Source organism: Microtus pennsylvanicus, chromosome 11 (assembly GCF_037038515.1).
Source record: "Microtus pennsylvanicus isolate mMicPen1 chromosome 11, mMicPen1.hap1, whole genome shotgun sequence".
NCBI classification, from domain to species: domain Eukaryota; kingdom Metazoa; phylum Chordata; class Mammalia; order Rodentia; family Cricetidae; genus Microtus; species Microtus pennsylvanicus.
In genome coordinates, this window is record NC_134589.1 from 18,001,430 (window position 1) to 18,142,989 (window position 141,560).

Sequence of the window (141,560 nt, forward strand, 5' to 3'; positions counted from 1 at the left end):
ATGTCTTCGTTTAGGATGGTAGCTTAAAGGTTACAGTGAGCAGCCTCTCAGTTTGAACCATATGTCACGGGATTATGGAGAAGATTCAGTTAGGTTTGATAATCAAACCCTTGTCAACGGACCTACAGAAGCTGACTCAGTCATAAATGGCCACCTGACCAAACACAGGAGGCAAGGGCAGGATTTCAGTTTGCTCGTCTGGCAGCTGGGCCACCCTCTTCAAACAAGAGACTGGGCAAGGTTTGTTAAGGGTTCAAAACTGCATGTAAATTTTTATAAGTTGTTGTAAAATGAAAGCCGCTGGCACCCACTGAGGCCAAGTCCCGGTGACAGCCCAGGAGGGTGTGAGCACACCAACAATGGCATCAAGATGCACCAGTGACACCCGTGATCTGCAGGAGATGGAGGGGGTTCACAAGGAGGACGAGTTGTGGTGGTGCACACCTATAATCCCAGCACTCCAGAGGCCGAGGCTGGAGGATCAGCACAACTCGGAGGCCAGCCTGGTCTACCTAGTGCCAGGAGAGCCAGCACTGCAGAGTGAGACTGTCCACTCTGGGACTGCAATGGCATGTGTTTGTGAGTCTCTGGCCCAGTCCCCATAATGGACAGCCACTGTTCCGGGATTAATCAGTGGTGAGGTTTGCCTCCAGATTCTGTTAAGCCAGGCATAGCAGTGGAACACAGTACTTAGGCTGAGCTCACTTCCTGAGTGTAGACCATTCCGGCTCCATGCCAATATGCCCAGGAACACACAAGACAGCCAGCGGGTCCACCCAGAACAATCTCACCCCACTTGCCTTGCTTTTCCTTGCTTTGGCCTCAGCGCTTCTTCCTGTATTTCTGCCTCCTTCTTGAACTCAACAGCCTGTCTTCAGAATAATGTTGCTTTGAATAAAACCTTCCCCTTCTCTCAATTTTTCCCAAAACATTGTTTAAATTTTATCTCTATTTTTTTTTTTAATACATGGTCTCACTGCATAGTGCTAGCTGGCCTGGAATAGAGGTCCACTCATCTCTGCCTGCCTTATACACCACCACGTGCAACATTAAGCTTCCTCTTCCCGTTGTTTCTAACTACTTTTCAAGCATAGCTTGAACACTGTGTTCTCCTTAATAGAATCCAGTGGCCATAGGATACAGATAGCCTTAGTAAGTATGAATAGAGACCATTTAAACATTTGGCAATCTTGTAAGTTTAAAAAAATTAAAAAAAGGGAGCTGGAGAGATGGCTCAGAGGTTAAGAGCATTGCCTGCTCTTCCAAAGGTCCTGAGTTCAATTCCCAGCAACCACATGGTGGCTCACAACCATCTGTAATGGGGTCTGGTGCCTTCTTCTGGCCTGCAGTCATACACACAGACAGAATATTGTATACATAATAAATAAATAAATAAATAAATAAATAAATAAATAAATAAATAAATAAATATTTTTAAAAAATTAAAAAAAAAATAAAACCCAGAATGCTAGGAGAGAAGAGTGTTTACCTCATGGAAAAGTAAAATGAAATAAAAGAGGCCAGCCGCTAAAGCCAGGAGCTCCACCTCTACTCTCGAGGGGCTTTGCACAAGTGGTTCGGGGCGAAAGATGCATCACAAGGAGGAGGCTCTTGTGGTCATTTCCAGCAGAGGGATATAAGGCAAAGGACTTTATATTGGCAACCCATCTCCACCATCAGAAGAAGATGGCGTCATTTTCTGACGATGTAACAGTTATTTCTATGAGTGGTAGAGCCGGAGAAAGAGAAAAATTCTAGCCATCCTCTGAAGCATTGTGTCAGAAACTCTGAAGAGGGTATTCTGTAGGTAGGTCTGAGAACTAAAGGACCATATATCACCATTAAACCGCACGCCTTTAATCCTGGCACTCAGAAGACAGAGGCAGGCGGATCCCTGTGAGTTTGAGGCCAGCCTGGTCTACAGTGTGAGTTCTACAGCCAAGGCTACACAAAAAAACCCTGTCTTGAAAAACAAAAACAATAGCAACAAAAAAGATGACAGGATGAGGGCGTCAGGTGAGTCTTACTGAAACTCCAGACCAAGGAGAGAGTGCCCTTCCCAGAGTTCCCAGCAAGTCCTGTCCAAACCAACCTCCAGCTCCAGTGTCAACCGGCCCAGCACCCAGGCAGGACACACCATCTTGCAACCTACTAACCTCTTCCACAGTTCAGCTGTTGTATGGAGCTGGCAGGAGAGCAGCCATTTCTGGTGCAACTTCATTTTCAGTAGACCAGCTCCTTGTCCCCAACCAACAGTGTGAGTGTGGTCAGGAAGGAGGAGGAGGAAGACAACGGCTGGCCTTATGATCCACTGACCCGGCCAGATCGTTTAGAAATACCTAAGACATCAATATATATGTTGAAAATGTTCAAGGCTGTGAATGAATTGCCAGATTTGTGCTTCCCCAAATTGTGTTTTTGTAATATTGATACTTAGTATCAAGTAATCTTTTAAGTCTCATGTCACACCTGCTGTCCGTGACATCTCATCTTGTTTACAGAGGAGGAAATGACCATAATCTGGCCATTTAATTAACAGAGGCCACCACCTTCAGATACCCTTGACCTAAGGATGAATCTGGAGACTCCACACAGCGTACAATGTATCTGTTTGAAGTTTACCTTTTCTTTAATGACTTAATGGAAAAAAACTGCATGATGAAATAGATTTTCTCCAAATATATATATATATTTATATAATATATAATCTTAGTTAACTCAAGGTATATACATTGTATAATAAATAATATTTATAAAAAGAGACTTTTTGAATATAAAATCAAAAAGATCAACAACTTCTACAACTTTTTTACAAAACTTTGGATACAGCAGGTTGGTAGGAAGTTCCCAGTGGATACTATGACCTGACTATGGCGAGGATAATTACAATGTACTCATGTACTACTATTAAATAATTACTTGTCAGCTACTTGAATACGCCCCAGAAACATGACTTTATCACTTTTAATATAGAATACATAGATATGAAAAGACTTGTAAATTTTGTATCCGTTCTGCTGAAGTGTCCTCATATAAGCAAGCAGTACCCGATTGACTTGATTTCAGACTTCTGGAAGGAGAAATGGGAGGGACATTTGGGATGCTGGGAAGGGTGGGAGGCGTACCTCGAGCAGTGCTCCTGGTCACAGGGCGGAGAGTATGGGCGAGGGCCTACTTGAGCCTGCTTGGCAAGTCAACTACACAACAGGAAAGTGAGTGGCTGACCTGATGTCAGAGTTAGCAGACCCCAGACAGAAGGGGGAAAGGACAAGTCTTTGTTCCGCTCCATTCCTCTGTCGCATCTCCTCTTTCTGATTCTCCTTAAGACAGAGTTGATGGATTGATCCATGCCGCCGCGCCCATCTTATTAACCCCAGGCAGGACCACCGAGCATCAGAACTGAGCCGGGAGCTGCTTCATTCGCTCTGCTCACCTCTTTCAAACATCTAATCCAGATCCTTAGGAACTGAGATAGGCTACCTTACTCACAGACGGGGGAGGGCTGGGTTAAGGATCTCTAGTCTTTTGGGTTACTCAATCCAAAGGGAGGAGAGGCCTTGGGGAGACCTGCCCTCCTAACACAAGGGAAATGGGAATCTCCATCGGCCCCACCTGCCAGCCACCAATTTGCAATTGCAAGATTGTTGCTTCTCACTGGTGCCATTAGCCAGCTAAGGTGCCCAGCGGTGCTCTCTAGGGTCTGCTGGTGGGCATGGCTACCAAGGGCAGAACGGCCCCCTCTTTCTGCAGGTAGTGCATGGAGCTGGCAGAGACTTGCCTCCGCACCCAACCTATTTACAAGATCCACCATGAAAAGCATCTGCAGAAACGGCGGAGGCTGCAGAACGGCAGAAAAAGATGACCTGACTCTTTCTAATGCAGAGCAGGCTAGAGACAAAATTGACCCAAGAGGAGCTCGGCTATTCTTCAGATGGTTTCCCAGACCACCCAGAATTCTGAGATTTCAAAACTCAAGATCCTGCTCCAGCAATGGCCCAGGGCCTCCCCGCCACTACACCCTGGCTATACTTATGGCTTTTCTCAGAATGGGAAAGTGTGTCCAGCTTGCATGGGAGTAGAGGGACAAAAGGGACTGCAGGGCTCTGTCCTGTTTCATCCTGGAATGTCACGAGTAGAGGCAGCTTGGAGGGCAGAACCTTGCCATGCTCTCGTCTTCCCCACCAGGCCAAGAGCTCGCATTAGCCCAGCCTGTTCTGTTGCAGTAGAATATTTTTTTTTTCATTTTTATTTTCTTTAACATGTGCAAAGGTAAGCCTCGGGTCTGTTCCCAGCAGACCCTGGAAAACCAAAAAAAAAAAAAAAAAAAAAAAGAAAAAAAAAAAAAGAAAGCCCCTCTGTAAAGCCACACACCATCCAGAGCAGGGTGAGAAACGTTAGATGAGAAAGGAGGGGCCTCCCGTCCAAGGCCGGCTGGGTCCAGGTCATTTATCACTGCAGCTGACAAACAGTCCACGCTCCTTGCCGGCCAGTGCCGAAGGCTGGCCCAGGTCTAGATCCTGCTTCCCATGGGACTTCGATGAATGGATCCAGCCGCACAATCTACCCCTTCCCAGTGCCCTTTGGGAAATAAACAGGAAGAGTTCAGAAACCTAATAACCGCTGTTGCCATCACCCCCTGGGATGCAAAGATCACAAGCTCCTAACACTGCTCCCTCTTAACCTCCGAGCCTGCTGTGGAGAGAGGACATGCCAAACCTTCTAGCTGAGGAAGCCCGCTGTAAGTAGCTATGGTGGCACCATCCTATGTTGAGCTGGAGAAACCTGGTCGTCTAAGGGACCAGTGAGTTCCCAGAAGGGCTAGCGCCACCAGACACACTCTGTGTCCCTGATCAGCAGCTTGCTGTGAATTGTCCTAAACAAAAGGCATCTACTTAACTAATTATGATGAATCCCTTCCCAGGATGCTCTACTGAGAATGTTTAATCCTTCACCCTGTCCCGTGGGATTTGAGGTACCAAGGCATCTCCCAAGCACCCACCAGCCAACCCTCAGCTGTGGGTCTGGCAGAGAAGAAGCAGGCAGAGCAAGATGACCTGAATATGCCCAGGCTTCCACAAAAGACTAGTGATAGACCCAGTTAGATGAGACTGGGTCCACAGCTCTTCCAACATAGGGTAAAAAAACATAACCCCGATGTTTGTAAACCACCAGTGTTGCGGTCCCAAGCCAGTGGCTAAGTGGAGACAGAGGACAAAACGCAAGCAATGGAGAAAGCATCTTCCCCACTTAGGAAAGGCGGGGCTGCTGCCACTGTGCTGAGTTCTTCCCAGAGGGTATGGAGGACATGTGACCTACCCTGCTCTGCTCTATGGCTTCCTCTCTGCCTATTCTGCCAAGGAAAATGCCAGACACTCTCTCTGCCTGCTTTCTCCCTGCCCACTGGTCTCTTAGGTTCCACATGGGTGAGAGAGTGGGAAGGAAGATCTCAACCAGCTTTGGCAAACCAGGCTGCAAGAGCCTAGAGAAAGTTAACTCTTGATCAGCCCTGCTGAGACTTCAGGCCAGGCCCTTTAGGACTCTGTCGAGCTCCCAGCAGCCCTGCAGGACACAGATCTTATCAAGAGGAAACCAGGGCTCAGAAAGGCAAAGGATGTCACAGTGGGAGAGAGCTCCCAGCTTATCAGGAAGTGTGGGTTTGAGAGCCCCACCCTGCGACCGGCTAGAGGCTGTGACCTACATGGTTATGTCTGCACGATACTGGAAAAACACCAAGTGTCTGTTGTAGAAATGTGAATCAAAGGGGCTGCTGGCAAGGGCTCTGCTACTCAGCTACGCCTGATTCTTCTTAGGGGGTCAATTTTTAGTACAAGGGTTGGTGTGGAGTGATTTTTCTGGACATCGAAGGCCAACCCAGCACTTCCTTCTCTGCCTGGAGGATCTGGGCTGCCCACATGGGCAAGGACTGACTCACAGGATCTGTATCTGGGACCCACACTGCCCTCGTGGGTCCAACATGAGGCTTGGGACACCGATAATGTGGCCTTAGCAAGCTGACGTGGGGAAGGGTTTCTGGGGGACAAGCATGAGGGTCTGTCTAGGCCACTGATTCAGTCTGTCCTTCAGTGAAGTTGGCGGCCAGACAAATGGCCCTCCCACCTGGCCAGTAGGAGACTACACCCACAGCTCCTCAAAATGGCCAGAGCTAGTGTCATCTGATTGGGGTGGCAGGGCCACTACCCATGGTTTTCTGACATTCTTTCCACTTCCACAAATCAGCACTACCTGTGAGTCTCCGTACTCGCTGACTTTTCTCCCAGCCTTTCAAAACGCAGAAGGAATACCAAGGTGCCCCTGTTCCTTTGCAGCAACCCTGTGCCAGCGCTCTGGTGGCTTCTCTGACACTTCTGATTAGAGCTAGCTGCAGAGGCGCATTCGTGCCCGCTAATGCTAACTTGAGCCTCATAAAAATTCAGCAAGGTCCCCATTCCACCATCAGGGTAGATGTGAGGAAGTCAGAAAGGAGTGCAATGTTCAGCAGCAGGCTAGTGAAGTGCTGAGACTCAGCGGTGGTCCCCCCGACCCTTGCCCTCGAGACAGAAAATTCACCCCTCCTGTAGGGTTCTAGACCCTGCCGAGATGGAAAGTAAGTCCCACAGGAACTTCTCAGATGGGCTGAGAAGGGTGTCACCCTTCAATCAGAGGTAGTTTGTGTGATGTTGGGTACCTCCTAGCCCTACACTGCGCGGACATGAGCCACCAGCTCCTGTGTGTCGGCGGTTCCGAGGTGCTTAGGTAGAACACACTGCCTTGGCCAGCCGTAAGCTGACAAAAAGCTGTTTTCCCATCAGTCAAGCACTGGCTTCGGGTGTTCTTCCCCTCACTCCTCACAGCAGCTCAGGAACTCTAACAGATGCTGAAGCCAGAGTTGTTGGTTGACAAATGGGATAAGCTCACTGACAGTCGGATCTAACTGCAAGCCTGCACCACACACAGCAGAGCCTTCTCAGGGGAGGAGAGGACCGAGGGAGGGCCACGCTGGCCTTAGAAATCTCCCACGCTAGAGACTCTAGGATCACTCTGCTTCTAGGCCGGCCTTCCCGGGGTCCTCCCACACTGGCCACCTCTGGGAAGCTTGGGAGCATAATCCACCAGCCTTTTATCCTGCGATTACTCACAACAGTCACTCTGAACTGGGATCCTTCCTCCTTCCCATCTCCCTCCATAAACTTGGTGAGAGTGCTCCCTGCCCCACCCAAGCTTCAGATCTTGCTCCCACCCCCACCCACCCCACCTCCCCAGGCTCTGGAGGATTTGCCTAGGTCAAAACTTGCCCTTTTAGTCCATGGATGATGGGAAATGACTCTGCCCGGGGGTATGTGAGACTTTTCAGCCCACGGTTTCAGGCTCGCACACTCTCTCTCTCTCTCAGGACAGGGTCTCCATATGTATTCCTGGCTGTCCTGGAACTTTCTATGTATACCACACTGGCTTCAAAGTCACAGAGACCCATTTCCCTCTGCCTCCTGAGTGCTGGTATTAAAGGCCAGTACCACCATACCCAGATCCTGTTTCTGGCATTTGAACTTCTCCTCATTGGACAGTAAGGACACTGAGGCCCTAAGAAATGAACATTAGGGGCACAGCTAGGACCAGACCTCAGCATCTCTTCTGACTGCACAGACACTCGATAATGACAGCCAGCGGCCATGAACAAACCCGGTCTAGCTCATCGTTGCTAATTTGTGTACGATTTTTAATCAATTGCTTGTGGCTTGTGTGCACACCGTAGGTTATTATCTGAGCCTGGTGGAAATCTGTTAAGACCATTCCCATGTAAGCGTGGGAAGCCCTGGATTTCTTCTTCTGCCCCAGAGCCTTGTTTGTCTTGGGACGCCTAGAACAGAAAGGCAGTCCTAGCAGGAGAGGGGAGGGCAGCCCTGAGCCCTACTCTGCACCCAGTCCTAGGCATAGCCCTGCGCCCTACCTGGCTCCCTACTTGCAGGTGTGTACGTCGTAGATGCGAACGCACTCTTGGCAGCTGACGTAGCAGCACCAGTGGAAGACGCAATGGCATTTCTCCTTCCGCTTCTCGGTCCTCGTGTTGTGGCCGCGGCCACAGCACAGCAGATCGCAGCCGTCGATGCCATGAGAGGTGACATTGCAAGTCCTGTCTCTGGTACCGAAGGAGCCCGTCTCTGGGTTGGGTTCACAAAAGTTGGGGGAGTTCTCATAATAGACGAGGTCCCTCTCGGTGGGGGGCTTGAAGAGCGCATACTTGGCCCGCAGAGTCTCCACCCAGCCTCGGGACTCCCGGTGCTTCTCCACCACCATCTCCGAGGCGCTGTCGTATTTGTCCTTGAGGAAGTCGCCAATGGCACGGAAGTCGGGCTGGGCCCACCAGCAGGTCTTTACCTCACAGCTGCCCGACAACCCATGGCATTTGCACTTCAGGTGCATGTGGTCCAGGATGGTCTGGGGAGGAGAAGAGCAGCAGCTAGCCCAGAAACCAGGGTCTCTAGTCCCACCCCAAGCGCTGGCAGGCTTTCCATTCGCATGGCATCCACCCTAGTGGTGCAAACTAGCGACTGTCATGCCCCTTCAGTTGCTGAGGCTGGGAGCCAAGTGATTGGCTCAAGGTTCCACAAACACAGGAAGGGGTAAGACTGGACTCAAAGTCAGTCCCCACAGACAACCACATCACAGATGTACGCAGACTAAGCCTGTCAAGCAGCATAGCACAGCCTTCAAGTGCTTGCTCCTAGAGGGCGGCCACACTCTCTGGCAGAGTAATTTCCCCCCCAAAGAACCAGGAGCAGGGCCAAGCATGATGATTTGAGTTTGATACCAGAACCTACAAGGTGGGGAGAGCTGGCTACAAGTTGCCCTCAGACTTGTATACACACAGCATGGCACGGATACAAGGAGACAATGAATTAGTAAATGTACTTAAATGAAAACTAATAACCTACTCGAGAGCAGCTAGGGAGAGGAAGGAGGGAGGTCAAGAGCGTCCTATGGGGTGTGGATCGGATCCTAGAGGGCCAGGGTTCCCTGGTGGGGCCCCCAGAGCTGTGGGCAGCTGACTCACCGTGCGGCCTGCCTCATTGTTGTGCTTGTTCATTGCCGAGCGGGCATCCGGTCTGTTTTCCCGTGCATCCGCAAACTCCCGCGACACCAGCACCCCGAAGTCGGCGTCCTCGCTGCAGCCGCCCCACTTCCAGCCTTCTCCGGGTGGCCCCTTATGATGGGAGTCGCAGCCACAGATGGTGGAGGTACCCTCGGCGCAGGAACGCGTGACCGCGAAGGCGACACCAGCCGAGGCGATGGCGTGCACGAAGGCTGATTCGCGGGTGGCTGCGGGAGGATGTCGGGAGAAGACAGTCAGGCTGGAGCCTAGGTTACAAAGTCTTGCCTCTGAGGGCTGGACAACCATCGAGGGAAGAGCCAGGTGCCCTCCTGCTCCACTTTAGCGAGTTCAGACCCTAGTAGGCCTTTCGCTTTACGGATGGGTAAACTGAGGCCAGGACTGCAATGCTACATGAAAGGAGTGTCTATGGCGGGACGGGAATGATCACTGAGGAGCTAAGGTGGCCATGCCCTGTCCTAGCTCTTGGTTTCCAACCTTAAACTTCACAAGCACTCCTTTACAAAACAGTTCTGAGCACCTACTACGGAGGCTGGAATCTGCAACCTAAACCTATTAATTCATGCTCAGTCCAAATCTCCGTTCCCCGAAGGCAGATTCCTCATCTGAGCTTTACATTACACTCTGTAAAATGGGTACAGCTTCTCCCGCCATAAAGCTGTTTATTCCCTGTCCACATCCTTCTAAGACAGAAGGGTCGAGACACAGGGCAGTTTTTCTGCCTCTGGCCCCAGGGACACGGGAAGAGGAGAATCTCATGGGGTGTCCCTAGCCTCGTTAGAGTAAGAGCCACCCCATGAATGCTGCGTATATACAGTTCTGTCTTTCGGGGGCTTTATTCCCTAAAATGTTATAAACTCTTATTTTATAGACAGAGCACTGGGAGACCAGAGGTTCAGCAATCTCTTTTTATAGGACCCCAAAGCAGGTCGTGCCATATTATACAGGTGGTCGGGCCCAAGTCTCCTTTCCTAGGTCGTGGCCCATCCTTAATACAAAGTTCTCATAGCCGCGGCAGCCTCTGCTGGCACGACGCCCTCACGCGCCACCTGCACAGCAGGGGCGCGTCCCACTTTCCCCGTAGCCTGGCGGGGATCGCCGAGCGGGCTGCGCGCAGTGGTGATCCGGGCCTCCGGGCCCGCGCGCCCCAGGGGAGGGCGCCCCTGGCTTCCGGCGACCCGGCCCCGCCACGCTCGGTTCCCAGCGCCGGGGCCGCGGGGGTGGCGGGGGCGGGGCGGGGATTAGCCTGGGAGCGGCGCTGCCAGCCCCGCTGTGCCGGTCCCCGTCCGGCGGGGCCCGCTGCGCCGCTCAATCCGCCTTTGTTCGCGCGGTGTCACACCGCATTACCCGCATAATGCGGCCGCCGGGCCTCGGCCGCCGGGCCGGCCGCCACCGCGTAGCAACGGGCGGCTCCCGCGGCCGGGCCGCGCCCCCAGCCCCGGCGCCGGGCAGCGCGATCCCCGGGAGGCGGCGGCCAGAGGGCGTGTGAATGGCGCAGCGACCGCAGCGGGCGCGCGGCGGGGGGCGGCGCTCCCGCCCTCTGGAAGCCGCTGGGGACCGCGGCCTCGCGCCTTCCGGGAGTTCACCCCACACCTGCTGAGATGTGAGCAAAAGTGGCAGGACCCACGGGCCCCGGGGGCGCGGGTACACTTTCCTCACCCCACTGCCTTCATCAAATCCCAGTGTCTCAGTCCCATATTCCTTGCACACCGGGACACAAACTGCCGTCTTGCAGTGGGACCGAGGCTTGTAGCACAACCCCCTGAGGCGAATCTAAACAACCAACAGACCTATAGCGAGCCGGTATAAAAGCTGAAAGGTCTAGGTGGCCGCTGTCCTGGGCGGGACGGGTGATCAGAAGGCCAGTGTTGCTTTTGGGGTGGCGTCGGGACGCCGGGCTGTTTGATTAAGCGCTACCTGGACTGAGGTGGGGCGCCGGAAGGCGGTGAGACCAACAGGCGGGCGAGAGGAGGTTTGAAAAGCCTTTCGCCGCCGCCACTTGGCCCCAATTAGAGGCCAAACCTTTTATGTAAACAAGGAATAATTAGCTTTGATAATAGAAGCGTAAACAGAATCATCATCCATTGATTTGCTAATTGCCCTCCTGTCCCATGACAATAGCCAGCTATTTTTTTTTTTTTGACTGTAGGTTGTACTAGAAACCCAGGTGGGGGCGGGGGGGGGGGCGAGTAGGGAACTTAAATTCACTCCAGTCGGTAGGGTAGTCAGTTCCTCTGTCCTAAACTCAGCGGATCACCCCTCCTCTTCCTGGCTGTGAAGACAGCTTTTACCAATTCCTTTTAGGAGGAGTACCCACCCCCCACCGGCTGGCAAAACTCCGGGGACAGCCCAGCTAGGGTCATTAAATTCCCGGACACAAGAGGTTCTGGAGCCAAAATCCCCTTCTTAGGAGCAGTTTCCCCACTCATCCTCCCTCTTACACCCCATGTTCAAAGTCAAACGCGGCTACTTTCATCCACTAGGGTCACAGCTGGTTACACTTCCAGGCCTCAAGATAGCTGAGGCCACCAGTTTATGGGCATGTCTAGCTTTCAGGACATGGGAACCAACGAGAACTCTCAGGGGACCCTTGGAGGCCACACAGTGCTACCAACACCAGGCAGCTTCAACAGACTCGAGACTTTTCCATGGCAGAACACCTAGGCCTGGCACCATCCCACCCCCACCCCTAAGCTGTATTTGCATAGCACTTAACACAGCATAAGGGAAATATCACTCATGTCCACATCAAAGCCTTGGGGCCCCTGCTGTGTCAGCCAGGAAGGAAGGCTCTGGACTCCTTGGTGCCTGTCCTCCAATCTCCAACCCTGAGGCATCTCAGGGCTGCCCAGCCCCCTGCAGCACCAGAAAAGATGTGCTGAGGAGGAGACAGCCGGCTCTGTCCAGAGATGGACCCCACCCACTTTCCACCAGCTTTATGACCCCCCTAGGGAGATCTTGGTTTCAGAGTTTCCCACGGTGGGAGGAAGGGGGCAGAGTCCTGGGACCCTTCCCAACACCCCCACTTTCCCAGCCACGTACCTTTGTCCAGGACAGGCCCAAAGATGGCCAAGCTGTCGTCAATGGTGGTACAGTTCCATCGGCGGCCCCGGAACTGATGCTGGCACTCCTGGATGCCCAGCTTTACACCTTCTGCTACACTGGGCATGATTTCGATGTAATTGCGGCAGAAGCGCAGTTGCTTGGGGACCAGGCCTGGGATGGAGCCGCAGAGCAGAGGCTGGGAGCCCAGAGATGTGTACTGCTGGCCCAGGGCCAGGGACCTGCAGACAGACAACGGAGATGGCACTGTAGACATAAAACACGTGGCTTAGTATGGATGTCATGTCTTCACAGGGGAGGGAGTGGGGCGGGGGGTGGAATGATCCATGGCTCTGAGAAGCCTATATAACCTCATGTGCTGCTTTTGACTTCCTTGGGGACATGATGTCCGCAAAGGGCACAGCCCTGGTTTGGGCAGTGTCCCTCTGACTTGCAGGGTATGTGCAACAGCGGAGCCTCTGTGGGTCTGTACTATGTCATGAAAATAACCCTGGACTGGAAATATAGAATTGGGGCCGAGATCAAGTTCTGCCCAGTGCCCGGGGCCCAGTTGCCCTGGTGGGAATTGCAAGAGTCCCGCTGAGGGATCTCCCAGGGACTCTAGGATTCATTCACAGGCCATGGGGAGACTAACAGCCATTCGTGGGAAGGAATCCAAACATAAAGGACAAAGGAAGGAGAGGCCATTGTGACTCCAGCTCCATCTTAGAAAAAAGAACAAAAACCGGAAGCATAAGTCTCAGCAGACACGCACACATACCCCAAAGTCCCCCAGCTCTTCCCCGGGATTAGACATACTTGACCAAGAGTCTGTCTGCCTCTGATGGCATCAAGTGCTCTGTCTGCAAGTGCCTCCGCCACCATCTTTATAGTTCCCTAGAAGTTTCTAGAGTGCCACCTCCCCTCTCCGTTTCATGATTACTTTTAACTCAAGAGCAAAAGGAAAAATCTCAGCAGGCATTTCCCCAAACCCTGTTGCTTCAATCCAGCCACCCTGTTCTACCCTTGGGATTTTATATGTTGGGAAGTCCAACTCTAGAAAAATCAAAGTACTGCCGGTGTCTCTGCTTTTTCCTTCCCCCTTCCCAAGAAAGGGGCAGCAGAAATGATGTCATGGGTCTCAGAACTTCACGGTCAATAGTGGCCAGCCCCATGTAAGGAGCAGTGTCCTAGAAGAAGGTAACCTAGGCTGGCCAAGGTCAAGTCCTGGGTGCAGGAGCCTTGGGAAGAGGGCCTGGGGTAGGCCTCTGGGGTGGGCTAGAAGAAAGCACACAAAAGCTACCTTGGCTAGGCACGGGTGAACCAAACAGTGGCCATTTATGGATTCTGGTTGTTCAGCACCTTGTACGACATGGGCCTGATCAGTTTTTGATCATCTCTGTCCCCTGATGAAGAATTAGGGTTTCCAGACCGCTTGCCCCAGGCTGATCAGCGTATGCTACAAGCTGCCTCCCCAGCACCCTTCCCCCACGTTAGACACTCTTGCTCAATCCAGAGACTCCAGGGCAACGTGGCACACAGCACCACTGCTTCAGGCCCCTCTGGCCTCAGCTACCAGGGGAGGAAGTCCAGGTTTTCCCATTTGTCCACTGGGAAGAGAGACTGGGGAGGCAGAACTCGGGGGTTTGAATTAGTGACCTTCAGGAGCCATGTCCAGCCAAGCCTGCCTAGCAAGTGATCCCCCACTGAGCTCTCCCCAACCCAAGTTCTGAATCCTTTTGAAAAAGAAAAGTCGGGGACATGGTGGTGCATTCCTGCAATCCAGGCATTTAGAGAAAGCAAGAGGATCAGGAATTGCAAACTAACCTGGGCTACAGGACCTGGGCTACATGGAGACAGAACAGGAGTGAGAAAGAAAGACTGGGATAGCCACTGAAGCATTAATGGCACACCGATGGCTAACTACCAGCTCCCTCCACTCCGTGCCCTTTCACCCTGCACACAGTAGGGACTTTACTAGCTGCACAGATCACAGCCCACACATGGGACCACTGTTAGAAACTACACCGCCTGGCTCCAGAGCTCTGGGGCAAGTCACTTACCTCTGCCTTATAGACAATGTCCGCTTGGGTCCCCAAGGAGCTGGGGTGACTTCAGGCCTGGCCTGTCTACAGCTTAGTGGGCTGGTGTCTAAGTGGGGGACAATGGTGAGCCGAGACTGATGGCACATAGCACACGAAGCCCTGGAGGGAGCTCAGCAAACCGTCATCTGCTCTACCCCGTGTAAAGGAGAAAACTCCCAACATGTATTATAGGTCTGACTCGGACTGGGCACAGTTCTAAATGTTTATATCTTTACCCTATTTAATTCTCATAGGTCTGTGACGTAGAAACTGTCATCATCACTAACATCTCATTTCACCGACAAGGAAACGAAGGCAAAGAAAGTAAGTAACCTGCCTGAATCTGCAGGGCTTAAAGTGCTGGAGTTGACCCTTCCTCCTGACATATGTTCTCTCCCCTCCCTCCCTCCCTCCCTCCCTCCCTCCCTCCCTCCCTCCCTCCGTCCCTCCCTCCCTCCCTCCGTCCCTCCCTCCCTCCCTCCGTCCCTCCCTCCCTCCTACCTTTTCCGTACCCTTTCCTAGCACACAGCCCTAGTCTCACCTCTCCAGCACTACAGTTACTGGAAAAGAAAACCTCCCAGGGTTCAATGCAGACAGCTTGTCACCTGAGTCATGCTCCCTCCCCCCTCCAAATCTGGACCCTTACCCTGGCTCACACCCAGCTCTGTCTTCCTCAAGCTGCCAATCCAAGCAATTTCCTTAACTTCACATCCCAGTTTCCTCGCCTGTGAGACAGACCTCACAGGGGTAAAGGAGCACCGCTAAATGCCAGGCACATCGGAATCCCCCAAGGAATAGTGGCCACCTCAGGTTCCCCGCCATCAGTCCTCTGTCCCTGCCATGTCACCAGCCTCATTTCTTTCTCTCATCCTTGTTTCCCTGACTTGGTACAACACTCCAGAATTTCCATCATACATGAGAAGAGAGGAGGCCTCAGGACAGAGCTGAGACCCTTCACCAACAGCCCTGTCAGGACCGGCAGAGCAAATCCCTCTGACTGACAGGCCAAGTTGAGCAAAGCCGTGTGTGACTTGGATGGATGTTCAAGCTAACCAGAGAGTATTTCCAGGATGCTCTGGTCAAAGGTCTCAGTGGATCTGGACATCCTGTAATAATTAGCCAGAGCCTCTAGGGATGCAGCTCAGATCTATGGATGGCTTTGGGCTCTTCTTGAGGCTGTGGCCTTGGCATTGAATTCTGTAGGACAGCTGCCCTCCCAGACATGCCCTGCCGGTCCTGAGCTGTGCCCACGCAGCACGGCTGACATTCCATCGTGGCAGACGTATCAGCGTAACCCACTTCTTGTCCCCATTAAAGAAGAGCTTTGTCCCCCTGGGAGAGTCGACATGAGAGCCTCCTCTTCTCGCTCTCTCCCCAGTGTGAGTGGCTTTGATTAGATTTGCCTTAGGGGCAGCTGAAACGGCAGAGCCCTCCACCTGAGTGTCTCTCTGCAGCCCATACCCAAGGCAAACCCATCCTGAATCACTTGTAAAGACTTCCATGAGCTCCCAAGCAGAAATAACCTTTCCCAGCCTGAGTTTTGCCTGCACCCCATTCTGTCCTCCTCACCACAGAAGGCTGGCTAATTTGTGTGTAGCATGTCACAAAAGGGGCGTGTCTTCTATTGTCTCCCACACACACACATACACCAGCACACTTGGGCTTCTAGGCAAGAAATAGAGGATGCCCCAAAGAGCCTGCCTGCTGCCCCCACTCGGCAGGCTCCAGGCAGCCGGAGGTTGCACCCACACACAGGACAAGACTCCTCAGTTCCGCTGAGGAACTTCCTACAGTGAGGATCTGAGACGATGGCCAGGCTCCCAAAAGAGGTTGGGGCATGGCTGGTACCAGCAGCTGGTGAGGGGGAGGACAGAGGGCTTGCCAGGCCTGCCCTGCTGGGTAGGGGCTATTTATACCAGCTCCTGTCCCTTTCTTGCCTTGCTCTGCCCAAGGCCCTATTGCCTTCAGCCCCAGGGGCAGCTCATCCTTCATCCTAACCACCCACCATCCAGCTGGGCCCAGGCAGATCCAAGTAGCCAGGTGAATGGGCCCTAGGTGTCATCAAGACACAGGCTGATCATAGGGACCAGGGTGCTGACCCCAAAGGGAGAAAGACCACTCTCCAATTAGGCCAGACTGAGAACCTTGCCCCCGGGTTCTTTATCACCTATTCGGACACCCGTGGATAGAAGCTGTGGGTGGGTGTGCATGGTGACAAGATGGGACACAAAGATTTCCTTGCTGGAGTGGGAGACCGGACCTTGCCCATGGTAGGCAAGGGCTCTACTGCTGAGTCACAGAGCTAGATAGTAGTGTTCTGAGACAAGACCATAGCCTGTAGCCCATTCGGGTCTTGACCCGCAATCTTCCTGTCTCAGACCCCTAAGTACTAGGATTGTAGGTGTGCACCCCACATCCAGCTCAGAGCAACAATTTTAATGGGTTAATTTATATTCTTTATTTACATACATAATTAATTTGACGGCAAATGGGGTAAAGATCTGGAGCGAGCAGTTCCCAAAGAAAGCACAAGCGGCCTGTTAATACTTTTCATAGTGAAATATAGAATGCTTTGTTTTGTTTTCGTTTTAGAGACAGGACCTCATGTATCCCAGGCTGGCCTTCAACTCCCTAGGTAGCCAAGGATGGTTTTCAATTTCTGAACCTCCTGCCTCTACCTGAGTGCAAGGATTGTGGACATGAGCCACCACACCCAGTTAATACAGTGCTGGGGACCAGACTCTGAAGGCCAACTAAGCTACATGCCTAGCCCTAGTCAGAGAATTCAGGGCAGCCTAGCAGCTGCAATGACTTACAAAGTGGCCTTAAATACCTGCAAACTCTGCATCCCCCAGCATGACTGAGCCCCTACTGGGGCCAGGCTGCCTCTGGTCAACACCAGCTCATCCTATCAGGTAGCCTCCCCTGTACCTAAGCCGGCTTGTTTTGTTTGCTTTTAAGTTTAGAGCCTCCCAATACAGGATCTAAGAGCTTACAGAGGTGTTGGGGGTCACCCAGGTTCAGGCTGTCTTAACCACTAACTATTTTTGTTTGAAAATGGCCACAAGCACAACCTCCCTCCTCTCCCTATATTTAAAACATATTTAAAGCCGGGCGGTGGTGGCACACGCCTTTAATCCCAGCACTCGGGAGGCAGAGGCAGGCGGATCTCTGTGAGTTCGAGACCAGCCTGGTCTACAAGAGCTAGTTCCAGAACAGGTTCCAAAGCCACAGAGAAACCCTGTCTCGAAAAACCAAAAAAAAAAAAAAAATATTTAAAAAGAGGGATTTGCTCGTGTGTGTGTGTGTGTGTGTGTGTGTACAGAATTTCCATAGGATCCAGCAGTCCCAGCCTAGGTTCATATTCCACAGTAATGATTGTTTAGGATGATGAGATTGTTTAGGATGGCGATAGTCACATGACTTTGGAAATGTACTTAACGTATTGATTTATACAATTAATGATCCCTAAAATGACCAGGACTGTGTCTACCTGGATTCCTCAACTTTTTAAGAAACCTTTGGAGAGCCACTGGTATGCTCCAGTTTTATGGGGATACCAAAGCTCAGATAGGTTTTGTTGTTTTTCTGGGTCACTCAGTTGACTGGAAAGATCAGGAGCCATGGCCACTGCTCTCTATTGCCAACAGGCTCTTTTCCCTGCACCCTTGGCTCTTCCTGTGAGCCCCAGGATATGATAAAGCACATTATCAGAAGCTTCTCTAGAGCTCTGAGGAGTGGACAGAATGTATTTGGGCCCACAGCATAAGGACAAGGCTCTCTGGCTCCTCCATTGATCTCGGGATGAGTTCTGAGGTCAAGCCACCCCCATCTCGCTTTTCTTGGGATCATGGAGATCAGTAGCCATCCTTCCAGCCTCGAAGAGGGGTCACCATGAGATTCTGATTCACAAGCCTAGGACCTCATGAAGTAAACACCCAGGGATTGGGAGGGAGAGGAGGGCCCCTCTCCCCCAAGGTCTTTCTCCTGCACAGACCACGGGGTTTCCATAAGTCCCATAAAGGCGCAGAGCCAGATGCACTGTCTGCTGGCTTCTCGACAATACTCAACAGGGACCCAACCTGCTTCTGGTCCAGCAGAACCCCACCTTGTCTGGGTAATACGGAAACTTCCAGAAACCCAAAGAAAATTTTGAGAAATGAGCAGAAAGAACCAAGGTATGGCCTTCCCACTTAGACAAGATAGAGCTGGTGGGAATTACAAAGGAGGGGACAAAGTTCCCTCCTGTGCCTGAGGGCTGGGAAGGAGCTGAGCCCCGTGGGCCAGGGTTCTCTCAGCTCTTGGATCCTCTGCTGGCCCTGGAAGGACACATTTGTCCTGGTGCCTCAGCAAGAAAGGTTGACAAAGTGAGAGAAAGGACAAAATTCAAGATGCAACTGCTCCCATAGAATCCTTCCTAGAATCCGTGCTGATCTCAGACACACATGGGCCCTGTGCAAGCTGAGCATGCAACTCCACCCTTCCCGGCAGCACAGTGCATGGCCAAGGAGGGACTGTCTGAATGATGCCATGCCTGGAGCTCACCCAGGAAACCTAGATGCTGCCCTTCACAGAAGTGAGGGGCCCCTGGACTTCTCTCCATCCCTTGCTGCTTGGTTCACCTCACAGAACCAGAAGAGCATCTGCCTTTCTGGATCCAGCAGGAACAGAGACAACTCAGTTCACACAGGGGGGCTGAGAGGAAAAGGGAGGAGCCCAGCCTAGGCTGGGTTTCCAGTTTGCCTGAGTCTGGGTCGTCAGACTGGGCCCAGGGAGGAGAAGCAAATGGAGGGCCTGCTTCCAGCAGCTGGGCTCAAGTCCTTCCCTGGTAAACACATTCACTCAGCACCTCTTACTGAATGATGACTGTGAACCTGGCGGAGCTCCAGGTGCGAGGAACACAGAGATGAATGAAGCCCCACGGAGGAGCACCCAGGCCAGGAGGCATCTATCAACAGACCAACAAGCCCTCTTCAAGCTCCTACCAGCTCAGGGCACTATGAAAGCCACACATGGGCAAGAGGTGGTCTTTGGACCCTTGTCATTTACAACCCCCCCCCCCCGTCATCTTTGCCCTAGAACAGGGTGAGATCTCTGAGTCTTCCAGAATGGGACCAGGAGGCCCCCACTGCTGTGATCAGGAACAGCTATGCACCTGGTAACTAGATCCGGGTTCTCTTAAGCACCTGGAGCAGAGAGTGGCCTCCGAGCAGCTGGCATACCTGAGTGACCATTTTATCTTTCACTTGAAGTCTTAGGCTTTTTCAGAGGAACAGATGAGGGGAAAGAGGCTGGCAAGGGGCCCCACCTGCCAAGTTTTATGCCACCCTAGGTAGGCTGGCAGAGCTTGAAGCATCCTAAGCTGGACTTTGGTCTGTTGACCTATCTGTCACATGTGCAGTGGGACAAGGGCAGCACGCGAGATCAAAAGCTGGCGGAGCAGCTGGGAGGCTGGTGTGACAGTTGGCACACATTGCCAACGCCAGAGGCCTCAATGCCACTAGGCTCAGGTGCGCCGGAGAGGTTAGCCAGGGCTGTGGCAGGGGATGGACTTGCTGGCTATCTCAAGACAAGGGCTTCAGGGACAAGGAGAAGGTTATGAATGAGGACAAAAAGTACCTGGGGGAGTTGGGCCAGCCGGAAGCCTCATGTTGGGGCTGCTGATACCATATGGTAACCCAAGCAAGGAGGCGCAACACTGGCCAGGCCAAATCTCACATGGATAGGCCCAAAACCTATGGGACCATCGGTTATGTCCTTGGCTTCTGGCTCATGGTCCTTAGAGAGGCACATAGCCTGCACGTGTGGGCAGCCATCACATGGTTCCTTCCTCTACTGTCCCTTATCTAGATGAGAGCTCTGCTTCCCCAAGCCTTTACACCTCAGCCAGGTGGAGCCAACCTCCTCCTGTGGAGACTCCCTTCTGGACTTACACTCACCCTGATCTTCTCCACCCAGTGAGAGCTGCCTGGGGACCAGCATCTCCGTCTGTTTCTCAGGCTGGCTCAGCTGAACTCTGGGTCTTTGGGCTTTGCTAGTCTTTCCCATGTCACCAAGACCACCATGAGCATGGCAGGAGACAAAAGGCAGAGCCTCTTGGAGAATATGAAGGAAGGGGTTCCAGGCTGGCAGCCCACATGAGGGGGTGAAACCCACAGGCGTGAAGAAAGAAAACTAACGTCAAAGTCATTCCTTTTGGAAAGAAGTAGCTGAGAAGGGCGGGGTGGCCTTCATCTTCTTTCCCTCTCCCTGAGGTTCCCATGGAACTCAGCAACAAAACTTACTGGCTCTGCTGGTGAAGCGACTGCCTACATTCTGGGAGTAACTCCAACTCATCTTCTCTCCCTACTTCTAGAAGCTCCTTTTGGGGCCAAGCGGAGCCCTTCAAGGAAGCAGTGCACTTGCTGGGGATCCCAAAGAATCTTGATGCTGGGCAGCCATGGAAGGAAGAAAACAATGTGGGAAGAAGGGTGCAGCCAAGGGGTCACTCTTGAACCCCTATCGGAGGGAAGGGGTAGTAATTCTTCCTCCATCCAAGGACCCTTTTGCCCAAGACAGCCCAGCCTGATTGGAATGTAGCAAAGTCTTCTCTGCCACAGCGGGCCTGGCCTGCAGGCCCTGATCTGATAAGGTGTGACAAGGCCGCCTGAAAAATGTTGAAACCTGTGAAATGTTGAAACCTGTTTTTTGAGGTGTTGTGAGCCAGCCCCCCTTCCCCCATTTCACAGGTAGGTGGAGTAGATCACAGCAGAGAAGGGGGAGGGCACAGAAGGACTGTCCCTCCTGGCTAAATTGGGGGGTTGGAGGAGTACGGGGCAGGCTGGTGGGCCCTGAAGAGGAGGGAAGAGGGTTGGTAGGTGAGTGAAGAGAAGGAGGGATCCAGAGAACTGGAGGAGAAAAGGTGGAAGACAAGAAAGAAAGGGAGACAAGGGTTCTGGCAGCCAGCGCTTGCTCTGCAGCCTGGCCCGGCTCACCTTCTCTAGACTTACCAGGGGAAAGACTCAACCCAGGACATCCAAGGATGGAAGGGCCAGGCCCCCAAGAAGGTCTCTCTGAGAAGTGCCAGCTGTCTCAGGGACATGGCTTCCAGAAGCTTAGGTCAAGAACGAGTCATTTCCTACCAAGCAGTTCCCAAGTGAATCCCACGAGCTTCCTTTTCCCACCCGCACTGAGCAGGTCAAGTCCTTGCCTTTGGAAACCATGGTCTGGCCTCTAGCCTCAGACACCGCAGTTAGGCCCTGTTTCACAGAAAAGACAACCATGGATCAAAGGCTTGCTTGGGTCACATCATCCCTGCCTGGCAGTTGTAACGACTCTCCTAGTTCCCTCCAGATGCATTTAGTCTTTCTAGGGGGGAGATGTTGAGCGTCCCTGAAACCCTGGCAAGGGCAGGGGTCTCTGGGTGTACAAGGCTGATAGACAATAAAGTCTTGTAGGATAAAAGTTTCTGCCTTCAAAGTGTCCCTTGATGGCCTCTGGCTGGTTGGAGAAGAGTATGTGGAACATAAGAAACTCTAGACATCCATTGGAAGCCTCTGTAAATGGTCATCACATAGCCAGCTAGTACATTAAAGTATCAAGTCATGAAATATCAAAGCTCGGTGGGACTGTTAACTTCATTTTCTTGAGGGAAACTGAGGTCCTCCCAAAATGATGAGACTCATCCAATGTTCTTCACTGGTTCAAAGTGGTGAGGGGGGACGGTCTAGGCCTTCCGACCTCCAGCCAGAGCTCCATTGCCCTGATACCACACAGAATTTCCTGCAAGCCTCACAGAACATAGTGGGACTCCACTAGCTTATTTCCTACTTTGTATGTATAAAATGGGGTCTCTACCCTATGCAGAAGAGGTATCCTGGTATCCTGCAGCTGACCAAATGTGAAGAGTTCCTGAGTAGGAATTCTAAAAAAAACAGGAGTATCTCGTGGAGAGAGGCTGGGAGCAGTAACAAAGAGAGAGCCTGTATGCTAAGCCTGAGAGCCCAGGTTGATTGCTGCCTCTTTCTCTCTGGGCTCTGCTGTCTGTTTCTCTACCCATCGACCTGCCAATCAGAACTATGAACATTCCCTAAGCCCGGTTTGCTTCATTGGCATCTTGGGCCCTTTTACCACTTTCTCCTTGCTGACCCTCTAAGTGAGAGTTACAGATGGCAGGGACAGTCCCCCACTAGCAGATGGGTGCCTGACAGGGTCTGGTTAATTGCTCTAAGAAACAAAGGCGTCCAGTTCTTGGGTCTAAACTGTTCTGGGTTCTCATGTAGCTTTCCCTTCAAGCCAAGTTTTGGTAAAAGAGAAAACAGCCTGCCTAGTCATTCATTTCCCTTTGAGCTCCTATTCACTCCTCAAGATCTGAGATTAAAATCCCTCTTGCTGTCTCCAGTTTAGATTGTTCCTTCTGGTCATTTCTTCAACTTCTCAGGAAAGACATGGCCTTGAACAACCTCCACTGAGCCTTCTACCGAGTCTGTTTCTCCACTAAACAGTGGTGCTCTTCAGAGGACAAATTGTTTCAGTCTCTGGAAACCACGGAGTGGAGAGTTTGACTTTGCAGCAGGCACAGGAGCCCTGGAAGGGCCTCCTCGGACTAGACCCAGTGGCTCCCATTGACTTCCCCAGGCACCCCCCCGCACCCTAAGATCACTCAGGTTACCTGCTGGTTCTCTGGGCTCTTTCCGTAGCTGCTGCACAGCATGGGAAATCCTTATCTGAGTCTTTGAACACAGAAAGCTGAGCCCACTCAAGATCATCTCTCTGGGGGCTCCACGAGGGCCACAAGCCTACTGTGTATCTCTATTTCTGAGGCAGTTACCTTGGGCCAGCCCTGTGCTAGACACTGTCTATGAGTATAGTTACAATCTTAGAGGAACTACCCACTCCCAGAGCAACCTAGAGCTACTGACTGGGACCTAGGTTCCTCCCTGCCCATTTCAAATGCAGACATCAGCTACTGCTGGAACCGAGCCTTGGGAGCTCACCTTTCTCCACACCTCCATACCAGGCCCTTTGGAGGACCAAGGATGATCACTGCCCAGGGTCAGGAAGGCAGGTGAGATACTGAAGCAGCCGGCTCACCAGGGGCAAATCTGCAAACCCCAGACACATGGACTCCAACACTAACCCGCTGGACCAGCCCATTTAGGAAGGAGACTAGGAAAGCCCATTAAACACCTCCAGAGAAGCTGGACAGCAGGACGGCCGGAGATGGCGCAATGCCGGGTACACAACCGCCTCTATGAAATTCACCAGAAAAGACATTTGACCTAAGAGTTCAGTTGTCAGGGAAATGAGACCCAGGAACAAGCTATATATGGCGCTACAGAGGCAAGCAGACAGCTGAGAATAGGTCAGGTGATGAGGGACTACAGGCCATGCCTCTCTGATGAGCCAGTGCCATTTTGAAAAGTGTGCTGGGCACAAGAAGAAATACTTTTAGGTTGAAATGAAGGCAAGAGACAACAAATGGCTTGAGTCTGGGTTGAAAACCCTCAGGGTAAAGGCAGCAGGGAACACCATCAGAAGCCCAAATCACTGGGAATCCTTAGCTTTGTTAAGCAGCGTGAAATCTTGAGGTCGGGGCCAATCTCACATATCCGAATCTTAGAGTTGGTGATGAGATTGTTTTTTGCAATTGTTCAGCAAAAACAACCATGCATGTGTGAAACATTAAAAATGGCTGCGCTAGGAAGCAAGTAGATGCTTGCTCCTTGTATTATTTTTTCATTGTGTAGCCCTGGCTGGCCTGGGACTCGCTATGACCCTCCCGGCTCGCATACCCTAATTGAGCTACATCATCTGCTCCCTTCCGACTTTTCTGGTTCACCTTCCCCCATGCGTCGTGGTGTTGAGCGCCAGGCCCTTGTAGCATGCTCTGCCAGCCCTAAACCTCTAAGCAAGCTCCACATCCCTCATTAACAATTTTCATAATAAAACTTTGAAGAACAACAGAAACTCCCAACTCATTCGTGGAGACTTCTAGATGGAATCTGCGCAGGGCTGGAACCACGATGGCCCAGTTGTTGGGGGCACCACCAAGTCGGGGGTCCTGAAATCGACACTGACATTGGCACTGGCGGCACCGACACCGGCGCAGGCACCAGCGGGCAGCGGCAGCAGGTGCGCAGGCTGCAGCCAGGGGCGGGTGGGGATGGGGGCGGGAGCCTCGCCACACCCGGCGCTCAGGGCTACGTTCCCGCTCCGTGCCTTTCAAGGTGGGTATTTCCACTGCATTCCCAGGAGGTCTTCCTTGCGCCTCGTCCCCCACAGCGCCAAGGATCCGCAGGTGAAGGCAGCCTGGTCGGCACCTGGACTTTCCCCGCCCTGCTTCTGGAGGCTGCGCGCAAGTTCAAAGCGCTGCCTGCTCCTCCCTCCCGGACCCATTCCCGGGAGCGAGCCTCAACACCTTCCTTTGCACCCCCTGTCCCACACCTACACCATCACATTTACCAATCCGGGCTCCTGCCTCCAATTGCTCCACGGAACCTGGCCTTTCCTCTCTGGGTTTGTGAGTCCCCTCTCACGCTCCAAACTGCTGACCGACCCAAGCAGGACCCCATTAGGTATTCCAGCACTCAGAGGAGGGCCACTGGGTCTCAATGGTGGCTATATGTGAAATTCACAGTAATGATGTCTGCTAAACCTCGTATCCATAGTATGCGAGGGGTCTGGATGCCCAGTGGGTCCTCCCTGCATTTCAAGGAGACTGGGGTCACTCACGAGGCTCCCCTGCTGGGCACTATCTGCCCTGCCCCGCCCCATGCCACACATCCTTTCCTGGTACCCAGAGTGGGCCTGCCTTTCTTTGCCAACCCCTGGTGTTGTCCTCATCCTAGCGCTCCAGGTTTCTCAAGCCTCCATCTTGACAGCCGCAGCAGCCAAACTGTTTTTTTTGATCAGCAGCGCCGAGTGAAAAGTGTTTGGACATGTCCCTCATCTACATAGACCAGGTATAAATCACAGGCACCTCTGAGCTTGAAGTTTAAGAGCCTTGCTCCTAACCCCGTGCGAGTTAACATCTATTGGAAAAGGAAGGTCCCAATGAAAAACACTTTGAAAATGAACCTTGTCTAGGGCACTGTTAGGGACCCAACCCCTGCCCACACCACATTCCTCCTTGTATCTGTCTGTCTTCCTGCTATTTTCCCTGGTTTCTCCACCCAGATTTCTGAGCCTTGCAGTGGGGGGTTTACATGCCAATGAGTACAGAAACTCAGACGTGCTGGGGGTCCACAAACAGTCCTGGGGATCAGGTCTCAAGACTTGCCTCCTCCAGGGATCCACATGTCTGAGTTCTTTCACACAGCCCAGGAGGGAAGGGATGCCTCTGCAGCCTGAGTCCGCCCGGGTCACCCATTTCCTCTCAGTGTGGCCAGCCTTGTCACTCCAGAAGGCGGCAACCATTCCTGCCTCCACAGTCTCGTGTTTTATCGTGTTTCTTCTGGAGGACAGGCTTTGTGCACAAAAGACTGCGCTCGCTCTCTCTCTCTCTCTCTCTCTCTCTCTCTCTCTCTCTCTCTCTCTCATACACACATACATATTTAAATCAAGTAACTCTAATTACACATTTCTTATTAGTACTAGGGATTAAACCCAAAGCTTCACACTGCTAGGCAAGTCCTTAATTGCTGAGCTATGCATATTGTATTATATTATAATATATAACATATATGCATAAAATATATTATAACCTTTTATAATACAGATACAAATATATAGATAGAGATAGCCTTGCTAAGTTCTAGAGGCTGCCTTGAGCTCCCTTTTTTTAACCACCTTCGGTGAGACAGGGTGTCATTCTACAATCTTAGCTGATCTAAAACTCACAATGTAGACCAGGCTGGCCTGGAACTCCCAGAGAATCACCTGCCTCTGCCTCTTCAGTGATGGTATTAAAGGCATATGTTCACCTTGAACTTCGTTCTCCTGCCTCAGCCTCTTGAACAGGAGGGTTTATAGGCCTGCACCATTAAACTTGGACAAATTATAGATTTTTCTACAAAGGCGTTGTTTGTTCAGCTTGAGGGCAGACAGATAGCAACATATACCAATGGCTAAAGATCCCTTAGGAGTCACTCTGGCCCTGAGTGGCCACAGACAGGAGGAGCCCACAAACCAGGGGGAGATGAGGTAATGAGGGCCTCTTTGTGGAAACAACTGTGAATAAAATAAAGGGGAGTGCTTTTACAGGAGCACACTCAGTGGTGAATAAGATAATACAGGGTGCACTTATCTGGGGAGACAGTAGTTAATAAGACCATGAGGAAATCATTTCCTGAGCTCTGGTGGAAGGGAGTGAGGGAACCCACTTCCAGGACACTCAAAATGGTTATTATTATTCGTAAAGGACAGCATTTATTGAGCCCTGACTCTGTGCCAGGTACCACGTAAGGCACTTGACATGAAATACATCCTTTAATTTGCCAAAGAACCCAGTGACGTTATTATCTCCATTTGACAGGCGATGACACGGGTATAGAGGCGAGGAGACATGTCTGGGGCCGCGCAGCTGGTGATAGTGGTACTGGGGTTGCTAAGAAAGCAAGAAGAGACATTTATTGGGTGGGACAAGGTCTCTACAGTGTGTCAAAGGAGAACTGAGGCACGCAAGGCCTCGGGGTGAGCACTGGACCCACTCCAGAGCCTCTGCCTACTGATATTTCTTCTCTTGAATGTTGATACGGATCTTATAGCTTTAACATTTATGTTATTTGTATCAAAGCAGGGCCATGTCCCAGGCATCCTCAGGAGACAAGAGACTCCCCCCTACCCTGTCCCAGAATCAGAGGGGTAAAACACATGGGTTCAAGGAACCACAGAAAATTCCAGGTTAGCAGGCCTCTTCCAAGATACCAAACCTAGAAGACGTGGGTTCTCAGATGAGCTGGGCACCTTTGAGACTGCAAAGCTCTTTCCCAGAACCCCCTAATTCGGATGTGTTCTTTCCAAGGGGTTCAGGCTGCTATCACTGCTCCAGTGAGAAAGCAGAGGCTCAGAAGGAAGCACAGGGCCTGAAATGGTTGGATCTCTCCTCCTAGACTGACTGTTTGTCTGACAGTCTAGGCCCATCCTCTGGTAATAATTCATTCCGGCAGAGCACATTTGTTCTGGACCTCACGTGTCCCACACTAACCCAATGCTGTCATGATCCCTCACCTGGAAGACTGTGTTCACTAATGGGGCTATTCACACAGGGGCGAGAGGACAGTAGCAAGGACACAGCCAGTTTCCAGGCAGAACTGAGGAGACCCAGAGAAAGGGATCACAGGGCAGGATGGGACGGATAACCCAAAGGGGGTTGGCATATTGTATTATACTACCTTGAGATAGGGTCTCACTGGGCGGACCTGGAACTCACTATGTCAACCATGCTGCCCTCTGGTATATGGCAATGACCCTGCACTAGCCCCCCAGAGCTGGGATTCTAGGTATGTGCCCCCACACCTGGCACTGTTGTTGCTTTAAAAAATTTTTTTGTTCTTTCCAACCAAGTGCAACCCTTGATGTGCAGTACATACAGTGGGTGCAGAATAAATGCGTATAGCCAGAATCTGGTATCACCAGCGAGTGGGACCCGGACCAGGAGGCAAGAGGGAGAAGGGTGCACTGTGCAGAATTTTCTGCTCTCAGAAGAAAGGAACCTCAGACACAGAGATGCAAGCAGAACACCAACTCACAGGGGCAAGGGTAAACGGAGGCAGGGGCCGATGGCCAGCTGTTGAGTTCACATCCCACAGGCAACCTCTGATAAAGTATCTCTTGAGGCTGAGGAGTCAGTATTTTCCCATATCTCTGGGAAATTCAGACAGCCCTTCGTTACCACAGTTACCGCGTATCATCGAAGAGAAGATGAAAACCCACGACTTTCACCCACTCCTCACGCCAGTCAAGCTCTCGGCAGACCAGAAAGAGGTCTAGGAATTGTTTTGAATGCCTTCCTTAGCAGACCACAAAAATCTCAGTCTTTCTCCGCCAGATTCTCTGGCTCTGTCAGCTCAATGGCATCTTTGGGCCACCTGCTAGGCACTCTCATCTTCCTGCCTCCACCCTCCAGACCACTTTGTGTTCTGCCCTGGTCACTGAAGCCCCCGGCTTTCACTGCTCCTCAGTGAGCAGCCCTGGAGTCTGCATGTCACCTCAGTCTGCCTGCAATGCCCCCATGCTCACTCTGTTGGGTGGCCAGGACCAAGACAGGTCTAGAATGAAGGCTCTGCAGCTCGTGGGAATGATGAAGTCTGACGAATTTCCCTGAGCTCGAGGCCAAGTCAGGGATCCCGTGGTGTGTCCCTCAGAGGTGAGAAGTGGGCCCCTAGAATCCTCAGGCCTTGCTGCCTCAAGCTTCTAACTGTGGGGGAAAGTGGTCCTGGCATTCTGTGTGCAAACATCTCCCAGCACACATGGCAGGAGGTTCAGGACGATGGCACTGAGCCATGATCTAGCGGCCTCTATTCTAGGACACCGCTACAGCACAGGGCACTCAACCCTCACCGTTCCAAAGAGATCTCTGCTTCAATGTACTTAGCTTCCCAGGTCTGCTGTGAAGGCACTAGCCAGTCTCTGGCCTCCCCACTTCCTGCTTGCTTGCCTATGCGTTCTCTCCCTCCAACCACCCCCCCCCCCACACACACACAGATACACATCGCTACGAAAACCCAACCAGGTGCTGTTATGGGCTCCAGTTTGTTGGGATGAATAAAGGATCAAAGCAACAAAAAACCCAGAAGTGTCATGCACGGTGGCCCACAGTTTATAATCCCCGCATCTGGGAGGCTGGAGCAGGAGAGTCATTATAAATGCAAGGGCAGTCTCACCTACATAGTGAGTTCCAGGCCAGCCAGAGCTACATAGTGAGACCCTGTCTCAAAGCAAACAAACAAACAGACGGTCTGGGGTTGTAGCTCGTTTGGCAGAACTCTTGTCTCATACACACAAAGCCCTGAGTTCCATCTCTGCCATCACATACACTGAGTGTGGTCCTGTAATCTCAGAACTTGGAGATAGAGGCAGGGAGGTCAGAAGTTTATCCTCCACCCAACAGTGAGTCCCAGGCCAGCCCAGGCTATGCGAGAGCTGTCTCAATGTAAACAAACCAACAACTAGAACTCTCAAACAAACAAAAACGTCAGGGTGGTAACGCATGACTGTAATTCCAGTACTTGGGAGGCAGAGTCAGAGAGTCTTCCTAGTTTTGAAGCTAGCCTGGTCTACCTATTGAGTTTCAGGCCAGTCAGAGCTACAAAGTGAGACCCCATCTCACTGATATAAAACAAAACCCTGCTCGCTTGCACAGTCAGTGGAGTAATTGTGGGTGGGAGGAAGAGGAGGAGCTGTCCAGTCTCCAAGCAGAGGCAGAGACTGGCAGCTAAAAGACACCTCTGGTCTGGCTCCAGAGCCTACAGACTTCATCACAGTGTCCGCCAGTCCCTGGGAAGGATAAACAGGAGCCCTCCCCTGCCCGCATTCACCCAGCGGCCAGAGAGTAAGCAGCCGCTCTTGAGAAGCAGAGGGGCGTATGGAACGGAGCCTCTGCCCTGCAAGGGCTCCAGGCCTCCCTGTGAAACAGATGCCTCAGAACCAGTGACAGGAGGCCTAATTTGAGTGATTCATTCCACGTGGGTGTTGGAGGAAGGCTTTGCAGAACTACTGTAGGCAGGGTTGGGCCCTGGCCAAACAGCCTCAAGTGTCCCTAGCTTCTGACTCCTCCCAGGACTAGAGACGCAGCTGGACCACAGAGCAGTGAGCCGATTGCTGCTGCTTCATTCACTGCTCACGCTCGTGGCCATTCATTCATCTCAAGCCCCTCTGGGATAGAGACACTGGACCAAATTCACTCACTTCATGCAGGATGGTCAAAAAAAAAAAAAAGCTGAAAAAGAATTCACAGCCTCCCGGTTGGGAGAATAAGAACACGAAAACAAACCAACAGTTGAAAGGGACAGGATTTTTCTAGGATTGAAATTTCCAAAACGAGTAACACTTGATATCTAAGAAAGAAAAGGCTCCGGGGCTAACCACTCTGGGGAAAGGACTAGACAAATGAGAACAAGGGTCACCTCTGCAAGTCGCCTGGTGCCACTGGGATTCCAACGGACAAGGGTAACGTCTAAATTTATTTGACCCGAGAAGCCTTTCCCAGCAGGACCGTGTAGGACTGGTGTGACGAGACGCACTTTGAGACTTAGTGCTGCGACCCAAATATTGCTCAGAAGACTTGAGGGTGCGGGGGTGGGGCAAAGAAGCCAAGCTGGGAAGAGACCTGGGATAAGGGAGACTCTGAGGCTGGAACTTGAAAAAGTTTTGGAAGGTCCCAGGCAAAAAGAGGAAGGATGAGAAAAAGATGGAATCGTTGTTTAGGAAATAGCTGAACATCAGGAAGATTTGCTAGCCACACCTCCCACAGCCTACAGCGCTGCTTCTAGGGTCTTCAGAGAGCTTTCCTCCAAGCACACAGAAAGATGTGTGTCCGTGGGAGAAAGTGAGAAGACATAGTGTCTCTTCCACAACCGTGAACATGAAGGAAATACAGAAAGACTCAGCAGCAGCGGGGAACTTAAAAACAAAACAGAAAGAACAAAGAGAGACGTGCTGGTTCACACCTTTAATCCTAGCTCCTGGGAGGTAGAGCCAGGTAGATCTCTGTGAGTTCAGGGCTAGCCTGGCCTACTTAGTAAATTCCAGGCTAGCCAAGGCTATACCATCGGACTCTGTCTCAAAAAAGAAGAGAAAATCACAGAAGATCACACACGAACTCCATTCTTGCCTGGAGATACCTTTAAGCTGCTACTGCTGTCTGAGACAGGGTTTCTCTGTGTAGCCCTGGCTGTCCTGGAACTTGAACTCGGAGATTCACCTTCCTCTGCCTCCCCAGTGCTGGGATTAATGGTGTGCGCCACCGCACTCAGCTGGCTTTTTAACCTTACTCATGGAATCAATGTGCAGGGGCTGGGAGGAAGTTTTGCAAGCTTGAAGATCTGAGTTCAGTCCCCAGCAGCCATATCGGCTGCTGTGTGGCGGTAACCCCAGCAAGGGGATGAATTGACAGGACTCCTTGGACAGTTCAGCCAAATTAGCGACAGACACCCGCCCTCCCCTCTCTCAAGAAGGGCAAAATTCAGGATGTGGTCACATCTGGAGGGAGAGGGTGATGGGGTGGGGAGGGAGAAGTCTGTGGGACAGATGAAGAAGTTCTGGTTCTTCAGGGTGTGGGGAAGTTCAGGTTTTCATCTTGTTATGACATCCCATATATGATGTGTTTGCTGTGTTTGCTGTGTGTGTGTGTGTGTGTGTGTGTGTGTGTGTGTGTGTGTGTGTGTGTGTGAAGGGCTATATAATAAAGAGAATATTCGTTCACCAGTTCTCAGCAGAGCAGCTGGTGTCTGAGTAGGACACATATCAGGTAGTTGGTCACACTAGCAGCACATCATCTCCTCTGGTCCGTGGGCCTCCAAGCAGCTCAGCAAGGCCCTCGTCCCTAAAAGACGGATGTGCCCAGCCACCCAGACTCCCAGGAGTCGCAGCCAGGCTTATTCAGCACACTTGGCAGGACTGAAATGACCGGTGCCTCAGCCGTATTAAACCTGCACAGACCAGCCCAGGAGCCCCAGTAAAACTCCCCGAAGCCACATCTGACTTGCCCACCCCTTCCCAGGAGCCAGGGGCTGAGCAGGCCACCGGGACACAGGGTCAGGCCAGTGTCCTCACTGAATCAGTAGCATCCTGCTCTGAACCGCTCCCACTCTGGTTCTCAAATAAGGTGATAATTGGGACACACCATCACAGGGCATGGCTTTCCCCAGCGTGGCCCTTTCTCCAGAGCAGGATGACCCGCATTCTTTCCTGGCTCTGAGCACTTGGACAGCCCTCGCTGTACTGGAATGACCTGCACACCAGCCATGATCAGTCACTGTCAGCTCAGCCCCTGTGTAGCGGGGAATTCACAACTTCCCTGACGTCACACTGCCCCCACCCTGTTTTACATAGAAGAAATGGAGACTAGGAAATTTTCAAGTAACCCTTCCCCCTCAAAAAAGTCTGGGAGCCACCAAGTGACAGGTCTGAGATGTGCCATTTTCCCTGACAGCTCTTCTTCATAGGCAGCAAGGGGTGTGTGTCCATGGAAGGCGCAGGCTAGAAGCTCAACACTGGGCCCTGATGAGATCGTGGGGGACGGAGATGCTGCCCAGTATGCGGGAAGCAGCTAAGCCCCGTCAGAGCTTCTGTGGAGAATGACTGTGCTCCCCAGCTGTGCTCCGCATCCCTCAGGTTGTGATATGAGGCTCACTTGCGTGACAAAGACACAGAGCAGAACCTACGTCCTCAGGAGCCGAGCCCTTCTTTAGGAGAATATGGATGCCCACAAGACATGACTTAGAAGCCAAGAAACAGACGACAAGTGTCTGTGGATCTTCCTGAGGAGGAGGACATCGGGGGGAGGAGGAAACACACCTAGAGGAGAAAGGCTGAGCCTCTGTCCAGCAGGGCACCCTCAGCACTGTCCCTTCAACTTAGGACCTGTCCTCAAGATGTCTCACATTCTCTGCTGTCTGGCGGGGGTGGGGAGGGATGATGAAGACCCGGTCCTACAAAGACTGCAGGAGGGAGGGACAGGTGCTGGCGGAGGGCTTCGGTGAGGACTGGTACCAGCCTCATTTTGCAGGGTGGACAGGAGTCCTCCCAACCTCCCCAGGAGAAGGTAGGGGATGCACAGAGGCACAGCGAGGTGACGCATCGCAAGAACAACAAAACGTACAGCGAGATTAATGATGGCAAATGGGAGGATTACTCACTGTGTAGACGCCAGACCCTGTCTGTCTCATATGTTACAGCCTTTAATCCTCACGATCCCCGTTTCACAGAGGGAAAAGTTGAGGCTCAGAGAAAATAAGGTCACCCGACTCCCTAGACAGAAGCCCAGGACTGTCCCCAGGAGCCAGGCTCTAATCGTCGCAAGTGAAAGGAGGTTGGAAGGGAAGCAGGCAGTCAGGAGAGCCAGGCAGGGTCAGTGTCAGCAGTCAGCTGTGTTACCTGGTGATGTCACCGTCCTTCTGATCACATCATCAGAAACCACAAAGCTGGCTAAGCACCAGGGAAGGTCATTTGAGACTGAGAGGGTCAAGAGGAGAGCCAAGATTAGCAAAGAGGGGCCTGAAGGGGAGCGGGAACACAGCTGGGACAGTCCCCAGGACTGCTGCTGAACAAGAGACTCACATGCTAAGGTGAGCCCCTGCTGTAGCGCTGGAAAGAGGGCAAAGCCCTCTCCCAGATTCTGTGCTGGCAGAACCTAGATAGACCGACTTTCCCATCCAGCTTCCTCAGCCTCGCCACAGTGTGTGGGGTGGGACTACTGAATGATTAGTACCACAGACTGAAAACCTTCACCTCAGGTTAACAAATGTTCGCACTTTACTGAGCCCACTGACCTGAACTCACAGGAGCCGTGTGTGTGTGTGTGTGTGTGTGTGTGTGTGTGTGTGTGTGTGTGTGTGTTATACCAATGCTATTTTTTTTAAAACGATACTAGCCTGCTACCTGGGAAAAATGCCAGAAAGGTTTATTTCTCCAAGGAGTTCATTCTAGAAAATGGTGGCATGGACAGAAAGAGGCCCTGACCTCCACTAGGCTCATCCTTCTATCATCCCATGCTGGACACCTGGCCAAACCTCCAGGTAGCCACAGTCCCTGCAAAGAGCCTGCCTGACCTCTTTTTGGGCCATCAGCAGTGTGGCTCACCCCTGTAGGAAAAACTTCCAGAGCTCAGAAGGAGGATCAGGGTCATCTGGGAAAGGGTCCCCAGACTCTGGGATACCTGGAGAGTGACCAGGGTGGGTGTGGACCCTGGGGCTGTGAGCACTGGGACTCCAGTCTCCTGACCCAATAGAGAGGAGCATAATTGTCAGACGTTAGAGCAGACCCCTCTGCCTCAAGGACCAGGGCAGCACCACTCCTCACTTGGGCTGAAGGCAGTTCTATGAATCACAGGACTAGTGAAGGACTCTGGGAAAGTCCTGAAGAACAAGTGGTTCAAGGCAGGCAACCTAAGGGACTGTTCTGGAGAAAGGAGACTCCAGGACTAGTGCATCCAGGCCTCAAAAGCAAACTGAGGACTTTCAGTGATGCTCATGCGTCTGGGTTTAGATTAAGTCTGCAGATAGACCTCTAGGAAGCTTCCTGGTATTTGTGGTGGAGGGTAGTATCACTGAGGGGCTAGGAACCCTGTGGGCCTGGCTTCCAGCAGTCAGCACTGTAACGAGAGCTGGGGTCTACTGGTTGAGCAGCCTTGGGCGCTGAAGTGTGGTTCTCTCGGGGCCTCAGTTTGTCACCTGTGGAATGGGAGAGAGAGAGAGAGAGAGAGAGAGAGAGAGAGAGAGAGAGAGAGAGAGAGAGAGAGAGAGAGAACATGCTTCTAAGACTTCCCTGAGCATGAGGCAGAGGGTGGGGCACCCAGAAGGTTGGGTTGGCTACTTGCTGGTTCTTAAATCCTGTTCCCCAGCTGCTCACTTTCTGGAGACAGGGACACTATTTTAGCTTCAAGGACATGCCAGAGTCATGGCTATCCTTGGAAGGCTCCAGAATCTCTCACCCTGCAGAAGTTTTCACTGAGGTGGAGGGCCACCCAGGGTGGATTTGGACATTCTCTTTGCCGAAGACAAGGGGCTGAGTGGGGTGGTCTCTAAGGCGCCAACCAAGGGTAGGAGTTGAGAGGTAAGCTGAAGCCTTGTCGGGTGGCGGGCAGGTTACCCTCCCCTCCCCCATCCCAAAGTTCTCCTCCACTTCTGTTTTCATCTGTTAGGTTTTTATTTTTGTTTATTTGGTTTTTTTGAGACAGGGTCACTCTTGTCCCTGCACATCCTGAAACTTGCCATGTAGACCAAGCTGGTCTTGAATTTATAGAAATCTGCCTATTTTGGCTTCCTGAGTGTCGGGGTCAGAGGTATCACAGTGCCCGGCTCTCCTCTCCTTCTGGATGAGGTTCCCATCGCAGAACAGCAGGGATGTGGGTTATCCAAGGCCTAGCCAGGCTGTCCACCCAGGGCTTGGCTAACAGGGAATCCTGGGATAAGGGGAGGCCACCCTGTGCGATCCTAGGACCATCTTCTCTGCTAGCTCCCATTCTCCTGCCGGCCTGAGCCTCTTACAGTGACTTCTGGAATAACAGCAACTGGTCTGGGGCAAGGGGAATGGCTACTTGGGTACTTGTGTGTGCCACCTGGTATCAAGAACACCAGTTAGCTTCCAAGATGAGGGAGGTGGGACAAAACAGCTGTGTTGGGGACCAAGCAAAGGGAAGGCACAGCCATTGAAGAGTTCCCAACTCGGGGCATAGTTAAATTGGTAGAGCTCTTGCCTAGCACACATGATCAACACCAAATAAAACCAGGCATGGTGGTGCCAGCTAGTCCGAGGACTGGAGGGGCTGGAAACTCGAGGATGAGAAGTTCAAGATCATCCGTGGCTACAATGTTGGAGGTTTTGTCTTGGAAGAAAAAGAAACAGAATCGCAGGAAGTAGGATGTGACATTCAAGTTTAGACTAAAGCGTATCATGGTGGCATCCCTGCAAGCAGTGTCCCCGAAGACACGGTCTCTGCGAACTGGGAGAAGCAGACTATAGACACCGAGTACATTCTCTTCAACCCCAAAGTGTTTGCTCAGAGCTGTTTCTCTGAAACAGCGACTTTTCTCCCCACCCACCATTTCCTCCGTTCTTTCTTTAATAGAGACAGGATTTTACTGTATAACCCAAGCTGGTCTCAAATTTGTAATCCTCCCGTCTCAGCCTCTGGAGTGCAGGGATTACAGGCATACTACCACCATGCCAACAAAGTGTATTTTGCTGCCTGGCGGTAGCGTGTGCCTATCATCCCAGCACTTGGGAGGCAGAAGCAGGTGGATCTCTAAGTTCAAGGCCAGCCTGGTCTACAGAGCGAGTTTCAGAACAGGCAGGGGCCAACACACGGAGAAACCCTGTCTCAAAAAACCCAAAAAAAAATGTATTTTGCTTTTTCATTTTTGTGTGCCTTGCCTCTTTTCAGAAAGAATTCAGCACAGCTGGCAGCCAACATCCCATCTGAAGAAAAAAATATGTATGGAGCATCAGTAGCCACTACACAGAGAGCAAGCACGGAGGATTCTAGATGCACTAGGCATGGGGTCTGCCTGCGAGGAGTTCAGAATACAAAATGTTTCTGGGTAAATAACAGAATGCAGCCTGAAGAGCTGGACCTGGCAAAGAAGGGGGCAAACACGCCGCTCAAGGTCAGCACAGATGTAAGCATCCGGCATCAAGTATGGCTCCGGCTTCCTAATGACCGGGACATAAAGGAAACATGCTTTGGAAGAAAGGGGAAAGCATTCTAGTTTCTCAGGGGCAAAGAATGCCAGAGGTTTAGCTGCGAAAGTCAAGTGAAAAACCCACAGCTCTGAGGCACCCACTCAGGGCGAGGACATGGGCTTGGATTCCGAGGCTGGGAGGTACGATGGCTTATCCAGGACCCGAGTTCAGTCTTCCAAACCCATGAAAAAAAGTTGGGTGTGGTGGTGTACCTGTAATCCCGCTGGGGAGGCAGAAGCAGGAAGATTCCTGGGCTTACTAGTCAGCCCACGTAGCCTAATATCCCAGTGAGAGACTGTTTCAAACCCCAGAGTGCCTGAGGAGCCACACAAGGTTGGACCCTGACCTCACGCTCCAATGCACACATGAACATAACCCCCCCATCTTCATACATAGCTTCTCCCTGCCCACCCACAAAGACACAATTCCTTCTGGCCCCCGCAGGGTGAAGATTAGATGCCAAGGAAAGGGAGCCAGGAGGGTGGTGGCACAGGCAGTATGCAGGAACCGTGGTGGTCATTGTCTATCTTACAGTTAAGAAAACAGAGGACCAACGATTGACCAAGATTAGCCCTTCTGGGTCCAAGGGCAACAAAACGGTCACATGCTACACTGTACCGTCCCAGCTTGGGGACAGTCTGACCACCTCCAGGGGCAGGCGCCTGTTCCCAGTAAGAGAGTTCCTCAGCTCCTCAGAGTGGGATCCACACGCACTAAGTCATGGCTCACAAGTTGAAAGTCGAGTGAGATCTGGCCTCAGAATGGTCTTTCGGAGAGCAAAGCATTACGCGAATAAACAGTTTCTCATCCGAACTAGGGAGTCCTCTTGCAAACCTAAGTGAGGCAGGAGAAAGGGCATGTGCTCCAACCCTCCTCCTGCCATGCGTGGCCTATAGGACGTTCCTGCCCATCTTTAAGCTCGGGAGAATATCTTTTAGATCCCGTAGGTCTGTGTAGACCACCACACAGCATGCAGTACCCAAGGACACCTGTCCCCTAGACCCTACCAATTTCAGATGCCCAGCAAGAGCTGGGTGAACCTGGAGGAAGGACACATAAATAGAAAAACTCTGTAATCCGGGCTGAGAAAGAACAACACAGCCCAAGAGTATGGACATGGTGCAGACACCCCAGCATCTAGAATAGTGGCAACAGCCCAGGAAAAGGTCCCGTTGCCTTAGGAGACACCAACGGCCCTCAGGCCCTCTACAGTTCAGGGCTGTGTGGCCTGAGCCAGACGGCACCCATGATGAGCAGAGCAGAAATAACCCCTGGCCAACCTGGAGACAGAGTCGTCCTGCCTTCCCCAGCTCAGAGGAAGAGGAAGAAGCCAGTGAATAAGCAAAGGTGCTCGTGTTTTTACTTGATGTTGGGTTTGAGGAGGGAGTTTGAGAGGGGTTCCAAAAGGCTTGCCATAGAGGTATAGGCCAAAACAAACAAAGGGGCTCTAGAACGGAAGTGGGGAGCCATGGGAGGCTTTAGAGGAGTGACACCCTCAGAAAGCCACATTATAAAGTGTGGAGAGGCCAGAGGGAGGCGGCATGCGGGTTCACATGGTCACAAGAAGCTGGAGGGAGGCTGCATGCTGGTTCACATGGTCACAAGAAGCTGGAGGGAGGCGGCATGCTGGTTCACATGGTCACAAGCTCCTATTTGCATTCATAGCAGGCGCTGGAAGATTGGTTTTCTTTGCCGATCCAGCTGGCTCCGACAGATAAGTGGGACTCTGCGCCCAGGGGCAGGTTTGGCAGAAAGGCCCTCCCAGCAGACCTGGGCATGGGGTCCTGTTGCTCCCATCCCCCTTGCCAGCGCAGGGACACACATTCTCCTCCAGCCTCTCCAGCAGCTCGTGGAACGGAGACGGGCTACTGTGGGTTTTCTTGGCGTTCCTTGGGGGTGTTTGGATTTCTTGATGCCCTTAAGGCTTCAGAAAAGCCCTTCCAGGTACTCACCTTGCCCTCATATCCCTCTCCTCCACCTAGACCTTCTACCCCAGTTCTCAGTGGGGATTAGGTCTGTGGGTTCTGAGTGAGCCTCCAGAGCTGAAACTGGGGCATGTCTGCTGTCACTCAGTCTTAAACCCAAGCAAGGGTTCTGCTCCCACAGATTCTACTCAGAGATTGGGGGTCCACTGTAGCTACTCTTGCATCTCGCCTGGGTAGGGGGGTGGAGCCCCTGGTCATCTTTCTAGCAACGGTAGCTGCTGACTCTGGCAAGACTGGTAATTCTGAGCTCTTAGCAGCTCCACAGGCCGGGAAGTTGTGTTAATGCCCATTTGGCAGATGAGAAAACTGAGGTCTGGGAAGGTTGGCAACTCAGCCAGCACCTCGCTGCTGCTCGCGCGTAAAGTTTATAGTCTGTACCTTGCCCTGGAATCTGTTCCCAGTCTCCCACCAGACAAAGACGGTTCAAATATCCGTTCACCCCGTGCACAGCACATCACTCTGCGAGAGTCCCCTGACCCCCTACCTGGAGACCGTCTCTCAGTCTGACTCCTATTGTCCCCAAGCACAGCACACTTCTGGGACCCCATCATTCCCTTAGACGTGTGAGTGTGCCTGACATTGCTGGAATTCACTCCACAGACATTAATGAGGCCATTTTGAGAAGGCTTGCCTCAGGGGAAAGCAGAGAGCTGTCTGCTGTCCCCATCCTGACCCCTGCCAACTCTTGCCAGCTGTACTAACCAAGCTCAAATAGGCAGACGGGTGCTGCAGGCCTTAGCACCCCTACCCCTGCCTGCCCCATACCTTCCTTGGCCCCTGGACCAGAGACAAAGTACCTGGGACTGAGGTAGAGACTGTTAGAGTCACCATGAAGCCAGGTGAGCTCCGGGGTTCCCAGAAAAGCTAGTTTAAGGGAGGACTAGTGGGGTTCCTCCCTTCTAGTACAAGGCTGATCCTACCAGGAAAACCTCTGGGCTCCTAAGGCAGTAATCCCACTTCCAAGCAACACATTGTCTACCACAAAGACTTAGGCGTCAGCCTCTGAACACCAGGCCTGGCCTCTTGCCCCCATGGGCCACCAGAACCCAAGCCCCAGGACAACTTGAAGGTCTTCACAGGCAACCATAGGACTGGACACTAAGGGGAAGTGGAGAGCTGCTACATGGAGAAGATTCTAGAAGTCTTCAGCCCAGGTGGCTTAGCTATTCTCCCACAGATGCAGGGTGGGGGCCCAGGGATCCTTCCCAGCATCCCACTCTTCTAATCAGCCTGTCCTGGGGGAGTCTCCAGGGGGCTCTGTCCTTCTTCCCCACATTCCCCTCCTCTCAGTGGCCTAGCATTCAGGACAGTGGAGTCACTCTTTAAGGAGAACCCTGTTTGGAGCTAGGACATCACAGGTACCAGGCCTGGAGGGGATGAGGTGGAAGTCTCTGCCCTACTGTTCCCCACATACCTCCACCCCCTGAAGAATGTAATTAGGAAGCAGGCTTCTGCCAGGAGCCAAGCTTTCTGCCTTGGCTCTGAGTCATCCCCCAACTCCAGAAGCAACTTCATCTCGTGGGGCTGCTCCAACAGCCAGTGCCCCGAGCCTACCCCTCCCTACCAGGCCATGTGCTCTATGTCCTAGCTGGAAATGACAGTGGCTTCAAAGCTTGGGAGACTGTGGGGTGTCAGGAGGATTAGGGGAGACCCCAGCACCTCTGTCTACCTTACTCTTCCTTCCCTGGGAGCAAAAGGCTAAACTTCCTCTACTTTTGATGAAAGTTACAAGTCTGTGGGCTCTAATGCCAAGCATTATAGGACAAGGAGAAGTAAGGGCCATGCGGACCAACCTGGGAAGGTTTCCTGGAAGAGTCAAGTCTGGACTCGGGAACCAGAGAGAGGGTCAAACATCGAACTGTACTTCCTGTCTATGGGCAGCATTCTAGGAGCTTGCATTCGCTCCCCAATGTGCACAGGTTAGAGGCTATAACTCTGTTTATTTTTCATATGGGGAAACCGATTCTGGGAGAGGTCGTTGTGCCTTGGCTACTCAGATAACATGAAAAAATACAGGTATGTGAGCCAGAAGCCTGCAGATGGGAAGGAAGTGCTGAGGGGAGGTTTAGAAGGGCATCAAGAAGGCTTGGCAGTAGTGGGACAGGGGCTTGGGGTTTAGGGCAGGTATACCAAGCTAAGGTGATAAAGGGGTGCACTAGGTCCCAAGTGTCTGCTGTGGGGTCCCCATTATATGCCTGGGACACTGAGAAGGACAGAGCTTCACTCCAGGTCACACAGCCTCGTGGTAAACTTAGAACTTGGACATGAGTCTCTCTACTCCCAGCCTGAACAATTTCCAGCACCCAGTGCGAATATATAGAAACAGAATAGATAGCCAGACAGTGGCAGTGGTGGCGCAGGCCTTTAATCCCAGCACTCAGGAGGCAGGCAGATCTCTGAGTTCAAGGCCAGCCTGGTCTACAGATCGAGTTCCAGGACATCCAGGGCTACACAGAGAAACTCTGTTTTGATCTCACTCCCCACAAAAGGAAAAAAAAATATGTAGGGGCCTTCTAGGTAGGTAGAGGTAGGGAAGGCCCTTCTCTTCGGCAGCTTTGGTCGGAGGCTGCTGAATTTAGCTCTGATTCCCCAGCTGGCTGCATCCTCCAGCAGACTGAGTTCTGTAGTGACAGAATGGGAGAAGTTGGCTTGGACCAGTCTGTTCCTTAAGTATTCTTACCTGGGACACCACCTGCCCTGCTGTCTGCCTCATGTCTCTTTAATCGGATGGAGCAGGAGCCCAGATGTGAGAGAATGCGGGCCCTGGAGAGCTCTAGTTGAGTTTAGAGCTTGGCAGCCGCTCAGCAAGTACCAGCTTTATAATGGTCTAGACTCCCAGTCACCTCTTCTGCCTTCAGGATTCATTACAGGATAGACAGACAGCCAGGATCCCCAAGACCTCAGAATCTCCTGGATGGAGGAGCAGGTCACACCAAGCTGTCAATTAAGACACTTGGAAATTTGGGGGGACTTTCCCCTGACAGCTGCGTTTCCGCCCCCCCGCCCCTCCCCACTTGCCTTCATTCCTATATATTCCAGTAGGTTATTCCCAAGGACACAGCTCCTGGTAATAGAACATCTTTGGACCTGTTTTCTTTTTTGTTTGTTTACTTAACAATCAATATTTGATGCTGTCAGAAGGACACAAACAGATCTACCGCCAACTGAGCTCCCTTTGGAGCTGGAGGTCCCAGCCACAATAGGGGTGGGCTGGGCAGGAGGGCCGTGAACTCATTTCCAGAGGGCCCCAAATTCATTTCCCCCAGACGAATCCCCCAAGGCAAGATCTTCTTTGCAAGGGCGACCACCCTGCTGAAGCTTGGCCATCCGAGCTGGTATCTCCCATCTGTCTGTCTGTCTGTGGGATCAACAGCCTCCAGCCAGCTCAGCTCCTCACCAGCCCTAGCCCCAGCCAGCTGTAATACCTGCCTGTTACAAGTGTTAACACCTGGCCTGGGGCCTTCCTCCCCCGCAGTCTCCAGGTGCCTCCCTGGGCCCAGCCTACTGACCCCCACCGGGGTTTGACTGAACACGTTCCCAAGCCTCTGAACGCCGGCTGTTGGGTGGGTGTTAAGCAGGGGAGAGGCAGCAGGATGTGACACATGGAGAAACTGAGGCAGGGCTTACGATAGGTGCTTGGGCGGGGGATGGGCCCTGGAGTGGTAGAATAAGAGCCCAGGTAGCCTGACAGGCTTGGAGGCCTCAGCAAAACATCTTCCCTTAAACTGCAAGTTTGGGTGGGCAGGTGACCCTGGGTAAAATGTGAGAAAAGTGGCCTAGAATAAGGGAGGGGGTCAACGGTCCTTAGTCACACAGTGAGATGAGCCACCCAGCCAACCAAGCCCCTTTTATCAGGCATCTCCTGTGGAGCACAGATGACACAGGCAAGACCCTCGGAAGATCGGTTTTTCCCGAGAAGGAGGATAGATTTCTCTACCTGTAGCTAACTAGTACTGACAGGGAGAGTTCTACAAATCAGGCTTGCTGCCACTTCTCCTGGCCCAGTGCAGCCACTGCCTAGCTCGGAGAGTCTGGAGCACAGGGCTTCCTTCTAGAGCGAGAGGCCTCTCAGAGCCCCTTCCTCATCTGCAGTTTGTCGATCTTAGGGCATAAGCAAGGAAGAACAGAGACAGGTTACTGGGGATTTGGGAGGGGGGGGGAATCTTCCTTGAGGTGATGTGGACCGAAATCCCAGCTAAGCAATTTCTCCTGTAAACCCCTCCTGGGGAATGTGTGTTCTGGGTGGGCCAAGGAGGGCAGGCAGTGATGGACTCACAGGCTAAAAGGACTGGAATCTGCCTGCCTGGGGGCAGAGGGGGAATCAAGAATTCGAGGCCTACCATTCTCCAATTCCAGCCTTAAGAAGGTGATTCATGCCCCACCCCAGCTCTAAGGCCGAAAGGAAACTACAAAAGAAGGAGGGTCAGTGGCGGTAGTCTTCAAGTGGACGGGGCACGCTGGTGCCAAGGAAGGCCCTGCCCCCACTCCAGCTGGGAGCCCAGGTCAATTGTGTCTGCAACTACCTTCTAAGACATCCACTTCCTGCCTGTCCTTCCCCTCAGGGCCATGGATGTCCAAGCACCCTATCTCAGGTGTCCCTCACGCCCACAAGTCAGGTGTCAGCAAACACGGCCACAGACACATAGCCACTGGCACAAAACTATGCTACTGGCACTAGGGGACAAGATCAGAAGCAGGCCTAGACACAGCCCTCCTCCAGGTATCGGTACAAGGCTCGCTCTCACACTTCCAACCATGAGCAGCTCATGCCCCAAACACCGATAGCATGCACAAAGACATTTGCGGAACCTCCCCCCTTATACCGTCAAGAAGGCATGCTCAAGTGTGCAGGGTCTTACACAGACACATGCACAAACAACTCACAGATCTAAACACACATATTCTCACGTCCAGTATCACAAGCAGAAGCCAGGCTGTCCCCTTCACACAAGCAAAGATACTTCCAGACTCCTGTCTCACATCACAAGAATCAACCACTTGCTGATACCTGTATGCAGTGGGCCACGGATCTCCTAGGCACAGGCCACAAGATTTCACATGCACAGTTGCCTGGGTCTCAGGCATTACCAGCTCTCATCCAGAAAGACACACTGGTGCACAGACATACTTCTCAGGGTCATAGACCCGGAACACCCTGCACCATATACACAGAGGCAACCACAGGCACTGACAAACTACCAGTCTCTAAAATCTCCTCTCTCTCTCCCTCTCTCTCTCTCTCTCTCTCTAGCTCAGACAAAGCAGCCACCTGATTCCCCCCTAGACCCCCAAACAGGCCATGTGTGCAGCATTATGTTAGGGCCTGTCTCAGCCTTCTAGGTTTTCCTGGTATCTCTTCTTGTTGGTTGGGGACCATATCTAGACATTCCTGGACACCATCACACACAAACCCTGCTGCTACCATCATCTAACCCCCTGGTACTGCCCCAGGAAGTGCTCTCTTCCAGTTCACAGGACTAGGAAGCCCACTCTCCTCATTCATGTCATCTCGAGTGCTCCAAGCATCTCTTCCTCTGCTCCCAAAGAAGGTAGAACATTGCCTCGGCTGAGGGATAGGAAAAGAGTCAGGAGGCACCTGGCAGATCCCCACCCTGGAATCCCTGGCTGCCCTCAGCTTGCACAGGCTCTGTGTACACCACACGGAAGGCCTCAGACCAGCCCAAGCCCACAGGGAGAAAAGCCTGTCTATCCTTGGGGTATCTGCCTCAGGGGCAACTCTTGGTCCCTCTAAATAGACCCTTGGCCAGGCCATGGCTTAGCCCCCAGATATCCCTAAAGCAGCTGGAAGATTTGGGGTGTGGTCTGGCATCTGGTAGGCTTTGAGCCTCACGTTGTAGGCTAGCAAGCAGCAAGAAGGAGGGGGCATTCAGGTAGCACTTCACCTCCTCTCTAACTTGCACCCCAGGGGCCAGTCTCCATCTTACTCACAGGTCCCAAATTCCTCCTCCTCACCTCCCAGCCCCAGGCCGCCTGCTGCTGTCCAGAAGGGGAGGTTTCTTTTATTAAAGTTTTCCGGAATGCAGGGGGCTGGAGACTGGGAGACCTGGGGTATAATTTAGAAAACTGGTTTTAGAGCCTTCCCCTATAGGACCTGCAGAGAGGGAGCAGCCCTGGAGCTGGGAGAACAGGGGCGTCCTTCGAGCCGGGGGCTCCCAAAAGGCTGTTTATCTTCCAGTCAGTCCCCTCACACACCCGGTGAGCCCCAAAGTACGCCGCCTGCTTTCCCAGCCTTATTTACTATAAAATGCCTTTTGTATCCGTATTTCTCAGGGACAGAATTCCCCTTTCCCTCTTCCTTTCTCCTCCCTTCTCCGTCTCCCAAATGCAACGAATTTGACATGGAGAACTGGGTTTTCGCTCAAAGAACAACACAAACCTCTCCCTCCAAAACAAGTACATTTTCAGAGAGCCCCCAACCCTCTTTTCTCCGGGCTGGACAAGCAAAGAACGGATCCACTCGGACCAGCAATGGCATCTAGGACCAGCAAATTCTACATTCACTTCGGAGGCTCAAAATTAATCTAGAGCAGAGTGGGGGAAATCTGGTGAAATGCCCCCCAAGTCCCCTTTTAGGATCCCTAAAGCCCTTAGGGTCTGAAATATGAAGGCAAACGCGAGTATTGTGGAAGCAATCTTTTGACCGAGACACGGAAGAGGTAGGGTGGCGAAGAAGGACAGGGTAATTTTGCCCATGTATAGACCCTAAAATGGAGAAGAGGAGTGGCCGGGCCCCAGGGACAGCACAGAAATCCAAATGTAAGGGAACCAAGGGTCTCCGGCCCCCCCAAATTAGAGCAGGAGAGGGTGAGGACTGAGAATGAGAGACCTTCAGGGGTAGGGAGAGCCCTCCCGCCTCTGCGGCGGGTAGCAGGGAAAATGGTGATTATCCGAGAAGCCAGGAGTTGGATTCGGTAGGAAACACCAGCAGAAAATCCAGGAGGGGTGGACGGCTGGGGGGCTGGAGGGAAGCAAGGAGAAAGGAGCCCTAGGCCTGCCGCTGCCCAGACCCGGCCAGCGCCCCCCACCGTTCCCGGGCGCGGCCGAGAGATCGGGGCCGCAAGCAGACGGGAGGCAAGTCTTACCACCAAATTGGGTAGCCGGCGAGGACCCTGGTGCCACTGAGCAGGAGGCCGAGTAGCAGTCCGAGCAGGTGGGGCTCCATTAGAAGCAGCGCCGAGGAGGAAGTTTGCCGGCGATCATGAAGAGGGGGAGCGACGCCCCCAATAGTTGGAACAAAGTCCACTTGAGGTTGGAAATGACTTTCGGGCTTGTCAGAAGCGCACCTCCACCCGCAGCCGCCCCCCTCCGGAGCCCAGCGCGGAGCAGCCGGGTTTGAGGATGTCAGCGAGCAGCCAATCAGCGCCCGCGGCCTAAGGTAAGAGATGAGTCTGTAGTTCAGCCTGTCAATCACGCGCCCCTCCCTCCCGGCCCACAACTCCGGCTCTGGGAAGGGCATCTCCCGGCAAACTTGGGCAAAGCCTGCGCCCCGGGCGCACGGAGGCCTCGGGAGGACCCGGCACGATGGATTCTCTGCCGGCCCAAGACGCTTCCTCCCCAGACCACGCGAGTCAGGTTTAGGGAGCTAGGGCTTTGACCCGGCGTTCACGTGGTGAAGGGGTCGGTTTGGGCATTGATGGGTGGCTCTCTTTTCTGTCGGTGGAACTGTGATCCCTTGGGCCTGGGCCCGTAAGGAATCAAGAATAGAAAGCAAGGGGTTGTTTGCAGATCGCGCGACTGGGATCAGGGGCTCGGGAAATACAACCCCTCCCAGCCTCCCGCCTTCCAGAGCCGGCGAGCTGGCGACCCCGCCAGCCGGTCGCAGGTCTCTTCCAGGGTGTCCAAGGGACGCACAGGAGAGTCCGCGGAGGCTCGAAGGTCTGCCAGCCGGCGGCGCCGGGGGACAGAGCTAGTGTCATTTGAGTCTTTTGTCAAGAGTCAGATTGGTATCACGACCTCCTGCAGCCTTTGCATTTCCTGCAACTGACACCAGCCGCCGTTAGCATTTCCTGCGGGAGGACTCGGTCACTTTCTCCTGCGGGCTTGCAGGCCGGACCTCAGCAGCACCTGCAGTTTCCTTTGGATCTTGGGGTGGAACCATTTGGGACCAATGAAAGATGGCAGCCCTGGCCCGTAGTGGCTGGGGGCCTCCAGCAGCACCCTCCCTCTCCTATGCCCAGGGCTTTTGACCTGCATTTCTGGCCCTTCTGCGGATGAGAAAGTAGAACCTGGTGTTCGGTGTTCAAGCGTTGTTTCGTGCAGACACCAGATTCATCCCATGACCTACTATAGTTCATACGCAGGGGGAAGCGACCAGGCCTCGAAGGGGCCTTCTTTCCTATTTTCCAGAGTCTGGGAGCTAAGTCTAAGTCACTAGTGATGCCGAGATTATGCCTAGGTTATTAGGATTCACCTAGATAGTATCTGCCCTCAGCCTCTCTCCCGGGGTACAGGAGACACTTGGCCCTTGAAATGCTCCTGACTTGGGGTCAAAAAAGCAAGCCCTAGGAGGCTTAGTGGGACCAGCTCTCCGAACTCGGTAGAGGGCCAGAAAAGAAGCCCACCCAAACGTGCCTGGCCAGGAACGGCGGGCTCTCCGCTGATAGGGGTGGACAGGGTTGGGGGAAGTCCCACAGTGAAGCAGACATTCCTAGCCTTTGATCCGGGAGGCTGGTGCCCACAGCTCGGATCCACTGCCCCTGCTGGTCGGCTCTCGGCACACTGCTGCTTCTGGTGTTGGGAGAGTGAAGAACTGGCCCCTGGGGGCACCAAGGGTCGGGAGAGCCGCCTGGGCTTGTCACTGCTTCTGCGCGTTCCTAGCCCGAACCACGGCTGGAGGGGGTAGAGGGAGAGATGAAAGAGGGGAGGAAGGGGAGATAGAGAGAGAAGTGGATAGAGACACTGAGACAGAAAACAGGGGCGGGGATGGGGTGGGACAAGCTTGCGCTCCCAGACAGAGGAAGAGGGGGGAGAAAGGAGAAGACAAGAAGTGAAGAGGGTTAAGGAGCCTCATAGTAACCTCCCCCCCCACACACACACCTGCTGAACACTCATGGGGCTGGAAGATGGTACTGTGATAAGCAGCCCCAGAAATGCCCCCAGGGGCTGGGCATTCCCAAAAGATGCCCCCTAGGTTCTGAAGTCCCGTTTCTGGTTCACCTGGGAGGGCAGTAGGAGGGGGCTGGCCACTATCCGGGAATGTAGAGCCCCAGGGCTGAAGTTTTAGTCAAAAGAGAGCTTCCACGGGCTCTTAGCTGTTAGGTACTGGTTGCTGGTGCAATACTTTAGCTGAGTACTGGATTGCAGCTCTTCTCATGGGAGGAGATTCCCAGAGTTTGCTGAACATCGATGCACGTTAGACCTCAAATTCTGCACCACAGCTTGGTTTTCGGCAGCCCAACACTAGTGTTTCTGAGGGCTGGGATGTTGCCTTCCCTTGCCTCCAACACGCCACTGTGGTGTGGAGGCAGGAGCTAATCTAAACGACTTCTTCGGGTCATTTAGAACCTGAAGATTCCACAGGTGCCAGCCCTAGACGGTGGTGGCAAAGATCCTTGGAAGTTTTAGGTGAGATGCTGATTGTCTGAGAGAAGCGTGGGAAGCTGTCCTGGTGTGGCTAAAACTGGTCGTTCGGGCTGTGTGTATGCAGGTGCCTCTTACATGCATCCTAGAGCCCGAGGCAGCCCCAGGTGCTGTTCAGCGGGTAGGAAACAAACACAGGGAAAAGTGCAAGGAGGAGGGGACCAGCGGCGGGGAGTGGCCGCGCGCATGTTGCCGCGGCAGAGAGCAGAGGCCTGCGTGGGGATTTCCCCCCACTTGAAAGTTCCCCAGAGGAGGGGATTCCGGAGTCCTTTCGTCTCTCTTGCCAGGTGTCCTTCCTTCAACACAAGCTTAATTTTCTTCCTCCTGCCTGCGGGTGGCAACGCAGGAATGGACCCTGCCCAGGCAGTGAGGGAGCCCCCTTGCCACGAGTATCTCACAAGAGCCTCTTCTCTCTGAAAGGCACCCCAATTTCAGCGTCGGTTGCACATGGCGGTAAAAGGTTACTCTTACTCCAAAACCAGCTAGTGAGAGTGGATACGAGGCTTGATCCTGGATGGGAACGGTGGTCTCCTGGCTGAGGGGTGGGCGGGGAAGGGAACCAACCTGCAGTATTAGATGTGGCACGTGGGAAGCCTGCGTGCTGTGTGTGACTGACAAGGACTTCAGACCTGGGATGGGGACCCCCACCCCCACCTCTGTAGCTGTCCGGAGGTTCCTTTTGAAGTGTTCTTCCTCCAGGAGCCCTCGGTCAGCCGCTGTGTATTCTGCGCGGCTCCAGCGGACCCCTGCCGAGGCACCTCGAAGACAAAGAATTCGGCAGCCAGGCAGGCCCCCGCCCGCCCTCACGAGGCTGCCAGTCTGTCGCAAGGAGGAAGGAGGAAATCTCCTAACCAGGCACTGACTGCCATTCGTTTTTTGCTGAAACTGTTTTCCGCGGCTCTGCGGGATGGGGGGGGGGGGGGGGTCAAACCAGCCCAGCCCAATGTGGGGGATGGAGGAGAGGGAAAACCACGGCGGGCAAGCGGGGAGACATGAAGTGCGAAGGTCAGTGGACCTGAAGCAGAGAGTCAATACCAAAGGGAACGGGAGACTCCAAGACCTGGAGAAAGGGGTCTCCTAATAGCACTAGGAGCCTCCCGCACGATTTCAGGCGAGTTTCCCGGAGGCCACTGGGATATTGAACAGCAGAGAGTGGCCTAGGAAGTAGGAGGTCCATGGCGTGGTTGGTAGATGCGGAAATTAATTGGGCATGATTCCATTCATGCAGGTCCCATTGAGACAAAAGTCTCCGTGTGCAGGGAGCCTGTGACCTGCAGAGTAGCAGAGTAGGGTACCTCAACACCCCGCCCCCCAATGCGGGTGTCTGTGCCAGAGCTCAGAGCCTCCTCTGTGTTGCCTCGCATGCCCCCACCCCACCGGGGGTGGGTGCTGATAGGAAGGCGAAAAGTCAGGACGCCTTCCGTCCTAAGCAGCCTGGATATTTGGGAAGCCTGGCTAATGAGGCATCCTCGTGAGAGAATTCCCTTAATCTACTATATGCAATCCTCGTTCTTACCTGGGGATCAGGTGCGCCTGGTTCCCCTCTCCTTCTCACTGTGAGTCACCTGGGAGGACTTGCGGGTCCTAGAGACAGTTGGCAGACTGGCTATTGTGGCGCAGGTTGACATCTCTGGGAATGGACCCGTGATGCCTCGGTGCCTTCCACCCAGGCCTCAAGATGCCAGGGGTCCCCTTATCCCAGGGACCATCCAACAACAGCTCCAGGGCCCTGGGGCAATTTGGAAGGCGATGCTGAGCCTGAGTCTTTTGCAGGAACTGTGAAATGAAGGGTAGCCTCACTAGTGGAAGCAGCTGCCCCAGGAGGGTTCCCTCAGTCGGGATATGGGGATGGAACTTTAATGTCTCCCAGGGGGCTGATAAGATTAAATGTTAATGCAACAGGCCACCTGACCTAGATGGCAAAGAAACCCTGGCTTTCTTTATCTCTGTGACAAGGAAAGTTCCTCTCCCTCTATCCTGACCTAGGATCTGTGAGGAGCCCAGAGTCCTCTCTTGTAGGACTTATTCAACACCACCCCCACACACACCTCAGCATCTCTTTGGAGTCTCCTCACCCCTGTTAGTGGACAACCCCACCCAATGGCTCTGATCCTCTGCCAGTGTTGTGGTTTGAAAGAAAATGGTCCCCAAAAGGAATATAGTAAGATTAGGAGGTGTGGCCTTGTTGGAGTGGGTGTCAGTCACTGTGGAGGTGGGTTTGAGGTCTCATATATGCTCAAGATACCACCCAGTGTCTAGTTCACTTCCCATCTCCTGAAAGATGTAGGATACTCAGCTTCTTTTCCAGCACCACATCTGCCTGCACGCCACCATGTCGCACCATGATAGCCGAATAAACCTCTGAAAATGTAAGCCGCCCTAATTAAAATCTTTTTCTTTCCTAAGAGTTGTAGTGGTCATGGTGTCTCTTCACAGCAATAGAAACCCCAGATAAGACAGCTAGCAACTTTCTTTTTCCATGAAGCGCCTAACACCAACATGAAGTTAAACATGGCACATACCAAGCCTGTCTGTTCTGTGTTGACCTTTGCTGCTCTGAGAGCAGGGGACCTCAGACACCAAGAACAGGATGGGCTCATGGTGGCCCTGTAGAAACATTGGTGACAGGCCTAGAGAGGGCACCGAGGTCTCAGATGGGAGGGCTGGGTTCCTTGTGGTCTTTCCAGGCGCTTAATGCTCCCCAGAGATCTGTCCACCCCAGCTACTATGCTGGGCTTGGGGCCCTGTTTTTCTCAAAGGAAACACCCGCCTTGCCTGATGGTCTGAGATGAGGGCTTGTCAACCTGGCTGGAAATCACTGCCACCTGGAGGCCTCTGAGGCTTGGAGGACCGTGCAGACACATTGTAGCATCTCTCTCTCCTCTCTTTCCTTCCATCTGTTTCCTGTCTTTCACCCAGAACCCTGAACCTCAGGTCTGCAGGCCTCTGCTGGCCAAGGCTCTGGGCACCAGCCAAGGTCCATTTCTGGCTTCATCGTGAACTTGTCAGGTGTGTGTGTGTGTGTGTGACTGACAGTGTAAATCTGCTGTGGTCTTTCTTGTCTGGGACGTAACAGCCCTTTTCTCCTGGCTCACTTGTTTTGCAGGCAGTTGCAGTCCAAGGTGTCTGGGAGCCGTCTTTGGTCTCTGGAGTCCCTAAGCATTGCTTCTCTACCTGGGCTCTGGGCACAGGAATACAATCAGCAAACTGCTGTGTGCTGCTACAGAGTTCCCCGTTGTGCTATGTACAGGTGTTCTGTGTAGGGTTTCTTTGTGTGTCTCATTCATGACTTCACTGTGTGTAACCAGCCCCCAGAAAGTGGTCTTGAGTCCCAACAAGGTTTTGAGTATATGAGATTTCCATCTGCTGGTGGGAGTCATGCCCCAGAGGATCAATTAAGTGTTTCTAAACAGCAAAATTAAGAGCTGTAAAGATTCTTGAAAGAAGATTTTGGTCAGGGCACTATAGGAAAATGGGATAGAACAAGCCTGCTATGTATTATCCCAGAAGACAGCATAGACCAGTTCCCAGCACTGTTATCCAGTTCTTTTGCTTTGGGACCTTGTTGTATCTTGGTGGAATGCGATCCGAACAACTGACTGAGAGTGAAGTAGAGAGACTATAGAAGAAGGAGGAAGGAAGAGACTGAGCCTCTCAAGCCATTGCTGAGAAAATAACCACGCGCAGAATCCTGCCTTGGATTCTTGTGATACAGAATGATGGATTTTTCCTAGTCCCATCTGAGGCTGTCCTTTGCAGCTAAGGGTAGCGCTGAGTCCCTCTATAGGGGTATCTAGAATCACCACGATCATGAGCATCATCCCTGCCTCAAAGTACCAGATATATTTGGGGGCAACAATCCAGCCTTATGAGTGAGTTGGGTGACAGCATGGGTCAGTACTGAGGCCTCTGTGACCCAAATATTTCTAGTTGGGCAAGAAGCTTGACTGCCTCTCACCTGCCCAGAGAAGCCAGCCAAGGTTCTGGATCGCCCCTTTGGTCTATGAGAGGCTTTCTTCAGGAGAGGGATGAGGAAGGAGAAGAGGAGGATGGGTCAGGTTCAGATACCTACCTCAGACACCGTTCTAGAAGTAGACAAGAGCTGGGAGGATAGGGTGGGAAGTCAAGAGATCCAACCCAGTTTTCTGCTGATGGGCTGTGTGATCTCAGGTTCTAGATTGAAATGGTCCAATCAAGTCAGTGCATCTGGTCATGATACCAGGTGACTGGGTGTTTTACTTCTCCATTGTTACTAATGGACCCCATCCTTGATGCCCTAGCGTCTCAGGGCCAGACCGGGACACAAGATAGGAGCTAGTTGTGGGTCCCTGGTAGTGGCCGCTTCAGCCTATCATGGACACTTGTCTGGGGCAAGGGTTGTACTCACAGGACAGTGCCCATTTGGCCCTCTTGGCAGACTCCAAGCACTCACGGGAGACATGGAGTCCTGGAAGAGAGGGGAGGAGAGAGCTGAGGTGCAGCGCGCACGCGTGCTTGCGCGCACACAGTAGTGGCTGCCCCCTCTGAGTGTGCTGAAGGTTGCCAACTGGAGTTTAAACCTCATTCCATCACACAAAGCCGCCACTCTGGGGGCTTGACCCCTCGGATCCTCTCCTGGGGCTAGCTGATCTACCCTGAGGGAACTGGCCCCAGAAGGGCCTGGTTACTGGCTGCCAAGTGGCTGGGAGGGAAGTTTTAATGATACACAACACAAGACACAGGGGGGAAAGGAAAAGGGAGGGTGGTGGAGAAGAGAAGGGAGGTTGGGGGGGGGGGGAGAAAGAAAGACCTCCTGCCAGGCCACTGTGGCCTTTAAGCACCGAGAGAAAGCCCGGGCCATAAAGGAGGACATGTGTTGCTGGGTGTGTAAAGCTAGCCTCTGCAGTTAGGGGAACCCCGGCCCCCCCACCTGCTGCCCCAAGAGCCTCTTGTGCCCCCAGCCCTCCCCCTCCTGGAGGTTACAGATGAACGGGGCTGGCCTGCAGAGGAACTGAAAAAGGCTCAGAAAGCGGTGGTCCGGGCCACTTCTGAGGTGACAGCACTCTAGCCAGGGCCCAGGAAAGCCAGCAGTGTAGACGCTTTGAGACCAGGAGCTCGTGATATGGTTTCTCTATGGACATGTATTTCTGTCGGTTCTGGGTGAAACACTGGGGTTTGGGGGTGTCTGAACTCCAGGAAGCCTTAACAGAGAACTCAGAAGAGGGTGACTCTTGAACTGACATGCTGAGCCCACGGAGAAAAGAAGACAGTGGGACTGTGTCTTAGTACTTAAAGACTGTACCTGCAGCTACCAGTGGTCAGGTCTGTGGCCAGATGGGGTCCACCCCACAGCCAGGAGGGTTAACAGTTGAAGACTGTTGACAAAATTAGTTCTCAAGTATCCCAGACCCTTGTCTGTCCATGGGGAGATACACAAGCTGGGACAGATGCCATGGCTCAGAGGCCTCAGGGGGCCATCAGCAAGCCTGAAGCTGCACATGGAAGTTGGGCTGAAGCCCTTCCAGGTTCCTTTGACGGGGAGTACAAGTCCCCAGGCCAAGGCCACTGAGCCCAGTTCTAGTTCTGGGCACAACATCAATGCCCTGAGATTCAGTGCTGGTGTTGGGAGGAAACGAACAACCTTCCACTCGGTTCCCCAGCTCCACCACTGGGGACACTGCTGGAGGCTGCATGAGATGACACCCCTGCATACACCACCCTCCTCCCTTCAGCCCTGCTTCTCTAGCTGTTCCTCCGCATTGCTCCACAGGGAAAGCAAGAGCCGGGAATAGTGCGGTAGGGCGAAGAGCTGAACAAGATCAGACATCGCGCTCTCGGGCAAAGGCTGTAGCAAAGAGCCACACACCCAGCCCATCTTCTGGGTCTTAAGTGGGGCCAGGGCCAGGGCTTCAATTCTTGAGATGTAAGTCTTTTCCTCTGGGGACCCTCCCTGACTTCAGCCGCTTTCAAATCTTCAGCAATTTGGTGATTAACGAACACAGAGTGGCCCTGACCAGTCACCACGGTTTGTCCTCCGAAGTTCAGGGCTGGGAGTCAGGTGAGTGGGGCAGTGGTGACATCCACGAGGGTCTCTCTTAATTCAGGGTAGAGAGATCCAGTTGGGCTGGCAGGAAGGGAGGATGGTCCAGGCTGCCAATTTCCTTCTCCACTCTGCCCAGCGCTGAAACTGGGACCTTGAACCACTTTTTCTGATCTATAGCCCTTCCGTGAAGTGATAGCATGGTCCCATCTCTAAGGCCACCATATCCCTGCTGAGAATTGTGCCCTAACAGACCGAGGACTGGGGTCTGTGTGGATGGTAAGGATGAGAGTGACACCTGGTGGAGATTCTAGGAATAGCATTAAGAGAGAAGTTTGGTAGCGGTTGGCAATTAATAACAGCACCTCCCCCGGGATCCTGAGACTCACCTAGATCTTGAGCCTTCTTCCCTCTCCTAGGGAGAGGCTCCGGTGGGTGCAACACTGGAGTTCCATCTGGGAGTCCAGGAAATGCAGTGGCTTTATAGTATCCTAGGCAATGGTACTAGGTTTTTTTTTTTGCATTTCATTCATGAACTAAGAGTTTCAGGACCCGCTTTGCTATTTGTGTGTGTGTGTGTGTGTGTGTGTGTGTGTGTGTGTGTGTGTGTGTGTGTGTGTGTGTGTGATAGGTTTTGGGGGCAAAGAACAAACACACATCTGGTACATACTTTATATACCTTGGTGTTTTATTGCCCTGATAAGAGGGGGCAAAGTTCAGTACTGTCAACACCCAGACATCAATGGTTAAAAATGTCAGCTGCTAAGGAACCGGGAGGAATAAATAGGGTAATGAGATGAATAGCAGCGTGCTTGACACCTGACATGTTCAAAGAGCTGGTGCAATTCATACACACAAGACTTTGAGGAGCGTGGCTGGCCTCCCTGGTGAGCCGGGTTGGAGGTAAGCTTGTCTAGACCACAGGGTGCTATCCTGATGACCTCTGCCCCGACACCCAAGTGTGCTGTTCACTGTCTCCTGGAATGACTTAAAAGCAGGATGTGTGGATGGAGAAACCGACACACGAGGATTTGAGTTTGTGAAAGAACGGTCTACACACACGTTTGTGCCGAAGTAAATGAAAGAACCCGTCCGCTTTCAGAAGGTCTTTGCAGAAGGGTCTCTTGCCGGTGTGTGAGATCCCTTCTGATTCCCACATTCTCCCTTCTGACATAGACTCAACCCTGCTATGATGCCTGAGTTCCAGACACACGCTGTCCTGGAGCCCTAGTCCGACATCCCTCCGATGGGGCTTTGAGCTATCATGGGAGAAGCATCCTGGAGGGGTGAGACCCATGTAAGGGGCTCCCTGGGTACCAGGCCTGATGTCACTGTACTCTTTTTGTTTTTGTTTCCTCACAGTCCACAACAGAGCCCCAAGTAAGAGCTGGTTGGTGCCATCCCTGTTTCACAAACAAGGGACATACGGCCCAGGGAGGCAGGAGCGCTGGTGGAAGTCATTGTCCTAGCAAGTTCAGGGACTGAGATGTGAATCCAGATCCCTTTTATGTCAAAGTTGGGCATCTGGGGTCCTTCCAAAGGGCCGAAGCTGGCTTCCCGGGAAGGTGTTGACATCCTCTTCAGGGCATGTGCATGGGGACAGGTAATGATCCCAAAGGCTTGCTTTTCCATCCCCTTTGCAGAGGACAAAGCTGGTGTGTGCCTTAGGGTGGACAAGCTCAGCTCTGCATGCCGGGCTCCACGGAAGGGTGCCCTACAGAAAAGAAGCCAAGGACACGATGGGCATTTTTGCAGTGACCGTCATCTGCCATGGAATTGGCATGCCTAGAGGGGAAGCCCTCTGAGTCACTCTGAGGGGCTCTATGAGGGCAGTGTCCTGCCAGCCTTGTCCATGTGTATGGCAATCTACCTTCACCCAAGAGAATAGTTATGTATTCGCAGCCCCAAGCCATAGCTCAGACTCCCTATACTAGGGTGAAGATAGAGGAAATGTTCTCGTTTTCTGAGCCCTCCCTACTGTTTCAGAAGTGGTCAGAGGTGGCTGAGGGTGTAGCTCATTTGGTAGAGTTCTTGCTTAGCACACATGAAGCCTCGAGTTCGGGTCCCAGCCCTGCACAGCCCAGGTGCAGGGCATATGACTGCAATGAAACTCTCTGGGTGTGGAGGCAGGAGGAGCAGAAGCTCTAGGCTGCCTTTGGTTGCACTATTGAGCCAGACTGTCTCAAGAATAGAAACGGGGCTGGAGAGATAGTTCAGTGCTCAAGAGCACTTGTTGTTCTTGCAGAGGACCCAGGTTTAGTTCCCAGCACCCACAGGGTGATTCACAACCATCTGTAACTACAGTTCCAAGGGATTTGAACCTTCTTCTGGCCTCCACAGGCACCAGACATATAGGTGGTGCACCTACATAAATGCAGGCAAAACACTCATACACATGAAATAAAATTTAAAAACTCTAAAAAATTACTTAAAAATAAACAAACAAAACAACAAAAAAGGGAGTGGTCGGAGAGATAGCTCAGCAATGAAGAGCGCTTGCTGCTCTTGCACGGAATCCAGCAGCAACATGGCAGTTCACAACTCCTTGTAACTCCAGTTCCATTGACCTGATGGCCTCTTCTGGCTTCCGTGGGCATAAGGCATGCACATGGCACACACACACACACACACACACACACACACACACACACACACACGTGCAGGCAAACACTCATATAAACAAAATAGAAATAAATCTTTAAAGACAAAACACACCAACCAACCAAAAACACACCAAACGTATTACAGAAACAAGGGGGACACAGTTGCCACATTCCCTGCCCTTCCCTGTTCTCTCAGAGGTGACCTGGTAATGATTCAGGCTAGCCAGGGAGTGGAGAGACCACAAGGAACTATGTTAAAAGCAAAACAAAACAAAACAAAAAAACGGAAGTAGGGCTGGGCTAGAGAGATGGCTCAGTGATTAAGAGCATATACTATTCTGGAGAGTTCATTCAGCTCCTAGTTCCTACAGCCAAGGGCACACAACTACAGGTCCAGGAGATCTGACGCCCTCTACTGGTCTCCATGGACACGTGCACTCACATGCACATATCACATACACGCATAACTGAAAAGAAATCTTTCTAAAAACAAGGTAACAAAAACAAGAAGTGGTGCATAGGCACACCCGTAATCCTACACCCAGGAGGCTGAGGCAGGAGAATTGCCATAAGCTCAAGGTCACATGATGAGATCTTATTTCAAACAAACAAACAAACAAACCCCAGAAAACTCATCTTATTTCAGAGATCATTGTGGGGAAGGAAACAGCCCCTCTTCCAACCCATTGGTCACGTTTGCAGTGGGAGATTGTTCCCTGGGGCCATATTGGCTGCAGCCCTTAAGCAGATAGAGCCCATTCAAATTTGGATTTCTCTTTCTCTCTCTCTCTTTCTCTCTCTCTGTGGTGTGTGCGTGCATGTGTGTGTGTGTGTGTGTGTGTTTATGTGGATGTGCAAATGTGTGTAAAGGCTAGAGGTTTACATTGGGTTTCTTCCTCGGCTGTTTCCCACCTTATTTTCTGAGATAGGCTCTCTCAGAACTTGACACTCACCAATCCATAGCCAGAAAACCCCAGGGATCCTCTTATCTCCACACTCTGAGCAGATTTGGGATTATATGGGCTTGCTGCTGCACCCGACTTTTCTGTGGATGCCAAGATCCAGTGGAGATCTTCATGCTCATATAGCAAGCCCTTTACTGATTGAACCATCTCCGCAGCCATCTATCTATCTATCTATCTATCTATCTATCCATCCACAGGCTCTCTGGTCCAGTCCTCAGACTTACCGTATATCTTGAATTTAGGATCCTTCTGCCTGTACCTCCACAATACTGGGATTACAGGCATATGCCAACAAACCTGCTTTACGCAGTGCAAGGGATTGGACTCACGGCTTTGTATGTGCTAGGCAAGCCCTCTACCAACCCAGCTATGCCCTCAGCCCTGAGTCTGGCACAGTTTGATGGGGGCAGAGCTAGGGAAGGGGATGATTCACCATACATAACAGCTTGCAAAGGTGCTTTCCTTCCTAAAGAATTTCAAATAGATTTCCACGAGTTTCAAATGTTACTCATAACAATGCGTATCAGTTGCTTGTTTTGTTGGATAAATCTGTGGCCATGCTTCATAGCACTGAATCTGTCCCCATGGCCACATTTTCCGGGGAGCATGTGCGAACACAGGACCCTTCCAAATCCAGTTTTCAACTGCCCAAAGCATTTGACAAGCCCAGACAGCATGCACGTGAGATCCCCTCTCTTCGTTGCCGCATGTGTTGGGATGCACTGAGCCCCAGCACTGAGTGGCTGCAGCACAGAGAGGATTCCGTGGCTGCGACGAGCCGTGCACAGGCTGCAAGAAGCAGGGAGCAGACACGAATGCAACGGAGGGAGGGAGATTGTTTAGAAAGACGACAGGGTGAGGAAGCCAGCTCATGTGGAGAGCCAGACTCTGAAACCCGGAAGTCATGTCACTCACAGGAACACCCCTGGTAGTACTTCCTGCTAAAGGCACCTCCTTTTCTTGAGGTCCTCCTGTGACACCAAGACCTCCGTCAGAATGCCGCTGTCAGTGGCAGCCGAGGGGGGGGGTTAGTAAGATCAAGGTGGGAAGACTCACTTCCAACAGAGACGATGTCATGGAAGAGGGGAGCAAGCCAGACAGACAGCCCATGGCTCCTTGGAAACCTGACTGACCAGATCCGCTCTTGGTTGAACACCTACTATGTGCCAGGCACACCGCCCTCCTGCACCCCTCACAGCCGGCACGAGCAGCAGTCAGGAAAATGGACACACCGAGAGGGTTTAGTTGTCCGAGGTCACCCGACCAGGAAGGAAAGCTAAGCTAGTACTGACCAGTGCCAGAAAGGTCCTGCTGGCCACCTTGATCAATATTTATTCCCCCTCCAAAGTAAAGACACTTCTGAGTGGGGAAGAGTCTGAGTAGGTGGGAGGATAATTCACAATAAAGAGGCCCCTCCCTAGTTCCCCAGATCTCTGAGTTCGAGGCCAGCCAGGTCTATAGAATGAGTTCCAGGACAGCCAGGACGGCACAGAGAAAACCTGTCTCGAAAAACTAAGACAAAAGTATCAAAAACAAAAGCCTCGAAAGCCCATTCAGCTGGGGAGCTGAAAAGAGCAGAAATTCAGGAAGAAGAATTCGGGGGCTGCAGGAGGAAGGCAGTGGGACTGGGGAATCCGACCCTGGGCTTGGCAGGGTTCTCCAGGGGCCTCGATGACTCTGGCCTGGTCTCTTTCCCAAATGGCATCTTCTTCGTTAGGTCAGCCTCCCTGCCTTTCCCTTTCACCCCGTGGTGAAAGACAGCATTCTAATGGGGTTCTTGGTGAAGCGACATGGACTGCAGGAAAGGAGTGTTAGCAGAACGGACTAAGGGGACTCTGGGGTGGGGGAGTGTAAGAAAGGAGGGTTTTAGAGTGTGAGGCAGGCATTCTGCAAAAATCCCAAATGTCCCGACTTTCCCTTAAATGGGTCACTTCCCCTAAAGCTTTGTGTTTGTCCTGTGCAAAATGAAGGCATTAAAGCCACACTCCCGAGCACCTGTGCTTCTTAAGGTGTTTCCTGAATCTCCAACCCATCGCCGCGGGCCCCGTTAACCAGCAGGGGGCGCTCCTGCAGAAGGCTGATCACCGTAGGCAGCTGCTGGTCTCAGATATTCTTGCAGGATTGTTAGAACTAACAGGTATTTCCACCCACTCCGTCCCTCCCTGGCCACTCCGCACACCTTTCTTCTCATGCTGGCCCTCTCTATTTCTTTTTCTGGAATTAGCTTGCTGGGAAATTACTGGATCTAGATCCTTGCTTCTCTGTGCCTCCATTTCCCCACCCACCAATTAGGTATGAGTGACCTCCAGTCACAGAGGAGATAGCTGTGTTGTGGCTTCATAGTCATTTTCTTTAGCAGGACAAGAGCGGCTGCTTCTACCTCCCTCAAAGAGCCGGAACCTGCAGGCACGGTCGGAGTACTGTCTGGTTTATATGGTTATTTGAAGTCCTTTTATGCAAACGTAGAAATAATTTCTGGGTCGTGCATGACATCCAGTACAGTGAGTGATGCTCCAAACAGTGTGGAAGGAATAGAGTTTTGAACATACGTGGGTAGGGGCTGGAAGAACGTTTTCAGTCACACTAGAAAGCGGTGGCATTGGCCCTCACACTTTCCACCCCGGTTCTAAGAGAGCTGCAGACTGAGAATGTTAACCTATTTAATGTGTGAGGAAGCTGAGATCCCAGAATGACCCGTTGATGGAGTTGCTATGGTTCAGGTTTCTCTCGATGTAATTCCAGGCTCCATCCTGTTGGAGTTAGCGACCCCTATTGGAATCACGTGCAATTACAACTACATTAGAGTAGACACAGGTCCACCTCCTAGAAGTTTCAAGACTTCTGTGGCAATGTAGGATGTGCTGTCCCAGTGGGTAAAACAAGGAAAGAAGGACCATAAAAGTCACCTGCAAGATCCAGGTCAAAACACAACAGCATCTCAGTGTTGCCTTGCATAGCCTTCCTAAGACAGTGAGTCAAGGGTCCTTCTACCAGGTTCCGCATCGTGTTTAGTACTTCTTTCTCTTTCCTGTGGTCTCTGACACCAGCTCCACGGCTTCTAGGCCAGCCCTGTGTGTCAGTTTCTTGTGTGTAAAATATGAGGATTAACTGAGTTAATACTGGACAGGTGGTGACCCACACTCCTTTATTCCCAGCACTCGGGAGGCAGAGGCAGGTGCATCTGCAAGTTGGAGGCCAGCCTGGTCTACAGAGTGAGTTCCAGAACAGCTAGGGCTACATGGAGAAACCCTGCTCAAAAACCCAAATAAGAAAATAAATGAGCTAATACTATATCCAGCACATAGTAGGTGCTCAATAGTTAATTTATTAGTTAGTTATCATAATTAATAACCCTATCTAGAGATGTCAGATGCCATTAAGTGTTACACAACTTCCCAATGGACTATATTCCTTCAAGGACAGTCACGGCCTTAGCCGGTCTCAGTGGGAGCTGCTGACTAAGAAGATATTTTTAGAAGATATCTAAGAAGATAAGGTCTGTGCGGAGTGTATGGATTTAGGTTTCTTTTCTTTCTTCCATTTTTTTTAAAGACAAAGTCTCACTATGTCACCCTGGCTGACCTGGAATTCACTTCGTAGATCAAGTTGGCCTTGGACTCAAAGAGATCCCCCTGCCTCCACCTCCCCAGTGCTGGGATTAAAGACATGGGTCACCATACCCAGCTTGTCATTAATTCTTAAACAATACAGTATAACAATATAGTGTAGCTATTTACCGGTGGTCATTCTATACTAAATGTACCAATCACATAAAATTACAATTTATGGAATCACAAGAAATATAATTTCTTCAGACAGGTTCTCTCTATGTAGCCTTGGCTAGCCTGTAACTTACTTTGTACCCAGGCTGGCCTCAAACTCGCAGAGATCCGCCTGCCTCTGCCTCCCGAGTGCTGGGATTGCAGGTGTGCACAGGCCCACCTGGTCTGTGTGCGTATGTGAGTGTGTGTGTTCCAGGTTTAGTGTTTCCCAGTTTAATTTCCCCCCAGTAGAAAGAAGGAAGTCTAGCTACACCCTTGATGCCCTGACTCTGAGTGTAGGAATCTGTCCTGAACCACCTCCCAAACAGAATTGTTTGATATGGCTTCTTGCAAATGTGCGTGTACATTTATAATGTATAAAGTTCCTGCAGTTATAATGATGTGACAATATGACCTAGAGGAAATGGCCTTGGTGGCAAGTGGGAAGAGCATGCATTGTTTCAGGGACTTTCTGAGCTGCGAGATGGGACCCCTTCCTTTCACTGTCCTTTGCAGAGGATGATAACCAAACAGCGCTGAGGACGCCTGTGTGCGAAGTTGCGTATTTCGGATGTCATTTACGGTCCATTCTGGCCCCATTCTTCACTTCTGTGTCCCGAGGTGGCTGGTGCCCTTGCCTCTCTCATCTTCTTGTGGGCAGAGTCAGCGATGGTACGCTGCATCTCTGCTGGAGTTCACGGTGGTGAAGCTCCATGCTGCCTGCCCAGGCACCCCACTGCATTCTGACACTTCTGAAAGTGGCTGCCAGGGGTGAGGTGGGGCGTTCACACCCCAGTGAGCCCAGTGGCCAGGCAGAGGGCAGACATATGTGTCACCTGCCATTTATGAGTCCCACTGGCAACCATGGAGTAAATTCTTTGACATTGGGATTTTCCCCTCTGTCACTTCTTACCTTCATGTGTGTCTGTGATTACAGAACTGGCCTGCTGAGAACATTGTCTGCTCTCACGTATGTCAGAAGATTGAACTCTCCCTCTGCCTCAGGTCATGAAGGTCATGGCAGGACTTCTCTCTTTCCCTCCCTCCCTCCTTTCCTCCCTCCCTCTTTTCTTTACTCCCTCCCTTCTTTTCTTTTTTGAGACAGGGTCTCATTGTATAGCCCTGGCTGGCCTGGAGCTCCCTATGCATTCCAGGCTGGCCTCAAACTCATCAAGATCTGCCCGCTTCTGCCTCCAGAGCCTGGGATTAAAGGTAAGCAACATTAGCCTGGCCGGGGCAGGATTTCTAATCATCATAAGTTAAGTAAGTGACTGCTCAGGGTCATTCAGTATAATCCAGTGGTTCTCAACCTTCCTAATGCTGTGACCCTTTAATACAGCTCCTCATGTTGTGGTGACCTCCCAACCATAAAATTATTTCATTGCTACTTCATAACTAATTTTGCTACTGTTATGCATTGTAATGTAAATATCTGATATACAGGATATCTGATATGTGACCATCAAAGGAGTCACTACTCACAGGGTGAGAACTGATGTTCTAATACTTAAGATCTCTTAATTTGGAGCCAAAGTTCAAGTCCTCCTCTATAGGAGCTGAGGGTATGAAAGAAATAGGAGGAAGCTGAGGGTGCAGGATGCTTGTCTAGTATATGAGGCCCTGGGTTTGCTCCCTGTCGTTACAAAAGGAAGCAGGAATGGGATGGAGAGAAGGAAGGAGGGAGGAAAAAGCCACAGGGCACAGGCTCTTAGTTCAGGAAGGATCCCAGACATCTCCTAAACTCAAGGGCACCGTGGACAAGTGGTCACTGGTATAATGTGCCAGTGAGGTTTCTCAAGTCAGTGATGAATGAGCCAAGGCTGGAGTTGGTCAAGGCTTCCAAGAGGAAACCTGTTGCCTTGGCGAGGGAAGCAACCAGTGTCAGGGTTGTTAAAGGGCATCCCCCTCTGCATCCAGCCTTTCCTGGTGAGATACAGCCGTGTTCAAGGGCTGGAGAAGGGCCCCAGGCAGGCGAGAGAGGGCACGTCATTTCGCTCTCCTCACACACACCAGCATGACGAGGGAGAGGGAACAAGTCAGCAAAGAAGGAAGAATGTAAGGCTAGGGGCAGGATTCTGGACCGGGCACCTCAAGGAAGGATGAGGCTTTCCGAAGTACTGATAATGGATCCCACAGCACAGTCCTGCCCCTTCCCAAACAGTTTCTCACCAGTGCTTAAAATTCTACTGTCAAGATTCATTTGGATCCTCTCCCCACTCTCCTTCCTCCCCCCTCCTTCCTTCCATCTTGGTCTCGTGTAGCCCAGACTGGATTTGAACTTCTGTCTAACTGAAGATGACCTCGAACTTCTGATTCTCTTGCCTCCATCTCCTAAGTGCTGGGATCCCAGGGGTGTGCCACCATCACACCTGGTTTACGCAGTACTGGGGATCAAACCCAGGGCTTCATGCGTGCTAGGCAAAGCCTCTACCAACTGAGCCATAGCCCCAACCCACCTCCCCTTTAAATGACTTTGGTTTTAATGCAAATGCCAGGCATACTTGCACTACAATACTTGCAGAACACAAAGAAAATCAAACTGTCTTTACTCCTACCCCAACCTCCAACACACCCATTATTAACATTTTGGTCTTTCTCTTTCCTTTCTCTTTTGGGGGAGCATCATTTTCAGGCTCAAGGGTGGGTGTCTTATGTGGGGATCCTGATACCTTTGTTCCCACTCAGCTTTAGTCCTATTTCAGGCAGATGTTCTGGAAACATCAGTGAGTTCTGTGACCTTCAGAAAGTTACCTCTCTGGACTTCAGTGTTTTCATCCATAGAATGGGGACGGTGAGGACAGATGAGTCGTCCCACTCAAGCGAGGTGTCAAAAGGATGTTGCCAATGAGGTTCAGATTCGTGGCGTCAGGACTGGTGTGAGTGGCTAGAACAAGCGGGTCACAGCGAGGCCCTAGCAGTGTAACCAGAGAGGGTGGGGGAGACAAGGAGAGAGACAGGTACACAGACTGCTCTGGGCCTGTCTGGACTTCCGGTGACCAGCCTCTTAGCAGCTGACACTTTCCCTCAGGCTTCTGGGCACGACTGCCCACTTCCTATTGGTCCAGAGTCCATCAACTGGGAGGGAGGCTGCAGGGAGCAGGCTGCCTGGGATGTCAAATCTCTGCTTGCTTAGGACCTGGTGGGGGTTCAGAGGGTCCTCTGGGCGAGCTCCTGCTTGGGAGTTGGAGGTGTGAAGAACTGGAGCCAGGCAAGGGTGCTTCGCAAGGCTTAGTATCAGGCAGATGGTTGGCTTGGGAAGGGGTGGGGCGAAGAGGAAGACAAATTAGAGAGCCCCTCCCCCTCCAGCTGAATTTGATGCAGAGCAGTAAAGCTTTGCTGTCTGCTCATCACCTCCAGGGTGTGTGTGTGTGTGTGTGTGTGTGTGTGTGTGTGTGTGTGTGTGTGTTCAGTGGGAGGAGAATGCTCCATCCTTAAGCAGTGGCTGCCTTGGGCTGGTTCATGGAGACAGGTAGCTGCTTGTGGATGGCTAAGAATGCCTCTCTTGCATACCTGTGTGAACGTGTGGATCCCAGAGCAGCAGCTGTAGGTCTGCTTAGGAATTTAGACATTCACTGGGGTGAACGTAAGAGAAGGGGGTCTGTATCACTGATTGCCTGGACTTGCTCTCTCTCTCTCTCTCTCTCTCTCTCTCTCTCTCTCTCGTGTACACGAGCCTATTGCATGCTCATTGGAACATGTGTCAGCATAGGAAAGACTGCATCTGTGAGCATGTATCCTGTTAGCATGACAATACATGTCTGTAGCTTCCTAAAAAGGCAGCAGAGCAAGGGACCAAGGTTCTGAACTGGCGACAACATCCTAAGCACCTACACCGTGCTAGATCCTGTGCCCAGTTCTGAAGACACTGGAGAGAGGAAGAAAAGCTCAGCCTTGCCCTTGAGCTTCCAAGGCAGGGCAGCCCAGTGGGAGCAGAGCAATCAGCCACTTGTAGCACAATGCTGTGCTCTCCAATGCCACCCCTCAGATCCTTTCTCAATACTGCAATTATAAGGCGATTTGCTTCATCACCCATCTCTGCCTCAAGACCATATGTGCTTCCCTTGAGAGTGAGCGCCTAGAAACTGCACCATACTCAGAAAGTGTGGATCATGCAAAGGCTGCCAAGCATCAGGCCATGCCTGTATCCCTAAGTCATCCACAGCCATCCTGACCCACAGCAAGTGTTCTCACTAACCACACAGCTGGACTCCACTCCTGCCTCTGTTCCTGTAGCTGAGTCCCCTAGCTTCGCTGCCTTCATCTGTAACATTGGGACAGTGACTGCCCCAGCTTACCAAGGGACTTGAGACTTCAGTGAGACCATGGGCCGGGGCTGGGGGCCAAACACCCATGGAGTCCCGAGTACACACAGGGAGGGAAACTCCTGTGGGATTCCTACTGCCAGTGAGGAGAAGCTGTCCCTGGGTGCTGTGTAGAGCTATGCAGTCACAAAGCAGAAGCAGCTCTGAAAGGTCTTTGAGCTTCTGGAAACACCCAGGAGACAAAGCCCTGACATGGCTCTAACTTCAGAAGGAAGGGAGCTTAGAGTGAGGACTACTGTCTTGGTTGTCGAGAGCTCAAGAGTGTGGTATGAACACGTTCTGTGTCTTGTTGTCTAACCACCGAGGTCTGCACGGACTCCTTAGGCTTCCTCCAACCTCCTCCTAGTGTAACCTCCCATGAGACAGCAACAGGTCCCCGCATCAGTGGGGAGGAACTGTTTCCTCTCCCTCCCATCCTGCCTGTTCTGTGCATAAGCATATTCATGGGCTCTCGGGCAGGAGGGGCAGTCGGAGCAGCCCAAGCTGGACACTCTCCCTCATCCTTTACCCACAGTAGGGTGCCGGTGGGTGTGGCCGAGACTCGCTGGTATCTTTCTATTACTCCAGTGCACAGCACGCACTCACACAGATCCTGCTGAGCCTCCTGTATGCGAGTTCACAGTTATTTTGTTTTGTTGTTGTTGCTCAGTTTTTGTTGTTTTTTGGGGTTGTTTTGCTTTGCTATTCAAGACAAACTTTGGCTGTCCTGGAACTCGCTCTGTAGACCAGGCTATCCTCAAACTCAGAGATCCGCCTGCCTCTGACTCCAGAGAGCTAGGACAGTTTTACAAGGGATGAACCGGAGCTAGGTCCAGCCAGCTTGCCCAGCTGGCCATGCACATGCCTCCCCCATGCTGTCGTGACTAGTGAGTATAGTAATGGTATACAATCAGCCTCGGAGGGGACATTTACATCTACAGCCCGGAAATCAACAAGTCACAGAAACCACACACCCATCCCTCATCCCCCGCCAGGGCTAACACCAACACCAGGCGGGCTCCTGCCTGCAGGTGCAGCAAGCCTAGTGTCTTCTCTATTGACATCTCATGTGCACAGACATCTTGCCAGTTATTTATCATCCTTCCCATTTCACATCTGGAATTTGATGTTCACATGATTGAATTCCAGGTCTCGGAAGCCCACCCTGGGCCTTGCAGCCTCAACACATAGGACCACCAGATGTGATAGGACCACGGAGCTGTTAGAGCAAAAGGGTCATGTGACTGCTGGGCTGTCCACAGTGAACTTGCTCTGCACAGTGAAGCAGCCCAGAGGCTCACAGCAGCTGAGTTTCCTCCGTTGCCACTACTTGGTGTCAGAACTGACATAAATCTTCCTAATTCCAGCCCCCACCACGCTGATATCCACCCAAAAGCCAAGGTCACTGTCACCCAGTGTTCTAACTCGATGTCTGGTTTCTTTCTTTTCCTTCCTTCCTTCCTTTGAAAATTGACGCGAAGATTTGAAGATCATTACAAGCTAGGTTTTTTTTTTCCTTGATTGGGCTCGATGTTCAAGACTCCCAAAGACGTTTGGAAGCTCATTTGGTTATGTGTCTCCTTCCCAGACTGATGTCACCCCCTGTTTCTTTACAAGAATTGCAGTCAAACTTTTAAAAAGCAGCAGGGAGCGTTGGGGAGACTCGCGTGCTATCTGATGAAAATCTGTGACTCTACCTCATTCTCCAGACAGTCTGAATTTCTGGCCAGCATAGTCAACACGGCTGTTGGCACCTCGCTCACGACCACCAGCCTTGTGTTTAAGGTCAGGTGCCCTCTGTGTTGCCTTCTGACCAAGAGTTCTCCCAGTCATCGGATGTGAATTTTTCTTACTGTTAGAGAAGGACTCACAGCCTTCTAAATCCCTGTGCAGAGAAAGCTGAACCCGCCCAGCAGGACAACCACGACCACGAGGTTTTGCGGTAGAGCCCAGGCGAGTCGCCCCTTTTTCACTTATTCAGCTCCGAACAGAGCTCACTTGCCCCTGCATCCCCCTAGGGAGAGGCAACATCTCCTTGACCCCCAAACCTCCATTTCTGCCTCTCCGGGCCCTGGGTCCTGCACCATCCTGACCTCTGTCCTGGACTGGGAGCGACTCCAGGTGAGAGCTCACCTGGGGCGGGGCGGGACCTGGCACTGGCCCCTCCCACAATGAGGCGGGCAGAGCGCGGCGGAGCCAATGGGGCAGGGAGGGGGCTCGCCGGCCCCGCCGCTCACTCTCCGGGAGGCTTGCGCTCCGCCCCACCCGGGTTTAAAGCCCCACGGGCGGCTGGTGGCGGCGCCGCGAGCGCCCAGTGGCGCGAGGAGATGCAAGAGTGCGCCCGCAGTCGGCAACATGCGCCCCGCGCCCGCGCTGGTCCTGGCCGCTCTCTGCCTGCTGGCGCTGCCCACCGCCGCCGCCGCCGCCTACTTCGGGTCAGTGCCCGTCGCATCCCCGCTCTCCGCGTGCCTGGTCCCGGTTCCAATCCCTCTGAGGCCCCGAACTCAGACCTTTGCCCAGACAGGACCCCGATCGCCTTGCGGGCGCACTTTGCGCCCAGATCTCTATCCCTGGCTCTCTGAGCTTAGACTTCACCTCCCTTTCCCAAATCCAAGTCTGGGTCCCCTGCCCCACCCGGTTTCTCAGCCTGGCGGCTGTCAGACTCCAGCCTAAGCCCTGCTCACGCCTGGAATCCTAGCCTGATACCCCCAGCACGCCCTGGCCCTACCGGTCCAAGTGTGGGCTCGGGCTCCTGTGTCCTCTTCGGATACTTTCTCTGTGCCCCGTCAGTCCCCATCCTGGGCTCGGTCCAGCCACACCCCTAGCCTGAGATTTCTGTATCCTTCACTTTCTCCCCGCAGATCTGGGACCTGAACGCCTGGCTGGGTGGAGGGATTGGTGGGTAGGGGCGGGGGGAGGAGTGGGCGCTGAGAGTTTTGCTGATTCAAGGACGTGGGAGATCCCGGACTGCAGGACAGTTCTCTAAGAAAATGCGATCAAATTAAACCCCAAACAGGAGTGGGGACGTGAATTCTAGGGTTCATGGCAAAGAGAGGGAAAGAGGCTCATTTGGGAGCGTACATGGCTAAGAAAATGATTACAGTTTGTGGTAACAACTGGGAAGTGGGGCGGGAACCTGAGGGAGATGGTCGGAAGGAAGAAGTAAAATGGCATTTGTCTGCAAATGTCTTCCCTGAACCTGAATTGTAGATTCTTGGTGAGGGCTGGGCTGGTGGTGATAGCAGGGATCATGGATTTTAAAATTACCTTCCTGACCTCCACCCAAAGCAGGTTCCAAATACTTAATTTTAAACTTGGCTTTTTTTCTGACTGCTTCACCTTTTGTCAGACAAGGCTCATAGTCTGAGCGCAGCAAGCAACAGGCCCGAGGCTGCTCTCAGGAAGCCACCACAGAAGGCATGTGAGGGTCTAGGGGCAACCTCACAGGCTGGAATAGGGACTGCAGGTTAATTTCCAGGTCATGACCCCTGGCTAAAATGTGCCTGGGCTATAAGCAACAACCTCCCCTGAAATACATGGGGAGGGATTGTCAATCCCAACCCTAGTGCAGAACCTAGTTAATGATGACCAGAGAAGACTGCCCAGTTGCTGGGGACTCAGTATCTCCTTTTGACCCACCCCCAGAGCAGCAGGTGTAGGTTCAGCCGGAAAGAACATCCCTCAGTGGGCATGACCGAAGGGAGAGGACTCAAGCTCTGAGTTCGATCCTGCCACTTTCAGGGTTCTGTGCCACTGACTGCCTCGCTTAACGACTCTGCTCCTTAGCACCTGGTCTGTAGAATGTGGATAACAGTGCCTGGTTTAGCGCTTATGCTGTTCATAGGATAGTGGCTAGCATGCAATAAACATCCAACTAATGCTACTGAGGATGCTGGTATAGGAAACCAAGAGAGTTCCAGGTAGCCGAGACCTGGCAGTCTCTGAGGGAAGGAGGAGGAAACGACAGCAACCATTTCCATGACCCTTTTGTTTCCATGGGTTTTTGGTTGGAGGCAGGAGTGAAGGTCAGAGAAGGTAGGAGGAGAGGGGATCCCCAGAGGCCTGGGCCACCCTGGCTGGTGTTTTGAAAGGGAATAAATTTGGGGGCAGGGGAGCAAGGGACAGCCTTGAGAATAAGAGGGGAGATGGGTAGTTATGTCTAGAGCCAGACTGAGGGGGTGAGTATTCGAACCCCTCCTTGGGAGAACTGAAAAGGCACACGCAAGCCTCATGCTGTCAAATGTTTGGGCCCTTGAAGCCCAAAGTGGGGCCTACTTGGGGGGGAGGGGGCAGACTCTCTTGTGACTTAGTCGGACCGGGTTTCCAAGCTTCCCGTCAGTGTTTGCTCCTCTGGTGTCCGTCATCCACACTCTAGGGAGAACGTGGAGCAATGAGCCTATCTGTCCTTAGGTCAGCCGCCTTTGAAGCCTCATTTCTAAGTATAACATGAAATACCGACATGAAATACCGTCCTTTATTTCCTGATGAAAGGGGGTTCAGCGATGAGGAGAGCAGGTGACAGCAATTTTGGTCCCAGTCGTTTTGGGGTCTCCGCAGCCAAAGACTTCAGAGTGAGGAGTGACCAACCCCCTGCTTCAAAAAGGTCACCTGTTATCCCCATTTTTTTCAGATCAGGTGTCCCCCTCCCAAGCCACAGGGAGCAAGCAGTGGCTTTTTTGCTGCCTGTAGCCCGCTTCAGTGGTGGCCATAGTGACGTAACAAAGCCGAGAAGTCTATAAATTGTTTTTGCACCAAGCCCCTACTCTCATAGGACTCTCAGAGCAATTCCTGGGTAGGTAGAAAACGGAAAGTCTAGAGAAGTCGCCTGGTGTCACACAGCCAATTAGGGACAGGATAGAAACCAGGCCCTGCCTCACGTTGGTTCTTTGTCTTGTATAGGGAACAGTCTCATAAGCTGTCATCGCTGTGTGATGTCCCAAGGGCACAGCATCTGCAGAGGCTGGGGGTTGGAAAGTGGCCTCCCTTTCCTGTGTGATGAATTCTCCCAGACCCTCTCGGCTATAGTGGGAGAGGCCACGCATTCCTCAAAGTGGTGCAGACAGGGTTCCATGGCCTTCTAACCTGCCAGGTGGACTCTCAAAGGATAGCAATAGGAATGCCAAGGACAAGCCTGCACTGAGCACTCAGTGCCTAGTAGGGACCCTGTTGGACCTTCATCGCCCAAGCTGGACACCTGCCTTGAAGATGGGCGTTAGTATCAGTGATAGCCCAGAAAGTTAAAACATTTCCTGAGAGTCGCACAGTCAGCAGCAGGCAAGGCTGGGATTCAGACCCGGGACTGGAAGGCTTGTGCTTTCACAGCCTTTTCTGTCTGTCCCTAGAGAAGAAAGGAACTCCACCAGTACAGAGGCCACGCACTTGCAAAGGACCACTGAAGCCAACTATGCTTTAGAAAGCTGCATCTACAGGGCTGGGAGATGGCTCATCAGTAAAGCGCTTGCCTCACAAGCATGAAAGCCTGAGTTCGGATCCCCAGCACGCATGTAAAAACGTTACATGTGGTGGCATGTCTCAGCGCTGGGGCGGCTGAGACAGGAGGATCCCTGGGACATACTGAGCAGCTAATCTAGGCTAACTGATGAGCTCCAGCCCAGTGGAAGATCTTATCTCAAAGATAGACAGCATCATCGAGGTTGATACCATGGCCGTCCATCCCTCTGGCCCTCTGTAGATGTATACACACTGGAGCAATTTCTATGATAAAGCTCCTGGGGGGACTTCAGGACTGAATTGGGTGATGGGATGTAGCGTGTGCAGAGACCACACATACTTTCTGCCTGTCTGTCAATTCAGGCTAAGTCACAACACCATTAGGAATCCCTGCACTTCCAGGTCTGTAAGGGTGAGGAGACGTGGGGGCTCCAGGTGTTAGGGACTCTGTAGACAAGAGACTTGATCAAATGACACATCACAGACATCTCAGAGTCAGGACAAACTTGGCCTCTGAGCTCTGGCCTACTCTCTGTTGTCACAGCACCCTGGGAGAGCCCAGATGACTGGCCAGCGTGACTGTTCAGGTGCTGTCCTTGTGAGTTCATGGAAGAAACAAAACATCACCTGTATTTTTCCCAAGTTCTCGTTACATGTAATATACCACATTCATTTTAAGAACACTATCTAGGTCTTTCAAATGGATACACCTTTATAATTTCTTTGAGTTGACCATGATTATTATACATTTGTAGATACTGTTTATTGAGATTTATCTTTGTTGCTACATATTTCAGTAGCTCTTTCCTCTTTATTCCCGAGGAGCATTCTTTTTGTTTTGTTTTATTTTCAAGACAGGGTTTCTCTGTATAGCCCTGGCTGTCCCAGAACTCACTTCTGTAGATCAGGCTGGCCTTGAACTCGCAGAGATCTGCCTGCCTCTGTCTCCTAAGTGCTGGGATTAAAGGTGTGTGCCACCACCACCTGGCTCCTGAGTAGTATTCTATTATTTGGGCATACCACATTTTTTTTTATTCCATAATTAATGAACATCTGAGTTAGTTCTAGTTTTCAACTGTTCCCAAAAAAGCTGGTGTGAGCACCCATGAACAGCTCTTTTGTGGACATATGTCTCTTCGGTAACTGTTTGGGGGACTGAATTGTTGGGTCACCTACTAGGTGTATGTTTAATTTATAGGGAATGGCCAAATGGTTTCCAACTTGGCTATGCCATTTACACAGGAATGTCTGAACATTCCAGTTGCTGCGTGCGGCTAGCCTTCTTTTCTTCTTCTTTAATTGTTGCTGTTTTATTAGGTTGTACTAGTATCTCATTGTGGCTTTAATTTGTATTGTCCCATTGGTGAATGATGGGTTGAACACTTTTTCATATGGTTATTAGAATATCTTCTCTGGGGGAGGTTGTCTTTCTATTAATTAACTCTAGGCTTTCTTTACATATTTTGGACACAAGTCCTTTGTCAAAAAGTATTGGCAATATTTTACCTGATTTTGGTTCGATACTTCTAAAGAGAGGAAGTTTGAGGTAGGATTAGGGGGACAGGCTTGTGATTCCTGCTACTCGGGCTAATGCAGCAGACACACAAGGCCTGACGGAACAACTTAGTGAGACCCTGTCTCAAAAAGAGAACTGCGATCTAGCTTAGTGTTAGAGCACTTGCCTAGGATATGAGAATTCCTATGTTTGATCCCCAGAAAGGAGGTGGGGGGGCGGCGGTCAGGACAGACAGAGGTTTTGAATTTTGATGACATTCCACGCACTATCCACTTTTTCTTGTATGCCTTTCCCCCCATGTCTTCTTCTGGATGCTCCACAGACTCCACATTCACACTTAAGTCTGTGAATTTGGATGCATGATGGGAGGTAGAGACCCAGGTACACAGAGCCTTAGAGTAAGTCAGAGACAAAGCGCCACAAATGCCTTCACTTTCTTTTCAAAAGTTGCTCTGGCTGCCCAGGACCTTTGTGTTTCCACATAGACTTTAGCATCAGCTTGTCAGCTTCCTCACAAAAGCCTGCTGGGAGTTTGACTGTGACTGGACTGACTCCAGAAACCAAGTCACGGAAGATGGAGTAGGGCTGCTTCCTGACAACCCATGTCTGTCAGGGGCAGTGGGGGGGCGCTTTGTAAATTGCCCTCAGAGCTATTTTGTAGTTCCCAGTGTATAGCTCTCTTGCAACATTCTTTGTGTGGGAGACAGGGACATGGGGTTAAGGTGGGGTCTCAGGAGCCTAGACTGGCTTCAAACTCATGATATTCCTAAACCTGGTGTTAAAATACTGGTCCTTTACTCCCCATCCCCCTACTTCCCGAATGCTGGCACTGTAGGCCCGCACCACCACACCTGGCTTAGGTCTCACAGATAATGTTAAAGTGTCTTCCATAATTAGATAGCGTCATTTTTCATTTAATCCCCCCCCCCATACTTTTAGAAATGGGAACCGAGTCCTGAGTAAGACAGGGTAAGAGGGGAAAAGTAAAGGGAACCCTGCAGCTGTGGAGTGATGGACTAGAGGCAGGCTCCGTGATAGCAATCACTGTGTCTACGGGAAGGACTTCAGGTCGCCTGCCCCAGCTTGAGCCGTGATCCCCGAAGGCAAGTGCTTTAGCCTCGAGCTCTGGGTCAAACCAGTCACCTCAGCGAATGGTGTAGCTTTCCTGAGAGAAGTGGACTGGGGGAAGGGAGGCTGAGCATGCATCCTCTCCTGCTGGAATCATCTAAGCATGAGATATTAGTGCCTTTGGGAGTTGGCTGGTCTCAGGAAATGTGCCAAATCATCAACTAAGGGCTCCTCCTATGCTGGTAGCAACTGAGCAAGATGAGAATAACCAAAGCCCGGCTCTAGGACAGTGTTGCTCAACCTATGGAGCACGGCCCCTTTATGGATGAACTCTTAAAAGGGTCACCTAAGACCATCAGAAAACACAGACATTCACATTATAGTTCATAACAGTAGCAAAATTAGAGTTATGAAGTAGCAATGAAGATAATTTTATGGTTGAGGGTCACCACAGCATGAGGAACAACGGTCACAGCGTGAGGAAGGCTGAGGACCGCCACTCTAACGTAAGAGGCACTGGGCTAGCTGGAGGTAGTGGCACACACTTTTGCTCTCAGTACTTGGGAGGCATAAACAGACAGATCTCTGTGCGTTCAAGGCCAGTTTGGTCTGCATAGTTAGTTCTAGGCTAGCCAGGTTGACTGGACTCTGAGCCACACAGATCAGAGTTCAAATCCTCCACTGAGACTTACTAAACGACACAGGACAAGTCAGCCATTTTGACATCAGGACAGAAAATGGGCTAATCTTTCTCTCTCAGGGTTGTTGTGAGGGATAATGGTGTGGCTCAGTGGTAGTGCACTTGTCAAGAGCATAGGCAAGACCCCGGGTTCCATTCCCCTGCAATGCCCACCTTCAGACATGCACAAAAAGTATTGAAATGTCACCTACACCCCTTACCTTACAGAAAGCACGCCACAAGGCCATTGACTGCCTCACATCCCGCTAAGGAATGTTTCTGGGCACATCTGTTCCTTCCTGTTCACATCTTTCTCCCAACTGTCCTATAACTGGGAGCAAAGCGAATTTCCCCAAGCTCGCCACTTTCTGTGCAAGATGCCACTTAGTCATTGTGACACCCCAGGAGGCTGGTGCTGACATGTTGTCGTCTTATACCGCCAACTGGAGAAAGCATACACAGACCAAGGACTCGCCCAGAGTCGCACAGCGAGCCTCTAGCTGTGCCAAGATTAAACTCTACCTGGTTTGTGAGAATTCTGAGTGACCTCTTTGCCCCTGCCTTGTTCTTCCCGCTCCACCGGGTCTGTCTGTACCCGGCAGCTGGGGCCCACTGCTGCTAAGTCGTTTATTTTCATATATGCAGTGCCTCCTGCATGGCGTGGCCTCACCTCTTATTATCCGAGTTTTCCTGCACTCACTTCTCTAGTTTTCTCAAGCTCCCTGTGCCCAGAGCTGTCTTAGGGTCCTGTTGTTAGCTGGGTCCTGTCCTTATAGCCTTTGATGCCACCCCTGTCCTGTGGTGAATGTCTAGGTGGACAATATTCATTTTCTCTTACTGGCCCTCCCCTTCCCTTGTGCCCCTTCTATGCCCACTGCAAGTTCTCTTCTGCAGATCCTTGGCTCCTTGCACTTCTCACACGCCTGTGCCGTTTCCTGACCTCCCTCTGTCAGCACGAGATGTGAAGGAGGGGAGAGGGGATTCGGCCACTCTGGGCATTTCATGGGCAGCAGGGATGGACTGGAGAAGGGTGAGCTCTTAGGTCAGGTGGTTGCCTCTATCTGGGACCCTTCATTAGAGAGATGAAGACTGAAGGAGCCAGGATAGACTTAGCAGGGCAAGAAGAGAGGTCTTCTTTGACATCACAATAGCTTCCAGGCCAGGTATGGTTTGCAATCCAAGCTGCCTCTGTGCTTAGAGAAGTCGTATGCTGTACTTGCTCCCACAGAACACAGCACCTAGAGACAGATGCTTGGTTAATTTTCATGGAGAACATTAATAGGTTGGGATAAACAAAGACCATAATACGTTTTGGTTTGAACTCTGAGTGGGTAAGTTCATCCCAATTGTGCCAAAGTCCTGGGGTTCACTGAGCCTTCCGGAGTTTGGATTACTGATAAAGATTTGTGTCCCCATGGTACCATGTCACCAGAAGAGGTTGTGCAAGCTGCATTTAAAGAGACATGGGTCATTTTCTCGGCTGGTCCTCAGCAGATTTAGGAGGGAGCTCCACCATATCTCAACCCCAGGATCTGAAGTTCAGAGGGACCTGGCCTAGCTCTCTGAGATGTTACAGGGTCTGAGTGGCTAGAACCAGATGACCCTGAAGTCTGGTGTTGGGAAGAGGGTACAGAAATAATCATGGTGAGGTGAGCGTGGGGGAGGGTATGGCGACAGACAGGCTCCTGCAGAGCCCTGCCCCTTCCCAATGTCTTCCCTAGAGATTTGCATTTGTTTGGAGAGGGTGGCCCTGCAGCCTGTGAGCAAGACTATGGGGGAAGCCATCAGAGTGAGTCCTGGGGAAGCTGAGGGGGAGCACGAACCACACTGAACAACAGGGCTGATATAGCCAGCAGGCATCTGAGGAGCATCTCTCCTAGGGGAATGGTGAACGAGGGGTAGCCACTAAGGTTCCAAGAAATCATGCCAGCCTCCACCCAAGAAAGAGTTCACCTATGACTTGGAGAAATGACGCAGCCAACCATGTAGAACGGAAGGCATCATACGTGTGAAGGTGGCAAAAGACAAAGATGGGGAGAAGGGACTGTCAGACAAGGACTTCCTGGAGGAGGCCTGGGTGCCACCCAGTGCCCCAGAGTCACCTCTCTCACTTCCTGCATTACTGACTTAAGTGTTTTCAAAGGCAGTGGCTAGAAACATTTCTAGGGGACACGAAGGCTTCGAACCCAGGAAAAGACCTTGCTGGCAGGAGCGGCAGAATGGAAAGGGGTGTGGGGGCTGGACCAAGAGAGGCTATCCCAGCCTGGCCCGCGGGAGCAGCCCTCTGCTTCAGCCCTGCTGGGGTCAGCACCAGCCAAGGTGGGAAGCTCTTGGGGTCCTGCTCTACTCCCAAGAGAGCATCTTGGACTCCCCGAACTCTCCAGGCTGCCCTGGGCAACTCTTGCTCGGCTTGAGTATTTGGGGGTGGCTATCTGGCCGGGTGTGGGGTGCCTCTCCTCTCCATGGAGAAGAGGGAAGAGAGTAGTAGCTGTAGCCACTCCTGGTACCCACAGGAGGAAAGTGACAGCCCTACCTGAGCCCTTGCCAACAGACCACGGACTGTTGTTGACCCAGAGCGAGCATGCGTGGGCATGGATCTCTACCTATGGGGAGAGGGTGCCAGTCAGAGTCAGGGAACACTCTGGGGCTTGCCAGGCTAGTGAGCTGGTCAACATCCCTCAGCCTAGGAGCCAGAATCCCACAGTTAGGGTGGAGCTGGGGGAAGAGGATGTACTTACTCCTTGTCCCCACCCCTGCACAGCACCCACCCTGTGTGTGGCTGAAGTTGCTCTTCCCAGAGTTACTTGGGGCCTGTGTACCCAAGAAACTGGGGGAACTTGTCTTCAGAGCTAAGCTAAAGACTGAATTTATATTCTCTCTCTCTCTCTCTCTCTCTCTCTCTCTCTCTCTCTCTCTCTCTCTCTCTCTCTCTCTCTCTCTCCAAAGCTTAGTTCTGAAGCTCTGGTGCTGTGTTCTCCTACTTTAATCTGAAGAGACAGGCCCCTTCTACTGAAGCCTTATTCTGACTTGCAGCTGAGGAGACTGAATTGAGACTGAATTTCAGACCAGGAAAATGCCTTTGACTGAATTTCAGACCAGGAAAATGCCTTTGACTGAATTTCAGACCAGGAAAATGCCTTTTAAAGGGGCAGTCTTCCTCTCCCTAATCAAGGTCCCATTTCCCAGTCTTCTTAGCTATCTAGAAGGCTTGGGGAAATTACTGAGAGGCCCCTTCCCAAACATCCAGCACCTCAGGCACTGGCCAGCTGGTTTTGCTTCCTAGAAACCCTCTTATGACTAGGCAGAAACTTCCAGGACACGTGGATTACAGCCCACCCCTGCCATGGCCACCCTGGATGATAAATCTTATGTGAATTCCATGGGCATCAGACTTTCCTTTTCCATCAGCTTCTGTAAAATTCCCAGGAGTCACCTGGGCAAAATCTTTGGTCCAGATGAGAAGATGTCTTCTGACATGTCATGTCCCAGGGATGTCATCTGTATCCAGCCCATGCCCTGGTAGATTCTTGTAATTCCAGATGTTCAGAGGCCAAGACTCCCTCTGCACAGGACTGGCTTTGGGGACCCTCTATGGCCACTTTGCCACCTGAGTGATGCCCGCCAGGAACAAAGACCTCCTATCCCAGCTTCCGCCTGTGCAGAGGGAGGGGCAGGGTGTGGGAGTGTTTCCTCTGCAGATGTTGAACCCACGGCTCTAAATCAGGAGACTATAGGGATATAAAATGCTATCTGTATGGCTGGCTGCCACTGCCCACTCAGCTCCTCCAGCAGCTCCCTAATGCCGTACTCAGCCCACAGCCTGGGAGACAGGAAATGTGGAGACAAAGCCCACAGCTGGGCCAGGCTCTTTTCTCTCTGAGGAGGGACCAGAGTGGGGAACCAGCATCCGCATGAGTTCCAGGTAGGAGGCTGTGGCCAGCTCCATCCACTAGGGCTATGCTTCTGGGCTATGAGGTTAAAGTTATGGAGGGAGCAGGGCGTGGAGCCAGGGAGAGATGTAGAAAGGGGTCCCATGCCTGTGGGTGGGCCTTCTGTGAAGGATGCTTGGCGAATGAAGGAATAAGATGTCATGGCAGGAAAGACCAGAAAAGCTGTAGCCTAGGTGAGAAGAGTTTCCACCAACCAAATCAGACTTTGAAGTACAGATGTCTTCGTGAGGGTATTTGCAAGCTGCCCCAGGAGCCTCAGAAAAAGAGATCCAAAGATGAAGATGCCCAGGAGAGTGTGGCAAAGTTGGGGTGAGAAGCCCGAGGTGGCTGTTGGACACACCCTCTTTTAAGAAGGACTGGCCAGTGTCCAGGCAGGTACTGCCACCATGGAGCTGCCCCCTGCTGGGGAGAGGAGAGAGAAGGAGGGATAGTGTGTGCACAGGTGTGGGAGTGTAGACATGGGCGTGGGAGTGTGCGAGGCTCAGACAGAGCCAGGATGGGGCCCCAAGATGCTCAAGATGAAAGCACAAAGGGAGCACTGACCATGCAAACGGCCCTGCAGCGGAAGTCGTTATCAGGAGCATCTAGTGGGGCTCTGCAGGGCTGTGGCCAAGGCCCCAGGCAGTTCAGGCTCTCCTGCTTCTTAGCAGCAGCCTGCACTTGGCACAGGCCCTGGTACCAGGCTCAGCCCCTTGTCCCTCCAGCCAGGAGTCCAGATACCCCAACATTTATCTAATCCCACGGATATCACCTGCCTCTCCCCATCCCACCTCGCCATCCACATGCTGGGACCGCCTCTACGGGAACCTACAGATCATCTGGAGCAGAAACAGCTGGAAGAACAGCTGTCTTTCCTGCCCTGGAATGTTTTTGCCTCCCACTGCAGCTGGCAAGATGAACCGGGCCAAGGTCGGGCTGTCACCTAGACTACCTTTTCTTCCTCAGGCTGATTCAAAGCTTTCTTCTTTATCTGGGTCCTTGAACTGTTGAAAGTCTAGATGACTCTTTAGTCCAACCGAATTCCCTCTAGGTTGTGGGCCTCTGGAAGGCAGGACCATGTCCTTATATTCAGCACCATGTACACAGTTGGTGTTTAATAACGGAATACGTACCTGGAGCTGACTGTGTGCCGGGGACCGTTCTAGGAACTCCCCAGACATTAGCTAGCATGATCTCATCAGCAATCCTGAGAAGCAGAGACTGCAGTTGTCTTCATCTCATAGACCAGGTACCCAGAGGCACAGGGCCTTGCCAGTGTGTATTCTTGCTTATGAAATGGAATAAGCCCAGAGGTGACATCCCTGAGGTCACCTTCGAATGAGAGGAAAGTCTGAGACCAGACTACTCAGGGAAGAATGGTTTGGGGGACACGAGGTCCTGGGGTTCTCCACACTGGAGTACTGGTTAGTGTTCTGCTTCTTTTGGGTGCTGTTGAGTGGCCCCTGGGGTTCATGAGTAGCTTTCCGTTACTTCCTGAAGGGGCATCATGACAAGGCAGCTTTAACCAGATCTGTGGTTGGGAAAGGAAGAACCAACAGTGGACAGAGATTTGGGGATAGAAACAGTTGGTCTCGCCTAAGAATCAAAGCCAGAGACTGTCTCATCCTCTGAGCTTCTTATCTATCACCAGCATGAGTACAGGGGACCATGGACCCAGGCTGGTACCCAAGGGACACAGCACATTGGCAATGAAGAGAAGAAGGCTGGTCACATAGGCTGTTGTTTTGTAAGGAAAAAGAGAGGTCAGGAGTCAAGGTGGCGTTAGGAGACAGGAGTGGAAGCCTTGTTGGGCCAGAGCACAGGTTGTGGTCTCAGTGGCTCAAGGACATGGAGTCAGGCAGAAGTCCTAAGGAACTGCTGTCCCCACTGTACTAAAGGCTACTTAGCAAGCCCATAAGCTCCGCCTCCTCTGTCATCTTGATCCTGGTCACAGGTGACATGGTGACCTGTGTGTGAATTTCTGATTGGCACGGAGCAGACCCCGTTAGTCTTCCTTTCTTTGGTTGTCCATTCGCTCCCGAGTGTCTCAGCTAACATGTGGCTGATTGGAAGGTGGGGTCCTTGAACTTGGGGTGCCAGATATCATACCAGCTGGCCACTAAAAAGGCTATCATCTGGAGTGTTCAGAATTCTTGTGGGTTGGATGAACCTTCCACGTCTGATGTGTTTATCTAGTTATTCTTTATCAATAAAAAACTGAGAGTCAGATATCAGGGTAAGAACCTGAATGATTAGAGAAGCAGCGGAGAAGACATCAGTGACCTCCTATTTCTTCCGTTCCTCCATCCAAAAGGCTGAGATCCTGTCTCCTACCTGTCCTCAGTCCTCCAAAACCTCTATGGTTAATTTTGGTCAGCTAGTGACTAGCTCTGCCCTCTGACTCAAAGCAAATTTGATTGTCAGAATGCAATCAAAATATCACACAGCACACATCAGGTGCCATGGGACAGGTGAGCAGAGGGGACCTTACTAGGCCTGGTAAGGAAATAGCCAAATTCTCCACTTGCTGTGGTGGTGCTGTTTCTTCAAAGGGACTATTTTCCAAAATGCAACAAAGAAAGCATATAAAAACGACACTGAGCCCTAGGAGCCCTCCTAGGCCCTATGGGAACTCCATGAAAATTCTGGGGAACCCTTTCTGAGAGCAGCTCTGGTTAGACCGGGGCCCGGTGGGGCCTGAGGCCTCTGTGTGCTTGGCTGCCTTTCCTGACCATTAATCGCTACTAAGTGTCATTACCGCTAATAAAGTTAACGGACTTTATACTGGGCTTCTGGAGCCATCAATCTCAGGGCCTATTACGTGAAATTAAAAGGGCAGGAGCCTGTTGCTGAGTAGGAGAGTGTTTTCGGGGCCACAAATGCAGCTGGAGAATTCTGATTCTACAGCCAGGCACAATATGTGATAACAAAGGACAATGACCTTAGGAGAACAAGCAACCCCCAGCCCTGACTCTCCAGTGTGAGCGTGTCAGGCAAGAGCGGGCGATCCTCAGGAAGGCTCTGGGGCCCAAGCCAGAGGTATTTCCTGCATCCTCCCTTGTACTCTCTCCTCTGCCACACTCAGAGCACTTGGTTCCTTCGTTCTCCTCGGCTCAGCTTCCTCTGCTTCTTTTCTGGGTCTCAGACCCAGCAATGCAAGGAGAGAAAGGAAGAGAAAGCAAGAGTGTTATCCAAATTCTAAATCCCCAGAGAAAAGGCTGATTAGTTCAGCCAGGGTCATCAGTTCATCCCTGATCCAACCAGTAGACCAGAGCAACTGAGTTTGAGGCCAGCCTGGTTATGTGAAACACAGTTATGGACAGGGACCATAGGCCAACCATGACAGACAGAAGGAATGAGTGGCAGAAAACCCAATCATGTGTCCATAATATTTTGAAGTCCTCAGTACTAGGTACTCAAAAAGTGGCATGTGTATATGTATATGTATATATACCAAAATAATATAATGAATGCAATATTTTAATGTATTATATACTATAGAATATAATAGTATCATAATGATAAAATAATATCTATTCTTTTAATTAATTTTTCAAATATTGATAATCAAACCTAGCTCATCCTAGGTAAGCACTTTACCATAGAGCTGAACTGTATGCCGGTCTTACAACTTGTTCTGTGGTTTAGGATGCCTATGGACCATCACGACCTTTGATCCCAGAAATCGGGAGGCAGAGGCAGGCAGATCTCTGAGTTCAAGGCCAGCCTAGTTTTCTGAGTGACAGCGAGTTCTAGGACAACCAGAACTACACAGAAAAATCTATCTTGGAACAAACAATCAAACAAAAAGAACCCAGGACTAAATCTAGACAAACACCCTATCAACTGGGCTGCATTCCTAGACCTAACTCTGTGGTGTGTGTGGGTGTGGGTGTGTGTGAGTGTGGGTGTGTGTGGGTGTGGGTGTGTGTGTGTGGGTGTGGGGGTGTGTGTGTGGGTGTATGTGGGTGTGGGCGGGTTGTGGGGGTGTGTGGGGGTGTGTGGGGGGGTGTGGGGGGTGTGGGGGGAGTGGGCAAATGTGTACCACAGTATGGAGGTTGGAAGACAACCTTGGGCTGTGGTTTGCCTTCCACCGTGTTTGAGACAGGGTCTCTTTGTTATTTGCTGCTGTGTGTGCCATGCTAACTGGCTGTACCACCTGCCTTCACTTCCCATTTCACCGTAAGGAACACTGGGATTACAGACACTTGCTACTGCGTCTGGCTTTACATGGGTTCAGGAGATTTGAACTCAGGCCCTCATGCTTCCAAGGCAAACACTGTTACTCACTGAGTCACTTCCCAGCCTCTATTATTATTATTATTATTTTTAATGAATATGAAACAGGCTTTAAAGGATGTGTAGCCCCATTGGCCAAAATGTCCATCATTACCATTTTCTTCTTTGGTATCTGCTTCTTCAAGCAAAGTCCCAATTTCTGAAACACGAATTGTGTGAGCCAGCTATCCCTCACGCAGGCCCTGGTGTGGAGAAGAGAAACTTTTGAAGGCTACATGACCTGTGTTCCCTGTAGCCCTGGAGCTGCCGTCCACACTGGAAACCATTCTAGGTGGGGCCTCGCCAGCAGGACCTGACCTCAGGCTCTGCTTCTTGCCTGCCCAGGGTCAAGCTCTGAGGGTTTCCTGCCAGGCTGCAGGGAGGGGTCTGGGTATAGGCCTGGTGGACTGGAAACTTACCCATTTGCCCCCTGCCTGATTAATGTTTAACGGGCCCCTGCCCTCACCGCGTCTGGGAGGGGAGCCGGGTACAGGCTGGGCTTGGGGGAGCCGATAGCATCTGTCTGTGCTCAGTGTTTCGGAGATATGCTCCACACTGGGTTGGGCGCACCTGATAGACTTGGAGACTACAGGGGCACCTGGGACCTCGCCAGGACCCCCACCTTCCAGTGGGACTCCCTATTTCTCAAGCAGACAGAGAGGCTGTGGCATCTGGCCAAATGGCCTGGCTGAGGCAGGCGACTCCAGCAGTAGAGCCAATGCCCTGGACTCTGTGGGACAAGGGCCTCTCTGACTCCTCAGGGCTTGGCCACAGTACTTAACCTTAGTTCGTGGCACACGAACAAAGGTGACAGGTGCCACATCCAGTGGAAAAGTTGACAGCCCCCATCTGGTCCCACCTTTGCTCTTTTACACTGGCTGAGAGGCTGAAAATGGTGTGTGTTCCACCCACATGGTATGCACCAGGGTGGGGACAATGAACATCTATCCCTGTCATAGGGAGAGAGGTTCAGGGAGATGGAACAGTCCTAATTCTGGATCACGACTTGCCACCAACTGGTCATGCCTACCATCTAAGCCCCATGTCACCTTCACATCAGAGCAGAGGGAGACACTGCCTACTTTGAACACAAGGCACCTTGCAAGAGGAGAGAAGGAAGTGCCAGCCAGCAGGAAAGCAAGCCTGTCTGGCTAGCCTGTGCTTTCTATGCCATCCCCACAGCAGCCCCGAGAGGCGAGGGTGTTAGAGTTTATGTATGCCAAGGAGGGAGCCAAGGCTTCAAGGTTGCATGCAGCTAGGACATGGCAGGGTTAGGCTTAGAATCTGGCAGCTTGACTCTAGGATCCATGACTTTGGATATAGATCATGAAGTCTGGGATTTGAGACTCCCTCCCTCCCTCTCTCCCTTCCTCCCTTCCTCCTTCCCTCCCTCCTGCCCTTCTTCCTGACATTTCTCCCTCCCCTCTCTTCCCTCCATCCCTCCCTTCCTCCCTCCATCCTTCCCTCTCTCCCTCTTTCCCTCCCTCTCTTTCTTCCTCCCTCCAACTCCCTTTTCCTTTTCCCAAGCTTCTGTTTATACCAGGCACCAAATGGCCAGATGGTTGATGATCTACCTGGGATCCAGGAAACAAGCTAGACTATCATGGGCTTCCTTGGGCAGCAATATAACCAAGGGACAGAGGGACACAGGGGCCTTGGCTAGTGTTCAGCCTGCACTCCCTGTACTTAACCCTGGTAGCAAGGTGGCATTCCCCTCCAGGAAGTGAGTAATGCCACACATCATATCTCCCATACTTGCCTGAGCACAGCAGCCACCCAGGGGATGTGGCGAAAGTACAGCTTTCCAGGCCCTGCTCCAAAGCTGAAGAAACAGAACACTCAAGTGCAGGACTTGGAAATCTGTGTTTGTCTGGAACAGATCTTGCTGTGTAGTCCAGGCTGGCCCTGCACACACAGCATCCTCTTGTCTTAGATCCCCAAGTGCAGGGATTGCAGGCATGCACCACCACACTCAGTCTGGCTCTGTGTGTCCAGGCACTTGGGATGACTTTCCCAATCGGGCAAGTTGAACGAGGAGAGACAAGAACAGACTCGATTCCAGAGAACTTGGGTTTGCAGTTCTACACCAATCCTTGCTACCTTGGTCTTCTACTCTATAAGATGGGGGCATCACCCCTATGGGACCAGCATGCCATCCCAGGGGGTAACAAATGAAGACAGCCTCTTTCCATCCCTGTGGGGTGAACTTTTGCCCTCCACAGGCAGGAACCCCAAGCTTACCATCTCCCTTTTCACCCTCTCCAGTCTGACAGGACGTGATGTCCTGACGCCCTTCCCAGGCCTGGGCACAGCAGCAGCCCCGGCACAGGCTGGTGCCCACCTGAAGCAGTGTGACCTGCTGAAGCTGTCCCGGCGGCAGAAGCAGCTCTGCAGGAGGGAGCCTGGCCTGGCTGAGACCCTGAGGGATGCGGCACATCTGGGGCTGCTGGAATGTCAGTTCCAGTTCAGGCAGGAGCGTTGGAACTGCAGCCTGGAGGGGAGGACTGGCCTGCTCCAGAGAGGTGGGGAGGACGGCAGGGAGAACTTGGAGGGAGGAGGAGGACAGGGAAAGCCAACGCAAATGGAGGGAGAAAGAGGGCTGGCAGGAGGTTATGGGCGGTGAGCCTGTTAGGCCCAGGCCTTACTGTGATGACTACCTGGGTACAGTCCCAAGTGAGAAGAGACCTGGGGGAGTTAGTAAGGTCTGCTGAAGGTCAGTGGTTTGGGGGACAGAGGAACAAAGATAACACAAGAGAGGAAAGGACACAGCATTCCTGGAAGAGGCGACAGAGGAGGTGGGTGGTCCCAACCACCTAATAAGTGATCCAAATGTGCTAGTCAGGCGGATTCCTTTGTCCACACGCTCATCTGTCGCCCTTCATCACAGCTGTCGATGCGTCATTCCCCCCTCCCCTTCCCACCTGATTCCCCCTTCCTCCTCATCCTCCTCCCTCCCCATCATCCATCTGCTGAGCATCCGCAGAAGTGTGCAGTGAGCCAGGTACTATGCAAGGGGCCAGAGGCACAGGCTGAATGTGACCCAGTTGCCCTTGGAAAGTGCACCTTCTAGAAAGAGAAAATGGGTCACAGTATGTCTCCATTGGCATGTGGAAGGGACACAGATGCTTTCTGTTGTTATTCATTTCGGGAGACTAGGGCTCTGTAGCCCAGGCTGGCCTGGAACTCACTTTGTGACTTGTTCCAAACGCTCGGCAATCATCCTGTCTCAATCTCCCAAGTGCTGGAACTGTAGGTGTGAGCCACTCACCTGGCTTGGATCCACAGTGGGGGAGGTTCTAGAAAAATGCAGTGATGTTCATGCCCGCGGACAGCCCCACCCCCTGCCCCAGGCCAGCGGCTCGGCTCTCTATGGCAGGGAGGGTCTGAGATGCAGCTAGCAGCCTGCTTCCCTTTCTTTTCAACTCTCACCAGTGTCCCAGATACACTGAGAGCAGAGGACTGGGGGAGGCATGCTTGGAGCCCCTTCCAAGCTGTGTGAGCACAATTTTTCCAGTACTGGGTGGATGTCAGATAGGACCCCCATTCTGTCCTTGGGGGGAGACATTAGACAGCTCAGAAAACCAGTGAAACAGGCTGTCCAGCTTGCCACATAAGCACTTGACGTCAGGATGACTGTTTAGCTTTAGCTTGGTCCTGCCCAGGTGCCCACATCACTTTTTGCATAAGTTACTGAGATTAGCAGTCCGGCCCTGCTGCCCTCTGAAAGCCGGGCACACACTCCAGAGTAAGTCTGGAGGCTGTTTAAGGGGCAGCTTTCGGCCTGAGTCTGAAAGGCAGGTAACAGGAAGACCTCACATCGCTGTGTCCTTAGGTTCCCACTCCCTCACCCTACTCACCATCCACCCCACCCCACTCCTACCTTCAAAGGGCTGCAGACGGCTTCTGAGCTTCCTCTCCTCCTGCACAGGCTTCAAGGAAACAGCCTTCCTGTACGCAATGTCTGCAGCTGCCCTCACGCATGCGCTGGCCCGGGCCTGCAGTGCTGGGCGCATGGAGCGTTGCACCTGTGATGACTCCCCTGGCCTGGAAAGCAGGCAGGCCTGGCAGTGGGGCGTGTGTGGTGACAACCTGAAGTATAGCACCAAGTTCCTAAGCAACTTCCTGGGCCCCAAGAGAGGAAGCAAGGACCTCCGGGCCCGAGCCGATGCCCACAACACCCATGTGGGCATCAAGGTGAGTGCCATGCCAGGCAGGGTGCAGAGGCAGGAAGCAAGATCCACGGGAGGCCAGCACCCTACCCTCAGCATACATATGTCCCAGGATGAACTTCAGACCCCTGTCAGTGAACCTCCTCTGAACATTGCTGGGCACCAAGGGCACAAACCCCTAGACAGCATCATAGTGGATCCAGGCTTCGTGGCATCACACCTTGATAAAACAGGAAAGGAATCCCCAGTGCAACAACAAACAACCACCAGGCCTCCTCCATTTTGTAGAGGAGAGAGGAGGCCCAGAGGGGGAGGGACTTAGCTGAGGTCACACAGCCCACGAGAGAACTGAGAGTGATGATTCTCTAGGTCTACGGGAGTGAGAAGGCAGGAAGGGACCAGAGTTTCGGTTCTATTAGAACACTGGCCTGGCGCGTTCAGTTGTGCCGGCTGTACATCACACAAGAACTCTGGGCCAGTGGAGACGCTGTTGGCTGAGATCTGGCCTGTACTGCCTTTGCCCAGGAGTGCACTGCCTAGGAAAAGAAAGACCTTTTCCAAGGTCTCAGGTCGCAGTGACTGGTCCCATTTGTGGCCTTCACGTGAGCCTTGCCTCTTTCATTCCGCTGCTACTCTTTGTCGGAACTGGCATGGCGGGACAGGCTGAGAGCACTGACAGGCCCCCATTCTGCCTTTCTCTGCAGGCTGTGAAGAGTGGCCTGAGAACCACCTGTAAGTGCCACGGTGTGTCGGGCTCCTGTGCCGTGCGCACCTGCTGGAAGCAGCTTTCCCCGTTTCGCGAGACTGGCGCGGTGCTGAAGCTACGCTATGACACGGCTGTCAAGGTATCCAGTGCCACCAACGAGGCTTTGGGCCGTCTGGAGCTATGGGCACCTGCTAAGCCAGGTGGGCCTGCCAAGGGCCTGGCACCTCGCCCCGGGGACCTGGTCTACATGGAAGACTCTCCCAGTTTCTGCCGGCCTAGCAAGTACTCTCCAGGCACAGCAGGCCGGGTGTGTTCTCGCGACACGAGCTGCAGCAGCCTGTGCTGTGGGCGAGGCTACGACACCCAGAGCCGCATGGTGGCTTTCTCCTGCCACTGCCAGGTGCAGTGGTGCTGCCACGTGGAGTGCCAGCAGTGTGCACAGCAGGAGCTGGTGTATACCTGCAAGCGCTAGGCCTCCACCAGGTGAGACTGTGGTACTGCCAGGACTCCCGCCACACAGGACACCGGCAAGCACCTACCTGCCGACGCACAGGCTGTGCACCAGAGTGTGCCCCTCATCTCCCCCAACAGATCGTTGGCCTGCCTTCTGCCTTCCTCACTATTCAGAGAGAGAAACAAAGCCCTGCCTCTGAGTCCCAGGATCGCCAACCTGGCTGAGGACTTGGGACAGAACAGACTGAGAAGAGAGGGGAATCTATGAGGACCAGGGTAGGGCATGAGTGATGCTGTGCCGGAAGAGAGGAACAGCTTCCTGTCTCAAGGCCAATAAAAATTGGGAGGATATGGAAGAGGAAGGCAGAGCCGGCTGGAGCGGGGAGCATTCAGCTGAGCGTGGCCAATCTGTTGTGACCCCCACTCTGATGGCAGAGAGCTCTGGGTGTCACATGCCTGCCTTGGTGGGGAGGTGGGGGGACACTTTGCGCACTGAAGACTGTTCAGGATGTTTATTGGGAGCAAGGAAAGCTTTTTAGGCTTGGGTGGTTCAGGTCACAGAGCCCGTGTACCCTGAAGTCTTATGTCCTGGCCCTCAGGGCTGCCTCTTTGTGTCCTTGTCTTGCAAGCCGAGTCTCCCACAGCCATTCAGCTCTGCTCAATGAGACCCCTAATGATCATAAGAAGGGCAGAGCCGGAGCCAGTCTCCACAGTGGGACTCAGATAATGCGACCAGGGTTAAGTCTGGGAGACAGTGACCCTTTCTCTTTTCCTTGGTGGCCAAAGGAACCTTTAATCACAGCCCAGAGGAAAGGAGCTGTGTCCTGATGGCTGGATGAGATATGGCAGGCTCTGTATTGAAACACCACCCTGGAGAGTGTTCTACCAATTCCCTGTGACCGGGGTCTCCCTGAGCTGCGAGGCCCTCATACTAGTAACAGAAGAATGATTGGCCCCTAAGCCACATGTCTGCTTACTTTCCTGCTCTCACGCTGCTTGTTCAGGCTTTAGCCCTGGCTAAGTCTTTCCTAAGCCTCCTCTTCGGCGGTCCCATTCCTTTACTAATGGTTCCTTCACTTGGGCTCCTATCAGAGGCGCAGAATGACTGATGACGGATCAAGTAGGCATTTTTAATGTCCCTTGCCAAGGTCCTCTGTGAAAGGAGAGAAAGCAGTGCCCAGGTACAGGCCCACACATAGCCTGGCCAGGGACAGGTTTCTCATGGAGCATTGCGTATCTCTCCATCCCAGGACAAGGGCCTAACTGGGGTCACTGCTGGAGGCTGTATGCTTCCCCAGAGCAGGGCCCGAGGCCAACCAGGAGGAAGTGACCTCCTTTGGAAAGCCTTTGACCACTTGGCCTGCCGCAGTGCACCCTCCTGTGAGTTTCCTTCCGCCCTGAACCCTGTCAGGGTTACTATCCCTCTACAGGAACAGGAAGCTTCAGAATCAGTGGGTGCTCAGCGAACATCACCCACGCCAGCTCCAGGAAGGAGGCGCTAGGGGTCAGAAGGGGCCACCCTATCTTCCATGGCCCAGGGTAGCACAAGAAGGCTGGAAAGATCTCTGATGGCAGACTCTCCAGAGAAGAGCCACCATGACCTGAGACCCGTCCCTGGAACAACTTTGCTGACTGAAGAAGCCCATCGACAGCCTACAGGGGAAAAGTAGTCTGAGGGCTGGTTTTCTATCTTTCTGCTGAAGATTGACTTGTTCCTTGGTAATCTGAGGCATCCTTTTCCTCTGTGACCCCGACTCCTGCTCTGCCTGGAGGCTACACAGGCAGGAAGGGAGCCTGAAACAACTTGGGGACCAGAGCACTCTGATCTACAGCCATAACATGGTTAGGGGAGCTGGGGGTGCAGAAGCGTCAAAGTTGGACTTGAACTAGGCTGTGGTTGGTCATTAACACTGATGCCCTAGGGCACCCTCAATCTGGCCCTCTCCCCCTTTTCCTTTCTTTCTCCATGGCCCCTTTCTTCTTCTTCCCTCCTAAAATCCCACCACTGTCATGCTGGGGCCCCTCAGACTGGAACTTTAAGGGAGACGTTCACAGGGTATTTCTGCCTACCTCATACATATAGTTTTTAGAAAATAATTTATATAGCTAAGATATATGGGAAAGTATTTATGTTATTTATATAGCTTCTCTATTTCTTGGTCACCATATGTGGGGTTCACGTGTTTACCCAGAGGCCTCTAGGGAAATACAACTGCATCTGCCAGGGAACTAGATGCCAAGTAGTTGAGGAAGGTCACAGTTGCTGTGTCACATGGAAGGAAGTCTGTCTTGGAGCCTGGAAGCGCATGTCCCTCCTGAGACTGAGCAGAAGCTCTCTTGTAAAGTCTGCAGATTCTCCGCCTCTGGGCGCCAGGGGCCTTTCTGCTCTGTCCAAAGGGTGTTGCTCACAAAGGACAAAAAGGATGGGCACTTTCCATTTTTAGAAACGCTTCTATCTTTACTCTCCCTTGACTTCCCCATTTTCCCTATGAGGCTATGTGAGATGAGGCCAAACCACTGTACCCATTTTCCAGATTTGGCCCAGAGGTGGAGATCTGTGCTTAAAGTCACATGAAAGAGAACAGTGGGTAAATATTGACTTGAACACACCCCAGGAATGGAGGGAGTGGACCTACTCTGAAAGCCAAAGCCATCAGTCTCAATCTGAGCCTAGGAACTAAGAGAGGTCCTTGCCGCATGTGACCCTGGCCTTTCCCCCTGGATGGCATGCTAGTTTCTCCAGCAAGCTGAATCTCCTGTCTCAGGACTGGGACTTCCTGAGAAGCCTGGAGAGACAAAGACCCCATGGAGGTCATTCTTGGGGGTCCTGCAGCCCACACCACCCAAGATGACCAGGTAATAATATCCAGCCCCTCTCAGCCCACGGATGAGTTTTGTTTTCTCTTTGAGGTTTTCCATTTACAAATGAGCTGTTTCCCACTGGATTTCTGATTTTTTTCTTTGAGAATCAGTGGCATTGGCAAATGGGACTGGCATCCTGAATGGCTGCCAACAGAATGCATGGGGATCCCCAGCGGGCCCCGTGTCCCCTGCCCTTCCTCAAGCCAATCATACTTTCATCTGGCTCTCATGGGCACACGGAACCTGTCCCCTGGTCTAGGTAAAGCCAGCTGTTCCAGTACCCTCTGCCGTCTGGCAGACAGAGGACGGCATAGACTGTGCCAGCCCTAAAGATCAGGTCTTTCTCCCCATTGTCTTCCCTCAACAACCGTGAACTTCCGGGGCTTCCCATCTGAGCACATATGAGGACCACAGTGGAAGTCCTTGGTTAAGGGCTGTCACACATCCATCCCGCCTCCTGGTGATTATCCGGGGAGCTCCTAATGGATGCCAGGAGACACTCTGGATGGTAGGGTGCCACAGTGCCCAAGAGCCAGTCCCGGTCCAATGGGGCTGACATGCTGGAGAGAAGAAAGCCAACAAACCAATAAACTATGCAGTGGTTATTTCTGTTTCCTTTTTCATTGTTGTGTGTGTGTTCGTGAGTGTGTACAGGTGCATGTGGGGGTGTGTGGGTGTGCATGTAGAAGATGCCTTTTTTTTTTGAGATAGATTCTTTCACTGGTCTGGGGTTCGCCAAGTAGTCCAGGCTTGCTAGCTTCCCCAATGCTTGAATTACTAGTGTGCACCACCTACAAGCCCAACTTTTTTTTATGTGGGTTCTGGGAATTGAACTCAGGTCCTGGATTTGCATGATAAACACTCTACTGACTGAGCCATCTCCCCAGTCCTATTGTACTTTTTTTGTCTTGGTTTGTTGCACTATCCCAGTTTGTTGCAATTGCCCAGTAAATGCTGTCACTTGCCCTGGCTAAAGAATAAAGATTGAGAGATAGGAACGTTCCTTATGGCCACCAGCAGGCAGTAGTGTCAGGCTGAATGCAGATCTGTCGACATCCAAAAGAGAGGTCCTTTCCTCCTAATGTTCCCACGTCTTCTCTTGGGCAGGTAGGGCAAGAACACACCCCTTGTTATAAGTTCCGGGTAAACGGAGGCCTCAAGTAAGGTCATCAGACAACCCAGGTTGTCCATCAAATCAGAGTAAGCTGAACATATTTGCAGGGGCCCCACTGTGTGGCCTGCAACACAGGGAGGATGGGGATCACGTAGAGCAAACAGGGAGCCTTCAGGAGCTTGTGGCCTGAGAGGACAAACAGGGAGCACAGCCGTACAATGGATTCTTCATGAACTCTGAACTCCCAACTTTAGTGTTCTGTTTCTCCCGCACACGCTGGAAAGCCATCTCTTCCTGGGGCTCTGGTGCAAGGGAGGTGGAAGCAGCGAGTCGGGGCACGGGGAGCAAACAGTCCTTTCCTCCTGGCTCAGACCTGCCCTGCCTCAGCTCTTCAGCCCTGCTGAAGGCTACATTGTCTCACCTGGGGTCCTCAGGGAGGGAGACAGCCCCGAGGGTACAGTGTTTCCCCTGTACCCCGTTCTAACATGTCTGAGGCCCCGTGCTCTTGGGCATGGATTCCAGCTGGTTCTGGACAAATGACAGAAGGTTCCCCACACAGCAGCAGGCTTCGGTTTGTGCAGGGCTTTATCGTCTTTCTCATTTGAGCCCCACCTGACACGCGGCCTCTTCCCTGTCACAGCCAGGGGAAGTGAGGCTGAAATGGTTACCTGGTACACAGAGGTCTGTCCCTTCTGCCAACAGGCAGACTCAAGGTGTTCTTTCCACTGCATGACATGAAATTCCTAAAGATTCAGTAAAGAAATTAAGTTAAATATACAACAAAACAAAACACTTAGTCTTGGCTGGGGAGATGGCTCAGTGAGTAAGAACATTCGCTGTGCAAGCATGAGGACCTGAGTTCTAATCCCCAGTACCCACTTAAAAGCTAGACATGGCGACATGTGCCTGAAATACCAGTACTGGGGAATGGGGGGAGGAGATAGGCAGATCCTGGGGTTTGCAGCCCAAATGGCCTAGCTGAATGGTGATTCTGGTTCAGCGAGAGACCCTATCTCAAAACAGAAGAGAGTGACAGAAGAAGCTAGCCAACGTCCTCCTCTGGTCTCCACACTCACGTGTGCCCCTACACCCCACACACAGATACATACCAAAATAAATAAATATACAGATGTACACACACATGTGTGTGTATACGTGTATTTGCATATTCATTTTGTCAACTTGTTTGTGAATTCACAGTTGTTAAGGTACTCCAATACCTCCAATACTTCAGCTCCCCTGAGACCAATAGAAGCCCAAGCCATCATCACCTCTGAGAGCCGTGACACCATCTAGAATACCATCTACACTCACACTCCTTCCGCTGGGCCTCCCATGGCCTTCATAACCCTGTTTTCCTGCTCCTAGCTGTATCCACGACTTAGGCATTGCACTCAGTGTGGTATTTCTGCAGCCCTGTGCTTGTTCCAGGCGATGCTGATAATTCTTCCATGTGTCAGCGCGTGTCTCTGTCTCGCGGCTGAGGTTAGCGATTGTCTCCTAAACCGTGATTCAGGCTAACCTTTTCCACGAAGCTGTGGCGGTGTGGTGTGTGCACTTCCTGTCCAATGTTGTCAGTGGCTACAAGCGGATGCGCCATTCCATGGCTGGCAATGCTCACTCTCATTGCTTGACCATGCGGCTTCTGTCAGAGCTCCCCAGGGAGAAGCCACTATTTTCCCTTGGAAACTCACAACTTCTCTTTGGAGCGCCAGCTCGAGACTGTGGGACTCTTTGTACGGTAACATTTTTTCAAAAATTAGCTTATTGTGGATGGAAAGATAGCTCAGTGGTTCAGGGCACTTGCTTTTACGGAAGACCTGGATTTGGTTCCCAGCACCCACGTAGGGCAGCTCACAATAGCCTATGACTCCAACTCCAGGGGATTCAACACTTCTCTGGCCTCTGAGGGCACGTGCATGCATATGATGCACATAGAGACAAGCAAACACATAATGCATACACATAAATAAAAATAAATTATTAAGACTATACTTATCTATTTGTGTGTAGCGTGATGGATATATGTATAAGCCAGAGGACCACTTGCAGGAGTTGGTCCTCTCCTTCACCATGTGGATCTCAAGAATCCCACCCCACTCATCAGGTTTGACAGCAAGTGCCTTTACCCGCTGAGTCATCTCACCGGCCCCCAATAACATTTTTTATGCAATGTGCACAGGTGTGCACACGCATATGCATTTGGAGGCCAAAGGACAGTCTCAAATGTCATTCCTCAGGCATTGGTTTTTGAGACTGGGTCTCGCCAAGTAAGCCAGGCTGGCTAGTCACCAAGTCCCCACAGATCGTCCAGTGCTGGGGTGGCAACCACGCACCACTGTCCCTGGCATTTTGTTTTGTTTTGTTTTTTTAATTTATTTATTTATTAAAGATTTCTGTCTCTTCCCCCCCACCGCCTCCCATTTCCCTCCCCCCTCAAATGTGGGTTTCTGGGTATTGAACTCAGACCTTCAGGCTTGCACGGCCACCTCCCCAGCCCTTAGTTGACATTTTACATAGAAGAGCTTTTCATTCTCTCCTTCTCACATGACAGTCTTCTTCATCTTTACGGTCACCCCCCTGGGGTAAAAACTATCACTCCTACTTTAAGGATTTAAAAAACTGAGATTCGGGGAGCCTGAAATATTTATTGACTGAGTTTTCGGGACCAAGATTCATGACTTTCTCGTGCCTGAGGTTGGGCCCATTCCCTCTGGAATCTTTTCAGATTCTCAGATGACTGGACAGGACAAGGAGAATTCCCGATGGGATTCCAATAACAGGTGCAGAAAACGGGAAACAGCTGGGGATGCTGTAGCAAGGACACAGTTCCTTGAAGCTATGAGCCAGGCTTGCTCTTGATCAGCCCATCCCCTATGTTGGTACCCATCCTCCCTGTCCCCAGACACCCTGCCCTTACCAGCTCTTGCTATGCTTTATGATTTGTGGAGCATCACCGTTAAATCCTAGAGCTGCTGAGATGTCCCAAGGTCAACTTTTCGACTTCCCAGAGTCCTGGAGATGCACAGAACAATCTCCCCACATGGGGAAAGACCGACAGCGATTCTGGGGTGTATGCAGGCAACAGACAGGACATGACTGTTAGAGACTGAATTTAGCAAAGTTCCATGCATTTGCAAGGTCCCACAGTAAAGAACAGAGACTTATCATCTCTGCCCTAGACATGCAGAGTCGGCTGAGCCAAGACCTGGAACACCAGAAAGGGCCCTGGGGAACTGTAAGCAATCAACGTGGTTGATAGCACCTTCCTCCACCCTTGCAGGGAGCTCCTCTCTCCTCTGCATACTTGCAGAGCCCAGGCTGGCTGCCTTTCACGTGCCTTATTTCCCCCACCCCCATCCTTCCTAAGTGCCCAGGGGCTATGGGGCCCATGTACCTCCCCGGCTTTCTCGGGCCCATTAGTGTGTTTATGCTAGAGTTGGCACAAGGGAGCCAAGTCAGACCCCCATACACACACTAGCCTTCACCCCCAAAGAGTGGCTAGTTGAGTGTGATAAGGGTTAGTCAGATGTGTGGCAGACCTGGCCCAGTGTCCGGATTCCTGCCTCGCTGTCTGAACAAGTCCAGGACAGCCAAGGCCCTGGAGAGTAGCGGTAGCCCCGGGTCTCACCACCCTTCTTCAGCAGCCCCTCCCATGCCTGACAGCCTCTAATCTCAGCTGTCTTCACGCAGCCATGCAGCCAGCCCGCTGAGCCTGAGGTCACCTGATGCCGACACATTTTAATTCACAAACTGATTTCTGCTTGTTGGCAACATGTCATTTCTGAAATTGCTTTCTCTGCCCAGAGGCGGGACGGTCGGAGTGGGGCAGGTGTGGCAGTGGTGCCGCCCCCACCCCACCCCCACTCCAAGTTCAGGAAGGATTAAGTGGGGGGCATACGTAAGATCCTCAAGCTCAGCTTCTCATGTTTCCCCAAGGGCCAGGGGGGCCAGGGATGGGGAATGTTGGGGGACGGCCTTGGCTCTTCTCTCCAGCTGGAAGACAAGAGGCCTGTAGTTCTGCAGGTGAAGCTGCTGCTGTGGCTACTGCTGCTGACGGTAACAACGGGAAGTGAATTTGCGCATGCTCTGCACAGATACCACGTACCTTGCAAGGTGCATCGCTGGTGCGGCATCGCGTTTGCGTGGTGTAGTAACCTTCCCTCTCTGGAGGCTGGGAACTGGGCTCCCTCATTCACACAGCAAGAGTGACAAGGCAACCGGGCAGTGGTGTCACATGCCTTGCTGGGCAGTAGTGACACACACCTTTAATCCCAGCACCCGGGAGGCTGAGGCAGGTGGATCTCTGTGAGTTCGAGGCCAGCCTGGTCTACAGAAAGAGGACAGCTGGGTCTACACAGAGAAACCCTATCTCAAAAAACCAAAAGAGAGGGACTGAAGCAATGGCTCAGTGGCTGAGAGCACTGACTGCCCTTCCAAAGGTCCAGAGTTCAATTCCCAGCAACTGCATTGTGGCTCACAGCCACCTGTGGTGAGATCTGGCGCCCTCTTCTGGTCGGCAGGCATACATGCAGACAGAGCACTGTATTCACAATAAATGAATAGGTCTTTTAAAAGAAAGGAAACTAAAGGAGCGCTAGGCCACCTGCTTCTGTAATCTATTCATGCCTTGGCTTAGGCATCTTCAGTGAAGTCTGCCAGCTTCCATGACAGTCCCCATCTCTGCGGCCCATCTTTTAAAACATTGCTATCATTTATTTGTGTGTGTGTGTATGTGTGTGTATGTTTTATATGTGTGCATGTGAGTGTCTGTGCATGCAAAGGCCAGAGATCAGCATTGTATGTCTTTCTCAGTCGTCCTTCGTTTTATTTTATTTTTTCATTTTCACATGAGTGTGAGGGGCATGTGTGCATGAGCATACACGTGTGTGGATGAGTATGCACATGTGTGTGGATGAGCGTGCACACATGTGTGCATGAGCATACACGTGTGTGGATGAGCATGCACATGTGTGTGGATGAGCATGCACATGTGTATGGATGAGCATGTGCATGTGTGTGGATGAGTGTGCACACATGTGTGGATGAGCGTGCACATGTGTGTGGATGAGTGCGCACACGTGTTTGGATGAGCACACGCGTGTGTGGATGAACACGTGTGTGTGTGGATGAACATGCACATGTATCTACCTGCATGTGAAGGTCTAAACCTCCTTTCTTGAGGCAGGGTCTTTTACCAGACCTGAGTCTTGCTGATTCTGCTGGACTGTCTGGCCAATGAGCTCCAGGAATTCTCCTGTCTCTGTCTTCCCAGAGCTGAAGCCTATCTTTTATCTTATATTTTTAAAATTTGTCTATTTATTTATTTTTGGTTTTTGAGACAGGGTTTCTCTATGTAACAGCTCTGGTTGTCCTTGAACTCACTCTGTAGACCAGGCTGGCCTCGAACTCACAGAGATCCACCTGCCTCTGCCTTCCGAGTGCTGGGATTAAAGGTGTGCACCACCACGGCCCAGCTGCAGCTTGCCTTTTATATCTGCTCCCTCTTTTTATATTCCTTAGCACTTTGCATGTCTCTCGATTAGCACTTGTCTCTCAATATTGGCATTCTTCTGCTGTCGTGGATGAATGACCGGAAAGACAAACATACAGATGAACGTGTATGAATCTCCTCCATACTGCCCTCCCTCCCACCTGCATTTCTCCCTTAGCAGCATCCAGGCCAAGCTGATTTCCTGTTGTAGCTGACACCCTGTCCCGGCCTGACATGCTGGCTCCTCACTGCCCATGTTCCCTGCCCTTTTCTCTCCTCCCTTTCCTTCCCTTTGCTCCCTCTTGCCTCCCTTTTCAGCGTCAGGAGCAAGGCCAGGCCAAAGCTTGAGCCTGAAGTTCCCACACTGGGGTGGGGGTGGCAGTATGGAAAATAGCTGGGCCCCTGGCAGGGATGGCACGCAGGCGGAGGCACTCTACCCAGGATGTCTCTGCTTCTTGGCATTTCTGGCCTCCCTAGGACTATCGGCTCCTTGCTGCCCTTCTTCCGGTCCTTCAGAGGACCCACAGAAAGGTATACTTAGTACTTGGCCAGGGACAGGGCTAATCTGGAGGCTGTACGAAGAGGTTGCCTTCTTTCCTGTGCTCACCCACTATATTGAGCCTTAGTGTTAACGTGGAACATTGGCAGTTTGTGTCTCCATGCACACAGACCTGGCCAGGAAAGGGTTAAGCTAGAGATGACATCACAGATCCATAGATCACCAGATAACAGGAAAAGGAGGCCCTGAGGGTGCTTGGCTACAGCGCTGGCATCTTTAGTGGCATTGGGGTGCTGCTGGAACAGGATGTGGACTGAAGGCCCCGAGGCCTTCGGTGACATGATTTCCTATCTGTTGACATGACTCTCCGCATTATAGAATTAGTGAAAGGTGCTGTGGATGTTCCCAATTTAAAGGCCACACTCGATAAACGAAATCAGGGTCCAGTTCACAGATGATCAAATGACCCCGAGGAAGGGACAGGGTTTCTTTTCTTTTTGGTTGTTGTTTGGTTTTTATGAGACATGGTTTTTTTGTGCTGTTCTAGCTGTCCTGGAACTCACTCTGTAGACCAGGCTGGCCTTGAACTCAGGGATCTGCCTGTCTCTGCCTCCTGTGTGCTGGGATTAAAGGTGTGAGCCACCACATCCAACTTGGATAGGTTTAATAGATGATCAGTCCCCAGTGAGCATAGTCTTGGAAGTTAGGCAGAGTGAAGCAGATAAGTTACTTTCTCAGAGTCTCATTAAAAAAAAAAAATCCCTCTCTACATCTCGTGTAGCCCAGGTCAGCCTTGAATCCACTTTATAGCTGAGGCTAGAGGTACAGGGATGCCCTATAATCCCCAGCCTCAATACCTCTCTACGTGGGTCTCTCAGATGGGTGGATGAATAAACGGAGGGACAATGGGCACACATGGTGTGTCTGTTATATGCTGGGTATGAGGGATGAAGCAGTTAATGGGACAAGCACAGTTCCTTCTCTTGAAGGACAGAGACAGATAAACAAGTCATGGCCGCCCAGTGTAATCAACCTGGCAGCTGCCACCTGGGGCAACAGAACTCTGGCTGGGGAAGCAGCTGGCAGATCGTCAGCTTTAACTGTGTTCCTTGTCACTGAGTTTGAAACACCAACTCTGTGAATATATTACATTCCATAAAACAAATAAAAAAAACGCGTGATGAGTTGTTTTATTTCATTCTCTCCATGAACGCATGATCTTTCTGCCTCAGCCTCCTGAGGTCTGGGCTTACCAACATATATAAGGAATTATAACGAAGGGAGAAAAGAGGGGGCTGCAGTAACACGGGTGGGGAATTGGGGTGCAGACTTGGCCTAGGGATGTCAGAATAGGTTCCTGGGGATTCAAGGGTCCAGTCACTGCCTGAAGCTGTAGGAGCTACAGGCTTGGTAGGGAGCTGTAGAGGGAGGGAGAAGTAGGAGGCTGTGGAAGATCACGGTATGGGGTGATAAAACCAACCTTGCGGGGCCACTAGGGAATTAGAGAGTTCCTAGAAAGTGTCTGGCACAGAGGATGTACCTCACATTTGGTGGCCAGGGCTGTCATTATTCCCCAGTTACAACTTCTGTCATTGGCAGTGGCTTGTGGGGAAGCTGGAGGGGACCCAGATGCTTTGTGGTCAATTCTACTGAGACATTCCTGGTGCCGGGAATTCCCATCACAGTGTAGCACGTACAGTTTCCACCCGTGTATTCCCTGGTGCATGGAGGCCGAGAGGAAGGCAGGGTGTCCTTGTCGGGGGAGTTCCTGGTCTATCTTAAAGCAGTGCTCCAGTAAACTCGGGACCAAAACCTCAGGCATTGATCGCTCATCTCCTGTCATGGACCAAGACGCTTCTCCCTCCTCACGCCAGGACAGGGCAGAACCACATTGCTGCAGGCCTGACAAGTAGCCACAAAAATCAGTTTCTGAGTCCCAGAAAGGCCCCTGGCTCTGCGCAAAAGTGCTTTCCATGGACTAGTTCTGCCAGTCTCCTACCAGGAGCATCACGCTGCAATCGTTCCCTCCATTTTACAGATAAGGACACTGTGGCATTTAAAGTCAAGGGAGCATCACGAGACCGCACTCCCAAGCCTTGGTTTTCCCAGCTTCTAAACAGATTCTTCGTGACATGTTCCCCACAGCAGGAAGAGAAGCACTCCTTAACCCGGCAGAGAGCTATGTGCCACAGAGTTAAGAGGGTCCTGGGCTTGGGGCCCCTCAGCTTCGAGAGGTCACTTAGAAGCCAGCCCGATGGTCAGGAGGTGTTGACACCCAGAAGTGTGATGGGTGGGAGGATGCCACTCCTTACAGCGTAGGGTTTCTTCTCATCTTGGGTCATAACTTCTAGGTTGTGACCACCTTTGTGCAGTAGGAAGGGCTGGTAAACATGCACACTCTCTCCTTGGAATCAAGTGAATGTCGCGTCTTAACCTACAATTTCATCCTAGCCTTTAGGGGCCAGCCAACTATCGGTGACCATGGCCTCTAGATCCTGGTGGTTAGATGGAATTCCTATCCTTAAAAGACTAAATGAGACCTCTGACCTCTGGCTTCCAAAAGGTTAATTGAGACCTCTGACCCCTATGTTCCTGATCCCAGGAGCCATACTTAGCTGTGGCTAGGGCTAGGAAAGGCATCTTTTCTTTCCTTCTAGAACCTCAGGCAAGGGCTCCATCTAGCCCTTCCTTCAGCCCGTCTTGGTTCTGAATGAGTGCATTGCTTAGGGCTGAGGAAATGGCTCAGCCGGCAAAATGCCTGCTGTGTAAGCAGGAAGATCAGAGTTCAGCTCTGTAGCACCCATGCGAGCTCTGGGCAGGGTGCACATCTGTAACTCCAGTGCTAGGCACAGGAGAGAGGTGGACCCTGGAGGTGACCATCAGACACTGCCAGCTGAATGGGTGAACTCCAGCTTTGGTGAGAGACTCATAAGGTAGAGAGAAATGGAAGAGAAAGACATTGGCACTAACATCTGGTCTCTACATGCATGCATGTGTGTGTGTACCCACGTAATGTGCATACACCCCATATGTGTGCGCATGCACACACACGGGCACACACATACGCTGTACATTTCCTTGAGTCCTGAGAGGGACCTTTGTTTTTGACTGTGTGCGAGCAGCCAATCCACAGCCTTGATACCCGCGACATCATTCTTTATTGTTGGGTCCCGCTGTCTTGATTTCTCTGCCATTTATAAAACACGGAAGTGAATACTAACACCAAATCACACAAATTGCATCTGCTAGCGCAATGGCTTCAGAGCCAGGCACATGTCTTCTCTAGCCAAGCATCTAAGCTGATATTCTTTGCACCATCGCTGCCATCGCCAAATGTAGTCGCCACAACCTTGCCTGCATTTCCACGCCCGAGGCCTTGCCTCATCCTCAGGTCTGTTGTGTGTCTTTGTCCCTGGTCCCTCCTCCATCTCTCTCCCCCTCCCTCCCTGCCTATCCCTGCTGCTCCTGCGGCCCTTTGCTAGCTAATAATGCCGCTGTCAGTTCAGATTAGAGCCCATTACGTTCCTTCATCTCAGCTTAACATTTTTGTGGTTTCCTACCTTTGCCTAAAGAGCTCCGCAAGGAGCAAGGCTGCCCAGCTGGAAGGCTATCCGAGAGGAAGAATGCAGATCTGTGAGTTCTCCTCCTGCAGTGGCTCCCAGCCTTCCTAGAGCTGTGTGACCCTTTAACACAGTTCCTCATGTGGTGGTGACCCCAGCCATAAAATTATTTTTATTACCACTTCATCACTGTAGTTTTGCTACTGTTACAAATCGTAATGTAAATGCTTTTGGAGACAGAGGGCTATAAAAGGGGTCGTGACCCACAGGTCGAGAACCCCTGCAATGGTGGGATTCCCGGTGAAAGCAGGGGCTGGCCTGGGGGTGAAGGGGAGCAGACTTTCCACAGAAGACCAACAACTGAGGCTGACAACAGGGACGGGGAGCCCCTGGAACCACAGCAGCATTGCCAAGGTTAGCCCAGAGTTCCCAGACAGTACCCCGCTGGGGACTATGTTTGGGACACTCATCTGAAAGGGGTCCCAGGTTGTGGAATTCTGCCTTAGAGACACTCTCGGCAAAACCAGTCCCTTAACTGAAGTCATTTCTTGAAGACCCAGATGTGACATCTCTTTTACACCATGTTGCCAATAGTGAGTCCTTACAGACTGCCCCAAGCCTGCCTTCCTCAGGACCAAGCTTCAAAAATCTTACCATGAGATCTGGGGAAGGTAGACCAGCTCGCAGAGTGCCTGCAGTGTGATTATCTAAGACTGATTCCTAGAAGCCATACATGAGAAGCCGGGCACAATCCTGGAATCCCAGCGTTGGGGAGGTAGACACAGGAGGGTCTCAGGACTTACTAGTTACCCGTCTAGATGAATTAGGAAGACTCTTTCTCAGAAACAAACAGATAAAAAGAGACATGGATTCTGAGGGATGGAAGAGATTGCACTCTGGCCTCCATGTGCGTATACACATATGCACATATACACATTTACGTGAACATGTATAGAAACACAGTTGAAAGAAGAAGGAGGAGGAGGAGGAGCGGGGGGTATCAAATGTGAGGGCCAGAGGAAGGCAAGCCATCAATGCAGCAAACATTCCAGCGGGCCACCATCCTGTGAGCCCACCACTGTGTTGAAGACATGGGCCTCCTCTTCTTTTTGCTTTTAATTTGAGGTGAGTTTCTCTGTGTATAGTAGTCCAGTCTGGCCTTGAACTCATAGACATTTCCTCCTGCCTCTGTCTCCTCAGTGCTGGGATTAAAGGTATAGGCCACCACTGCCTGGCTTAAAAAATATGTTTTTAAAATTTATGTGTCTGAGTGCTTTCTCTATGTATGTCTACAAACCTCCTCTTGTTGAATTTTTGTAGCTCTCAGAGATGGATCTGCCTACCACCTTATAGGTGAGGAAATGTAACACAGAAAAATGCAACGCCCTGTTCTAAGTCACAAGCGAGAGAGTGGGAAGTGGGGACATCATCTCGGCTTCTCAAATCTCTCTCAACTCAAGTCGTCCATTCAGTTGAGGGACTGAGAGTTTCCATGTACAGAGACGCCAGAAATTTCCTGCCTTGAGATGTGTCCCCTGCCACCCACCCTGGCATCCAGAAACATCTTCTGCAAGGCAGAGTTTAACCTGACCACTGTGGTAGTCTTTCTCTGTGCTCTGGGCATGTCTGCTGGAGGCCTACTCTCTGCAGGGACTCTAGAGAACCCAGGGTTTGACTACAAACCAAATAATACTTGTTTCTACTGAAGTTCAGGCATCAGAGTTTCAGTCTCTCTCTATTCTTGGTGGCTGGACATGTCACACTCCTGATTAAAATACAAAGCATGGGTAATCATTTGTCCCCTGTTCCTCAGCTCTTCCTGACCATCCCAACCAGTATCCCAAGCCTACCTCTCCAACACTTCTCAAGACAGCTACATCCTAGCCACCTGATCCTCTCCATCTGCCCTGATGCTGGCTACACGTGTACCTCTGTGCCTTCAATGGGTCAGTCTGCTGAAAATGTAGTCCTCCCTTTCCCATCTGATTCTTCTTGATCAGCCATAGGAGATGTCCCAACTCTTCCACTTTTCCTACCATCAGATCCGTTTCCTTTTGTACCCATTTTCCAAGTAGGCGCTTGTTGATTGTCCAGTCCTCTCTCCCAGCAGACGACCTCTCATCAACCCCAATTCCTCAAAAGGTGCTCGCTCCCTTCCTCTCTCCCTTCCTTCCTTCCTTCCTTCCTTCCTTCCTTCCTTCCTTCCTTCCTTCCTTATTTTCTTCTCTCTTCTCTTCTTCCCCCCTCCATTTTTAACCTTCAATCAACATTTATTCTGTCCCTCAATATGCCGAGACAGATGCTGGGGACTTACAATATCATAGGGGAATGCATGTAATCAAGTCCTCCTATGAGCAATTATAAGGCTGATTACCTGCATAGTGAGGGTTATGTGGGGACCACACGAGCTGTGTTTGCAGCCCAGGATGCTGGCAGATGCTCATGAGAAAGCAAAGCTTTCCTAGACATCTGCATCAAGCTGGCTGACTTCCCCGACCATCCATGTGGCTAGCACCCCTGCTTCTATTTTTCTCTCTCTCCTTACTCAGACATTCAGTATGGTTTGGCAGGTATGTCCTGGGATAGCTCAGATCAGCACAGACTGTGGGTATTTGCCTATGGGACAGTATATGTGAGAAATGGGGAAGGCCAGGATCCTCTTGTCCTTGGTAGGTATTTATCTACAAGTCATCCGTGAGATCCCACCATGGGGAGAGGTGACCATCCATCAAGTTCTGACTTGTGCATGTTACCAAACTTCCTTCTAAATATTTATGTTTATACCCATAGAGTTGGGTCAACTTAACCTGGGATGGAGAAGCTTTTTTTTCTTTGCAATGTGCAACAGTCAGCGCAGAAACCCGTAACTGGTCAAAGAACAGTGACTGAGTGGCCTGGACTTCATTGTCATCCCACCCCCCCCAGGGAACAGTGTGAGAGAGGAGGTGGGAAGAACAGAAGAGCCAGAAGACGGGAGAACCGCTGTGAAATGCTCTCTCAACTCTGCTACACTCATAGGCTCTCAGCGGCTGTGGCTACCAGCACAAGGTCTAGGGACTCAAAATTCCAGCAGAGATGGGGGAGGAGCTCTCAAAGCTCCACCCCTCTCCTCTCCGAGGAGCTCTTGGCAATCAATTGCCGGGGAAGGGAGAGTTCTTCTTTGAGGGTGTGGCCACTCATGCCCTCGTGGATAGTTCCACACCTGTGCACATATGGGTAATACTAATTAGTAGTGGGCTTTTGTTTATTTGCTTTGTTTTGTAAAGAAGAGAGCATGAAGTTAGGAGAGAAATGGGTGGAAAAAAACTCCTAGGGCAGCTAGAGGAAGATGACATGGGTGGGAGGTGGCAGGTAGATGTATGTATGAAATTCTCAAAGAATGAATTCCTTTTTTTTTTCTGTGTAAGTTCTGGTCTGTGGTTAGAAGCCCCAAATAATCAACTGGTAGAAATCAGGGGGCTTCTACCAGAGCCTTCTAGAGAGGTTGACTTGAAGGTCAGCAAGACAAGAAGAAGAGGAGCCTGGTCCATCCTCCTGGGCTACAGCAGATCCTTCAGAAGAGCTGGGTTGGCCAGGCTGGCCTTGGGTTGATGGTAGGGCTCGCGTTAAGTGCCTCGGTAGATGTAGAAATCCCCCCCCCCTTTCTCCCTCACATCTTAGGTTGGCCTTGAACTCTCTACTTAGCACAGGTGACCTTGAATTTCTTAGTCTCTGGCTTCCACCTCCCAAATGCTGGGATTACAGGCAAACACCACTACTTCCGGTTTCTTTGTGAATCCGAGCAAACCCCGAGCTTTGTTATTCTAGGTGAGCCCTCTACCATCTGAACCACACCCCCAGTCCTCAGTAGACACCTTCACTGAGTATACAATGAAGACTAACTCAGCTGGGTTACCACAGCCATCAGCCCAATACCACCCTTCTGTGGTCAGCTCAGTGTCCACCTCCACACTGATGGTTTAAAATGATGATACCCAACTTCATCATTCTTTGTTGTTTTGGTTTGTTTTCATTTTTTAAAAAATGAAGCAGGGTCTCACTGTGTAGCTTTGGCTAGCCTGGAACTCCCTGTACAGACAAGGCTAGCCTCAAACTCACAGAGATCCTCCTGTCCCTGCCTCCTGGGTGCTGGGACTAAAGGAGAGCATCACACGCCTGACTCTTTATCATTTGTCTTGGCCAGTGATTAAGTCCTCATAGGTGGAGAATGCTCACCCTGCGCTCTTAACTGTCAAGATCATCCACACAGCCAATACTCACTTCCTGAAAGCCCAGTGTCCCAAACAATGCTGGGTTGTGATGGTGTAAAGACGTCCCCTGGCCTTGACTACTCTATTTCCATTACTTAGTTCACTGAAGTGCTGTATTAAGATGCAGTCCCTTTCTGAAGTGACTCAGAGCCTCACAGGACTAAGTCCTTACGTTTGATTGACCCAGGACCCTTCTTTCTCTGGACCACAGTCCTCCGTAATAACAAGGAAGGTCAGACCACCTGTTCTCTGGTCCTTTTCAGGCCCCATACAATTCTGATGTAGGTTTGACACACGAGGTCACTAGATGACGTGCAGGAGTCATTAAGTCCCCCAAGACAAGTGCCAGGAAACCTACCAATTGGGTAATTAGGCTTGCCCCGACCCTGCATCCCTTGAGGGAGCAGACATGGACTTCAGCTGCCCTTCTCACAGTGGCAGAAACACTGAGCGCCGTGGGGGTCCCCTGATGGAATGTGGAGGTGGTGGGCTCCGGGACAGAGGGCTCGGCTGACAGATCTAAGGCTGCCGAAAGCCACGAGGTCTCCGTGGGGCAGCCTGCTGGCCTCCCTCCTGTGGAATGACAGCCCTGCTTCCCCCCTCACCTGGCGTTTAATCTTTAATGCAGCTCCAGCTGCCCTCGGGCAGGACCCATCAACCCACCGCTCTGATAAAAGCGATAATTAGCTCTTTTTCAACTTTTCCCTTTCCCCCCTCCACTCAGATGTGTGAGCATTGGGAGGATTCCAGCTAATGGTTCTGCCCTCAGTCAATTCCCAGGCCATGCCGGCCGGAATGCACGGGGTCATTAGTGGGGCCTCCCGGGCAGGGGCCTGGGCTCAGGACGTGCTTGCCTGACTTCTCTGGGACGTCCCAGCTAGAAGCACAGGGCTTCAGCACAGTAGACCTGCCTGGACCTGCTGGATCCCACCTCCATTGTAGCAACCCCTGCTTGCACCATAGTCCTGTACCACTGGAAGGTGGCCCTAGGCTTCCGCAGGACCAGGCTGAGAGGACATGAGGCCATCCATCTCCAGGCACCGCCCTGCTCCCAGGGCAGGGCGCCCAGACTGGGTTCAGCCATCGGTCAATTCAGAGGCTGCTGACCGGGATACCCTGCTCCCCAGCCCATCAACGACTTATAATAACTAACTTCTACACACAGTCTATGACTTACAAAGTGCTTCCAAAGAATTCAGCCAGGCACTAGGCACACACTAGGGATCCGCCAGTGCAGGCTGGCAAGATGCACTGACTCCAAGAAAATAGGGTATTACAAGAAGTGGAACCTCTCTGTAGTATGGCTTCTTCAGCCATAAGGTGGGGATGGTCACGACTGTGCCCACCTTGCAGGTTGGAGCAAGCACCTGGCCTGGTTATACTCTTGGTTCCTGTCTTGGATGGTGTGCTTGAGTCTCTTACTAGGCATCTTACTTGTTTTGTAGTAATTCAGAAAGGGTTGTGACTTCCCTAAGTCACCATCTCCTTCTTCATCTTCGCCTCCTTCTCCTCCTCCTCCTTCTTTTTCTTCTGGGCAGGGCCTCACTATGTAACCCTGGCTAGTTTAGAACTTAGTATGGAGACCAGACTGGCTTGAACCCAAAACTCTGCCTGGTTCTGCCTCCCAAGTGATGAGATCGAAGACGTGTGCTGTCATGCCTGATCCTTATTATCATTTAAATTCCTCTTCTATTTCTCCCTCTCTCTCCTCTCTCTTCCCCCCTCCCTCTGTCCCTCCCTCCCTCCCTCTCCCCACCTCTGTGTATGTAGTGTGTAAGTGTATGATGCATGCATGCCACAGCACACTTGTGGAGGTCAGAGCGCAGCTTCATGGAATTGGTTCTCTCTACCTTTAAGTGAGTTCTGGGTATTGAATTCAGGTCAGGTGACCATGCTTACATGGCTAGTGCCTTTACCCACTGAACTATCTTGCTGGCTGCAGACCTTATTTTCTTTATAGGAAATTGACCTATGAAGCAGGTCTCATTGTTCCCCTTTGGCACAGGACCCTCTAATACACGACACATGATATTTAGTGTTACTCCCTGACACTTGCCTTTTTAGAATCCACAGGTGCCTGAGGAGGAGAGAGAGGAAAGGGGCAGGGGCACCCAAAATCTGGTTTCCACTATGTCTTATATACTTACACTATATGTAACTGTACAAACATAGAAAACCCAGATTGCTGTCAAAGTTCTAAGTTCCTGTTCTGTCTTGCTACTCCCCCCTTAGACCTGGTGATGTCTTCTGACATCCTCCCCGCTGAAAAGGTAAGCCCCAGCCACGCACTGTTTCTTATTCTTCCTAGATTTCAGGGCCCATTTGGGAGTATGTGGAGAGACAGACACACAACATGGCCTGACCACCCCGATCAGATCATACACAGTTCAGGGATTGGCTGAGGGCAGAGCCCTTGCCGAGGGATGCCCTGGACCCACACTCTTGGCCTCACTTGTCTTCGCAGCTTCAAGCGAAACGCTCCAGGCTGATTCCCAAAGAAGTTCTTGAGGAGACTACAGAGCGCCCACAGCGGCTTGGTGAAGGGAGGAGGACCACAGACAAGAACTTCAAAGAAGCATGAGTCGAGCTGAGCCGGCTGCAGGTCCAGGAAAATTCAGGTCAGCTGGGAGCCCAGAGACTACTCAGCCTCGTCCTCCCTCTCATGTCCAGCTCCAGTGTCTGCCTGTGTCGGGAAACTGACATCATAGAGCCAATCCTTAATGCTGCCAACTCACCAGCATCCACATTGCCCGTAGAGACAGAAACTAGAGATGTAGCTACCCAGGACTTGCGGAGGAAGGAATGCAGGGTTTTGAAGAGGTGGTGATGTGGATAGTGGTGGTGGTTGTAGAGCTCTCTGGAGATAATGAAAATGACTGAATTGTATACCTCAAGAGTGAGACCTTGTGTGTGTGTGTGTGTGTGTGCGCGCGTACACACACATGAGTGCACGCTTGTGCCTGTGTTATCTCAATAGGGTGGTATTTAGTGAATGCTAGGAAACTGTTGAGTGGGTAGATTCTTAGTGGGTTTAATTCTTGCAGTCACCCTACGCTGGGGTATGGAGTGATCTAAAGAGATGGTAAAGACATTGGCTTTCCTGTGAGAGTATGAAAATACAGTCTTGGCTACATCCTGCTAAGTCACGGACCGTTCATAAGTTACTTGACCTCCAGGAGACTCCACATCCTCATCTGTGAAGTGGGCCCAGTGACCTGCGTGTCCCCCACAGGACAGTATTGGTCACAACAGTGTTGAAGTAGCACCACCGTTTGGTGTGATCATAGTCTGATAGGGCTATGATTTCACAGCCTCTTCCCATCCTCTTCAGCTTCCCAAGCGCCTGGAAGCACTGCCCCCTTAGAAAACAGGATGGAGAAGAGAAAGAAGTATTTACAAGATGATCAGCTTCTGCTTCCCCCGGCATCCCTCTGGTGTGTTTGGCTTCTCAGGGTGTGAAGATGACCTTGCAGTTCATCTCCAGCAGGTTTTCTACAACCCTTCTTCCCAATTCACCCTAGAAAAGTGGCCTGGACTAGAAATTCACTAACTTATTTATAACTGAACACCATCTGCAAGCCAAACTCTGTCCTCTTGGCCCTGAGACCCATGGTGGATGGTAACAATCTAGAGTCTCAATGGGCTTGCACGCTTGGGGATGGAGCTTGTAACAATGTATTTTCTGCTCAGGTTTGATACAGTGAAAAGACATCAAATCAAGACCTAAGGATGTCTCCAGGCCTCAAAGAAGGGTTTACAAAACAAACTGACTTCGGAGATAAGACAAGAGGAAGGGGTGAAATAGAGGGGTCTGGAAAAGGCCAGCCCACTTAAACCACAGCAAGCAGGCAGTGGGGCTGGGGCTGGGGCAGCCGGGGAAGTGAACAGGGTGGGATCAGGCCTGTTACACAGAGGCAGCAGCTCTGCACCAAGGACTTAATTCTGGCCCTGTGCAGAATGGGGCTTTCCTAGATGTCTTACAAGAGAGATATGCTCCCAGAATCTCAAGGGGTGTGACCAATAGCGGTGGTTCTGCATGCAGAAGCATTTGAGTGAGCCGAGTCATTTCCCACAGGTCCTTTTGTTCCATAGAGGGAACAACTGTAAGTCTCTGGACTTGGGGAGGCAAGGACAGGAGCATGGGAGCTTGGGTGCTATTTGCCCATGCTGAGGTCTAACCTGATCTCTCTGTTGTAATTTATGTAGAAAGATTCTCGGACTCCTGCTGTGGGGAGTGGACCTGGAGCTCTGTGGTGGGAGGGGCCAATGCAACAGAAATTATTTTCCCTAGAATATATAGGGTGCATAGCAATGCTGTAGAAATCTAGGGGGAAAAAGTATACGGTTAGTGTGTGTGTGTGTGTGGTGTGCACACAAGTGTCAAAATGCGATAGCAGGAAGTTTTCACTTGGCCAAGTTTTAACAACAAACACTTAGCAGTTTGTGGCCAAGCAGACCTTCCAGGACAAAAAAACAAACGGGAAGAGTAGGGGGCCCAGAAAGTGAGGGATATATTAGCCATGCTGCTTCTGGGGAAGGGAAGAAACACAAAACACATCAATCTTGTTTCTGGATGCCAATGGACACCGTGAGTCGCCAACCCAATAGTTATCTCCCGTTTTTGATGAAAAGAATTCTGGTTTTGACCTTATACCCACTACTCATTCAAGTCAGGTGTGGCCATCCCTCTTTCTTTCAAAGAAATGAATTTAAGCACGGGCAGATGAGATGGAGCATGCTAGCCGAAGGGAGATAGTGGAGGATCTGCAGGGGACTGTGAGAAAGCCTCTTCTCCCAAGGGGGTCACAAGAAGAAACTACTGGCGATTTTCAGCACTGGCATATAGTCTCCAGATGTGTGGCAACCGTCTCAGCACCATGATCTAACATTGTGAGTAGGAGGCAAGTCAGGCAAAAAGATAGAAAGATGTTTTTCTTATTTTTAAGCCATCTCAGGCATTGCATCCTAAGCAATACTGTCAATCTCTGGGAAACCATTGGATAGTAAAGACTATAGGGCTCTTCTCTCTGGATCTTCAGTACTCAGCAACAAACCAGGTTGTTTGTGGCTACTCGATTGATTGAAGAATGAAGGATGGGTGGGGGGATAGATGGATGGGGTGGGTGGATAGATGGATGGATGGATGGGTGGATGGGATGATTGAATGGATGGATGGATGGGTGGATGGGTGGGTGGATGGGTGGATGGGTGGGTGGATGGGTGGGTAGATGGATGGGTGGATGGGATGATTGGATGGATGGATTGATGGATGGATGGATGGATGGATGGATGGATGGATGGATGGATGGGTGGGTGGATGGATGGGTGGATGGGGTGAGTGATGAATTGGATGGATGGAGGTGGGTGGACAGACAGATGGATGGATGAATGAATGGATGAATGGGTGGGTGAATGGATGGACAGATGGGCGGATGGGGTGACTGATGGATTGATGGATAGATAAATGGGGGTGGGTGGATGGTTGGGTGCATAGATGGATGGGTGTGTGGGTGTATGTGTTGGTGGATGGATGTGTATATATATGTATGGATGAACGGGGTGTGTGTGGATGGATAGATGGGTGTGTGTGTTGGTGTATGTGAATAAATATGGATGGGTGAGTGGATAGAACTCACCAGCTCCCTCAGCAACTTAGTCCTACCATCTGCTCTTCAGGTTCTCATCATATCCCTGAACAAAGCCGGAGAGGACCGGAGGGCTTTAGTTCCAAACTCAATACCTGAAGCTTTCACATGAACACAGGGCTGCTCCGCCTTGGATCTGAATCTCAGCAAAGAGCTCCTGGAGGATGCCCTTGCCCGGGGTCTCCTTCAGAACTCTCCCTCTCCCTCGGTGATGAGATTGCCTGTTGCCTTGGAGACCCTCTCCATGAACCTTCCCTTCCTGACACAAGGCAGATATTGTCCAATGCCACCACAAAAGATCCAGCCCTGGATTCCTGGAACAGTTCTACGCTGGGCCAAAGCCTGCTTCAACGTGGGGTAAAGAGGGATACTTCACTGGCTTTAGGGGAATGCTCTTCACTTGTTAGCCAGCCTGTCTTACAGAATCCAGAGGTCTCCTGTGAAGATAGAGCTTGGAGGAGCTGATTCCAGTAAGGGTGGACAACACCTAGAAGCCACAGTGTTGTCCTGCAGGGTGATTTCATACATGTCAAGCACAGAGAGTGAGCCTGGACCTCAGTTCCCAGGCAGTGAACTCTCGCAGCTCAGCATCTTTCCAGCAGCCCCCTGTGCCTCCAGATGGTGAAGCTCTGCAGCCTAGATCAGCCAAGTCATTAATCAACTGCTTCATCCTGCAGCCCCTGCGCTGTGCTCATGTGCATATGTGTGCATGCTAGCAGGAGGGAGGACAGGATCTGAGCCCCTGAGTGTATGCCTTCACTCACAAGGGTCTTCCAAGGGACTTGCCCCAGTGTGAAGGAAAGCCCCGCCCAGCAGTGACTGGAGCAACCAGGCCATCTTTCCACAGATTCAGGGAGGAACAGGCAGGGCCGGATGTGGGTCCCGACCTTCTCCCTTCCTCCTGCAGAGGAAGCTCCTCCTGCGCCACCTTTGTGCTGCCACGGGGCGTTAAAAATTCTTCCCAGCCTGTCGTTCCCTTCCTGAGCAGTGCCGCTCACCCAGCCCAGCCCCCACTCCTGAGAGGGCCAGTCCAGGCCTGGCGTGGGACCAGGGCGAATGGGTGGGGCAGGAGACCAGGCCCAGAGGCTGGGCAGGAGACCTTCTTCATGCTGGCCCCTTCTGGGGTGTAACTCCTTTGCCTCTCCCATAAGAACACAGGCACAGGATCAGTAAGGACTTCATTGCCCTAACAGGACAGGGTTGGCAAAAGGCTTGCCAAGATAATGAATATCTCTGGTGTCCTTCTTTATCATGTATAAATGACTATAAAGTTTCTGACAGCCCTTTCAGGAAGGTGCAATCATTGAGTCCAGGGTACAGACAAGAAGGTTGAGGCACACACAGAGAGGTCAAGCAGCTTGTCTGAGGCCATCTCTCCAGGAAAGGCCCAGGTTTGCATGTACAGAAGCCAGCATGGATGCCCTAGGCGACTATGCAGTCTCACTTCCAAAAGCATGCTTGGGTGTCGCGGGTGTGCCAAGCCATCACAGGGTCCTCCCTGGAGCCCATTTTTTGGGGGGAGATCAGTCTGTAACTATGCCCAGCTGCACTGCACTGAGAACCATGGGGGCTCTTACTGTGAAACTTCCAAGAGAAATGGAGGGATGGGGGAGGGGAAGAGGGGGTCAGGAGATAGAGTAAGGAATTCCATCTCACAGCCTAGTCAACCTCGTATTCAGATGAGTACTGTCAAATACTTGTTTACATTCAGGTCACACACACAAAAAAAAAAAAGAAAGAAAGGAAGAAAGAAAGAAAGAGAAGGAAGGAAGGAGGGAAGGTGAAAGGTAGAAATTCCTTGAGAGTAGTCATTTAGGGACTGAAGAAATGGCTTAGTGGTTAAGAACAATTGCTGCTCTTCCAGAGGACCCACCTCAGTTCTCAGCACCCTTGTGGGATGGCTTACAAATCCCTATAACTCCAGCTCCAGGGAATCCCAACCCTCTTCTGCAAACAAATACAAAATAAAAACAAATGCCCTAACAACCACTGGTCTAAACCAGGTCTCTCTGGTGTCAAGGCAAGTGTACAAAGGAACGCGCTAGAAACCCTTGCCGGCTGAGGGTGGTCCAGATAATCCAAGTAGCCTGTCAAGGTCAACAGGGAGCAGCAGCAGCCTAAGCCAGGATTTGAACCCAAGACCCTCCTGATGCCTCAGGGAGAAAGTGCCAGGCTTGGGATCCCGCTGTTCTCAGGATGGCACATTCCCAATCAAGGCTCCTTTTGTCCCACCTAGCGGAGAGGGCCCTCCACGGAAGCCTGAGACTGAGTACTGAAACCTACATATGCCATTTTTCCTGGTTCATAAAGTTCTATTTATAGCTGTCTTTTGGCTGAGAATGGAGTTTAATTTATAAAATCAGCCTAGTAGGAGATGAACACCAGTAACCAGACATAGAGTAGAGCAATTACAAGATAGACTATAACAAAGCAAACAAAAGCATGAATTATCTTTATTGTCTCTGGAATCTTCCATTTAATATTTTGTGGCCATGGCTGTCCATGTGCAACTGAAGTCAGGGCAGGAGAAGCAGCATATGAAACAGAATTGTATTCATGCATCTGTGGCTGGCTGCCCACAAGCTTCAGGAGGATCAGTGGGTACAGACGCTGGGCTGGGAGAGAAGGATGCCCCAGCTGGTTCTCTGCTTTCTATTCCTCTGTAAGTGATTCTTCCTCTTCTCCAAGCCCAGGTCTTGGCATTCACAAGGTTTTGGAGACCCGCAGTAGAATTCAGCTTTTCTGATTTCAACGACAACAACAAAAAAAGGTAAAAAAGATTACCTTTCAAAGTATGCTATTTGCTTTTAAACAGGGGCAGACAGAAAGGCCCCATCAATTTCTATTTTGCCGTGGGCTTCCTAACCAGAGTTCCATTTGAGGGTGGGGATATAGAGATGTTGGTCCTAGCGCTGTGGGAGAGCAGATTGGGGGCCAGTCCGGGTTGCCGACCCTCTAATCCCCCCCTTAATGGAATGTGCTTGATTCCAGGAGGCTAAGGTGCCGGGGGTGGATGAGCTGCAGAAGGCTCCTTTAAGAAGGCAAGCATTCGGGCAGGCTATGGCCCTGCTGTTTGACGGTTCTTGATGGATGAGTCCCGATCCTCCTGTCGAGCTTTGTGTCCCCCTCCTCATGTGTCCCCCTCACTCTGTGAGGTCTGGCTTGTGCAAGGAAGCCTGACAGTGTTGGGACATGTTGGCCCCATGGCCTGCAGCAAGAATGAGGCCTCTGAGGGATGGCTGCTGTCTGGCCCTCTCCTCAGAGGGTTTCTTTCTTGGGCCTCATGCCTCAGGGTCCAGGGTACTTCCTTCATAGCTGCGAGATTATCACCATTAGTGCAGCTTGTCTCCTGGAGGAATGGCTGGGCATGGGGCAAGGGAGGAAGAGGGCAGCCAGGGCTTGCAGCTGCCTTATTTTGGGTTGTGTTTGGGGGCCACAGACTGTCTCCGTGAGGGTTGAAAAGGGGGTTGCCCCAGAAGCAGGCATGCTGGTCCACCCTGGGACTGCTAGGATGTTAGCTCTGGACCTCTCTGCAGCCACGCGGCTGCCACTGAAAGCAGCTAAGTAGACCAGCACCAGGGAGAGGCAAGCGGGGTTCCTATGCCCGTGCCGTCTGTGCCAGCCCCACTAAGACCATTTGTAACTTTTATGCACTTGCCCTCCTCTGGCTCTTACCCTGAAAGCAGGAAAGCTTTTCTGATTGTCCACACCCCACCCTGATCTCAGAGGAGCGTGCTGGAGAGATTGCCTGAGGAACTCAGGGCAAAGTCTGTGATTCAGGGAGGCTGGAAGGGAGGGAGCAGGAGAGGAGGAAGACAGATAGCATTATGCCTTCAAGGAGCCAAAGGTGGGGTTGGAGAGCTAGCTCAGCCATTTTAAGAGAAACTACAGTTCTTGCAGGAGACCAGGGTTCAGTTCCCGGTGCTGGTGTGGTGGTTGACAACTAGTAACTTCAGGTCTAGGGGTCCTGATGCCCTCTTCTGGCCTTTGTGGACACCAGGCATGCACATGGCATGCAGACAAACATGCAAGCAAAACACCCATTTACATGAAATAAAAATAAATGGATCTTAAGAAGAAAGTGTGCTCCAAGCCAGGGGAGACTGACTGGCAGAAGCAGCAGGAGCTGCAAATGTGGGCTGTATACTTACATTTCTAGGAGATACAAAAAAGAAAGAAAAGAATCAGAAAAAGCAAGGGCTGTGGGGCTGGAGCTCAGTAATAGATAGATCCCGTGCTCTCACTGGTGTGAACAAGGCTTCGGGTGAGCATCGATTTCTGGGGGGAGCAGGGAGAGAAGCACGGCACATCTCATTTGTGATTTGCGCCGGCCACAGGTTAGGTACTCAGCAGCCACCTGTGGTTATCGGCTAGCATGCTAGGCAGTGTGCTTTAGGCCACGCGGTTGACAATTTTGGATACCTTACTCAGTCCCTCTGAGTCTGTCTCCTTCTTAATTAAGATACAATCACTAACAGTAAGGATGTGTAATGAATGACTAGATAGTGCCCCCCACCCCCATGCCAGGGATCAAACCCAGGGCCTCTCAGGGCCTTGTGCATGCTAGTACTCTACCTAAGCCCCACCTCCCAGGACCAAGTCATTATCCTTAAGCATCCTGATTGCCATTTCTCATTCTGTCCCCCAAGTCTAAATCAAGACCTCTTCCCTCAGACTTGCACTCCTTCTAAGTGTCCATATAGACAGCTACGTGCTCCAGGAGACACCAAGGCCATTTCTGCGATCAGGAGAGGGCTCTTCCTAGAAGCTGTGCTGTGGGCCTTTTGAATGCCAAAGGACCATGGGAATCATTTAGAAAAATAAAAAAGCAAGACCTTTGCCCTGGCCCTGTACACAGGTGAGGGGGTTAATCGGGAATTTTCTTTCCCTCACTCAGGGCTGCTGGTAGGGCATCCAGCTCTCCGATGACCCGGGGACACATTAGCCTGTTGTAAGTGGGGCTTCCCTATGCCTTTTATCCTGTTTACAATACACTGGCTTTCCTTAGCCGGGTCCCTTCTCTCTCTGCCTTGCTTCTGGCTGTTATGGCTACAGTGAGACAATTTGGGGAAAGACTCCTCATAGAGGGCAGTTTCCTTGGAGACCGAGTTCCACCTCCACAGCACCTGGGGCAACATCTCCTCCACCTGGTGGGTCCAGGTTGGAGAGAGGACTCGTGTTTTTCTTAGCTTACTGCAGTCCCTGAATTCAGATCTGTCAACCCTGCTGTCTGCTCAGCTTCAACCCAAGGGGTCAGAGCAAACCCAGAGGTGGCCAGGCGACGTCCCTCAGGCTTAGGTGGGGGGTGATGAAAGCTATTGTCTAAAGCAGACCCGATCCAGAGGTGTCCTGTTTATCTGTGACAAGCACTTTGAAACGTATTGACTTAATAACATCATCTTATTGCAGGATGGTGATGCAGCAGCTGCCTGGAGGGTGGCATGTGACTCTAGTCTGGTCCTTGTCCTCTTCCATCTTTAGTCAGGGTGGGCCACCACGTTAAGTTCTCCGCAGCTCAGTGTCTCTGTAAGTGAGGTGGTGATGCTGGTCCTGCCTACCAGCAGGGGATGAGGGCACAGAATGGGAAGAGGCTGTGAAGGTGTTTAAAGACAAAGGAGGCATTTTACCCAGCACTGCACCCATTTTAAATTTTGACTTTTCACAGAGGATGGCTCTCCTGCTGTGGGTTGATTTTTGTTGCTGATTTTGTTTTATTCTTCTGCAGTGTCAGGGCCTTGTGATGTGGGCAGCTTTTAATCACCTAAAAGCCAATTTTCAAGTAATTCAGTTTCTGGAATATAGAGCCACAAAAACACTTGGGAGAATGAGTTATTACATAAAATCCATTTAAGATGACTGCTTTTGTGATACTGGGGATTGAATCAAGGACTTCCTAGGCAAATATTCTACCACTGTGCTACATCCCCCACCCTAGGAGGACCGATACTTAATAAGCACTTGCCTCTTATGAGGCTCTGAGTTATGCAGAGACAAAGGGATGATGGACAGAGAATTGAGACACCTTTTCTGAGAGTCAAGAGGGAGCACAAGGTGCAAAGGGAAACAGTAAGGGTGAGGATCACAGCCTGGGCCTCCAAGGTGCTCCCCAGGGGAGGTGACGTCACAGCTGGAGATTGCAGATGGGTCAGGCCTGAGGCAGAAAAGCGGCAGAGGCACAGGGAGTAGTAGATGCAAAAGCCAGAAGACACAGGTCCTCGCGGAGAGAGCTGGGGTTACCACGGCAGGGGATGCGAGTGGCCAGGAGACTGGTGAGACGGGCTCTGTGGGACAAGAGGAGGATGCAGTCCTGTGGTCTGGAGACTCACTATGCGACACCATCTATGGGTTTTAGAAAAGTTTTCTGAGAAACACTGAGGAAGATGTGGTAACAGAGAGGGGGAAGGCTGCTGGTGGGTTGGAGGGATAACAGAAAGAAGCATTCCATGCGGTCCGACCACGACAGCCAGACTCAAATTCATGTGGTTTCAGAGGGAAAAATTAATCTTCATCATGATGGACAGGCAGACCAGATTTTTTCTTTTTTTCTTTTTGAGACAGTATCTCACGATGAAGCTCGAGTTAACATTGAACTCACGGAGATCCTCCTGCCTCTGCCTCCTGAATGCGTACTGAAGTTAAAGGTGTGTGCCACCATGCCTGGCCAGAACTCTTTCTTATTTTTTTTTTCAAGATAGGCTTCCCCTGTTCAGCTCAAACTGACACAAACTCATACTCCTTCTGCTGCTGCCTCCTAAGTCGTGGGGATTGCAGGCAGACACCACCACACCCAATCATTCTTAGTAGTTGTGTTCTGAGTTTGCCACCCCACAGATGAGAACAAAGACGTGAAGTGTGAGGTGGTGTTCCAAATCCTGGAGCCCTAGAACTGTGAGCATCCAAACATTCAAATGGAGAGAGAAAGCGTGAAGACCATGCCACACTGTCTGAGGACCAACACCCTCCAGAAGTCCCCAGGTCACAAGGTGGAAGCAACCGTCTACTCCAGTCAAGGGGAACCACACAGACCGCCACCTACACAGGCCTTCCCTCCTTTACCTCCCCCCTTGCCTGGATACCCTGGCCTGCCTCACCGTACATTGTCCATCCGTGCACTTCAAGGTCCTGCTGAAATCCTATCTCCCGGGAAAGCCTCCCCCATCATGGCTCAAGAACATCTCTTCCTTACCTGCATTCCTCACCACCTCTCCCTGTAGTACCGGATATTGAGTTCAGGGCCTTCACCTGCTAGGCAGGTGCTCTACTACTGAGCTGCACCCTCAGCCCCTCCCCCAAGGCAGACTTATATCCTATCGTGCATTTTTGTTTTTTTATATGCCCTGAGGTTTATCACCCTGACTAGATAATGAACTCTTTCAGGTCAACTATCTGTTTTGCTACATGACAAACCACTCAAAAACATAGCATCTTAAGCCAGACATGGCGACTCACATTTAGTCCCAGTATATAGGAGACTGAGACAGGAAAACAGAGAGTTAGAGGCTGTCCTGAGCGCTGAGACACTGTCTCAATGTCCTCCTCCACCCAAGGAGTCAGTAGATTAAACATCATCCATTCTCCGGCATCCCTTAGTGTCACAGGACAGGAACTTGGGCTCAAAAGGGCCTCTACAGCTTTACACCACTTGCCGCAGTCCTCCAGCAGTGACTGTGGCTATTCTCACTTGATAATATTACTGTCTAAGGCCAACTGGCCTTTGCAGCCAATCTCCTCTGTTCCTTATGATCAATGTGATGACTTCATGAGCTACTGAGTCAGTCTCAAGCTGTGTCAGGTAAGAGTCAGATGTTCCTTGCATGAATAGGACTTCTCTTCCAAAGCCACCCTAACCAATCCTCCCCCTGCCTCTACCAATAGGCTTCAGTGTATGGAAGCCAGGGTGTAGTAAACACGGGGAAAAGTATCACATTGTAGGTAGGAATGCAGAAGCTATATTGTTATATACTAGTCCTACAGAATTTCTGAATTTGATGACATTTGTTGTGGCAAATTTTATATTGTCAGCTTGATTGCATTAGGAAACACTCAGGGGATCTGGAGAGATGTCTCAGCACTTAATACCACTTGTTGCTCTTCCAGAGGACCCAAGTTCAGTTCCCATCACCTGTATCAGACAGCTCACAACCACCAGTAACTCCAGTTCCAGGGGATCCAATGCCCTCTTCTGGTCTTTTCAGGCATCTGCACACAAACACACAGCCAGGCACATACACACAAATAAGAACAAAGTAGCTCTGGGGATACAAGAGCGGTACACTTTTGGGTTTGTCTGAGATGGTATTTCCAGAAAGGACTAAGGGAAGAATGCTCCCCATGAATATGGGCGTCACTGTGTCACATGTTGACATCCCAGACTAATCCCAATCCCATCACCATGAAGCTGCCTGCCACCACGACTTTCCTGCCAGAACGGATGGTTCCTTTTCACACTGTGAACCAAAATCAACCCCCCTCTCCTGAGTAGCTTCTTGCCAGGCATGAGTCACAGCGATGAGAGAAGTAACTAGCAAACACAGGACTCTAGGCAATACCTGCAACTCCTGCTGTCACTAGCAAAGCATAGTTAAAAAACTCAGGAAGCAACAGCACAGGGAAGGGGACGCAGCATCATGAATGATGTCATAGCAAGTAGCATGAGGAACTGGAAAGACAAGAAGAGCTACCGGGACCAATGCAGACAGAAGAGCCATGGCATTATAACAGCATTGCTCTCTCTCCTTTTCATGGTGGTCAAAAACAGCACATTCAAAAGTAAAGGGTAAGAACAGATAAAGTTACTGCAAATGGGGACTTGTGATGTATGGATACTGTAAGGAGTCTTTACTGTATTTATTACAGAAGAAATGAATATGTTATTTATTCTTACTGTTCTTCATATGGGGCCATGGATTTTGTAATACATACACATATCACCAGTGAAGTACTAAAAATTTAATAAAGTAGCCCTTTATCTAGCCCTCCCCAATCACACTGTCCATTCAGTCATGGCTGAAATGCAGCCTTCCCCCTCCTCAAACCTTCTATTGATTCTTAAAGGCCCTATACCCATATTTCTTGATCCATGAACCCCTCTTGCTCCTCTCCTGAGAAACGGTCCTAACATCAGTGATGGCTGATGTTGATTGCTAATTTGGCTTCAAGGTATGAACCTTCTCAATAGACAGAAGAGAAACTTCAGAAATGTGTTTTGTTCACGTTCCTCCCCCACGTGTCTGTGCACGGTACATAGTAGATGTTCAGTGAGTTTGAGAGGAAGTGGGAAACTTAATGTTAGGGAAAGAATGAATATGGGCAGGCGGTCTCTTGGAACATGAAACTGGGAGGGCTGCAGGATACAGGAAAATAGTCCAACTCACAAAGGAAGAGGAACAACTCCTCCCTTGGGAGGAACTGTAGATAAGAACCTAGATGGATGGAAATGAGATGGGCCTAGGTGAAGACAAGTGTTTGGGCCCTTCCAAATCCTAATCCAAAGGTCACCAGCCCTTCGCGTCTTTTAAAAATTTCCCATTGACGACAACCCCAGCTCAATTCATTGTCTTTGGATTTAATGGGATTTTTCTACCTTTTGGAATGCTTATTTGAACACAGATCGTATTTCCTTCTCTAGTCCAAGCTCTGAAGAACAGGAGGAATTTGGTTGTTCCACGTCACACAGGACACATACTAAGCACTCACTGTGGGCTGAACAGAAATCAAGAAGGAGATGGGAAGACTAGTGGGCGGAACTAGAGTTCGAAACAGGAAAAGCATTCGTGTTGAGGAGCGAAATCCCCAGAACCGTAATCACAGTTTAAGAAGCCAAGCCGGAAATCGCTGTGAAGAGCGCTGTAGAGAAAGTCGCCGGCGACTTCTCGATGAGGCTCTGACGTCAGTACCTCGCGACCGTCCTCTCCGATACCTGAGTCAAACCTGAAACTGGACTTCAGCAAAAAAACCTCCCCAGTCGCTCCCTGCTGGGCCAAGCCTCGAGCCACACCCATCCTTTGCACACTGTTTTCCCTCCACGCAACCCCTTCTCCGACCTCACAAGCCCCACGGGACAGGCACAGTCGCGGGCGCCCTACTCAAAAGGGCGGGTCCTGAGACCGGAAGCCGGAAGCCGGAAATGGGGCTGTGAGGACGTGTTCCGAGGAAGCCGCAGGCCGGCTCGCCCGGCGTCATGGAGCCGCTGTACCAACAAACGCACAAGTGAGGGCTGCGTCGGGGAGCGGGCTGGGCTCGGCCCGGGAGGCGGCCCCTGGGGCTCGGGGCTTTGGCAACTACCATTGTGGAGGTCGAGCGTTTCCGCCAGGGGCTGCTCCCTACCTCTCAGCCCCTAGCGGGATGTCCTCAGCTGTGAGAGGGGCCGGTCTGGGCGCGAAGTCTTGGGCCGGGTAGCTCCTGCTGCAAGACGTTGACTGCCTTTTGGAAAGGAAAACTAGCACCCCAACCCCCAACTTTGTCCAGCACCCGCCAGCTTAGTCCTCGGCTTGGTAGAGCTTCAGGAACAGAGATGCAGTTGACGAAGCTTGTGTCCATGAGTTCATTGCTCACCGGGAGTGTTAGGGGTTGTATGAAAAGTGTTTTGTGTTTTTGATTGGATATTAAGAACATATGTTTGTGACACAAAGAAGTGCAGGTAACATAGACTATTATTGTCAGTCATATTTGATTACAAGTTAGCTTTAAGGAAACTGAACATTGAGTTTTAGATTAGGGGCTCATAGCTAAGTTAGTTTCCTTTATTTATAGTGTCCTGTGTTTTGGCACCTTGCCAAACATGTAGCTGGACACGGTAAGGGGCCATACCTATGCTATTTTAAGAATTTTCTATAGCTATATTAGGACAACACCAAAGTATCATACTCCTTTGGTCTGAAAATGAAATAAACTAGTCATCCAGCCTCCCTAGTAAACTCATAGCAGAAGGAATGGAAATAAGACGGTGGCTGTTTTCTTTCTTTCTGGTATTCTGAGTTTATGGTTTTCCTTTTCCTTCGGCAACAAAATGTTTGATTTGGGAGAGGGAAAGTAAGGAAATTGCATTATAATGACAGTTTGCATATTATATAAAAAGTGTAGGAAGAGATAAAAAGGCTAGCTTTTGAGCCACTTGGGAAGGAATGAAACAGAAAATTACACTCAACGTTGCTAAGAACAGGTCCGATACCCAGCAAGGCACAAAGGCCTAGCACTGCATTGAGGTTAATCTGCTAGTTGCTGAGTTGACAAAACATACATAGAACATACTCATCTCTCTAGAACTTTGAACTTGAGCTGTGACTATCTCTTACTGTGAAAGTACACTGACATTAAATCAATTATTTAAAGTCATTTAACTGGAAAAGTCCTGAGCATGAATGAATGAAAAGAAAAGATGAAAACAGGATATTTTTATACTTCAGTAATAATAATAGTTCACTAAGGTGAGCTTCATGGAGAAGCAATAGCCAGACTTCCATTTTTGAGATACTTGTGTTTGTAAATATGGTTACATTTGTTCCTTGTGTTGTCCAGTCTGCCGTGCTCAGTCTCATTTCTAGACGGTGCAGGTTAAATACGTCTTGGATGCAAACAGCTCTATAGTGAACAGGCTTTCCAGGTGGTTTTATTGCGTAGGTAGTTTTAAAAACTGTTATTTCTAGATCTTGTCTGTTTGCCTTATGAGGTAAAGACTAGCTACAGAGGCAGAATGGAAGATGTGAAAATCACCAGGTGGTTTCCACTGCTTTGTGTGTGTGTGTGTGTGTATTCAAGACAGGAATTCCCTATATAGCTGAGATTAGCTTGTGTGTCTCAGGCTGGCCTTGAATTTAGAATCCACCTTCCTCTTTGTCTCAAGTGCTAAGACGACAGGTGAGCACTGTTACACCCAGACTAACCCACTACTCTGTCTTTCTTGTCTGTCTGTCTGCCTATCTCTATCTATCTATCTATCTATCTATCTATCTATCTATCTATCTATCTACCTATCTATCTATCTAATCTATCTGAGATAGAGTCTCACTGTATAGCCCTAGCTGACCTGGAACTCTCTATGAAAATCAGGCTGCCCTAGAACTCACAAAGATCCACCTGCCTCTGTCTCTTGAGTGCTGGGATTAAAGACATGTACCTCCGCACTCATGACTTTAAAAGCAACAGCAGTTTAATTTGATGCTGTTTAGGTTACACAGCATTTTCATACTGCATTGGGTTCCGCTGTCTTCCAAATAATTGTTACTATTAGCAGTTCAGTTGTATATTTGAGACAGGGCACCAAGGAGTTAAATGACTTGCAAAGTGTCTGTCAGCTTCCATAGTGAACTCGATCAGTTCAACTTAAAAAGAAAACAAAACAACAGCAATGCCTCTTGCTTAATATGTACTCTCTCTCTGCTTGGCTATAATATCACCCATATCCATGGTGGACTCCATGCTTAGAAAAACCTGAGACTTCTTTTTTTGTCATGTCTACACCCCAAAGTCATATTTGGGTATCACCCATCACTTGACTGTGTAGGTGTTGTCTGGTTCCCACTTGAGTGGAAGTGGATTCTCCAGGTGCCGTCTTAGCTTGTTTGCATTTATTTCCTAGCATGGAATGTGGAGGCTGGACTTTATTGGTTGTATCTTTTCTAATTCATCTAGAGCCCAACAGAATTTATAAATAGAAATTAAATGGGGAACATCAGTAATTTTTTAAAATTATCCTTTTTAGCTTAGTATAACAAAGCTGGCCAAAGAGTGTTTTTAGGGTATTATTATTGTCTTGCCTGCTCTTGAGAATCTCAGACAAGAGCTTCCATTCCAATTCTGTCTTTGGTCATGAAGACCCTTTTAAGTTCCCAGACAGTTCATGGGCCTGGGACAGGCAGGGGCACTTTCCTTTTTTTTTCAAGAAGACAGCATAATTGTGCAATTTGTAATTTGTTTCCTATGTGAAGCTGAAATATGGTGTCTTGGAGCATGTACCTTTTGCTTCGGCGACTCCCTTCAGCAGAAGTAGGAGACAAACCCTTTTCTACTTCTTTCATCCATTCCAATCATTTGTTTTATTTATTTATTTATTTATTTTGGTTTTTCGAGACAGAGTTTCTCTGTGTACTCACTCTGTAGACCAGGCTGGCCTCAAACTCACAGAGATCCACCTGCCTCTGCCTCCCAAGTGCTGGGATTAAAGGTGTGTGCCACCACTACCCAGCTCATTCCAGTTATTTAAGAGCATCCTTTGGTATCCTTGTTTAACCACAAATCTCAATCTGTACTGTCTTCAGGCCTCATTTACCATAGATACCATGGAAGAAACCAACACATCTTTAAATCAGCCAAGATTAGAGTTATCCTCATTGTGTTCTTTCCCACCGCAGAAGACCTGTAGTTTCATTTCCGCTTTCCCATGGGTCATTATGGCTGTATAGCCCGTTTGTTGTTGAATGTATGAGTATATGAATAAGTAAGTAATGAGTTTCATTAAATCATTAACATCTGGAAAAACCTATTTTTCTTAGTTATTTATGAAATATTGCAAACACATAAAAATAAAAGTAACATCACCCAGTGTTAGGATTCATATTAATGTAAGTGCTCCAGATAATTAATTTATAAACAAGCTGAATCAAAAGCACCTATATCTGTTCTCACCACCAGAGCTTGCCAACCTCACATCATTTTATTCTTCTTACACTTGTGTTCACAGGCAATGTGTGCTACTTGTTGTCTATGGTCACATCTTCCTTCCTTCCTTCCTTTTTTTTTTTTTTTGAGATAGGTCGCTTTATTATGTAGCTCTGACTGTCCTAGAACTCACTATATAGACCAGGCCAGCCTCAAACTCAGAGGTCCATCCGCCTTTCTGTCTCCGTAGTGCTGGGACTAAAGTCGTGCACCACAGTGCCCAGCTCATGAAACATAATTATTTCTGAAAATTAAAAAAAAAAAAGTTCAAAGTTCCTTGTGTTTAAGGGTTTCAAATAAAGGACTGTGTGTGGATCTATTCAGTGAGAGACATATCAGTACTGCTAATAATAACTACCGAACTGCTCATCAAGAAAAAAAGCAGATTAAATAAAAGCTAGCAAGATTGGCAAATAGCTCAGTGGGTGAAAGGGCATGCTGCCAAGCCTGATAACCTGATTTGAGCCCCAGAACCCATGTGGTGGAAAAAAAACTAACTCCTGCAAGCTGTCCTCCGGTCTCCACTCTTTGGCTCGATTGCACTTTCACACACACTAAGTAAATAAATACTTATAAATAAAAACTTGATCTAGTCATATTAGTGTGGGCATTAAGTCTTTAAGATAAGATGATATTGAATGGAAAATGGAAAACCTAGTACATTAAGTATTTGTTTATGTGCTACTGATATATTTGCTTATTTCTTGATTTATTGAGTCAACTTCCATATACTTCTTCAGAATGGGGTTGGTTATGGGGTTTTTGTTTGTTTTGCTGCCTCTATTTTTCTTTTTCTACTTTGTTGTTCCTGTGGATAATGACACCAACTTTTTGTTTGCTTTAAGCCACCCTTACAAGTTTACTTCATTGCCTATGTCCTACTTCTACTAATAGGAATCCTAATTTTCCTGCCCCTCTAACCACCAGTCCCTGCTGTTGTCCTCACCCAGGTGTTCCACATAGCAATTGGCTCCATCTGCATCCCTGCATCAGCCTCTATCTCCACTGCCTCTGCCCCACCCCGCTCCCTCCAAAGCACCCCATATTCCCTTTCCTGAAGCAGCTGACAGGTTGCTTCTCGGGATCACCAGGCTTGCCTTGGCACATTCAGGAAGTCTTAGACAGCTGATTGGGTTCTGGTGCCATAGGTCACATTTAGAAGTTACAAGAACGCCCTGAAAAAGGCTAGAGACACACTGAAGCAAGACCCGGGCTCCTGGCTGGTCCTGATAAAATTTGAGGTCACAGTATGTAATGTTCACAGTGGAGAAAAGCTGTTGTACTTCCCCTTAAGGGTGGGGGATGAGACCTCCTTCACACAGGCTCTGTGCAGAGAGCCTGTACAAGCTCAGGAGGCATTGGGGCTAACATAAGCTGCATTCCAAGAGCTGACAAGTGATGGGGAACCACTAAGAAAGATTGGAAGGTGACTTTGGCCTGGAAAGTCTCCAGAGAGTGCTCTGGGCCTAATGTCTGGGACCTGTTGCATTTCCAAATAAATGGCAGTTCCCCCCTGTTGTCAGGGAAAGATGTTTACCAAACAGGAGATACCTATCTTTCAGGGCCTACTCCCCTCTGCTCTGTCTCTGCGTGCCCTTCAAGCACTGCTGCTGCTTTTACACCACATGAAATGCCTTGCAAGCCTTTTGCATAGCTTATTCTATGGTGACATGCACAGCCAACACTGTGGAGGCTGAGGCAGAAGAATCACAAGTTCAAGGTGAGCCTCAGCTACATACATAAATGAGATCTTGTTTCAAAAACAAGCAAACACAACTCCTTCATCCACAAAATGGCACAGTTTACACTTTCTCAGCCCCAGCCTTCCTATTTCCTTTGCCCCACTGTACACAGCTCCTCCCTCGACTTTGTTTGCTTCTGTGTTGGTTTTCTCGTAAATCTCAGGAATTTTTCATGTCCATCTGGCCTGTCAGTTCCTAATTACATTGTTTCTCAGGGGCAAGGATTGTATCTCCCTTGCCCTTTGACTCTTGGTAGGCAGACCAGTGCTCAGCACATTGGGTCACAGAACAGAGAGTGGGATTGGCTGGATCCTTGGTGAGGTTTATCGCCTGCTGTGTGGCCTTGAGCAACTTTCATGACCTTTCTGGGTTTCAGTTTTTATTTATAAAATGAGAATGGTGATAGTGCTTTTCCTTTCAGGGTTATTGACTTAGCCGTGTCTCAGATACAGTGAGCACTCACTACATGCTAGCAGAATTATTATTAGCATTAGGATATTAGAAATGATGCCAAAATGGGTGGCCTAACGTGCCACATCTAAATTTTACAGTTCAGCAGCACTGTCAGTTGAAATCAGTTGTAAGATGGCATTAGAACAAGTTGTCTTTCCTGACTGAAGTGCCAGTGATTATTCCTGTCTCACTCATTTCCTCCCTCTTCCTTTGATAGGCAGGTCCACGAGATCCAGTCTCACATGGGACGCCTGGAGACGGCAGACAGGCAGTCTGTGCACTGTGAGTAATTAACCAGGCAGAGCAGAGTCCTTTCTCTGATGACACGGGGCTAATGGGCTGGGTTTCCTGACTGCATTCTGCCTTGGGGGCTTAGTGACTCAGTGTGGAATGAGTTGTTAGGATGAACAGAAAAACCTATGGCCAAGTCTCAGTTCCCTGATTGTGCCCTCTGGAGCCCACCAGTTTTTATCCCCCATTACCCTTCCACTCAACCTGACATGGCCTTATGGGAATGGAAGCTCTCTCTCCATCTCTCTTAATCGTATTACCTAGTCTGAAAATTCAGACGTGTTGACCTAGAACTGGCCATCTCTCCTGAGCTGAGAATTCTGGCTTCTTAGTAGGATTATCCAAACAACTAGCAATATTAATTAGTTTAGTTCCCACACCACAGTTTCTTTTGAGAAGCATGTGGGGTTGTGGTTTGGAGTTTCCTGTTCCAAGCAAAGGGCCTCTCTCTGAGCCAGCCTTTAGACCTCCCACCGAAGCTCTGTCTCTGTTTCCTCTTTTTCCATGGCTCCTCAGCGTGGCCCTTCCCTTAGCTCTGCACTTTGCAGCGCTCTAGTCTAAGCTGTGTTTGCTGCAGGTGCAGGGGCCTAGAAAGGGCTGGTGCCAGGGTTGTCATTTCTTGGTGGGGAAGGCAGCCGCCTGGATGCTTGCTTTGTGCAGTTTAGTTTCTGCCCACTGGCCTTTGTTTGCCTTCCCAACAATCTCACTGTTGCCTGATTAGAAATGGAAAGAGGTCATTTTGACAGCTTTATCAGAGGGGCTAAGGAAAGTGACTATCACACTCCCTACCTCTGTGGGCTCTTTCCTGGGTCTTTCCTATTGATATGTGGTCTATTCTGAGGGCTCCACATCGCGGCCTACCCATGCTTTCAGAACGCCTCTGGGTGTTTCCATATTAATTTCCCCTTTCCTTTATGCTTTTTTTTTTAAGCATCCCTCATCTATGAGTTCAGTTGTTCGCCTTTTTTACTAGAGGCTTATTATCCATTTCTGATACCCAACTCAAATAGAACTATATAAAAAATTTAGCTTAACAGAGTTATTTGGACAATAAAAAAATGTTTATTTTCTAAAGGTGGGGAGTTTATGTTTTCAGACATGACTTCTACTTTAAAACCAGGGCAGCTAACAGCTATGTGTAGCTATGTGTGTCTGAATGCATATAAGAACACACATGCTTTAAAACAATATACCTTGAATTAATTCATCTTTGTATTGTGCTCCTTTTGAAGTATACGTTTTAGTTTGTGTTATGGAAAAATGTTTTATTTATTACTTTTTGGGGGGTGGGGTGAGACAGGGTTTCTCTGTGTAGCCCTAGCTGTCCTGGAACTTGCTCTGTAGATCAGGCTGGCTTCTAACTCAGATCCAGCTGCCTCTGCCTCCTGAGTGCTGGGGATAAAGGTGTGCATCACCACTGCCCGGCAAGATTTGTCACTCTTAATTTAAGTTCATTATCTTTTTTCCAGCAATTATTTTTTCTCTCTCTCTTTTTTGTGCAGTAGTAGAAAATGAAATCCAAGCAAGCATAGACCAGATATTCAGCCATCTAGAGCGTCTGGAGATTTTGTCGAGCAAAGAGCCACCTAATAAAAGGCAGAATGCCAAACTGTAAGTGTTGATCCCTGACATGGCTCAGATACTGCAGGCCCACCCAGGCAGCCTCTTGTCGCACTAGAAACTATAGAATATTCTGAAAATCTGGGTACATACTACAGAAATGAAGCCTATGCAAAGATAGTCTCCCTAAAATACACAATTCTATCTAAGTTATACATCCTCTAAAATTAAAGGAGGAGGTTTGTGACTCAGAAGCCTGTGATCATCGTCCCATGCTTCTTTTGTGGGTGATTGTGATCTCTTGTTTCTTTGAGGTCATTCTGAAAATATGCATTTTCTGATGAGACCCTGAAAGTATCATGCAGCTGGGGAGTTGGGCTCTGCGGTTTAGTTCCCACTGGCTTCTGTTGGGCTGAAATGCCTTGTCCTAATCGCCTCAATCAGTCTGTTTATAATGAAGTACTGATCAAATGTTTGATATCCCACCATGAAATCAAAGGAAAACTACCCTCACCACCACTCCAAACCCTGCTCCTAAAAGTTCCATGAAACTTCATTGCTGCTCTACCTCATAGCTGCCCTTGGGCTTCTTCCAGGAGTGTGGACTAACTCACGGAAGGTCAGGAAGAGGTCATCAAGCCTGCTTCCTGTCACCTGTTCCCTGAAGAGCTGAAATCCAGCAGACTTTAAGTAAAGCTGCTGGAATCGTATATGATTCCATCCACCTTAACCACAAGCTGCTGCTCGACTCAGCATCTTTGCTTCTCACTGTAGGCGCTGGTGCGGGCACTGTGGGGAGCCATGAGGCCAGGTCTTCCCTGAATCCAAAGCCAGGCTGCCTCAGAGTGGGCCATCCTCAGTTCCCGGAACTAATCTCTGTCTCATTAATTCCAGCCGTGTTGACCAACTGAAGTATGATGTCCAGCACCTGCAGACGGCCCTCAGGAACTTTCAGCACCGGCGCTATACCAGGGAGCAGCAGGAGAGGCAACGAGAGGAGCTTCTGTCACGCACTTTCACCACTAACGTAAGCAGACACTGGGCGGGTGGAGGCCTAAGTGCAGGTCACCAGGCATTACCCCTTAGTGGGGTGCTTGAAGCCGACTGAGGAGGAGACTAAATGGAACTGACAGGGGATTTTGTACATTGTCACTAAGACTATACCTAGATGGGAATTTCCAACACGAAAACCTGAAGAGGAGGCAGTTAAATTGAAGGAATGGGCAGAGGTGGAAGCTCACACAGTCCAGGTGTTTTGTGATCTCTGATGGAGGCAGACGATTAGAACTTAGCCCATCTATAGAGACGCAGCTGCCTCTAGGCCCTTCTTTGGTGCTGTGTGTGTGCTTGCGTGCATGTGCATATGTTTCAAGCACTGCCATTGTGCCGTGTGTGTGTTTAATTCAGGCATTGTCATGGTGTGTTCGTGTGTGTGTGTGTGTGTGTGTGTGTGTGTGTGTGGTTTCAGCCTCAGATGCATTCAAATGTTTTTGCTCCTGGTCTGAGTGTAATTTGGAGGGACGTGTTAGCAGATGTTTAGTGTTAGATGGATTGCTTTTGGAGTAGCATGTTGGTTTGTATGTTTGATTTCCTGGAAGCCCCACCCCTGCCCTCTAGCTTCAGTAGTATCGTTCTCTGCATGTGCAATGTACTGGCCTTTCCCGGGGTCCTGTGTAGTGTGTTCTACCAAGTGAGGTGGGTTTGGGCTTTATATTTTGTTACTTTTTAAACCTGCCACTAGAATTCCTGGCACTTTGCACTTGTGTAACCACACTGCAGACAGAAACACTAAGGGCGATCCTGGTGGCTTTAATCTCGCACAGACTGGGCTGGGAGAGAACCAGGTGCACTCCTTCCTGCTGTCTGACTGACACAGCCTCCTGCCAGGCAATGTCCCTTCTTCTGATTCTCACTGGTTGAAGGATAGACTCATCGCTCCATCCCCCTGGTTCTCACTGGCTGAAGGATAGACTCATCGCTCCATCCCCCTGGTTCTCACTGGCTGAAGGATAGACTCATCGCTCCATCCCCCTGGTTCTCACTGGCTGAAGGATAGACTCCTCACTCCATCCCCCTGCTGTAGTGCATTTCTCCAAGAGCCTTAGGAATGGCTTCATAGTTTTGTTTTTCCAGAGCAGGTGGACAGGCAGGTTGTGGTGATTAGCAAGTCACAAATGCAGCATGCTGTAAGATACCAAATAAGATGGCATACTGAAAGATAGGCCACATCAGGCATTTTGGGGCCAGAGAGGACCTCTCAGGATTATTTTGTTGACTGCCATCCTGATGTGGCACCACATTCACTAGGCTCCTCAGGAACATTGACTCACCAAATGAAGCTTCTCTTTAGTCATTTTACCTATTGTAAAGGAGGATGCCTACCACCCGTCCCTTTCCAGATGGGAATGAGTGTAAGGCAGGTTTGTGTGTAAAGTCACTAAATGCTTGCAGGATAAGGGGAGCCATCGATTCTCTTTTTTTTTTTCTTTTTATTTATTTATTAAAGATTTCTGCCTCCTCCCCGCCACTGCCTCCCATTTCCCTCCCCCTCCCCTGATCAAGTCCTCCTCCCATGTCAGCCAAAAGAGCAATCAGGGTTCCCTGACCTGTGGGAAGTCCAAGGACCACCCACCTCCATCCAGGTCTAGTAAGGTGAGCATCCAAACTGCCTAGGCTTCCACAAAGCCAGTACGTGCAGTAGGATCAATGCAAAATAGCCATTGATTCTCTTAAAATTAGAATCAACACCAAGGTACCAAGTAAGACATTTGACAAAATTACTAAACATGGCTTCGCCCTTTGAGCCATTCTCATGTTAGAGGGAAATTCAGAATGTCCACCTGAAGGCTGGTTCTGAACTTGAGCAGCAGAACAAATGGTTTATCTTCCTGCCAGTGGGAATTGGGGCTTCAGTGGTAGAAGGGGTATTACCTGGCAGGAGGTTGTGTCGGTCAAACAGAAGGAAGGAGAGCACCCATAGCTGGTGATGAACTGGTCCTCACCCGAGCCCAGACTGTGAGGTTAGAGCCACCAGGACTATTCTTAGTGTTTCTGTCTACGGTGTGGTTACAATTGAGAGTTGGCTGTGCACTCTGCCCTGGGATCCTACCTATCTGGGTATGTTACTCCATCCCTTTGGGCTTCACTTTCTTCATCTGTAAAATGGGGAGAACAGGAATAACTCCCAGCATATTGAGTGAGTTTAGGGAAATGGATGTGTGAAGTAAAAGGACTTGGTCTGTACTGATGAGGCATCTTCAGTCTGAAGGTGCAGCATCCAAAGGAGCTCCTCAGTAGGTGGACTCCATTTCAAAGTCTGCAGAGTCCTGAAGTCTGAGACACTCAGGTCCCAAGCCTTTTAGATAGCCTGTTCTCAGCCTGTAGTCTTTGTTTTTCTTCTATTTACCTTTCTTTTCTTTAGTGGCTTTTTTTCTGTCTCCTCAGAAGTGAGTTCCCATCCTGAACACCCATAAGCCTTCAGTAGAAAGCACCACCCCTTGGATTTGTAGTCTCAGTCTAATCAAAGCTGTAGATAGAATAGCTAAAGAACAAAAGCAAACATGTTATAGCATATAAGCTAAACTTGTAAAGGAACATTTGAACAGCTATCTTTGGGAGGAGCCAGAGGAAACCTTTAGGAGAAATGAATGAGGTCTTGAAGGAATAGCTGCTTTTCCTCAGTGGAGATGTGACAGATGCAGAAAACCAACTGTAGCAACTCATTGGAGAGTGATGGACCTGACACCTCTGCTGTTGTGTTGCAGACCCCACGCCCATACACACACCTTTACTTTGCTTTTTTCTTCCCTTTGACTCTCTGATTCCTGCACTGTTTCCTCTGGTTCTTCTGGCTTGACCTTGGCCAAAAGGCAGAGCAGACCCAGGAGCTGACTGGCAGGGGAAGTTAATCAAGTGCCTGCATTTCTTTCACAGGACTCTGACACCACCATACCCATGGATGAATCACTGCAGTTTAATTCCTCCCTCCAGAACATTCACCACGGCATGGATGACCTCATTGGAGGCGGGCACAGTATTCTGGAGGGACTGAGGGCCCAGAGACTGACCTTGAAGGTGGGGTCCCTGCTGGAGAATAGAGAGAAGGCCTCTTATTCTGGCCTTGTCACACAGTTTAGCATCTGTGTTTCTGTTTTGTTTCTGTGTCCCCAGCTCATGATGTTGTGACTGTAAGGCCAAGTCCTTGAGCTTGCAAGTTTGCCAGTGCTTGTCACGAAACCCAGTGGCATTTCTTCGTAACTAGGACTTTGTCCTTTTATGACCCTGTGTGAAATTGAGGATGCTACAGAGGGACCAATGACAGACTGAGAAGTGCTTCTTTAGATTTGCTCTCATAAGAAGGAAAGCATGGCAGTCTTCCTGTGGGATTCCAGCTGTGGAGTGTGCTGTGATGGAGGCTTTGTTTTGTACTTATCTCAGGGTCATGTCTTCAGGCTGCCTAAGCCCGCAGTAGGTGGATCTTAGAGCTTGTGGTGGCCCGCATGCATCTCTTCCTCTTGTAGCCACGGATCAAGAAGCCTGCCCTGTAAGCACTGTTGAGACCTTGACCCTGGATGGTTTACGGAAACATCACACGGACTGATGGCAGTCACAGTGATTCAGCCTCAGCCTTTTCTGGTGGCAGCCCTGATGGTTTGGAGGTGTGATTCCCCCCAGAATAAAGCATTGCCAGCCATTGGGCTGTGAGAAAGTCACTTGTAAGTGTGACCATTATCTTAGTTTTTATCGGAGCACATTGAGCCGTCTGCTCTGTAGGCATCCAGTATGCTTCTGAGCAGCTCTACCATCTTTACCAGGGAGAGAAATTGATAGGCTGCTGATGCTCACCTCCTGCTGACTGTTAGAGCATTTCCAATGGCCCAGGAGAGTGCTCCCCTTCCAGAACAGCCACTGAAGAAGTCTACAGATACGGTTGGCTACCCTGCCTTTTTTGTAGAGAACTGTCCTCTTTCCCACAGCTCAGGGGAAGTCAAGAGTTTTACAGAACACATCCATGTGGCACTAATGTAGAGTTAGTGGAGTTGAGGTTATTGATGGAGCGCTGGCTTCCTCCTGAAGTCTCACTGAGGAGTTCATGTGCACCGTTAGCAGAGGTGGCTTGCCAGGAAGCCTGTCCAGGTGGTGGGTCTTGAACCTTGTGATCTTGACTCCCTTTTCTCTCGGTCCTTCCTTTTGTCTTGCTCTTGATCTCCTACCTGGGCCAGGAAGTTTCCTTCCTAAACCATTCAAGAGGAACAAGAGCATGAAAGAACTAGATAATCGCTTTGACGTTATAGTTGGAAATAGGGACTTTTTGAAATAAATGGTCACTTTCAGGTGGTTTTAGAAGGCATGGCCACAGAGTAGTCGTCTGCACTCTCACCCTAAGGCAGGATCTTTTAACACAGGTCCCATTTTCTCACTGTTGTGAAACATTTTCTAGTCTCCTCTGACAGCCGACTGGTTTGACTTGAGACCTCCATTTTATTTTTATTTGCAATATAGAGAATCAAATGTAAGGTCTTACACATGCTAACGAGTCATTCTACCTACAGTGGGCCGCATCCCCAGACCAAGATTCCTTTGTTTGGTTTTTTGAGACTGTCTCATTACATAGAACTGGCTGGCTTGGAACTTGCTGTATAGACCAAACTGGCCTCAAACTCATAGAGATCTGCTGCCTCTCTGCATCTTGGGTGCTGAGATTGAAGGTGTGTGCCACTGTTCCTGGCTCCAGGTTCTTCTTGATCCTTGTCTAGGCAGACCATGGGTTCTGAATTCCTCTCCATGTTACCTTATGTCTCCTTCCCTTGACCTCTTCTTTCAGTTGCTTATTAATAGGTGTTCTTTTAGAAAAGGAATGTGGGACCAAAGGCTAGAGCATCCGTGTGAGCATACTGGGCGCCATGTATTGTTGTGACTTGTGCTTAGTTTTGTTATTTCATAAGAAACTGGATGTACATTTAAACAGAACAATGAGGAGGGCCAGGCCATGTGGTTTAGGCAGTTGATTGTGGTGGCAGCATTTATATTTATTTATAGAAGAGGCTTCATGTCCTTATGACATCTCTGCTTTTTTCGTTTTTTCTCTTTCTTTTCCTTCCTTCTTTCTTTTTTTCCCCCTCCCTTCCTTTCTTTTTTTGTTTTGAAGCAAGGTTTCTCTATGTATCCCTGGCTAACTTTGGAACTCATAGATCTGCCTGCTTCTGCTTCCCAACTACTAGGAGTAAATGCTTGTACCACCATGCCCAACCTTTGCCATATTTCTTTGCTGCTTTTCCCACTTCAAACTCCTTTGTAAATACCAACTTACTCAGTCGAAGCCCTAAAGATTTCTACTCTATAGAGTGAATGGGTCATTATCAAGGATTGCTGGAGCTAGGGAGGTGAGGAAGTTTTTCCACATAGCTTTTAAGAATATAAGCTATTCTAGAAATGTCCACAGGAAGATGGCTGAGCATGAGCCCAGTGATGATGGGTAATGCTTATGTGTCTGGGAAATGTTCGTTTGTCACCCATTGCAAAAGTTTTCACAAATATGGCAGTGATGGAACATTTCAGGTAATTGGGCAATTAACAGCAGTGGTGCTTCCAGTTGGATCATAGGCTGGGCCCTGGACCAGGGCTGTCGGCTGCCTCAGAAGTGATGGCACTAGCACAGCTGATAAGGCAAGAGTGTTACCAAAGAAGACTTTGCCACATTTGATTATATACTACATATAAATGAAGGCAACCTGAGAATTAAAAACTAAACTAAAATGGAGCTGTTTGGGAGCTGTGATCCACAGAAACTGCTCAGTGTTGAGGATCCCTGTTATGGTAACTTCTACTTGGAACTGGTGTGCTAGCAGTATCTCAGGCTGTATGTAAGCCTTCCTGGAGAAGACCTGCTAGCTGCTCCTGCCCACCACTGTCCAGCGTCTCATACGCCAGTCCTGTGCTTAAGAGCAGTAGCAGTCCTTGGCCCCATGCCCAGCCTGTCTTTTCAGCTGTTTTAAGGTTCATCTTTAAAATAATGGTATGTAGAGCAGGAGATGGCTCAGCAGATGAGAGCTGCTCTTCTGGGGATGCATGTTTGATCCTCTCCACCCACGTTGTGGCTAACCATCTACAGCTCCAGCTAAGGGCATCCAATGCCTCTTCTGACCTCTTCAGGCTCCTGCACGCACGTGGTACACATATATAAATGCAGGCACACACATACACATAAATATGTTTTAAAAATTGTGTGTAGAAATTAGTTGTATTTTCAGAAGAGTAAAGGTGTTTGAGTAAAACGTTTTGAAGTGTGGTTCGGAATGCTTAGACTAGTGAACTCCTTTGCCTTAATTACAAAGTAGTGGAACAAGCAAATAAGGAACAAAACAGGACACAGTAAAGTATGAATGACCAGTAGACAGGCCAGTCTCTGCCTTGAGTTTGTCCTCTGCTCGCCTTACACTCTGCCACAGGCTCTTCCTCTCATAGTGGCTCTGTCTGCAGCAGCTCTCCACTTAACACTGGAAAAGTTTTAACTTGGACACACACAGTGCACACTTGTATACCCTAAGGATAGGAAAGGTTGGATGTGGTGGTACATGCCTAGAATTCTAGCACTGGAGAGAGCCAGGAAGGAGGGCTATGAGCTCTAGACTAGCATGGGTTACCTAGGGAGACCCTAACTTGAAAACAAGCAAGAATAATATTTTTAAGATAGGTGTAACTAATGTTTACCACTCTTGCACATTTTTTCTATTTTTCTGAGCTTATTTGTTCCTATTTAAGCTACTTTGCCTCTAAAAATTTAATGCACTCCTGAAAAGACACTCGTTTATAGTTCACCTGTGATTAATAGAGGGGAGTGTCTGCTTGTGTACATATGCAATACATTTGTTATGAATTGACTTAGTATGAAATGAAAACGTAGCTTAAAAAGCTAGGAAGTGGTGGCATTTGCAGAGGCAGGTGCATGTCTGAGTTCGAGGCCAGCCTAGTCTACATAGCGAATTTCAGGACAGCCAGAGCTATACAGAGAACGCCTGTCTCAAAAAAAACCCAAAAAAAATGAAAAGTAGTTTAAAAGGTTGGGGAAAGTCCAATGTGTGTTGGTGTACTGGCTACTGAACTTGATATAACTATATTTCTGTTGTTGTGTGTGACTTCTTCCTCTGTGTTCAAGGTTCATTTGTGTTATGGCATATTTGGTTACATATGCTAATTAGGTCCTTTTTATTGCCGAGCCATGTCCATCTATCTATACTATAATGTGTTTATTCTCAAGTTGATGCATAACCTGGTTGTTTCTCAGTTTTCGATCTTCTCCTGATGTTTTGTTTTCTTTTTAAAAAGAAACTTTCTTATAGTTTCAGCTTTTGTGTTTATTTGGAGGTCCATCTTGAATGAGTGTGTTACTTGAATACACAGGTGTTTCCTAGGACTCTCTGACAGTGCCTCTCACTGAATCTAGAGCTAGACTGGGGACCAGCAACCCCCAGCAATGCTCCTGTCTCAGCCCCTTCAGCACTGGGGCTGTAGACTGACCACATCTGGCTTTTGTGTGGATTCTGGGGTTCCGAACTCAGGTCCTTGTGCTTATGCAGCAGGCGTTCTTACTGGGCCATTTCCCGGCCCCAAGTTTTGTATGTAATGTGAATCAAGGTTCACTCTTTTTCCTGGCACAGGAAATGTACATATGTACATGTAAGATGCACATATGTGATGTATAGCCAGTTCCAGCCCCATCTGTGGAAAAGGCTTCTTTTCCTTTGACCTAACACAAGTTGGCCATGGCGAAGTGAATCTATTTCTGGTGAATGTTGCCTTCTTTCGTCTCTAGGCATGACCGAGAAGACAGTGTCTGTTAGTAAAACCTTGGCTTGTGGTGCTCTTTAACTACCCTTGACAACGAGGTTGATCTTGTTTTTCTTTCTCTTCTCACCTCCCCAGGGGACTCAGAAAAAGATCCTTGACATTGCCAACATGCTCGGCTTGTCCAACACAGTGATGAGGCTAATTGAGAAGCGGGCCTTCCAGGACAAGTACTTCATGATAGGTGGGATGCTGCTCACATGTGCAGTCATGTTCCTTGTGGTACAGTACCTGACATGAGCCAGCTGCACCCAGCACAGACAGCCTTCCCACCGTGTGCGCATGTGCAGGCAAGAAGTGGGCTGGGAGGCCACCTTTGAAATGTATGCCTTAACTGTGAAGACACCCCTCCCCCAGGACTAATTGTGGCTTAGTATCAAACCTGCTTTGTTTTCTGTGACATCTGGGGAGTGGGAACTAGGGTCACCAGGATGTGTGGTGCTTAGGAAGTGGGTCAAGACCCTGTTATCTGGCTCTCACTTGGGGAGGGATGGGTAGGCTATGTGGTCTGCCCTGGAAAACCTGCGTGGTGAGGCTTGCACACAGGACTGTCCACACAGCCGACCACTTGTCATCGCCCAGCCTCTGCGGCTCCTGATGGGTGGGCGGAAGCACACGTGAGAAGATGAGGAAAGAAGTGTTTCCTTGCACCTTCTGGGAGAGATCAGTTCTCACATCCTTCTAGCCACTACCCAGTCCAGCCCCTAAGAAAACATGACATGTGTGACTAACTGCTAACACGGTACCCTTCCCTGGAAGCCGAGACATCGGAGCTGATGTGATAACGTAAGCTTTTCCATGCCACGGTTGCTGGGTGTTTATCCTTCCTGAGGTGAGGCCAGCAGTGTTCCTGGGGAGTGTTCAGTCTGGACACAAGTCCTGAGTCACCGATGTTTTTCCAGTTAATATAACTTTTGGCTCTTACAATTCAGAGACAGTAGCTTGGTACCTCCACCCAGGCTTCAGTGGGTGGGTCTTTGCCCCTTTGAAAGGGCCATGAGCAAAGGGTGATTTGTAAGTTGCAGACTCATCTAGTTCTATCATCTCAAATTCTTTGACTGTCTCTCCTCTCCCTTGAAATGTATTAGTAATATCAACCAGCAAAGCTTCCCTTCTTCCCAGCCCTGGTAGGCCACCCTGGAGATGTCCCTGATAAGTATGTCTTTATGAGACTGTTTCAGGGTCATTTTGACTTTGCCCAGCTGTGATTAAGGCTGTGTCAATGTCTGGTGTATTTTGCAGAATTTGTTTAAAAATTAATGTATCTTGAGCACACTTATTGTGATTAATCTCTGAAAGTATCAGAAAGATGTAGTGAATTTATTTGCTCGTCAGTCACAGGCCCTGCCCACCCAAACAATTCTAAATTTAGTAGTTTCATGGTGGGATAGTTGGACATTCAGAATTCCTCAGAACTGGAAACTTGATCAGTATTAATCCTACCTTTGATTGCCCTACTTATCTGCTTAAGTGTCCTCTGTGCTGTTTCCCTCTTTACACTGTGTGTCACATGCCACCTCTCTCCTACTGAGTAGCAGTGTTGTTCTCTTGAGTCCGTCTGTGGTGTCCCTTTGGGGAACTTTCTCAGTTGTCACACACTTTTAATCAGAGTTTCCAGGGTCCTAATTTCAGATTCTAGTCAGATTCAGTATCTGTCGCTCCTTCCCATCTAGGCTAAATGGGCCCTAGGTGGCCAGGAAGTAGGAATCTGTGACCCTCTAGGAAGAAGTGATAGTCCTGCGGGTGAAAACAGTGGTCCCTAGAGGACAGAGGCTTGCCACATCTTCAGACTTAGAGCTCAGTTTGGGGGGGACAGATTGGCATGAGCTCCTAGCTGGCCATAAAGTGGACTTTAGACTGCACGGGCATGACTGCCATGTCCCCGGCACCCGACGATCCCACTTGACAGCATGTTTTGGAAGATGTACAAGCTGGAACAGAGCCATCTGGACTGAAAATGTAGCAAAAGCCCCACCCCGTCCTTAGGGATTGTTGGGACAGTGTTTTGTAGTATATAATGCGGTTCCATGCTTGCCCTTGTGGTGATCCTTAGATGGGCTTTGAAGACCTTGATGACCTTGATGTTCCACCTTCACAGCCATGTATCCCTACTTTGAAATAAAACTTGTAGTAGGATGAGCATCTTTACTGCCTGGGGAAGGGAACAGTAGCCAGAGGATCTGGACTCCCAGGGCATTGAGCTGGCTGTCTCATGACTGCCCTCCCTTGTATTCCCACTCAGTACCTCGTGAGATCACCTCAACCTGATTAGGTGTAACTGTCCTCGGTTTTCAGCTGTAGGAAGGGGCCTGAGCCTGAGTGGGGTGCCCTCTAGTGGGGGCGGGGGCGCTGAGTTCTTGCAGAAGCTCCAGCTCAGCAGGTGGTGCGCACACCTTGGGGCAGCAGTTGAAGTGGCCTGGCTTGAAGCAGGTGGGGCGCCTGCATTAAAGAGATGTGGACTCCACATCTGGCCACTGTAAAGAAAGCTAAACACAGGGACCAAATAAATACTCTAGGTTTTACAAGTTTCACCCCAGACTTTCTTGAAAGCTTGCCCTGTTGAATTTAAATAGCGTTGATTGGCAAATTATACTTAACGCTCCTTGTTTTTATGTCAGTGGAATAAAGTTGAGGTTTGTTTAGAAAACTTTTCAAAAGCACTTGGCATTTGTTGTCATGACTACCCTTGTTTCCAGGCTAGAAGCATTCTTACACAGTGTGCCAGAGCCAGGCAGCTGGGACCGTGAAAGTGTAGGCTCTTGGGGTATCCTCAGACCTTCTGATTCAGAACAGTACTTAAGGTTCCGAGGGAGTCCTGCCATGTGTGTGTTGGAGCAGCTGCCTCCTAGGCAGAAAGCTGTTCTAGGATGCTAGCACTGGAAAGAATCTGGACCCAGATAAAGAGCAAGACTTGGAAAGTCCCACGTGGAGTCTTCTTATGGCTTACTTCATCCAGAAGAGCTGAGGATTCTCAGAAACAACTAGGGGCTGGGGTGTCACTCTGACACAGTGCATGTCTAGCGGTCACACTACACTGGGCTCCATCCTCACCACTGCTGGGGCACATAATAAAAAACAAGGACTAGGGCCTGGAGTGATGGCTCAGCAGTTAAGAGCACTGACTGCTCTCCCACAGGAACTGGGTTTGATTCCCAGCACTTAAATGGTGGCTCACAACCATCTTAACTACAGTTCAGGGGATCCAAAGCCACCTGACTTACAAAGGTCCCAGGCAAATGTGATACACAAATATATACAGCAAACACCCACAAACATGAAAGCAGAGACATGTCAGATCAGGAAAATTCAAACAGGTCCTAAAGCCTGTGGACATACTCTGGGAGTCCCTCCTGGAACTTGGCAACAGCAGAGGAGCTTGTTATCGGCTGAACAGGATGGGGTGTCACTTGTCCCCAGGCCAAAACCAGACCCTCCGTACTGCCAGCTTGCCTTTAGCCTTCTGTGTAGGTGAGGCACACTGTCCTTCACTGTCGGTCTTCCCAACCCTTGTAGTTAGATCCTGTGTTACACCTGCTGTGCAGACAGACAGTG

The 141,560-nt window shown here is 50.7% G+C and overlaps 3 protein-coding genes across 5 annotated transcripts; 2 read left to right on the forward strand and 1 right to left on the reverse strand.

Annotated features, from left to right (window-relative positions):
- Window positions 1-2,668: 2,668 nt before the first annotated feature.
- On the reverse strand, window positions 2,669-45,884 carry Wnt3 (Wnt family member 3). Its single transcript, XM_075990472.1, has 5 exons — window positions 45,644-45,884; window positions 12,149-12,390; window positions 9,050-9,315; window positions 7,946-8,433; window positions 2,669-4,578 (listed from the first exon to the last, which is right to left on the reverse strand). The coding sequence occupies exons 1-4, from the start codon at window positions 45,721-45,723 to the stop codon at window positions 7,954-7,956; spliced, it is 1,068 nt and encodes a 355-aa protein (XP_075846587.1). The 5' UTR covers window positions 45,724-45,884; the 3' UTR covers window positions 2,669-4,578; window positions 7,946-7,953.
- Window positions 45,885-68,136: 22,252 nt separating this feature from the next.
- On the forward strand, window positions 68,137-91,504 carry Wnt9b (Wnt family member 9B). Its single transcript, XM_075990473.1, has 4 exons — window positions 68,137-68,224; window positions 84,976-85,232; window positions 86,639-86,904; window positions 87,584-91,504. Exons 1-4 carry the CDS (start codon window positions 68,145-68,147, stop codon window positions 88,055-88,057), a joined length of 1,077 nt encoding a protein of 358 aa, XP_075846588.1. The 5' UTR covers window positions 68,137-68,144; the 3' UTR covers window positions 88,058-91,504.
- Window positions 91,505-121,559: 30,055 nt separating this feature from the next.
- On the forward strand, window positions 121,560-140,665 carry Gosr2 (golgi SNAP receptor complex member 2). Of its 3 annotated transcripts, none has more exons than XM_075990474.1 (6): window positions 121,560-121,671; window positions 127,531-127,595; window positions 129,107-129,215; window positions 130,059-130,191; window positions 133,098-133,238; window positions 138,087-140,665. In XM_075990474.1, the coding sequence occupies exons 1-6, from the start codon at window positions 121,643-121,645 to the stop codon at window positions 138,246-138,248; spliced, it is 639 nt and encodes a 212-aa protein (XP_075846589.1). In that variant the 5' UTR covers window positions 121,560-121,642; the 3' UTR covers window positions 138,249-140,665. The 3 variants fall into 3 exon arrangements, with proteins under 3 accessions (XP_075846589.1, XP_075846591.1, XP_075846590.1); XM_075990475.1 differs by having other exon boundaries at window positions 121,602-121,671; window positions 127,535-127,595; XM_075990476.1 differs by lacking the exon at window positions 133,098-133,238.
- Window positions 140,666-141,560: the final 895 nt, after the last annotated feature.

What these genes read in the sequence shown, in the direction of transcription:
- Wnt9b (XM_075990473.1), top strand. Translation starts at nt 68,145, where the DNA reads ATGCGCCCCGCGCCCGCGCTGGTCCTGGCCGCTCTCTGCCTGCTGGCG. An exon ending in GACTGGCCTGCTCCAGAGAG is followed by an intron (nt 85,233 to 86,638) that starts GTGGGGAGGACG and finishes CCTCCTGCACAG; the next exon opens with GCTTCAAGGAAACAGCCTTC. An exon ending in ACACCCATGTGGGCATCAAG is followed by an intron (nt 86,905 to 87,583) that starts GTGAGTGCCATG and finishes CTTTCTCTGCAG; the next exon opens with GCTGTGAAGAGTGGCCTGAG.
- Gosr2 (XM_075990474.1), top strand. Translation starts at nt 121,643, where the DNA reads ATGGAGCCGCTGTACCAACAAACGCACAA. An exon ending in CTGTACCAACAAACGCACAA is followed by an intron (nt 121,672 to 127,530) that starts GTGAGGGCTGCG and finishes TTCCTTTGATAG; the next exon opens with GCAGGTCCACGAGATCCAGT. An exon ending in AAAAGGCAGAATGCCAAACT is followed by an intron (nt 129,216 to 130,058) that starts GTAAGTGTTGAT and finishes CATTAATTCCAG; the next exon opens with CCGTGTTGACCAACTGAAGT.
- Wnt3 (XM_075990472.1), bottom strand. Translation starts at nt 45,723, where the DNA reads ATGGAGCCCCACCTGCTCGGACTGCTACTCGGCCTCCTGCTCAGTGGC. An exon ending in TGGGCCTGTCCTGGACAAAG is followed by an intron (nt 9,316 to 12,148) that starts GTACGTGGCTGG and finishes ATCCTCCCGCAG; the next exon opens with CCACCCGCGAATCAGCCTTC. An exon ending in ACAATGAGGCAGGCCGCACG is followed by an intron (nt 8,434 to 9,049) that starts GTGAGTCAGCTG and finishes TCTCCTCCCCAG; the next exon opens with ACCATCCTGGACCACATGCA.